The sequence below is a fragment of the Microcebus murinus genome, chromosome 5, assembly GCF_040939455.1.
Source record: "Microcebus murinus isolate Inina chromosome 5, M.murinus_Inina_mat1.0, whole genome shotgun sequence".
Classification (NCBI taxonomy): Eukaryota; Metazoa; Chordata; class Mammalia; order Primates; family Cheirogaleidae; genus Microcebus; species Microcebus murinus.
In genome coordinates this window covers 8818493-8923572 of record NC_134108.1, presented here as the reverse complement: position 1 = coordinate 8923572, position 105080 = coordinate 8818493, and the positions used below count along the sequence as shown (strand labels likewise).

Genomic DNA, 105080 nt, shown 5'->3' with positions numbered 1-105080 from the left:
TAGAAGGTACCAAGGAGGTTCATTTATTCATTGCACAGTAAGATGCCTGCTGCTGTCAGGTAGTGTCCCCTGCACCAGGGCTACACCGGGGACAAATAAGACTGAACGAAGCACAGGAAACCCTACCCGGGAGCTATGGCAGGGGCCATGGACGACAAACAGGATAAATAAGTCAGCTGTTCGTTAGAGAGTGGTAAGTGCTAAGGAGAGAAATAAAACAGGGAAGGACGGGACATGTTGGGGGTGTATTCGTCTCTGCACAGGCCGCCTCAACACAGCACCGAGGACTGGGTGGCTGAACAGAAATTTACTTTCTTATAGTTCTGGAAGCTGGAAGTCCAAGATCAGGGTGTCGGCAGGGTTGCTTTCTGCTGAGGCCTCCGTCCTTGGCGCGTGGACGGCCATCTTGTCCCTCTGTCTCCACGTGGACTTCCCTCTGTGGGCACACACCTGGTCCAAGTTTCCTCTTCTTATAAGGGCACCACTCGTGTTGGATCAGGACCCACTGGAACGAGCTCCTTTCCACTTAACCTCCCTTTAAAGACAGCGTCTCTAAGTGCACCACATTCTGAGGTCCTGGAGGTTGGGAGTTCAACACGTGGATTTGGGGGTCACAATCCAGCCCCTCAGGGGCCGGTGGTGGAGGATGCTCAATGGGGACAGGAAGGCCTCACTGCGGAGACAATGTGCTAACAGACCTGAAGGACGCAGGAGCAGCCAAGGCTCACGCAGGGCTCGCCGGGGGCACGTGCGCAGCAACGCGACGGTAGCCTGCCGGCTGGACGAAGCAGAAAGCAGCTGCAGGTGGGGACAAGATGCAGCAGGCCGAGGAGCAGCCAGACCGGGGCTCCCCGGCGCGCTGGCTGAGCCGAGTGATGTTGTCAACACGACCCCTCTGGCTGCCAGCAGGGCCTGGAGAAGGAGGGGCCTAGAGACAGGCTGGAAATGCCAGACCAGGCGGTGACCAGGTGTCCACTGAGACCCCGCCTCCAGGAGGGGCCTTCATCCTCAGGGTGCTGGCAGGGTTGCTCCCTGCGGGAGGGAGCTGTCTCGCAGGATTCTGCCTCCTCCACGGCCGGGAGTGGCCGATGCACTCAGGACACCTCTTGGGACGGCCAGGCCTGTAGGACTGCGTGGCAGCTCAGCTTCTGCACCCTCTTCCCTCCCTCCTGTTCTGGGTGCCTCCTGCAGGCATGTCCCGAGCTCTTCGCTGCCGGCCTTCCCACGTGTGCTGGCCAGGCAGTCCTAAAGGGTCCCAGCTGTCCCCTCTGTCCCCATCCTACTCATCTGGTGCTTCTCCCAGCCGGGCTGCGAGGGCCAGCAGACTATATTTAGCCACCTGCATTTCTTCCTTGATTCTTTGCAGCTGCTTTTTGCAGAACCCTCTAGTAACACGGCCCCCGCAGAGGTCGCCATTGCCTTCTCACCAAACCCTGGTCCTTTTCCAAACCCCAGTCCTCGCTCTTGGAGCCCTTCCTGAGCCTCTCAAACCCCTGGCCTCCCAGGGCTTCCCAGAGCTCTCCGGGCCACGCCCTCGGCTTCTCTGCTTTCTGGGGCTGCTTCTTGCTAGTCTTTTCCTCCTGCCCTCCCGTGCTCAGACCGCCGCCTCCTGCCCCTGCCTGGCCCCCTCCAGCTGCCGTGTTCTCGTCAGGCCTCTGACACGCGGCCATTGCCAGCTGGACCGCGGCCTCATCCCAACTCAGCACACCCAAACAGACTCACCTGCCACTGGCAACCCACGCAAGTGACCGAGGCAACGTCTCCCTAGGTGGAGGGTCAGCAAGCCACAGTTGGAGGACGCGCCAGGGGACAAACCGCAGACAAACCATGACTATTTTTCCAAAGGGGAATTTGGGGACTTTAGTATTTAAAAGGGAAACCTCATAGACAAAAAAAAGGAGGGAGTGAGGTAACCTGTTACATTCTTGTGAGGCCCAGGAAACATTTTGCATAAGAGGAGAGATAAAGGGAGTGAAGGGAGCTACCCGGAAGAGTGATCTCTGTTCTGCACCTGGGAAGATAAACTTGTCCTCAACATTCATTAGCATGGAACTGAACAGACTTCGGTTTAGGAGCTAGACTTAGCCTGCAGACCCAAAGTTACCATGTGCCTGTCCATGTTTGTGGGAGGCCAGCAAGGAGTTCCTGTTGTTTCTGTGGGGACCCGTCTGTCCTCGGCAGGTGCCTAAGGGCTGTCAGCTCCCCTGGGGTCTGGCCCTGGCCGATGCAGGGTAGCAGGGCTGGAAGTGGGTGTTGGGTGACTCAGCATCCAGTCTGGACCTTCCCTTTCGAATAAGGAGTTTGGGAGGGGGGTCCTGAGATTTTTATCTTCTTTTGTACCACGTGGTCCTGTCCCAGGTACACAAGCCTCCTCCGCTGTTCTCCGGCTCTGTGAGGGCAGCACCACGGTCTCATTCTCGAAACACCTGGTTCTTCTGAGTCCTGACTGTCCTTTGTGCCCCTCGTGCGATCAGACACCAAATATAGACATGAATTTCTTCAAAATCTCTCTTGTCTTAGCTCGGGCTGCCATAACAAAATACCACAGACTGCATGGCTTCAACAACAGAAATTTATTTTTTGCAGTTCTGGAGGCTGGGAGCTCCGAGATCAAGGTGCCAGCCCACGTGGCTCCCGGCGAGGGCCTCTTCCCAGCCTCAGCTGCGGCTTCCCTCAGCAGGTGCATGGGGTGGGGAGCACGCGAGCTCTCCAGTGTCTCCTGTTATTAGGACGCTAATCCCATTAAGGTGACCCCCACCCTCAGGGCCTCATCTTGCCCTAATTGCCTCCCAAAGGTCCCACCTCTAAGTACCATGCCGCTGGGGGCAGGGCTTCCACAGATGGATTTGGGGGGAGGAGTTCAAGCACTCGGTCCTTAACATCGCCCCTATCTGTCCCTCTTTGCGTGCTTTGCTACCTTGCCGGGCTCCCTGCTCCCCAGCCCGCACCACGTGAGTTGAACTTCCTGCTGTGGTGACTCAGGGGCCAGTGGCCTTGGCTTTTCCTTCCATCCCCTTCTCCCCTTCCCAATGCCACGCCCTGCAGGTGCTCTGCAGCTCAGGAAGGGCAGGCGCCCATCTCTTCCGACACAGCCGGTCCCCCTTGTCCTCCCAGGTCCCGTCTGGGGTCGAGGTGTCCGGGCCGACCCTTTCCCCGCCTGTCCCAGATTCGTTACTGTCTCCAGCTGCTCAAGGTGCCAGTGCCGGTGACCCGTGGCCTACCAGACACTGTGCACATAAAAGGACGGTGCTGCCTCTGTCTGCCACCCACGTGGGCCGCCCCACCCGAGACCAGATGGCACACGCTCGGAAACCCAGCCGCCGCCTGCCTCATCCAGCCGATTCTTAGAGATAGGGGAGCAGCCACCCCAGTTCTTGAGTCTGAGATGTGCAGGTTAACATTGCCAAAATCACAGCAGAGCTTACAATTAGTGGCATGTTATAACAGTCTAACTGGAAGTTTGCTTTTTTTCCCTCCTGGTACATAAAATAGTGGTTCATTTTACAGTTGATAGTGTCTTAGATTCTATAAGCTATAAAGCTCAAGTGCTGGTCCTGACTCTAGGAACATTTCTGAAATATGTACAGCATGCCACGGTGCAGAAGGTCAACTTGCGTGATGCCAGTTAGGAAAGAGGAGAGATTAACAGAAGACTTGGTCCTCTCTCCCTAAGACCTTACTACTTAATTTGAGAGACAAGACTAAGAGAAAAGGTATAAAACCATTTCTCAAGCAACATATGAGCAAGTGGAAACTGAAGTCTAAGAATGTTGAGTGTATATAAACACTGTTCTCTGGGACCTCAGCATTCCAGGAAGGCTTCCTGGAAGAAGTCAACTTTGGGTTTAAAAGGAAAGAGGGGGTCAGAGGCTAATCTGCCTCATTTCATGGGCACTGTTCTCATGAGGTAATGATATTTCCCTTCCACTGAGAAAGAATCTGTAGGGACAGCTGTGAGCACCATGCCTGGGACAGCCACCACATCACAGCTGATGTGGGCCAGGAAGGGGGCTGAGGGCCCAAGATGATCTCTGCTGTGCTGTTCCTAATGACTTTATTACCCGAGTCAGCCCCCGTAGGGCTGTCCACCAAGGGTCAAATGTCTGGTCATTGCCAAATGTCTGCAAGGACATTGCAATGTCCTGCTGGGCACTGGAGCCTCTGCCCCTTCCGGAATGGGCAAGAAGAGACGTCTTCTCGTTTCAGTGCAGAACGGGGTGAGACCAACCGGGTTAGTTTGGGGACCCGATGGGAACACCCTGATGGAGGCCTCTGGGGCTATCCTCACGCACCCATTTCAAAAGAAGGAAACTAAACCTCAAACTGCCCCAAAGGGCGACGCGGAGCAGGGCCTAGAAGCCCTCTCCCGTCTCCTCTCCTCCGCAGACGACAAGGTCTGTCAGGCCGGCCCTGCCTCGGGGTACTCGCGGGGGTCTGACACACGAGGCCCACGGCGCTCCGGAGGTGGAGAGCGTGTGCTAAGGGGGTCGCGGTCCGGGCATCGGGCCCCAGTTCTCTCCGCGACAGCACACGGCTGACCCCCCGCACCTCTGCCCGGCGGGGACTGCGGACCGCAGCAGCCTCCCGCGTGGAACGCTGGGACACGGCGACGTTGATCCAGCACTTTCCACGCGCTCATGAAAGTGAGCGAGTAACCTTAGCGAGTAACCCCGTCCTCGCCTCCCCCTGTAAAGCAGGCCCGCGAGCTGCCCGCCCAACCCTGCTTTGCAGGGCCACTGAGGCACAGAGAGTCGGGGGCGGCGCAGCTCCTCGGGGGTCGCGGAAGCGGACGACGGAGGGCGGCGGCCGGGGTCTGCAGCCGCTGCCCATATAAGGCCGCGGGCGACCGGGCGGCCTGGCTACTCCCAGGCCCCCGCGGGCCCCGCGCGTCCTCCTCCGCGCCGAGGAATGCGCGGAATCCGCGTCCGGCCGCGCCGCAGGCCCCTCCGCCGGGCGGGCGTGGGCCGGGCCGCGGCGCCCTCACCTGCCCGGGAGGAAGGAGCAGCGCGGACGCGAGAGGCGGAGGAGGACGGGAAGAGGAGGAGAGGCGGGCGGCCGGGGAGGAGCCTGGCGGGGCGGGGGCGTCGGCGCAAAGTGAAACTCCGGGAGTCGGGGCGCGGAGCGGCGCGGGCGGCGCGCGCCGGGGACTCGGGGCCCCGCGGCGGCCGGCGCCCATGGCGCTGAGCAAGGGGCTGCGGCTGCTCGGGCGCCTGGAGGCCGCGGGGGAGAGCAGCGTCCTGCTGGAGGCGCGCGGCCGCCGCGACGGCCTGCTGTTCGAGGCGGGCACGGTGGCCACGCTGGGTGAGTGCCGCGGCGCGCCCGCCCGTCCTGCCCGCGGGGCGACGCCCGAGGAGACGGCGCCTGCCGTCGCCGGGCCCTGGGGACGACGGGCACCTCCCTTCCCCGAGGTGGCCGGGCTAGGGCGGCGCGGGAACCTGGGGGCTTGGGGATCGCGCGCAAGGGGGTGGCTCTTTTGAATGAACTGGCGCCGGGACGCCAGACGGCTCCCCGCCTGGGCCGGTGGCGCGCGGAGGCCGGCAGCCCCTCCCCCGGGTCTGCGTCCGCGCGGCCGCCGCTGGGGGTTCGGTCCTCGGAGAGGCGGCTGTGATGGTTCACACCCGGCCCTGGCCGGGCACTGCGTACGCAGGGACATCCCAGCGGGTCGACCTACGAGCCGGCCCCACCATGTGCCTGGCGCCTTTTCTTTTGCACCTGTTGGTAAAACCGGTGCTTATTACCCTTTGGTTTGTGTTGGCTGGCTCCACTCCCGGAGGGGATGGGGACCGGAGCACCAGAACGTAGACTCCAGAGAAACCCCCGATGGCACCTTTGTCTCATGTAAGTACTTGGTCAAGAAGCCTCAGTACTGCAATGTATGGAACCTGTAAGCAAATACACTGCCTAGTGGCGCTCCCTTTTTGCCGGATGTTAGACGATGCCACGCCCGTGTGTTTCACCTGTGGGGTTCAGAAGCCTTGAGACTGGCATTGCGCTAAGAACTTTAGAGACATAATTGCACTTAATTTTCCCACTTCTGCAAAAGACTTACTATTATCCCCATACTACGGATGAGCAAACTCAGGCCCAAAGAGGCTAAGAAACTTGCTTGCCCAAAGTGGGACAGTTCACCTGACTTCTAAGTGTCTATTTCTGTAATGTCATGCAACGTGACTTCCTGGTATGGTCAACCTCCTTGTCCATCCCTTGTTTTGTGGCTAACATTCATGAGGAAGACCTAGGTAGCACCAAAGCAGGTGAAACCAGGTAGGACTGTTAGAATTTTAAACATGAACGCTGGAGAGTAGGCGTCTACCAGCAGGTATCCAGCTATGCCATCTTCCGTGGTGTTCTTAACTAAACAAAGCGCGGAGCAGAATCACTTGCACTTTAGGGGGTCAGCAAATGCAACAGGCATGTGCTTGCACAACGCTTTCTGAATGTCTCCAGCCTTGTCACATCTGTATGTGTTGACCCCAGTTCTGATACACGTCTTGGAAGGTCCAGTGTCTTCTATTTCCGCCTCCAGGATCATTTCATTAACATGCAGTTATCCGGCTTGCTTCCAGTCACTTGATCATTGAAACAATGTCTGCAGTATTCTCAGCTGGAAAGTGTAGAGCTAATCATGGATTAATTTATTTTCAGATTATTTCAGTTTGTGCTCTGTCCTGAAAAGTCCAAGTTTGGTCATTTGCTATGGCCTTGAAAGAAAAACCACAGAAATTTCCATTCCATTTTAGATGTCTACTTCATACCCCATTTATTAGTACTGAGAGTTTAATTTCATGATACGAACCACTGTTTCATGAGAGAGATTAAAAGTATCCTTCAGCTGGCAAGGTTGATACACATTTAAGAGTTCCTTTGAAGCTGCTTGGAAAAAAAATACATTATCTTTTCAAAAGTGAAGATTTAAAAATGATTCATGAAAATAATACGGTGCATATTCTTCCATTAGGAAATGAAGTTTGGGCTGAGATGCACTTACGTTATGTTGGTGATGACAGTACACTGGGTTTCAGAGCACAGGGTGTAATGAAAGGAATTGGCTCATCCTCAGCTCACGTGCAGTCCACATGTCCCTTAACCTTGCATTCGTTTTCAGCAGACAGTGGGCTGGAAAGTTAATTTTTTGAAGTCTGTATTGCTTAAATGAAATGAAACTTTTTAAGAAGCAGCTGTAGCCTTTGGTGGTGTTGCTGCCCCAGAGGAGTGTAGGAGAGAGCCTTCAAGTACCAGAAAGTTGTTTAAAACTTAAAATATAGGCCGGTGGCTCACGCCTGTAATCCTAGCACTCTGGGAGGCCGAGGCGGGCAGATCGACTGGGGTCAGGAGTTCGAAACCAGCCTGAGCTAGACCCCGTTTATACTAAAAAAAATAGAAAGAAATTAATTGACCAACTAAAAATATATATATACAAAATATTAGCCGGGCATGGTGGTGCATGCCTGTAGTCCCAGCTACTTGGGAAGCTTAGGCATAGGATTGTTTGAGCCCAAGAGATTGAGGGTGCTGTGAGCTTGGCTGACGCCACAGCACTCACTCTAGCCTGGGCAACAGAGTGAGACTCTGTCTCAAAATAAATAAATAAATAAAACTTAAATTATCCTAAACGTATCACTAATGATAAAAGAGCTCTGAACTTGAAATTCACATCTGTGTTCCAAAGGATGAGCTAGCATTTTGCTTTTCTTTCCTTGACGAGGTCAAGAGTGGAGGGTGGGGAGCAGCTTCCTTCGCAGTCCAGCTGTGGTTCTGTGGCGGGCTCCCCTGAGCAGCGAGGGGCCAGGACTAAAGCTGTGGGTTTTTGCCTGGCCCCTGCTGCGGCTTTTACTGGGAGCAACAGGAGATTTAGGGGAGGCGGCCTGACAGCTGTAAGCACGTGCCCTCCGACCTTGGCCCCAGCCCCATCAGAGCACAGTTTACCCTTGAAAGGTCCTAACTTGAAACAAATGCCAAAGGGGTTCAACAGTTCCTTAGTGTCTTGGGGCACTTGCGTGGAGACGGTCAGGGTCTTGAACTACGTCGTGATTTTTAGGAAAGATGGATCATCCATGAGTGGTTGGTTGTTGGATTCCTCCTGTCCTAACCTGTCCTCCTGTTCTAACCTGTCCCCATCTGTCCTCCTGTTTTAACGTGAATTCTGCACACTAGACCATCCGGCCTGCTAGCAGGAAGATAGTTGAAGAAACAATTCCAAATTCCTGCTTCTGAAGGAATTAGATTGAGAATCTGTCTTTTATGTGGATCAGTGGGAGCAGAAATTCCAGAGGCGGAAAAGCAAAACGTATTAGCACCGGCTCAGAAGGTTTTTACAGTCTTCTTGGTAACCCAATTCAATGGTAGGAGGCTTCTTCAGCGAGCGTGAAAGGCCACAGCAGGTGACAGCACTGTGCCCACCATCCGCGATTAGCGTACAGATGTTCTCTTACTCACACAGTGGCCCGGAAAGTACTTGGTGTCTTTTTGTCTCTATCTCTTGTAGACTTAGGGTGGACCAGGTAAAGGTAAAGTGCTTATGGTTAATGGATTTATCTATTTTCAGAGTGAGCGTCAATGCTCCAAAGTTCAGTGTTCTCCAAACAGCCCCCGGGAAGGGCGGCTAGAGAGTTTACACGGGTTTGTGTGCAAGTGGAACCTGCCGCCCCTCCCTGCCCCCCAGCACTGCTTGGCATTGCAGGCAGCAGGGAGGAAGGGAGGGATGGAGGAGGCTTGAGAGACTTAATTAAGCTAATTAGTGAGTGTCCCTAAATTACTTTGAGCTTCTGGGGAAAGGTTCTGTGGAACAGCAGGCCTGGGTTCTCCCAGCTGCTGTGTTTATCCAGAGGCCACATGGCTTTGTTTGCATTGGCGTGGCCATGGAGCCTTGCTCCATTCTGGGGCTTTGTGGCCTGGATTTATCTGGCCTCTGCCTGGGAAGTTTGATCTGTGTCAGAGCACTGGAGAGAATCAAATGCGTAGCCATTTTATTAACTCACCTGGAGAAAGGTGGAAGCACAGGTGGGGGCTCCAGGCTCTGTCTACTTGGGACACTGGAGCAGCTGCCCAGGGCCACAGTGGCCTGTTTGCCTCCTGACTTGTGTGGCCTTTCTCAGCATGATATTTACCAAAATGCAAACTGGGATAGTCCTCTTTGTAACTCACCTGTGAGATCATGATTTTGGATTTTGAGCTGTGTGGCTCATAAACTTTGTTTTTAACCTTTAATTGTGAAAATATTCATACACAAAAGTGGAGGAAAAAAACGAACCCCCAGGCACCTGGTGGTTAGCACTGATAGTTATTATTAATGTTATTTCACTCCTCCTTGTGTTTTTTACGAAAAAAATGAATCTCTTCAAATTTAGTTTGTTTAGTACCAGGCAAGATTATAATTTATTAGGATTGCCCTTTTTTTCCTGACTTGCATTTATATATGTAAGTTCGATTTTTTTGTTTTATTGTAAATTGGCAAATTACATATATTGATGGGGCATAAGTGATGTTATGTATGTGTATGATGTGGAGTGGTTAAATGAAGCTAATTAACATATCCTTCACCTCAAATACTTATTTTTTGTGGTGAGAACATTTGAAATTTACTCTTAGCAATTTTGAAATATACATCATTCTTAACTATAGTTACCAGGGTATGTCAGTTCAAAATTTACTTGACAGGCCAGTGTGGTGGCTCACACCTGTAGTCCTGGCACTCTGGGAGGCCGAGGTGGGAGGATCGCTTGAGGCCAGGAGTTCAAGACCAGCCTGGGCAATATAGTGAGACCCTGTCTCTATAGAAAAAAAATTAGCCAGTCTTGCTCTGTTGCCCAGGCTGGAGTGCAGAGGTGAGGTCATAGTTCACTGTAACCTCAACCTCCTGGGCTAATTTAAACATTTTTCTTGTAGAGATGGGGTCTCAATGTGTTGCCCAGGCTGGTCTCGAACTCCTGGCCTCAAGCCACCCAGAGTGCTGTGGTTACAGGCCTGAGCACCTCTCCCGGCCTCAGCTGCTCAGCTTCTGTTGCTGGGCTCCTTCGCTCTTGCTACCTGAGGATGGGGAACATTTTCTGTTTTCTTTCCATGTGAATTGTCTTTAAAGCCCTGGGTAAACCGGCCCAGGCTCAGACTTGGGGTGGTGGCTAAACTCATCTCAGGCTGGAAGAATCTGATGCTTAGGCAGGAAGCCCCAGAGCTGCTCTGCCCTTATCCACACGCTGGTGACCGGAGCTGGCAGTGGTCAGGCTGGGTCCACCTTCAAGGTCAACACCAAACTGCCCAGTTAAGGCCACTTCCTTTTTTCAGGGACTTACTGGAAGCAGCTTTCCAGCACGTTCATGTAAATGTAAGCCATTCTTTCTTTCTTGTGGAACATTTAGACAAATGAATGAGAACCTTGTATATGTGTGGTTGATCCAGTAATTCTACCTGTAGAAATTTAACTCAGGAAGCATTCACAGATCATAAGACCATTGTGCTTCCAGGATGTTTGTTGCAAGCTGTTTTGAATTGTTGACTGGTTAAATAAACTTTGGTTCATCTCGGTAATAACAGCTAACATTTATGGAGCGCTTACTGTATACCAGGTGATTTACGGAGTGCTTACTGTGTACTGATGTAAGAAGTGTACATGTATTATATTAACTTATTTAATCCTCACAGTTTGAGGCAGGTACTAATAATCTCCATTTTATACTTGGGGAAACTGAGGCACAGAGTGACTTAAGGACCTGCCCAAGGAGCCACCTCTAGTTAGTGGCAGAGCAAGGATTTGAACAAGGCTGGAGGCTGCAGAGAACAATAGGTTCAGTAAAATCTCATTCTTAGGAAAGGAATGTTCTATGTATATGGAAAAGACTCACTTTGTCCCCTTGTCTCTGGGTTATCTTGGGTTTCATGCGACATATACTTTTTTGATCGAGGAGGTTCCTACGTGGGGACCCAGTCAGCTGCTTTCCGAGCAGAGGGTGCAGCAGGACAAAGGGAGGCTGCGTGTCTAGGAGACACATGGGGCGCGGCCTCCATGGGACGTCCCCAGCAGGGAACAGAGCCTGCTGTGGCCTGGAGGCCTGTCAAACAGACAAAATGTTGGGCCGAGTCTTCCCAGAGACGACCTTGGTTTGGGGCTAGAGGAGTGCCGGAGTGAAGGTGCTGGGCCCCCCAGGATGCACCTCCCTTTCTGCTGCTGGCCGGCTCTGGGGCTGGGGGCTCTGCCACGTGGGTGGGTGTGCTTTGCCCCTGTGGTGCCAGGCAGGAGTGGCCGCCATGGGTCTGTGCTGTGGTCTGTGCAGCAGGCCGGGTCCCACGGGCCACACCAACCGCGCTCATGGCCTGAGAGGCCGGCAGGTTGCCACGTGCTCATGCAGCTTCCTGGTTCAGAGAGTGACTGGGACTGAGGGTTCGCTGGGCGTGCACCAGCCCTGGAGGCGGGTGGGCAGCTCGAGCACGAATGCGAGGGTCTGACTTCATCCCAAGGCAGGGTTTTGAGGAACTGCCGTATTCCAGCAGCTCTGCCTGTTTCTGTCCGGCCTCCCCCCGCCCCTGAGGCTGGGGCTGATGTCGCCACCTGCCTGCTCTCCTGGGTCCCAGGTGCAGCGTGCCAGTCAGCCTCGGTTCTGTCCCAGGTCACGTCCCCGAGAACAGGGCCTCACCCCACACACCCCTGTGAGGCATGGCAGGTGCTAACAGATGAAGACAGATGTCCCCAGGGGCCTTTGGGGCAGAGTGGGGCCTCCCTGAGGAGAACGCCACCTTCAGATGCTTTCTTTGCTCGGGGTGGATGTGGAGCTGGGGGTGGGTGGGAGAGGGCAGGTTGTTCCCTTGGGAGAATTTAGTCAGCCCCTCCAAGCCCTCAGGATATTAACCTGAAAACAAATGAATTACACCCTATATTGCCTTCCCCACTCTGGGATTCCATGTGCCTTAAAAAGAAAAGGCTTAAAACTAAGCATAGGCACCATCACTACTTCATGCACCTAAAACTTCAAACTACCCAGAAATTTGAATCTTAGCAGAAGTGATCTGGCAAGACAACATCTGTGACAGCTTTGCGGGCTGAGCTAAACCTAGAAATCGGATGCTATGCGTTTTTTATAGTGTGCTTATGAATTAGTGAAAATGCATGAGATTCTCTCTCCTTGATTCTGCCCCTTCGTACGACTGACAAAAACTTACAAAAAAACAGTAGCAATTCAAGCTTAAGTTGAGAAGACAAAGTTAAGTGTTTATTAAATTATCGCGAACTATGCTAATTCCATGCTGCTTTAGCAGACTCTTATCACGAGCCATGACATTCTTAAAACGACATTTTTCATTACTGCAAAGCAATTAGTTTTTAATAAGGTGGGCTGTGCTTTGGTTAGGAAGGGGGAGTTTGTGTGGAAGGGGGAGGTTGAGAATGTGTGTTTTTTTTTTTTAATTTGTTTTAACTGATTATACTTTGCATGGACTTAGCTTCACCATGAATCTTATCAATGACTGATAAGTATCGTATGCTGGACAAATTCTCCTTAAGAGCAGGAGACAGTCTCTCTGCAGCTCCCACTGCCAATTCAGCAAAGCTGAGGTCAGGGCGCAGAGACGAGCGATGGGAATGCTGTCACATGCGGTGGCAGTACATGTGCCCCGGCCAGCCGAACAGTGACACTCCCTGTCACGGTCTGTGTCAACAATCAGGGTTATTTGTTTTCATGTAAATGGTGTGGGTCAAGAAAGGAATATTGGAAAACCAGGGCTGGAAATGACGGCCCACTCCCCAGGCCTGAGCCAGGCCCCTTAACAAGGCCCTTCCGGGTGGGGGCTTCTGCCTCCTTCCTGCCAGACCACCCGGCAGGGAGAGGCTGTGTCCAGAGTGGACGAACAGGAGCTTGTATTTTTATTTCAAAGGGCCACCTGCCTCGCCCTCCAGACAGACTATATATATACGCGTGTGTGTGTGTGTGTGTGTGTGTGTGTGTGTATTAAAAAAACAGTGTTTTGGGGTACGGACTGAGAGATTTTGCCTGGTAGTATAAATTGATTTTAACTAGAAACCTGCAGGCCCCATGGGGGCTCCAGGCTGCCGTACAGGTGGAGCTGGGCAAGGCCTTCCTCTAACCTGTGGCGGTGATTAGTCCAGCTGCAGACACGGTGTTTGTAGCTCACCCCTACAGCATAAGAGCAAATTACATAAGGCCGCATATATGAAATGAGAAAATATGATGACATAGTACTTCACTTGGACGGCTCCAGACTTCTAGGGTTTTGAGTGTGTGTCTGACTTTGGCAGCATCTTCCTCTTTTAGGTTTCTGGTTCACTTTGCTGTCAGGAAAATGAGGTTACTGAGAGCTTATTAGAATTTTGCCTTAAAAGAGAAAATAGACCAAGCACAAGGAACCGAGGGTTGATCCTATTATATAAAAAAAAAAAAAAAAAAAAAAAAGTGTGTGAGCTTCAGGCAGTGGACTTTGTCACTCTGGTTTTGTCCTCTTGGTTCTCCTGGGCCCTCCTAGGAGAGCTGTCTGTTTTGTGGCTTCTGTATTCTTCTCCTGAAGACTCGAAGTCTTTTGGGTGCAGGTGATAAGATTGTACTCAGGACTCCCACTCAGGATTGTACTCCTGATCCCACTCAGGAAATCCAAGAGTGGGATCCTGAAGTATCCGTGAGTGAAATGAGCCTTGCGTCTGGGGTTTGTTTGGTGCATCCCAGGAAGGGGGCAGGTGGACACGTGTGTAGCCATGCACACGCTGGGGGTGGGGGGGCAGGTGAAATAAGTGGGACAATGTTGACAACCCTGGAGCTGGGGGACAAGCCGCGTGGTGGTGCCTTAGACCTAGTGAGTTTATACGTTGGCTGCTTTTCAACGTCAACAGATAAAAAAATCAATGACCTTCCCATTTGCCATCCTTAATCAATAAGAGTAGGTCATGGGAAAAAAGTTCCACTCCCCACAATTTCTGGGACTAAACAAAACTTGTAAGGCCTAGGAGAAGAAAGCTACAGAACTTTCCTGAAGCTCCGAATCCATGGGAAGGTCCACCACGTTCTTGGGACAGGAACATCAGCACTGCAAAGATGTCAGTTCTCCAGTGAATCTACAAATGCAAGTTATCTGTGAATAAAATCCAATTAAGGTCCAATAGGAGTTCTACCAAAAAACTTAATGGGCGGATTTTACAGTATCCCTGGAACTGCCCCAGCTCGTCTCCGGGCCCCTCCCCTGTCCCACGTGGTGGCCAGCACGACCCTGTCCCCCCACCCAGACCTCTCTGTCCACCTCATCCCCTGAGCTCTCTCCACCATGCAGCCTGACCTGCACCCCTCAGGACCTCCCTGCACCTGCTGTGCCCCCGCCGGCACTGCCTTCCCCAGGGGTCTGCCCGCTGCCGCGTCCACCGCGCTCAGCTCGGCTCACCAGCACACAGCACCTCTTCCGGGGTGGCGAGTGGGCTCCACGGTGGCTCCTGCAGGTGACTGTGCACGCAGCTGTCCTGGTCACTAGCTCCTCCCAGCTGTATGGATTCCAGGGTTCCCGAGAGGACATGCTGTTGGGGAGTTATTAAGACAGCCCTGTGCCCGGCATCCCCACGGAGCGCTTACGGGTCACTTGTGGGTCTTCCCTGTCCAGAAGCAATGTGCCGCTCAAGGTCGTTTTTACCATAAGCAACTTTGTCTGGTAATAGTTGACATTCTGCCATGACTGGGGTTCCCAGGGAACCAGAGCTAGAAAGTTGAATTTTCATACAGAAGGGGAAAAAGGTTTTATTAAGTCTGTGACCACAACTATCCGTATCAACACACAGCCCCACACTTTACATTACAATGAACTTCAGAGGTATTGAATCATTAAAAGAAAAAATCCAACTTTCCAAGCATTGGAAGAAAACATAGGAGATGCTTTCACAGTTTTATGGTACGAAAAGACCTTGTAAGCAAAGCTTGAAACTCAGAAGTCATAAAGGAAAAAGACCTGACAAAATTAAGAAATGTTTTTTATTGAACTATACATACATATGGAATCGGGAACATACTCCAAGCGCACAGCTCCACGGGTCCCTGCAGAGCAAGCACAGCGTGCTCATCTGGAGGCAGAGTTGATTGGCAGCATAAGAAAGGGACACTCCAGTGTATCAGAAGACACTGGACATGCAGTTAAAAGACCAGCGACCGCACGGAGGAAGCTGTGTTCAACGCTTTGCCACACACAGAAGGGCCAGGGCTGATGCTCACAGCGTGCGCAGAGCTCTCATAGATACGAAGGGGGACAAACAGTCCAGCAGGAAAATCGGCCAAGGACATGACAAGCAATTCTCCAAAGGAAGAACACAAGAGGCCGAACAATGGAGCCAGTGCAGCCGGCTCTGCCCAGCACTGTCGTTCGCGTGTGGCCGGTGTCGGGTACAGGGGCTGGTTCTCTGTCGTGTCGCCCCCCCTCCCTCCCCGATTCAGGCCCCAGGTGGCACTGCTCAGCCACCCAGCCTGCAGCTGTGCCTGGCACCTGTCTCCCTCCCCTCAGCCCCACCCGCTCATTGCTTCTCTGTGCGGGCTCCGGGCCGGCCCCACGGGCTTCCAGGTAAGCCCGGGGTGGTCTCATCCTCCAGGCATAAGTGGTCGGGAGGGGGCCACAGTGTGGCGGGGTTGGGGCAGGCGGCACTCAAGGCTCCCTGGCTGTGAAGGAGGGGTGGGGAGGGCAAGGCGGGCCCCCCTGCAGGGGTCTGTGCCCGGCCTGGGACAGGCAGTGTCCATTCCGTAAAGGCAGGCGTCCCCAAAGCACGGCCCGAACAGAAGGGTTTCACGCGCAGGTGACCGGGAGACCCCTTCTCTCTAGGGACGTGCGGCTCCTGTCAGCCCATGACAGGTTTTGCGGCCCCGCAGTGGATACACCTGCTCAGCTTGGCGTCTCTCAAACCCGTTTGACCTTCAGCTCATAGAACACCTGGTGACAGCTTCCGGCACACTGGTTGTCCCTTGGGACGTGTGGCCTGGGAATCCCCGTGACCGTGTGATCAGGATTCTAGGGCCGGTTCTCACCCAGCCGAGTGGCTTTTCCGTTTTCGAGGCAGGAGCTGGTTGTGGCTAGAGAAAGCCTTTGGCTGGTGAGTTGGAGGAAGCAGTTTCCAAATCCATGAAATGACGCCGACCAGGGTCACCTGAGGAGGTTTCTTCTCCCTTTTTGTAGAAAATAGCACGATATTTTCCCCTGAGGTTAGACAGGGCCCTGTGAGTAAGCAGGCGTGTTTAGTTCAGCAGGCACGTATGGAGAAAGAGGCCAAAATAGTCACGATTTCGCCCAGAATATGACGTGTGGGGGGATGCGAATAATGAAGTGTCACCAAGGTTTGTTCGGGGTTTCGTTTGTCCCTTTGTCCCTTTGTCTCTCCTGGACCTGTGAGCCACTGTGGTCATCAGAGGCTGAAGCTGCCGAGAGCCTGGCCGCGGCCCCCACCTCACCTCTTGCTTGCCCGTGTGCAGGGGGCGCCTGCACCTGCCATCTGCCTCCTCCCACCTACCCCTGCACAGCTCCAGCCAGGCTCCATCCTCCCTGCTTTTCCGGAACCTTCCTCGGGGTCCTCACGGGCTCCCCCTGCTGAGTCCTCCCTCCAGAGGCATCTGCCCAGGTGATCACACCTGCCTCTAGGAGCATTTTCTCCACCTGGCTTCTGTGATGCTTTGTTCTTGCCGTCATATTCCTTCCTCGTTGCCAGTTTTTCTCCGGTGCCTAGAACCGTGCCTGGCACACAGTAGGTGTCTGGCGTCTTTGTGGAGTGGTGGGGTTGAGGTGTGAAAGGGACTGTGGCTTCCCCTTCGGCCAGGCCCCCATCTCTGTAGCATGAGGGGCCTGTGTGGGTCACACCACGAGGCCTCTAAGGGCTGCGTGGGTCTCCTGTTCTCCGCACCTGCCTGGAAACGGGAGCAGCAGCGAGGTGACAGGAATCACCTGAGGAAGTGGAGACGAATGAGGAACAGGTTCGGCTGGTTTGGGATGAAGGGCGTGAAGAAGGCTGAGAAGTAGCCAGGAGCTCCCTGTTGGCCACTGGGAGCAAAGTGAGTCTGTCGTGATGGGTCAGAGCCTCGTTCCAGGACCTCCCCGGGGGAGGCTGGAGACCCCAGAGTGACACGTTGCACGCACAGTTTGTGGGGAAATGGGTGTTCTTGTGCTTCCTTCTTGTTCCCTGTTGGGTGGGAGTCCAGTAGCCGAGGAGCTGCGGGTGGCACTGGGCCCTTCACTGGCTCTGCCACCAGCATGTCCAGCCCTGTGGCAGCTTTTTTTTTTTAAGGTGCAAATTGCTTTCCTGGATTCCTTCTTTTTAAGAAACAAAAAGACTCGGCTACAAAGACTCGCTGGCCAGTCCTGTGCTCAAGCCTCCTGTCCCAGGGCCGGCCTGCCCGGGGGCCTGGCCACCTCCGCCACGGCAGGCGGGTGGCTCAGTGCAGGGAGGGGTGGAGAGGGCTCCCCTCGGATGGGTTTGCGGCTCTTGCTGCAGGAGACTGAACCTTCCCCGACTTCCCCGGCCAGGTGTGGCACCAGGTGTGGCGTCGGCGTGGTGTGGCGGTGGGTGTGTTTGCGGAGAGTGGCGTGTTGAATGCCCCTCCCCCCCGGCTCTCTCGCTTGGCCTGGGCTTTCTGGTGAGGGGAGGCCGTGGGGGGCCAGCAGAGTCCCCGATCTTGCTGGCGTGCCTCACAGGCAGCTCTGTCTTGGCTCTTGGCATGTGTTTCAAACAGTCGTTTTGATCCCCCTGTGCCCGGCAGCTTGCCCTGCCCGGGGAAAACCCTGGTCGTTCCGAAGAGCTGCTGCAGCTGGGGAAGGAGCGGCCCAGCCAGCGTGAACCGAGCCCAGAACTAGCACGTGAAGGGGACTTTAGCCTTGATCTGGATGGCTCTGTCCTCCTGAGACCCCGAAATACAAGACGATGGTTTTCCATCCTGCCCAAGGATGCAGCCACGGCGGTGCCCAGCCCAGGTCATCTGCGCTGTTAGACTGACCTACTTGCTTCCCCGCGCCGTGGGCAGGGTTCCCGGCATTTCCTAATGGCACGTGCGTGTGGAAAATCTTGCTAAGGAAAGGAAAGAGCGCGCGGCGTGCTTGGTTATTGAGCTGCCGGCTGGACCACAGCCCGCGCGGCGTGGCGCTTGCGCAGACCAGACGCGCTGACAACCCATGGGAGTGGCCGCTCTGCTGGGACCTGCCTGGGGGTGGCCTGGCCCGCAGAGCTCTGTCCTGGGGCGCGGAATCTGTGGGGCCAGCCCCATTTGCCCTGGAGCCTCAGGTGGTGGCAGTTTCTCCCCCCCCCTTGGACCACGGGACCGGGGGTGGGGAGCTCCCGGGTCTCCCCAGGGCTCTGCGCGGCCGTCCGTTGTTCCCAGCTCACCTGCGGTTCCTCTCTCAACAGAGGCCGCCGAGTGTCAGTTGGGGCTGTTTCTATCATAGCTGTGGTGTTGAGTCACACCGATGACTTTTCCCAGGTTGCCAGGGAAACGGGGCTAGAAAGTCAACCCACGGTCACATTCTCTTGCTGAAAGGGAACCGGCTCTGTTGACCATTAACCCCTCCTGGTTGCTGTCATCTGGGTCGTTGGCGGTTGTTCCTTCTTTCTCCCAGTTCTCAGATGTCAGTCCTGCCCTCATTCTTGGTCCCTTAGGTGGCCGCGATGGTCCTTCTGCAGACCTTGGCCCCAGCCACTCACTGCATGGCCACGCCCTGGGCCCTGCATCATCTGTTTCAAACGTCCCTCTCCTCATCTCCCACCTGCATCTTGTGACTCACCCCCTAGTGATCTTTGACCCCGCTGGGATGGTGGCCCCTTGAGCCATGGCCTTTGCACGGTCCCTCGCCCCGGCTGTGCCCTCTTCTCTCTCTACCCGCCAGCGCCCAGCCTGCCTCCTGCTCCCCCTCCCTGCCTGCCCCTCTTGCTGGCTCCTGCCCACCTGGCAGAACCTGGGCCCTGGTTGCATCCCGCTCTCCACGCCTGTACCGGCCCCGGGGTGGCTGGAAGTTTCTGGAGAGGCCCGAGTGCCAGGCGGGTGGGGCTCCCCGCCAGCTCACCACCCCTGAGTCCAGGCGGCCCTTCCACTGCGTTTCTGTGCCCGGTGCACGCTCTGCCCTCCCAGACGGCACTTCACGCCTCCCTCCTCTCGGCGCTGCCGCCGCCTCCTGTCCTCGTGCCGGCTGCGGCCTGTCGCTCCTCAGGCCACCGAGAAAACCGAAGCCCCCAGGAGAGAATTTCCAGCAGCTCCTGCACCACAGTGACCCCCCGCACCACCACATCCGTCCCATGGCTCTCCCTGCGCTCCGGCCACCACCGACACGGGCCCCACCTGTGCGTGGGCCCCTTGGCCGCCTCCGCTGCCGCTTGGTGCCCACGGCTCTCTGGGCCGGCTCAGTCAGTGCACGGCCCGGTGGTCGTGCCCCTGCAGGGCGAACCTCTGATTCAGACCCTCGACCCCCTCCAGCGGCCTCCCCTTTCCCTGCTCTGCACATATCACACGCGCACACGCTTGCTGACACACGCACGTTACGTGCATGTACACACATGGTTCCTCAGAGAATTGCCTGTCCCTCTGTCTCCATTTGCTCTCGCCCTCTCCATGCAGAATTTTGCCCCCAGCTTTACTGAAACTGCTCCTCTCTGGGTCACCAGGGTCTAGGTGAAGTGACCGACTCCCAGTCCCCGTGTTACAGACGCAGCGGCCGCCTCCCCTGCCTGAGCACACCGCCGCCTCGAAACGCTGCCCTGTCCCGGCCGCAGGACACCGCGCGCTTCTGGGCTTTCCTACGTGCGTTTGGCCCCTGCTCGTCCGCCTGTCCTCCCAACACACGCCGGGGTCCCTGCACTAGCTCCTGGGGCCCCTCGTCTCCTGGCTTTTGACACTGTCCGTTGGTCCTCTCTGTCTTTGCCGTCGTGCCAGGCCACTCTGTCCCTTCACTCGTTCAGGCGACGAATTTGGCGTCATCCTTGAACCCCGGCTCTCCCATACCCCGCAGCGGGCTGCTCGGGGCTCCGCCTTCACGTGTGCCCAGACACGGGCAATGCCGAGGGCCGTGGGCGAGAACGGGGTCGTGATTACGCTTCGGATAAGAGCCTTATCTTTTAGAGATTCTTACTGAAATACTTACAGATGAAGTAATATGTCTGGGATTGACCCGGGATAATCTAGGCAGTGATTCTCAAACTTCGGCATTAGGGTCACCTGGGGGGCTCATCACGACGCAGACTTCTGGGTCTCAAGCCCAGGCTTTCTGACGCAGCAGTAGCAGCAGCAGGCCTGGGGGGGGGGTGATTTGTGTTTCTTTCTTTCTTTTAGGCGGGGGGAGGTACAGACCTCCTTGCTGGGCCTGGGACACGTCAGGAATGCTTCTGCCTCAGGACCTATGCACGTGCCTTTCTAGGTGGTGGCCTGCCCTGTCCTCCACTCAGCTTCTCTCCTTCCTTCAGGTCTGAATTCACACGTCACCCTTGCAGTGGGGGCTTCTCACGCTGAAATTCACCACGGCCCCCGCCCCCCAATAATTCCCCCCCAACCTTTTCTCCTCTGCTCCTGTCTCTGTCTGTCCACCTGGCAGGAAGTGTGACTAGTACCTGCCCCTCCCGGCTGTGCCACTGCCCCGCCTCCCTCCCCGCCGGCTCTGCCCTGCTGTCACTCAGCCATCTGTTACCCCTGTCCCTTCTTTGCCTCGGCCGAATGCCGGCCTGGGCTCCGCCCCGGAGCAGATGATTTCCGTCTGTCGGGTTCACTGCGGCGTCCCTGTGCCTGGCAGGGCCGTGGACTCGGGGACTTTCCCCGACATGCCGGAAATTCCCGGCCAGCTGAGGGGGGCAAACACGTTCTCACGTGGAAAACCCTGCCTGGAACGCAGCGTGCAGTCCGGAGGACAGGGCGGCTCCGTCTGTGTCCGAGAGGGAAGGGCAGAGTCGCTGCGGTGTGCAGGGTGGGCATGCGGCGTGCGGCGCTGAAGACAAGCCGGGACTGGGACCAACCCTGGCAAATCGGGAGTGTTTCTCTTAAGACCTGCCGCCCGCCGGCAACTGGCCTCGACTCCCGTGGGCCGCCTGGTGAGGGGGCGCGTTCTGCGCACCCACAGCCCCTTCCGGTGGCCCCGCTCATTCGCTGCCTGGCTGGTGCGCGTGGGCGTCTGCTCCGGGACGTCTGTGGAGGGCAGAAAGGATGTCCCCTGCCTTCAAGCCTGGTTGAGGAAATGCAGCCGGCTGGGCAAGCTGGGCGGGTGATTCTGGAGCAGCCCTGGGTGCTGGGCGTGGGCGGCGGGCAGCGAGGGACCCTGCGTCCTGTCGGGCCGTGCCGCCTCGCGCATCAGAGCGGCCTCGGGAGGCTCGGAGATGGGGAAGCTCCCCGCGGAGACGGTCTTCAGGGAAGTCAGGCTCTGAGAGGACCGGCTCACTGACAAGAGGGTGACCAAGTGTTAGGGCCAAACTCTGTCCGCCAGAAAGGCTTGTCAATGTCCTGACCCCCGGTACCTTAGGACGGGACCTTATTTGGAGATGATGAGGTCGTGTTGGAGCAGGAGGGCCTCCGACCCAGCGTGACTGCTGTTCCTTTTTTTTTTTTTTTTTTTTGAGACAGAGTCTCGCTTTGTTGCCCAGGCTAGAGTGAGTGCCGTGGCGTCAGCCTAGCCCACAGCAACCTCAAACTCCTGGGCTCAAGCGATCCTGCTGCCTCAGTCTCTCAAGTAGCTGGGACTACAGGCATGCGTCACCAGGCCCGGCTAATTTTTTCTATATGTATTAGTTGGCCAATTAATTTCTTTCTATTTATAGTAGAGACGGGGATCTTGCTCTTGCTCAGGCTGGTTTCGAACTCCTGATCTTGAGCAATCCGCCTGCCTCGGCCCCTCAGAGTGCTAGGATTACAGGCGTGAGCCACCACGCCCGGCCTGCTGCTGTTCTAAAAAGGCAGGCGACACGCGGGAGAATCTGGCCCTGTGACGATGGCAGCAGAGGCCGGAGTGATGGAGCCACTGCCGAGGATCGCCCAGCAAAGCCCGGAAGCCGGGGGAGAGAGGCGAGGTGGGACCCCTGCAGGGTCCAGAGGCGGCGCAGCCCTGCCCGCACCTCATTCCCAACTTCTGCCTCTGGACCTCCGAGAGAATAAATCTGTGTTGTTTTAAGCCTGCCTGTTTGTTTACGTTCAGTCTGTTTGCGACAGAAAAACAGTGTCTTCTCATACCATTGTCATATCCACAGAGAGCGTGGTCTGTTTTGAGTTGCTGCATTATAAGCCAAGGGTGAAGTTGTATTTACGAGGGACTCGGTCATTTGCAGGATCGGAGTGGGACAGGGCCCTGTTGGGTTTTGTTTGGTTTTAAAATATTAGGGTGAAAAGTCTGTTTTAACTTGTTTAATTTTCCCAGTGACAGGGACGTGAAGCCCACGCCTGTCATCCCTAATCCAGCAGGGCAAGGGGTCGGTCTTGTTCCCACGGCTCCTCCCACGGTCCTGTTCCAACCCCAGAAGTGTGGATTTGACCACACCACTTTGTTTAGCAGTTTCCTGTCCCTTAGTGTTGTTTGGTCAGGTTTATTTGCATAGTTGAATGAATGCACAAAGGCCCCTTTGTGTCGTGGTTAACGACATGAGAGCCAGATAATGCCAAGGCTCGGGCTCTGTGTGAAGCCTTGGTGAGGCCGCCAGGGCTGGAGCAAATATTTTTGGTGCCAGAATCATGTTACTGCATTTATCAGCTCGTCTACCGAGACATGGCACCGAGAACTGCCGGCTTGCCTCCCCCGGCCTTGCCTGCAGCACCTGTGGCAGGACCTTCCTTGCCTGTGCGGTTGGGGTTTCACAGGCCATAGAGTAGGGGACTCTGTAGGCACGTGACACAGTTGGACGCCTTAGCAGTGGGTTTCTCATCACCTCCGGGCTGCAGTCAGTGGGCTGGGTCCATCCATTGACCCCAAAGAGATCTATGTCCTACTTCCCAGAACCTGTAAGCGTGGGACCTTCCATGGCAAAGGGACTTTGCAGGTGTGGTTTGCTTAAGGGCCATGAGAGCGGGAGATGGCCCTGGACTGTCTCGGTGAGCCCCGTGCACTCACAGGGGTCCTTGAAGCCGGAGGAGGGAGGCAGGAAAGGGAGAGAGACTGGACATGCTGCAGCCGATCGGCCTGAAGAGGGAGGAAGGGGCCACGAGCCAGGGAGTGCGGGCCGCCTCTCGGAGCTGGGAAGGCCAGGCAGTGGCTTCTTTCCCCCAGCCTGGGAGGGGACGTGACGCTGCTGACACCTTCATCTGAGCCCAGTGAAACCCCTCTCAGAATTCTGGCCCACGGAACAACAGCAGGAGACTAATACGCCATTCTGCCACCTCTCTCAGCCGCCCTAACTTTTCAGGGCAGGTAGAAAAGTGGGACTGTGGCCTCCCAGTCCTTTTTCAAGGGACCTCGAGACCCTAGTGTGATAGGAGCTTCGTTTGCTGTGAGTAACCCCCAGCCCGCCCCGTTGGCGCCAAAGCCTGCTCAGCCCTCAGCTCCAGACGATCTCATTGGTTAGGTTACTCTGCCTCTTCCTTCCCCCCCAAACCCCAATCAATGAAAATAAGTGAGTATTGGGGGAAAATCATTAAATTGGTTCTTAACATTTTGGGGGCCACTAACCCCTTTGAGATTCTTCTGAAAACTATGGATCCCAGCCCCATAAATACATATATATATATATAATTGCATTGTATTAATAGGATAACCACCTCCTGTCATTATTTTGTGGCTTCCAGACCTATAAATTCAGCTCCTCTGTAAAACGTGTGTGTAACCTCAAGGTCGATGCTCATAGAACTGTTAAGAGAGAGGTGAAATTGGAGTCGCCTGGTGCCGCTGTTCCCAGCTGAGGCTGAACAAGACGATGCTTGTTTCAGTGCTCCTACTGTAAACAATACTCATTTTCATGATTTTTAAATATTTAGTGCCACGTTTTTCACATTTTTGTGATTTTTCCTGGTGGTTTCGCTGTTTAAAATGGCCCTCGGGCATTGTGCTGCAGCGCTGTGTGGTGTTTCTAAGCACAAAAAGGTGGCCATGTGCCGTGCAGAGACAATACCTGTGTCTGATAAACTTTATTCAGGTCCGAGTTATAGTGCTGCTGGCCGTGAGCTCAATGTTACTGTGTCAACAATGTACAGATGGTCTTTGATGACAGTTCCACTCAGAATTTTTTTGCTTTACGATAGTGCAAAAGTGATAGACATGTGGTAGAAACTTCAGGTGTCCATATCACCATTCTGTTTTTCACTTTCAGTGGAGTATTTAATAAATTACATGAGATGGCCAGTACTCTAGTATAAATTAGGCTTTGTGCTAGATGATTTTGCTACAGGCTGGCTAATTTAAGAGTCCTGTGCACATTTAAGGTAGGTGAGGCTAAGCTGTGACGTTCGGTGGGTTGGGTATATTAAATGCATTTTTGACTTACGGTGTTTTCAACTTAGGGGTTTATCGGGACACGACCCCATCGTAAGTCAAGGAGCATCTGTGTATCAGTAAGGTGTCTTTTAACAGAAATGCACGTAAAACACGTTTCTGTTGATCGGGCGATGAAAATGCCATGGCCCGAGGCTCTCAGGACCCCAGCTCTGTCTTTCCTCCAGGAGCAACGCTTCAGTTTCTGCTAGTGACTTTATAGAACACAACTACCGTGAATAATGAGAATCGAGTGTGTTTTCAGGTTGTTGGCCTCTCCGGCTATGCTGATAATCAGCCTTTGTCTTTAAATCGCATCATGTCACCAGTCCTGCCTGGAGGACGGAGGAAGGGGTCTCTGGTCTTAGGCCTGTCCCACCTCTCTGCCTGGACGGACTGTGCACTTGCTGGGCGCTGGCAACACCTGCAGCGAGAGCCTGCTGCCCATCCCCCGCCCCCTGGGCCCACTGCAGAGCGAGGGGGGCAGCCCGTGCTGGCCCCTGGGTGGGGGCTGAGAGTGCGAAGAGCTTCAGGGGGAGGCGGGACCGTCAGACTATCGTATTTCCAATTTCAGTTGAGACACGTGGTCTGATGAGTACAGTGTGCTTTGGGCGGAGGGTGGAGAGGACCCCGGAAATTGAGCCCGTCCTGGAAAACGTGGGGCAGTGGGCCATCTGAGCCGGGGTGTCAGGATGAGTGCCAGCTAAAGCGGGGTTCACCCACTTAAAATGCTTGTCTAAGCCTCCACCCTGGCCTTTCCTGAACCCTCGTCTGTAGAGACAGCAGGAATGATGGAAGTCAGACAGTGCCAGGGCGTCTGCTCTCAGGGCTTGGGGTGAGGGTCTGTTATTTTCTGTCATTTTCACCCTTTTTAACATTTCACTTTGGGATCTTAGTTCCTAGTTGAGATTCCTTCACGCTGGGAGTAGAGGCAGGCTGAGAATTCCTTTCTTTAGCTCGGGGAGAACGTGGCAGAGAAGGAATCAGCTGCTCTGTCTCTCACCTTCACGATGACGTGCAGGTGGCTCTCCCGGCCCCGGGGTCCTCGTGCGGGGCCACGGCTGCTGACGGCTCTGTGCGTATTCTCTGGCGTGGGGGAAAAAGTCCATCTTTATTTTTGTAATTCCTAGCTGACATTTAGTATTCCATTCAATTAGGAAAGCAGGCAGTAAAACCAGTATGAGCTGTATCTCCTACCTGGTCACCAACGTGTGGTAGCCATGTCTCTGACTCTGTCACTAATAGAGATGACAGATATCTGCAACCACTCTAATGTGATGTGAAAGCATCTCAATATCGTGTTCATTCTTGTCACTAGTTTGAAATTAATGTGGTTAATAGACCCCACTAGATCTTCTCATTTAAAATGCTAGTACTAAGTAAGGTACGTCCATTGCTATATTGTAACATTTAAAAAAAAAATATCTTGATAACTGGATTTCAATAAGATTAGTGTCCTTTGCAATCCTATTTATTCTGTTGTTTTTTAATAATAGCTTTACTGAGATATGCATCACATACCATACAACGTAATTACCCTTTCAAGTGTCATGTTTTTAGCATATTCACAGGGTTGTACAACCATCACTACAATCTAGCTTAGAGCATTTTTGTCCCCTTTGAAAGAGACCCCGTACTGGTTAGCAGTAATCCACATTCCCCCTTCTCTACTCTCAGCCCCGGCCAACCACTGATGTGCTTTCTGTCTCTATAAATTTGCCTGTTCTGGACATTTCATGTAAATGGAATATTTATGAGGTCTTTTGTGACTGGCTTTTTTCATGTAGCGTAATGTCTTCAAGGCTCATCCGTGCTTATATTAATAATTCATTCTATGCATTTGGAGCATCAAAAGGGCCCGCCCCCGTCCCGGCCAGAGGGGCCGTGGCCTTCCTGTAGGGGTGAGGCTTCGTTGCGCCCAGGCCTCCCTCCTTGTCTCCCCGGGTGGCAGCAGGTGCCTCGGGCGGCAGGCACCTCCCGGATGAGGCCGACAGCGGGTGACACTCAGGAAGAAAGGTCCTCACAGGTGGCTAAGGGTGACTCAGTCCTGTTTCTGAGCCTGTGCAGGGTGACAAAGGGCCAGATCCCAGGTGCCCCTCCCCAGCCAGAGCCCAGCGAGCATCCCAGCGCCTGCTCCCCCACCCGCTCCAGCCCCCAGGAGGCTGTGGGCGCCTCCAGAGAGCAAGCCGCTGGCGGGAAGGGCTGCAGCCCGCAGCGCAGTGACGCGAGCCGCAGAACCCCCCGCTCCGTGTTTGTGGGCCGAGCCGTTGTCTGTGTGTTTTCTGTCTCGAGTGGGTGGGGAGCCAGATTGGCAGGCCGGGTGTGAATGAACGGGAACGAGCAGGAGACTGTCGCTGATGTCTTCTGTGATGTGTTTCTCCCCCAGCTCCGGAAGAAAAGGAAGTCATTAAAGGACAGTATGGCAAGCTCACGGACGCGTACGGCTGCCTGGGGGAGCTCAGGCTAAAATCTGGTGAGTAGCCGCCGAGCGGGAGAGCGGCTGGCAGCCCCCACCGCCGCGGGGCTCGGGCTTTCTGTTCTAACTGCTCTCCTCTCTTAGGATGTTCCTTTATACCCCGGAACCTGCTCCTGCGTGGGGGTGGAGGGGCGCAGGGGAGGTAGCCGGCTGTCACCTGTCTGTGCTGGTGGGGGAGGGCGTGGCTTCCAGCCCTGGTGCCGCAGCAGCCCACCTGCCTTGTCTGCCACAGGGACCTGAGTGTTTCCGGAGTCCGGTCTGCGGCCTCTGCCCGGGGCTGTTTGTCGTGCTCTATAAGGGGTATCGAGGTGGGTGGACGGGGACGGGGACCAGAGCAGATGCAGGGGGCTCCTCGTCTCTGGGCTCTCTGGGTGTATCTGGAGGGCGGAGGGGTGGGCGAGAGTTGTGGGCAGGAGAGAAAAGCAGCCACTGCCTGACTGTGAGACCCTCGCCGTGGGGTGTGAGGGAGAGGAACTTGAGGGTAAGGGGCACAGCACAGCCACCTCTGTGACACCCCTGCTGTTCCCGTACCTTGGGAGCCCCAGGCCCTGGGGTTCTGCAGCCGCTGTTTTCTTCCTCCTCCCTCGGGCCCCGCCCTGTGCCATCGGCCACCTGGCTGTGATCTCTTGTTTGGGGCCAAGACCAGAGCACGGGTGGCATTCCTGATTCTTGGTCCTGCCTGGTCGAGATGGGAACCAACGGCTGTGAACTGTCCCAGTTCGGGCTCTTCCCGAGCCGAGTGTGCTCTCCCCTCATTGCACACAGCAGCTCTTTTCAGAGATTGAGGGTTTTTGGAGCCGGCAGAGACGCGCCGTTACGCTTGCCGTTACTTATCGGGGTCTTTTCTGTCATGGGAACTGTGATCCTGAACTAAGATCACTACCTCAATCATTTCCAAATCGTGTTTAGGAAAAACACGCAGTGCCCACATGACAAAACGTGTTTATGAAATGTCTGTTTTGTGCCAAGGGCTAGATATACGTTAACTTATTTAATCCTAAAAATAAGCCAATGTGATAATGTATCTTGTCCCATTTACAGTGTGGGAAACAGGCTCAGGGAGGAAGTAACTTGTGTAAGGTGAGAAGCTCAGCTAGGATTCAAACGCAGACGTCACTGCCTCCAGACACATTTGTCCATGAAAATGTGCTGCCCGCCCACAGGCTTCTGCAGGGCGCTTTCCTCCGGGTGGTCTTTCTGAGGTTACAAGCCCCGTGGCCCCTGCCCCTGTCGTGGTGGTGACGATGACAGTGGCCTCACTTGTGTGGAACTTGCCCCGTGCTGGGCACTCCCTCACATGTCCAATCTGGTAGTGTGCTCTCCCTGCCACCTGTCACTTGGTGTGTCCTCATCCTGCTTTGCAGGTGCAGAAGGGGAAGCTCAGAGGCTTAGGAACTGGGCTTGTCTACTCTAAGACTCATTTTTATTTGAGGCGGGGTCTCGCTCTTGCTCACGCTGGTCTCGAACTCCTGAGCTCAAGCCATCCTCCCACCTCAGCCTCTCAGAGTGCTAGGGCTACAGGCGTGAGCCACCGTGCCCAGCCCACTCTAAGACTCATGTTTTACATTGTAACATCTAGGCGCTCAGGATGTGGTACAGTCCTGGGCATGTTACAGTTATATTTAATAGTTGGCAACTGTTTCTGCTACAATAACAAATGACTCATTTTGCATATGACGGGGACTGGGATCCAATGAAGTTCAGTAACTGGCCCAAGGTCCCACCGTTCTCAGCTGGTAACCTGGGTTTTCAACTCATGCCTGTGGCACCAGGGACCACCTCTGGCCCCCGGGTTCTGCCTTTCCGGAAGGGGCAGGCAGCTGGGCTGATGAGCGGGGGGTGGGGTGGGGTGGGGAGAGCAGTACCTGTCCCCATCCCAGGGGAGCAGTGTTTTTTCCTGGGCTGTGATCTAGGATCAGCTATGGGGAATTGGTCCTAACTGAGAGGAGTGGCAGCCCCCAAAGAAATCTTGTCACAGCGAGCCAGGGTATCAGGGTCCTGGCCCAGGGGGCAGGGAGTGTGGAGAGAGGTGACCAACTCCTGGAGCAGCTCTACGCAAGGCCCTCCCCTCCCTCAGCTGTGTCCTCTTCGGTGGGCCATGGGGAGGCTTTAGCTCCCTACCCCCCTTCTGATGTCCTCTGAGGCCCCAGCCCCCCCTTCCAGGTGGGCTGGAAGTCTCTGAGCACGGTGCAGGCAGGTTTGACTTTTAGAACGTCAGGATTGTTTGGCCTGTTTTTAACACATTCTAGAAAGAGCTGCAAACCCCAGCCACCCCCAGGCTACAGATCCTGCTGGTCTGTGGCCTGTTAGGAACCAGGCCACGTGGCAGGTGGGACAAAGTTTCATCTGTATTTACAGCCACTCCCCATCTCTCCCATCCGCCCCACCCTTGTTCTAGGAAAAATTGTCCTCCATGAAACCTCTCCCTGGTACCAAAAGGGTTGGGGACTGATGCTCCAGGGTAGGGGTCCTCAAACTATGGCCCGAGGGCCACATGCGGCCCGCCAAGGACATTCATCTGGCCCGCCTGCTGTTTTTGCCACCGCTGCCTGTCCTGCTTAGCAGCCGCCTGGTCCCGGTCCCACAGTGCGCATGTGTGGAATGTGCGCCCCACTCTCCAGCGGCCCCCAATGGTCTGAGGGACAGTGAACTGGCCCCTTGTTTAAAAAGTTTGGGGACCCCTGCTCTAGGGTGTCTGAAGAAGGAAGGATTGGGCCTTTAAATCGAGTTTTTTAGGTCCCCTTTGTTTACACTGAGGGTCGTTTGGCTTTAACTTGACTTTCTTTTCCCCTGTAAGTCCCTGACCCAGAACTACGATCTGTTTTGTTTCGCTTTCACCTGTGAGCGTGTCGGCAGCACAGAGCAGAACTCCAGCTTCTCCTGGCCGCCAGGACGACCAGCGGTGTCAGGACTGGGCCTCCCTTTTGACGTGTTTAGCTGAGGGTCTTTGTACAAAGAAAGGAGCTTCTTTTCAGGCTCTTAATTTGGGACAAATTTCAATCGACCTAAATGAAAATGGCCTTTTACACTAGAAGTTAAGAAATGTGCACAGAAATTGCCTAACAGCTTTACCCCGAGTTCCTGGGTTTTGTAGGGAGCCCGGGGTCCCTCATCCCTCCCAAAACGCCAGCAGGAAGGGGGTGGCACCCTGTGATTAGCCAGGGAGCCAGGCTTCCTGAAGTACCCACAGGACAAAGCATAGAAAGTGAGAGTGCAGCAGAAAAAAAGAATTTATCCCAATGATTTTAGGGATTTAACTGCTCTTTAACCTCAGCTGTCAAGGTCTCCCTGTTTCATAGCCTCAGGGACTGTGTTCAAATCCCGGACTGTGATGGATCGTGCCTCCTGGAGTTGTGCAGTGGCCAGCCTGTGGCACTGTACACGACAGCCTGTAAATTCTCTACCAGACAGTTCTCCTGGATTCCGGTTCCAGCTTCACAACCGGTCTTCTGTGTTCACTGAATCTCTCTAGGACTGTTTTCTCATCTCTAAAACCGGGGAAACTGCCTCATCTCTATCTTACGTAGTTCTTAAGAGGTCTGTCCACATGAGGTGATGAACACGGCTGCCTTGGGAAGTCTGGAGTCTCCTCAGAGCTAGGCAGGCTGGTCCTGGGCAGCTTGTCAGCACGTGGCCCGGGCATAGCGGCGGGCCTGGGCTGGGGGGCGGGGTGCACGCTCCCCACCTCCACCGCGGGGCTCGGCGTCTCTGTTCCTCAGTTGCTGGCAGGCTGCGGGGGAGGCCACGGGTGCTGAGCGTGGGGTGCCTGGCCTGCAGAGGGGTCACTTTGGGAGACCTTGGTGTGAGGGAAGGGGCCAGGCAGACGCTGGGGGGAGGGGTTACTCCACACAGGCTAACGCAGGGCTGTTTCGAGGGGCAGAATGAGAATCTTCCGAAGAGGGAGGCTTGAGTCTTTAGTCTTTCAGGATGCCGTGTTCTCTAGCAAGTCTTGAAATGGACTGGCCCTTGGACAGTCTTGGAATAATTGACTTTAATACCTAGGCCCAGTGGCGGGCTGGCAAATATTTGACAGCTGTCTTGCGGGGAAGCTCCGATGTGCAGTGTGTGCCGGTTTCCGTGGTGTGATCACACCGACCGGGGCTGGTTTCAGGATGTCAGCGTGGAGTGGGGAAGGGCGGCCCCAGGGGTGCCCGTGAGCTGTCGTGCAGGCTCCACCCGCTGTCTGCACCGAGCTTGTGTTCTCCGGGGGTGGGAAGAGGGACCTGAGACGATGCCTCGTGCATGTGGTGTTTAGAGTCTGTTGATACGGGGGGAGGCTGGAGGGTGAAGAGCCTCACTTCACGCATGGTGGTAAGGCCGAGACTTCTGAGTCCTGGGTGTCGCCGTGAGCGTGCGAGTCTGTGAGCAGGGCAGAGAAGGTGGGGCGGGCCCCGCGCAGGCTCGGAGCCGGGCTGGGCCAGCACGAGCGCAGCAGGCCCCCTGCTGCCCGACAGGCAGGGGGTCCTGCCAGCCAGACCCTCGCAGCCTGGTGACAAGTGGCCGCCACTAGGTGGACGTAGACCCTAGTGCTGCCGGGGACAGGATGTTGGCAGCTTGACACAGAGTTGGGTTTTGAAGGCAGCCCTGGTGGGGGGAGAATGTCTGAGTTGATGCTGAGGTTTTAGGTGTTTTTTTTGTTATTATGGTAAAATATATGTAACATAAAATGTACTGTTTTAGCCGTTTTTAAGTGTACTGTCCAGTGGCATTAAGCACATTCACACTGTCATGCGGCCGTCACCACCATCCATCCCAGAACTCATTTCACCGCCCTGAGCCGAGACTCCGTCCCCTCAGACAACAGAGAGGCCGGCGCATCCTGCTCTCCGCCCTGCAGTGCGGGTGCCACGTGGGGCCATCTGGACTCTGAGCCTTCTGCTCTCTGAGGGGGCGTGTGTCCCCTCCCAGGGCTAGTGTGTCTTCTAGCCTGTGACCCACAGCTTACCCCCTATCCCCCCACCCAACTCCGGCGGCTCCCTCTGACCCCTGCGAGGTCTCGCATTGGCTGGAGCCCTGGAACCAGAGCCTTCGGCCTGAGATGGTCATGGAGACCACCAGGTGCGTCCCCTTGTGAAGCCCAGAGAAGGTAAGAGCCTTGCCTGAGGCTGCACAGCCACTGCAAGCCCCAGCCTTATGAGTTTCAGCTTTCTTTTGCTGTGATGTCCACTGGCTTCAAGGCCCTGAACTCAGCCTCAGCTGAGGACTCTGAGACCCTCTGCAGGCCAGGTTAGCTGCTTGCTGTTAGAAAGCAAAAACTGGCTCACAAAAACAAAGCCAGGATCCTCTGCTCAAGGTGAGCACTGGGAGAGGCCTCAGGTGCCTGGGGCAGGTGGGTCCCGCCGGCTGCACTTTCATCCCTCCCCTAAGAGGCCCCTTCTGGGGGGGAGGGACGTCACTGGCCTGCACCACACCGACAGGTGACCCCAGCAGTCTGGTGCTGGGCTGGAACCAGGACCTGCCCTAAGCTTGGTGGTACACAGAGTGCACACTTGGGCTGCTGGGCGAGCATGGGCAGGACAGAGCAACGCCGGGATGGAAGGGAACCAGGGAACCGCCTGCCGGGTGAGGGGGGCTGGCCGAGACCCTCCGAGGCGGTGGCTCCCCAGCCGTCCTGAGGCGGGGCCACGCCTTCCTCTGCGGCCACTCAGACTGGCCAGTTGCAAGGAAACTGGCCCTCTTGCCCCTCAGCGCTTCTGGTTGCCGAGTGCTGGGATGGACGGCAGACTTCTCGTTTGCTCCATCCCTTTGGTGTCCTCCTGCTTCCGCCTTAGGACAGGAAGCCGGCCTTGCCCCCATCCGGAATCTTCCCGCGTGTCTTGCTCGAGGAAGTAGCTCCCTCTAGGGTGCCAAGCAAGGGGACAGTTCCACTGTTTCTGTCAGCAGAGTTGAAATAAGTCACAGCAGCGACTAGGTAAGACACTACTTGCAAGTCAGGGGAAATCTAATGGTCTGCTTCCCACGGCGCTGGGAGAGAAAACGGAAGTGGGCTCTCCGCCGCCGGCACTGAGAGTGATTTCCTCAATAAGGCCACTGCGGTTTTACTTAGCACTGACTCAGAAAGAATTTGAAGACTTGTGCGACATTTCTATACGAAGCTATTTCTGTTCCCATCTATTTATTAATGTGAACAAGGGTTTTTAGTGTTTACACCTGAAAAATAGAATTGGTGCAAAACTTACTTCTATTCCTTCGATAAATAATATTCATCCCATTAAGAGGCAGGTACCTTTCCAACAAATTTTTACTTTTTATGTTAAATGATAATTTTTCAAAGCTCTTTATTTACCTTGTACTCTTTACATTGTTTGATCGATTATATATTGATCAAACCAGAAGAAACTCTTTTTAAACACTTTGTGTTTAGGAACCAACTGCTGCGTGGTGAGCGAGGGTGTTCAACAAAAGACGTGGGAGCACAGATTAAGCTACATTAGGATGAGATTCTTTAGGGAAGTAGAATGCAAATGTGAGTAAAATATCCATCTGTTAAAGAACTCGTTCATGTGTTCCTTTAAGTAATATGTGACAGTGAGTGTCAAATCGCCGTGGCAATGCCACCGGGCACTGCTGAAGACAGCAACTGCAGTTTTATTTTTACACGTCAGTATTTAGAATATGCTGCAAAAATATATTATTTACAACTGTTTAATGAGGAAAATGCTTGGTGTCAGTTTTTAAATGAGCGGGGAATGCTGTCTTAGTCCCTTTGGGCTGCTGTAACCACGTTCCACAGCCCGGGCGGCTTGCAAACCACAGAAGTGCATTTCCCACGGTTCTGAGGTGGGAAGTCTGACCTCACGGCACCAGCGCATTCGGTGGCTGGTGGGGTCCCTGCTTCTAGGTTCATAGATGGTGCCTTCTCACCGTGTCCTCACAGGGCGGAAGGGACGAGGCAGCTGACTTGTGCCTCTTTTATAAGGACAGTGATCCCACATATGAGGGTTCCACCCTCATGACCCGATCACCCCCAAAGGCCTCACTTCAGTACCTTCACCCGGGGGATGAGGGTCTCAGCGTATAAATGTGGGGGCTGCACACGTGCAGTCGGCAGCAGGTTCTTGGTTGGCCGCACTCTGTACAGAATCTTTTAAAGGCAATCCGGCCTGACTGGAACTTGCTGGCAGAGCGTGGGCTGAAGGCGGACCCCCGTTTGCATCTCGGCTCCCACACAGCCCCCTGGGGGACGGTCGCTCGTGTGTAAGATGGCGACAGCCCCGAGAGAGCGGCTGGTTGGGCAGGTTGGCGATACCGTCTGCAGGGAGATGGGGTAAATAGCTTGAGCAACTTGCCCAGGTGGCGTAGCCAGAAAGAGGATTTTCGTCCCAGCTCCCCACCTCTGTCACCTGGGGCAGGCTGCTTGACTTCTCTGCGCCTCCGCTCCCTCCCTGTGAGATGGCTGGTGACGCCCGTTGTCCGGGGTTAAGTAGAGCCCGTGCTGCGCGTGGGGTGGCAGCGCTGTTTGTGCACGGGCTGTTCTAGAAGCCCCGGCAGCAGCACCCACAGGTGCCGGCTCCCCTCACTCCCCACGCCCCAGCCCCTGCCCCTTCTCGGGAACGGATGTGCTCCCATCTGCTGTGCCCGCCCCACCCCCCGCATCCTCCCCCAGGCTGCTGTCCTGCCCAGGAAACGCCGCTGCCTTCCCAGCAACCTGGACTCCTGCCAGGGACTCGGGCCCCCACGCAGAGGCTGTGAGGGAGTGTGCTAGAATCCGGCCTCGTGACTCGGGTGGACTGACGTGAAGCAGAATTTTCCATGCCGCTTCCGGAACCCGCTCCTGGCCCAGGCCACGGGGGCTGTCCCCCTGCCCCTCCGGGGCAGTTTGCCTGGGCTGGGCCCGCAGGAGAGGCGGGAGGGTGCCGGCGCCTGTGCCCTGGGCCGTGGCTCTAAGCTGTCCGCCCCCCCACACACCCCTGCCCTCTGAGAGCCCCGGCCCTCTCTGTCCTCAGGGTACCTGCCTTTATTCTTGTGTGGTTTTAACACAGTTTCCCTGGTGTGACTGGGAGACGACAGGAGCCACTGCCACGCCCCATGGCGTCTCGTGGCGTGTGGGAGCCCTGACCCACTGGTCCAGCGGCGCTTCCTTAATCAAAACCCAGAGCTGCCCGGGCAGGGGGCTCTTCCCGTGGGTGTGGTGAGGACGTGGGGAGGTGCTGAGGGAAGGCACTGTGCCCGTCTCTGGGTGGCGTGTCAGAGGCGTGAACCGTCTCTGAGCCATCACTGCAGTAGCTGCCACCGGGCTTTGCAGCACATCTCGCTGGGAGTGGGCCCCTTGAACCTGGGCAGGTGGGAAGAGAGTCCTCTGGGCCATCGCCACGCCAGCCCCGAGGCCAGCTGTCCACTCAGCTAAATCTTGGGGCAAGCGTTGCCCTGCACCCCAACTCACACAGCATGGGGGGGGCACCTGTGTGTGTCGGGGGGAGCACAGGGTAGCTGGCAGTGACAGTGTGGAGCCCGGAGAGGGTGCCGCACTCACCCAGCAGTAGGCTTGGAGGTGGTCTGGGTGGCGCTTGGCAGGAATTTACTTAGGAATTATCATCAAACACCGGCTGTGCAGGCCCAGGAGGTAGCGATGAACGGAGCCCCAGCCCTGAGGAGCCCTGTCTGCGGGGGACACAGGCGGGGAAGGACATCGGTGGCTCTGTGTGTGAGGCGCTGCCCGGGCTGCCCTCGGCACCTAGCAGGGGCACCTGACCGCACCTGGGAGGGAGCGGGAGGCTTCTCGGAGGAGGCTACGCTCAGGGCTCAAGTTGACCCAGACGTGTGGGTAGACGTTCGCTTGGTGAAGCGGGAGGGCAAGGTGGGGAGGTCACGTGGGACATGCCGGGGGGCTCATGCTGTTCCAGAAGGTGGAGGCTGGGGCCCGAAGCCCAGGGTACCGTGGGCAGAGATGGGGTCTCTGTGCAGGGAAGGGGTCGTGCAGGCCTTGCTGGGCAGACAGCGGGAGCACGTCCCCAGCAGAGGGAATGTCTCGGACACATGCACAGGGTGCAAGGGCATGTGGCACGTTGGAGCAGCTGCAGAGGACAGCCAGCCCGTGACAGTGGCTGGCCTCGTGTGGGACAGGGACACCGGTGGGCAGCTGTGGAGCCAGCTGTGGGCCTGCAGGGAGCTTCCGTCTCAGTCCTGTGGGCAAGTGGGAGCCACGGAGGGACATAGGCGGGGAAGGGCTATGCTCAGATGGGTTTGAGAAGGCCACCCCGTGACAGAGCGGGGAGGATGGACCCCACTTGAGGGGTCCTGAGTCAAGGCAGTGGCTGAGGAGTTAGTGGGAGGGAGAGGCTTTGGTGGCAGATGTGGGCAAAGGGCTCTCCCACCCCAATAGCTGGGCAGGGCCGAGAATCCGCATTTCTAGCCTGCTCCCAGGCGGGTGGGAGCTGCTGGTCGCAGGACTGCACCCTCGGCGTGGGTGACGGGCGGATTCTTGAGCCAGTGAGTGTGGAAATTCTAGCGCCGGGGAGGTGCCGGGTCCACAGGAAGTCACCTTCCCGGCTGCAGCTGGAAACAGCTGTCTGTTCCTCCATGTCGCCCTGAGCTGCCCAGCTGCTGTGCCAACCACGCGCGATCTTGAGCTTGTGCCGACCTTGACCTTGAGCTCTCGCGTCTGATTTCCCTTCCAGGGGGCACATACCTGAGCTTCCTGGTGTTGGTGACCGGCTGCACGTCTGTGGGCAGGATTCCAGACGCCGAAATCTACAAGATCACCGCCACCGAGTTCTACCCGCTCCAGGAGGAGGCCAGGGAGGAGGACCGGCTCGCAGCCCTGAGGAAGATCCTCAACTCGGGGGTGTTCTATTTCTCGTGCCCCAATGACGGGTCCACCTTCGACCTGACCGTGCGGACGCAGAAGCAGGGTCATGGCGGCTCCGAGTGCGGCAGCTCCTTCTTCTGGTGAGGGCGGGTCCCACGGGGACGGGCTCTGGATGGCTCCTCAGTCCCTTGTCCCCATGTCCTGGGTCACCTCTGGAGAGCGGTGGTCCATGCCTGTGGGCTCAGCACAGTGAGAAGGAAGTGGGTCCAAACCCTTTGCCCCGCGGTCTCGGGGTGTCTTCAGAGTGGTCCGATGCAGATTTAGGAAAGGAAGGCGGCTCTGTGAAGAGAGCAGGTAAGGGTAGCACCTGCTTGGACCAGCCCTTTGGTTCCTCAGCGATCCCGGTTACCCTCCGTGTGCAGCTGTTACCCTGTGTTCCAGTCGCTGTCTTCCTTGGGGAATGACTCATGTCGTCCTCATAACCTATGCAGAGGGGTCTGTTGCACCATTTTACAGATGGGGAGACTGAGGCATGAATAAGCGAGGGAATTTTGCCAAACTCCCCACACCTAGCAAGTGGCAGAGCCAGGATTTAAACCCAGGCATTCTGGCTCCAGATCCCAAAGTGGTAATCACCAGCTAAAACAGCCCCGTCAACAGGGAAACTGAGTCAGCTTGCTCAAGGCAACTTGTAGTAACAGGCTAAGGCAAGCCCCAAAGCCCAGGCAAAGGTGGCTGGATTTCTGCATGTGTGGGATCCCCTGACGCCCCTTCATTCCGAGTAAGGACAGAGCTAAGCATTCTTTAGTGGCCTTTTTGGGCCCCGGGGTCAGGATGGCCAAGTCCTGTGAGCGGGTTGTGGTGATTACGTACGGTGGCACGCTGGCCTGGCCGTCAGCAGTGCTGTCCCCTCAGATGCCCGCTGGGGCATGCGAGGCTGGGCAGAAGTGCAGATCTTGCTGGGGGAGTCGTTGCAGCAGACCTCACGTGGTGTGGTGGTTTAGAAGGCCAGGGTCTGCCTTCAGGCTGCGTCGGTCGTCCCAGCCGTGGGGCGGGACGGGCGAGCTGATTTCTGACCTTTATGCACATCCCCCCCCCCCACCCGTGCGCACACAGAGGCTGTCACAGGCTCCCGTCGGGCGGCAAGTGTTCTGTTCTCGCTGCTTCCGAGCCCCGAGGGGAATTGTGACTCCCGCTCGGAGAGAGGGACCTGCCCGCGTCCCTGCGTGCACCCCAGTGCCCTCACCCCCATCCTCCCTGGTTCTGTCATCTTTGAGCTGGAGGGTCGGTAATGTGCTTGGACTCTGCCGTCCGTGCGACTCTGCTGCTGGGCTTGTTGAAGTGCAGGTTCTCACACGGCAGGGCCGGGCTGGGCCTGAGGTCCCGCATTTCTGCCGAGCGGCTGGCGCTGCAGGCCCATTTTAGACCAGACTGTCGGGTGCGTGGAGGCGGAGGCGGTGGTGGCCGTCGGTGGTGGGACATTCCTTGAAGCCGTAGGAGAGCCCTGGGGTGTCTGGATTCCCCAGCACCTTTGTAACCGCTTCTCCCTCACGCCAGCTCCGTGGTGGGCTCATGTGGGCTCACACAAACAGTGAGGCAAAGAGGGATTTGGGGAAGGAGACTGTGGTGTCCCTTTTGGAAGTGGACACCAGACTACTATGTCTCGCGTTGGAGAGGAGGCGGCAACGTCAGCGGGCGCCAGGCTGCTCGGCTGTGCTGCGCGCCAGGGCGTGGGGTTTGGGCTCAGGGTGGAACCCCCAGCACTGACCACAGTTGAGTCACCCTGGGCTGAGTCACCCTGAGCCTGCTGTGTTGTGGCCCAGCGTTTGGGGTCTGCAGACCCACAGCAGGGGTCAGACGGGGTCAGCACTGCCCGTGGCCAGTAAACTGTGGGGAGTGACAGGGTGAAGTCTCAGCATCTTCCCAGGCTGCTTACTGATCGCCCTGACAGTGCTTCCCGGCACAGGTAAGTCTTGGAGGAAACTCACAGCTCTGTTTTCCTTCATGGATTTGGGGATCTTCCTCCTGGGACATGAGCCATCTTCCCCCAGAGGGTCAGGCATGCCTCCCTGGAAAGAGGCCTTACCTGAGGGTTGTCCATTTGGCTAAAGGTTTCTAACCCTGACTCCTGACGACAGTGGCCGTAGCAGTGGGGCCGGCAGACTCTGGGATGTTCTGGAGGCTTTGCCTGGATGCCACGTGCAGGTGTGATGTATGTGTTTCTAGAGCTGGTTTGGCTGAGTTTTACAGAGAGACTCAGAAGCGGGCCGTGTGTTTGTGAGACTGCCCTGTGGTCACTGTCCTTCCGGCCGGCAGTGCCGGGGCCGCACGCGTGAGCTCAGAGGGGCGGTGCTCGCAGCTGGGGGCGGCCTGCGAGCAGGGAGCTCGGAGAAGCCCCCGTCTGTGCCTGCTCACGGCGGGTGCCGGCAGTGGGGAAATGCTGCTGTCTTTGAGGAAGGCTCAAGGGCAGGAACCGGGTTGCCTTTTTTAAACAAGTAGGGCATCTCGCTGCAGACTCGCTCGGAACCCTGCAAGAGCGAGTCTTCCTGCCTCCCTGGGAGTGGGTTACGGGCCTCAGAATGGCACTCTCGGGTGCCCTGGGGGCCGGGGAGGCCGAGTGAGTGGGGGTGGGAGGACGACGTGGCGGGTGGAGGGTGCGGACGGGAACGCAGGGCCTTCGTCAGGAGGAGCTCAGGGCTGGAAGCACAGGCTCCCAGCTCCACGCTGCCGCTGCCTGGCTTTGTGAGCAGGTTCCTCACCTCTCTGGGCCTCAGTTTCTCTATCTGTTAAGTGGGGTCACTGATAATATATTTGGGTCATTTCAAGGGTGACGTGAGCTAATCCATCCCAAAACACTTGGAATGGTGCCCAGGGTGGCTGTTGCCGGGTTGGTTGGTATGGTGGCCGAGTCCAGAGGCAGAACAGCCCGCCGGCGGGGGAGGGGATGCCGGAGCTCCACTCCAGTTGTATTCTCGTCTCATCCTTCCTTATTTATTTTGGATTGCTTCGTGATGCTCTCATTGGGTGCAGCCCTGGCGTGCATGTGTAATTTAAATAAGTGTGCTGTATTTATTTATTTTTTTTTGAGACAGAGTCTCACTTTGTTGCCCAAGCTAGAGTGAGTGCCGTGGCGTCAGCCTAGCTCACAGCAACCTCAAACGCCTGGGCTCAAGTGATCCTCCTGCCTCAGCCTCCCCAGTAGCTGGGACTACAGGCATGTACCACCATGCCCGGCTAATTTTTTCTATGTATATTAGTTGGCCAATTAATTTCTTTCTATGTATAGTAGAGACGGGGTCTCGCTCTTGCTCAGGCTGGTTTCGAACTCCTGACCTGGAGCAATCCGCCCGCCTGGGTCTCCCAGAGTGCTAGGATTACAGGCGTGAGCCACCGCACCTGGACAGTGTGCTGTATTTAATGTGATTATTTTTATCATTTGTCTCATTTATTGTGATCATTGCTTAAATGTAAAACATGATTAAGTTTTTTGCTGATGGAGCTTATGATAAAAATCCGTGGAGGACACAGGGCTGCACACAGGCTCCTTTGTGATTTCCTGAAAGGTGCGTGCTGGGCTTCCACTGCCAACAGTGACAGCCTGCCTGGTGGTGGCTTTGGGGAAGGACTCCTTGTCCCCCGTCCCCTGCACGCGTCACTGCGGCCCCGCCGTTTGTGCTGCTCTCTAAAGCCGTGCACTTCCCAGACCCCAGCCTGCGTGTGCCGGCTCCTGGGGAAAGAGCGCGCGCTCAACCCGCGCTGACCCAGAGCGCCAGCCCCCGCCTCCCCGCGCCCGCTCTGGGTGCCGCGCTCGCCGGGAGCGAAGGTGAGCTGAACCGGTGTTCTCCGTCTTGCAGGAACCAGCTGCTGCACGTGCCCTTGAGGCAGCACCAGGTGCGCTGCTGCGACTGGCTGCTGAAGGTGATCTGCGGGGTGGTGGCCGTCCGCACCGTGTACGCCTCGCACAAGCAGGCCAAGGCCTGCCTCGTCTCCCGCATCAGCTGCGAGCGCGCCGGCGCCCGCTTCCACACCCGCGGCGTGAACGACGATGGCTACGTGTCCAACTTCGTGGAGACAGAGCAGGTCAGTGCCCCGCCCCGTCCATGGGCCCAGTGGGTCAGAGTAGCTGCAGCCCGCACACGCGTGTTTTCCATCTGTGGTGGCTTCTGCTCGGGGCGCCTTACTGCAAGCGGAAGGAGCGCGAGTACGTGGAGCTCTGCGTGGAACGTGGCCTGTGGTCTGCGTGGAACGAGGCCTCTGGTCTGCGTGGAACGAGGCCTGTGGTCTGCGTGGAACGAGGCCTGTGGTCTGCGTGGAACGTGGCCTCTGGTCTGCATGGAACGAGGTCTGTGGTCTGCGTGGAACGAGGCCTGTGGTCTGTGGAACGTGGCCTGTGGTCTGCGTGAAACGTGGCCTCTGGTCTGCGTGGAACGAGGCCTCTGGTCTGCGTGGAACGAGGTCTGTGGTCTGCGTGGAACGAGGCCTGTGGTCTGTGGAACGAGGCCTGTGGTCTGCGTGAAACGTGGCCTCTGGTCTGCGTGGAACGAGGCCTCTGGTCTGCGTGGAACGAGGTCTGTGGTCTGCGTGGAACGAGGCCTGTGGTCTGCGTGGAACGAGGCCTGTGGTCTGTGGAACGAGGCCTGTGGTCTGCGTGAAACGTGGCCTCTGGTCTGCGTGGAACGAGGCCTCTGGTCTGCGTGGAACGAGGCCTGTGGTCTGCGTGGAACGAGGCCTGTGGTCTGCGTGGAACGAGGCCTCCAGTCTGCGTGGCGCATCTTTTGATTCACGTCTCTTGCTGGGGGGACGTTGCTCACACAAGGTATTTTTAACTAAAAGGAATCGGGAATTTTTGCTGTGGTCATGAGGGTAGCAGTTATTCTGAGAGCAGCTGACAGATGAACCAATAGGGTTTGAAAATCTTTTTAGGACAAAAATAAGTCAATCAGTACAATGGAAGGATGAGAGAAGAAACCTTTCTTTTCATCCTAAATCAACTGAAGTTCCACCCTCGAAGTGTGAGCACCTGGGAGTTGTGAAATCGCATGTTAAGCAGCAGTTCCCCTAGAACACAACCGTCTGCTTAGTTTCTTATTGATTTCTTTTTCTAAATTTTGTTCTTATTTCCAGAGATGCTGTCTTACAACTGTTTTTTCTTTTTTAATTATTATTATTTTTTGCTCTAACTTGCAATCTGCAGGATAATGTCACCGTGTAGAATAATAGGTGGAATCAACTATGAAAAAAGAACAGCCCTATAAAGACACAGGTGCAACATTGCTGCCCGCGGCCAGCTCCAGCCCCCCGTGTTACCTGTGCAGGTGCGGCCTGGCATCCCTCCTTGATGCTGCCGCCGTGAGAGGGCTTCCTTATGAGGACGCTGGCCGCTTTAATACAGCGCAGCTTTGCACACCTGCCTCCACCTGTGGGCGCTCCTGCCTGCTGGGAGTTCGGGGGGCGGCGGGGGGGGGGGGATGTGCAAAGATGAGGAGGCCCCTAGGAGTCAGGCACGTGGCAGGAGGGGCACTGGGTCAGGAGCCCTGAGACGAGCAGCTGGTGCAGTTACTTGCCTGTAACTCTGGCCACAGTGTTCACGCTGCTGGGTATTGACAAGCTTGTTAAATAAATATCCGGTTAAAAATGAGCGGGAGAGGATGTGGCCCCCAGGTGGAGGCCGATTCCTCGCTTCCTGGTCTGTCTGCAGGGAGGCCCTTCCCTTCGCCCTCACGCCCCCCTTCCTTGCCACTTTCCTATCCTCGTTTTTATCCCTGGGTTGTTAGCCTGATGCCTTTGCTTTGCTCAGCAAATCTCTATAATTTGTCACCTATGTGGGCTGGGTGGTGGGCTGGGTACAGAGGGCTGGAGGTGCACAGTACGTTGGTATGAATCAGAGTGCCAGAGACCCTGGGATTGGAGACGGAGACCCCCGTCAGGCCCTGCAGTGAGCCCCGGGCCTCGCACTCCATCCGGCCCCTGGCTGGCAGCTCCTGGTCTGGTCCTGGGGTTCATGGGCCCCAGACTTTTGGATTTCAACTAGTACAAAAAAAATTGGCATCTCGGCTGGGCGTGGTGGCTCACGCCTGTAATCCTAGCACTCTGCGAGGCCGAGACGGGTGGATCGTTTGAGCTTGGGAGTTCAAGACCAGCTGGAGCAAGAGTGAGACCTCATCTCTGCTAAAAAAAAAAAAAAAAAAAAAAAATAGAAAGAAATTAGCTGGACAACTAAAAACATATAGAAAAAATTAGCAGGGCATGGTGGCGCATGCCTGTAGTCCCAGCTACTTGGGAGGCTGAGGCAGAAGGATTGCTTAAGCCCAGGAGTTTGAGGTTGCTGTGAGCTAGGCTGACGCCACAGTACTCTAGCCCGGGCAATGGGGTGAGACTCTGTCTCAAAAAAAAAACACAAACAATTGGCATCTCGTCTACTGTGTCATATTGAGTAGGTCCTTGGGGAAACAACTGTCCCCACCATCACCGACCTTCCCTGAAAGACAGGGCATTTTAATGCTAAAAAGGAACAGGGGCTGCTGTGATTCGGGACCCGAATGGGTGGCTTCGACCACAGGTGTTTATTCTCTCTCAGTTCTGGAGGCTGGAAGTCCCAAATCAAGCTGTCACCAGGGCCATATTCTCTAAGCCTCTGGGGGAGGGTCCTTCCTCGCTTCTCCCTGGTCTTGGTGGCCCCAGGCGTAACTAGGTTTGTGACAGCATCACTCCAGTCTCTGCGTCTGTCTGCACGTGGCCACCTCTCCCTGGACCAGGGGCCCACCCTACCCTCGTGTGACCTCCCCTTAACTGGTTTCGCCTGCAAGGACCCTATCTCCAAACATGGTCACATTCTGAAGTACTGAATTTGGGCTTTAGTGCATCTTTTTTGGAAGGGACACAGCTGAGCCCACAGCAGGGCCGTGCCTTCCCCTCGGAGGACTGTGCTCTGTGCGTGGTGCATTCAGCCTTGTGAACCACCCCCCCCCCCCCAGCCGTTGCTTTGTTCATTTTCTACAGGCTCGTGAGCATTCCCACGGAAGGAGTGGAGGATTTGGCTCTGTGATTTCACACTGTGCTCCCAGTTTACTCACTGGGGCCCCACGTCACCTCAGTCTGCCCCTCGGGACGGCCTGCAAGGCCTCACAGAGATTGACAGCCTGCCCCTTGGCTCCTGGGCTTCAGCCCCACACTGTTTAGATTACCCCACCTCTTCCTTTTCAGGGTCAGGAAGGGATTTCTTGGCCCCTGTAAGCCTTCGTGGTCTCCCTGGCGTGTGTTTTTCATCCCATTTTCCTCCCCTGGGCTCTGGGCCCAGGCCAGGCAGTGCTGCTCCTGGTGAAGTCCCTGCCCAACCTGGCTCCCAGGGACACTGCCATCTGCCGTCCACCCAGAGGGGCCGGCAGCCACAGCTGCCACGCCCCTCCCAAGGGCTGTAACTTAGCCCATGGTGACTCCGTTTCCACTGGACACCTATGACATGGGTGTGGCCTGGCTCCCAGAGCAGGGCCTTTCAGGCTGCTGCTGGCGGGCGGTGGGAGCCCAGGCTGGGCCATGCGGAAGAGCCCTGGAGGGTCTGGCCACTCTACGGGAGGGGAGGTCACACATCAGAGTCCCACTGTGGGCCTGCCAGCTGCCGGGCTCTGCTCCCCAGTAGGTAGGGGACACAGGGGACGCCTCAGGAATGGGGTGGCGGGTGGCCCTGGCAGGCGGCTGTGCCCTTGTAGAGGGAGATGGAAGCCCAGCAGGGCGAGGGCAGGAGAGGCGTGTGCAGGAGCCGGCCCAGGCAAGGCGGGACCGTGGAGCCAGGTGACAGGAGCGGGGACAGCAGTGGAGGCTGCGCTTCCAGGAAAGCCGGTGGCCCAGGCACGCCCACGCACGGGCTGGGCGTGGTCCTGATGCTGGTCAGTGTCATCGCCACAGGAGGAGCAGAGATGACCTGAGGGAAGCGAATGTCCCCAAAACAGTGGGAAACTCATTGCCCCCCTCCTACATAGCAAGAGAGCCACTTTGTCTCTGGAGTTACACAATGTTTTTGTTTATGGCACTTCACCACGATAGAGGTGCTTAGGTTGGTCTGAGTTTTTTTTTTTTTTTTTTTTTGAGATAGAGTCTCACTCTGTTGCCCAGGCTAGAGTCCTATGGCGTCAGCCTAGCTCACAGCAACCTCAAACTTCTGCGCTCAAGCGATCGTTTTACCTCAGCCCTCTAAGCAGCTGGGATTACAGGCATGCAACACCACGCCCAGCTAATTTTTTTATTTTTAATAGAGACTGGGTCTCGCTCTTGCTCAGGCTGGTCTCAAACTCCTGACCTCAAGGCATCCTCCCACCACCTCCTCCCAGAGTGCTAGGATTACAGGCATGAGCCACTGCGCCAGCCTTGCATCTTTTATTTATTAAGAGGAATAAATCTTCCTCCTTCAGGGCAGGCTGTGTGTGTGCATATGTTGTGCGTGTGTTCACTTGTGTGTGCATGTATGTTTTGTGTGTGCTGTGTGTGTACTGTGTGCATTTGTGTGTTGTGTATGCATTGTGTGTGTGTCGGCATTGTGCATTTGTGTGGTATATCATGTACATTGCATTTGTCATGTGTATTGTGTGTGGTGTGTGCGTGTACAGTGTATGCATTTGTGAGTTGTATGCACACGCATGTGTGTCATGTGCATGTATGGATGCATCTTAGTCTCCTAGGGAGGAAACTTGAATCTTTCAGCTCTGGTGAGTCATACCTGGTGGGCTTACCCTGCAGCTGTGACTCACCAGGCAGGAAAAAGCAAGACCAAAAACTCCCCTCAGTCTATTAAAAAAAAAAAAAAAGATCCAAGATAAATATTTGACTATTGAAGATAAGGCCACTGACTAATAATCCAGGGAGGTCAGGATGACTGAGTATGACCCCCAAGAACTGCAGACTTGGAAAGAGTTGGTTTGCAAACACTGCCTGCAGAAGTAGAAGTGCAGCAAAAGCCTGTCAGCTAAGAGCGTATATACGCAGGCATGAGTTTTCTGGCTTCATCCTTCTCTTTTCGTGGTGGCCGTTGGTTTCTGCTCCCACCTGCTATGAAAGCTCGGCTCAGGGTCTCCCTCCCCTGCCCCATTGGGGGTTTGGGCCCCAGCCTGGCCTCACCGCTGCATCACTTGGGGCTCCCTGTTTTCTTTCCAGCTCTGTGGCTCTTCCTGGCTCCCTCCCACTTCTCGTTTCTTCCTTCCTGGATTCCTTCTTCCCACCCCTAAGCCCCACCTGCCCCCAGAAGGTGGCTGTGCCGTGCTCATGGGGCGCGAGTTCCTGCGGGAAGAGGAGACAGCTCTATGCTCTCGGTGCCCACTCGTGCTGGCGTCCTGCCCTCATCGCCCCTCACAGCACGTCCCCTCTCTGAGCACCACGTGACACTAACTCCTTTTAGAGAAAGGGAAACAGGCTGCAGATGGTTAAGTAACGCACCCAGGGCCACCCTGCTGGGCAGAGTGGCTGTCGGATGTGGCCGGGGCTTATCCAAGAGCCCACCTTCTTTCCACCCGCCATCCTGCACACCAGGACCCCTAATGCCCTCTGTTAAAATGACGTCTGTGAGCGAGACACGTGTTCCACTAGTGTTCCACTGTGTCCTTTCCCCTGGCGTGGAGATGAGTCACTGGCGTTTGACAGCGGGTTATGCCCATTGCCCTGGGAACAGAGAAGGTGGTCCCGCTGGTAGCGTGGGACACAGAGTCAGGATGGGAAGGAGCGACTCCACTTCGGAGCGCCCCTTCTCCTCCCAGTTGGGGGCTGGTCCGGAGCACTGCCAGCCTGCCGGGGTTTGCAGAAGCTGCTTCTGGGCAAGTCTCAGCGCAAGGGGGCCCTGGTCTGGTGCTGCAAGCGGCGTTATCGGCACGTGGTAGTCAGAGTGAGGATGACAGTCCTTAGCCTTAATCAGCCCCTGGGCATTGTTAAGAGTTGTCTTTATATAAAAATGCTGGCTGCATTGGTTTCTTTCGCAGGAATCTGGGCGGGTGCAGACTGCACGTGATGGTCAGTTGTATGCACTTAATTTCATGGTGGCCAGCTATGCCTGTGGTCATTTAAACAACCTGCTTATTGCATTCTGCTTCATTAGCAGAACAGTGGAGGGTAACGAATTTGCTGGTACCCAATAGCTGGAAACAGCAGACAGCAAGTTCTCAATCCAGCACGTTTTTCTTTAGGAGGTTAGAGGATAGAATTCCAGCTCAGCAGTATGGATACCAGGCTCACGAATTCCTGCGGTCCCCCTGGCTCACGTAATTCCTGTGGTTCTAATTTTCAAGTCCTCCACTGCGGAATTACTAATGCATGTGTGATCTGAGCGTGATCTGGCCTGCGTGGAAAGCTACCCGGTAAGGGAGCAGGCTGCTGAGCAGTGGAAAGGCCCCGCCGCGGCCCCGGCCGCCCCGCCAGGCCAGGGTAGAGTTGCGCAGATAAAGCCGAGATCTGATAGCTGCCTCGCCCTGCTGGGCTCGGGACGGCACTCGTTGTCCTTTTAGAACTCCCTTGTGCTCCAGCGCGGGCTGCAGGCTCTCTGGAATGACTGTGCGTGTGGGTGGGGGAGGAGGTACGTTTTTTAAAGTGTGTCATTTTTCTCTCTGTAGGTGCTGTCACACTGGCAGCCTGTGGAAACGGTGTGGTGCGTGTTGACTGAGTGGCCTGTGTGCGAACACGGTGGGGTGGGGCAGGGCCAAGTTCAAGTTGAGTCTTGACCTGTGCTGTCAAGTTCAAGACTGACTGGTGTCGCCAGCTGGGTCTTTTGGCTGCAGCTTGCTCGTTGTATTCCATCGAGCCCGCTTCCAGTAGCTCTCTGCTGCTTAGCAGCTGACAAGGTGCAAGCAGAGGACTGAGAAAGGTCGCGCTCCAATCCCAGAGCACGCTGGCTCTGTTCCTGAAACGGGGGTTCGGGGCGTTGCTGGGCTCTGCAGGGAGGCGGGTGAGCTTGTGACCTGGGAGTGTGACCTCCCGCACGCCCGGGCAGGCAGCAGGCCTGGAGGGGCCCAGGCCCCCTGCAGACCCCTCCTCAGAAGCTGCTGAGCTGCCAGCGTGCCCGCCAGCCACCCTCCCGCCGCCCGCCCGCGGTCAGGGAGCAGCGCCAGCCGCGGTGGAGGGGCCGAGGGCACCGAAGTCCACTGTCTGCCCTTCATTCCGCCCGGTGTCGGGTCGCAGGCGGCGGATCCCGTTACCAGCCCAGGACATTCGGTGTCATTGAGGAATATCTTTCCGCTTCTGTTCCCTTGTGCTGCAGACGATTTACATGGATGATGGAGTGTCGTCTTTTGTCCAGATCAGAGGCTCCGTTCCACTGTTTTGGGAGCAGCCAGGGCTTCAGGTAGGTACTTAAAAAAAGGAAGATGTCCCCTTGTGTTCCTGTTCACCCCTCCCTTCTCGCCAACAGCTGTGGCTTGTTTCTTTTGACATGTTCCTTCCGTGGTGTGGTTGCTGGTCTTTTACTTCAGCCCATTTGGACTGAGCTGAGCCGAGTGCATGTGTGTGTGCGCGCGTGTACGGAAAACACGCACCCCAGTCTGTGGCTTGGTGCTCAGCAGGCCTGTGGCGTGCTCACCACGCACGCGGGTGCGGCGTCTGCTGAGTGAGCGACCCACACCGTGTGCCTGGGGAGAGTGGCCTCAAGTTGGACCCTAAGTTCAGGGTCCTGGGGACGTACAGCCTCCGGGCCCTCCGTGGCTGTGGAGAGGGTCTGGCACGGCTCTGCGTGCCGTGGAGCCGTGTGAGGATGGCACGGCTTTCCTGTGCTGTCTAAAAATACCCCTCGCCGGCTGCAGAAGGCTCCGGCCAGCGCCAGGGGGATTTGGCGTTCCGTCTCCCGGGCAGAGCGTGGGGCGGGAAGGCGTCCCCAGAGCACATCTGCCCCAGTGAAATGACGCGCCACCCCCCGGTGGGTTCTCTAGCGAGGTGGGCCGTGGGCCGGGTGGAGGGACATCCCACCACGCTGATCCTGCATCCTCGTCCCTGTCCCGAGGGCGCGTGGGTGCGTCCACAACGCCTCCAGGCCGGGGCCTCTGTCGTCTTTGGCTCTTCTTACGGGGCCCCTTGTGTGGCCGTAAGTGGGCTGTCAGCCAGGGCCTGCAGGGGCCCAGGGCTCCCTCTGCCAGGTTCCTCGGGGTGTTCGGCATGGCTGGGCCCCGAGTGCCCAGGCCTAGGTCCAGCTTCTTAGCACAGCCCTCGACCTGCCCCAGGGCCAGCAGTGGGTGAGTTGCCGCCGTGGCCGCGGGCCAGCCGCGCTGACGGCGTGGGTGGCACAGCGGGTCAGCTCGTGGAGTGAGACGGATGAGTGGGCTTCGGTCACAGTCTTCCCTCTAGAAAGGGACAGCCAAGATGCACGAGATGGCTGGTGGCACCCTGGGGACATGGAGCTTCCTCTGGAGCTCAAGCGAGGTGTTTTTGAAAAGCAGCTTTATTGAGACATAACTCACATACCGTAAGCTTCACCCATCGAAAGCATACAGCTCAGTGGCTTTAGTGCATCTGCAGTCGTGTGCCCATCTCCGTAATCTATTTCCGAGCATTTTCATCCCTGCAGAAAAGCCCGTGCCCATTAGCAGCCACTCCGTTCCCTCGGACTCCCCCTCGGGCCGAAGTGGGGAGAGTCTGCTCTCTGTCTCCGCAGATTTCGTGTTACGGACGTTCCTAAAGGGGTTTTGAGACTTGACTTTCTTTAAATTCACAAGTTTCCTTTGGAAACAAGACTTGAGCTCTGTATTTAGGAGGGTGAAGAAATTGGTCAAATGAGTTTAGTACACAGAGGAAGCAGGGAGATCTTGTTATGTTTCACGTAAAGTTTGTATGAAATCCAAAATGTGGGGGGGGCGTGGTCATGATAGATTCTAGAACTTGGGAGCGACCCTTTGACGGTCGTCCACTGCACTCGCTCCCTCGGTTCCGGGGTCCCTCTTCCAGCAGCGGCGACTGGGGACGGCTCTGACTATGGGTGAGTTTCTCCTTGGACTGTGCCTCGGGGCCGCCTGGCCCTGGGGAGCATCCCGGGGCCGTGGGAGTGGGTCTGTCCCTCTCCCCTGTGACTTGCCCTCAGACCTCAGAGCGGGCGTCTCCTGGTCCCCTCCCCCTCTGCCCTTCCTAAGGCCCCTGATGCCTTCGGCCACCTTCCGCCCTATTTCTGGGACTCTCGGTGTTCTCGTCCCCTTGTGTCATTCCGTCTTTCATCCAATTTTGGTGTCTAGCTTGACCCCTGCAATGCTCCAGACACAAGCTGACCTGCCGTGGAGCGACCGGGCCTCGGCCTGACTCGGACGGGGCAGGGGGCCTCGGGTGGCGCAGCGTTTGGGCAGCCGTAGTGTCGCCCTCTGCAGTTCCAGACGCTTGTGCCTCACCAGGGCCCCCACAGTGTCTCCAGAACAAGCTTCGAAAGGCTTTGGTGTTCATTGATCTTATTAAGGATTTGCTAACCTTTGGGCCTGATACCCGCGTTTATCTGTCATCAAAGAGAGATTAAGCCATCTTCAGAGGGGACCAGGAGGGCAGCTGTAAGCGGCGTTGGTCTCGGGTCACCCGCCGGAGCTGTCAGCATCGAGCCTGAGGGTCAGTTCTAATTGTTTTTCTCCATCTTGACCTTTTCCCTTCCGTCTTCACCTAGGTTAGAGGGAAAAGACAAGAATTTAGGGGTGGGTAGCTTACGCGTTAGGTTGCAGAGTTAGTTGTGCCTTCTTAGGGGCTGCCCAGGGAACCGCGAGCCTTTCAGGGGTTGGGGGCAGGCAGGGAGGACCTGGGGGGGAGGATTTGTCTGCGTGTTTTCACAGGAGTGGCACCCTCGGTACATCTGCCTCCATTTCTGGCAACCGTATCCCTTTAACAATTTCATTTTTGCCACATAAATCGGTTGTGTAGTTTGCAAATAGCAACATTGAAATCTTACCCTTAAAATGATGTGGTACAGCTAGTTACAGAGCCTGTGTATGATCCTGCGTCGTTGAAAACTGCTTCCCTTGTCACCGTAGAACCTTCCTGCCTTAACTTGAGTGCACGTGCAGACATAGTCTGCGTTTTGCAGTTTCATGTCACAGAACCAACTGGAGGAGGAGGGTGCCCAGCGGGCCGGGCCCTCTTGCCTGCTGCACCCCTGCCTGTCGAGAACTGCTTACTGGAGCTCTCGGACGCCTGGCACTGGGTGCACATTTGTGTCTTTCACCTTTCTTTGTTCCGGAAAGGATGTGAGACAGCTCGTAGCATAGCGGTTTCAGAAATAAGGGAAGAGGTTGGAGTAAAGGCAACGGATGCTGCTAGTGGAGAGCAGGAGATGAAGCCGGGGCCAGAGTTGGCCTCCGCGACACGCGCCGTGGGTCTGGCGTGCCTGCCCCGCGGATCCTCACTTTTGTCCTGAGCTTCCCGGCAGCCACCATGGACGGAAGCGCGTGGCGAGGAGGGCTGTCCTGGTGATGCGGGGAATAAACTGTGAAGCTGCACAGACCTGGGTTCAAATTCAAGTCTGGCTCCCCAGCCTAGCAAGCGTGCACTTTTGAGAAGTTCTTATCTCCTATAAGATGGGGTCAACAGCACCTCCCGCGCAGGGTGATAGGATTAAAGATCATAACAGGAGAATTTAGCACGCTGTCTGGAACCTAAAAAGAACTCAGAAGTGGTAGCTGTCATGGATAGTAACACAGACAGAGGGGGACGCCTGGGAGACAGGCACCCGCCGCGGCGGTAAAGCATGGCTCTCTGCGTCCTGAGCACGGAGTAGGGGTCCCCCTAAGCCATCCCGGGAACGCTGCGAGATGTGGTGGTGACACAGGGACGAGTTCCTAGGGTGTTCCGTCCACGCTCTCTCACAGATGGACAGCCCCAGATCTAGCCCTGTACTCATCCCGCAGGCACTCACTGGGCATCCCTGGGCACGTGGGGGCAGCGGGGGCCTTCTCGGAGCAGGGTGGGAACGGAGCTGTGGCCAGAGTGAGGCTGAGTTCCCCCAGAGGGCGGCCCTCCCGGGCTGAGGGGTCCAGAAGGCATCCTCCGGGTTCCTGTCCCGCCTGACTGGGGAGGGGCGGGAGGAGGCACTCGGGCAAGGCAGTCAGCCTGGCCTTGCAGAGGGACCAGCCGGTGCAGATGCCGTGAGCCTGGGACCACGGCATGCCCAGAGAGCAGCACGGGGCACAGCACGGGGGGTGGTGGGAGAGGAGGGCAGCGGCCAGGTGGAGACGGCGGTGGACGTTACACTGAGGAGCTCACGTTGCGCCCCGGGAGCCACACTGTAGCGGTGGTGCCAAACCTGGCTGTGTGTTAGAGCCACCTGCGGAGCTTTAAACAGTCCCGACAGGCAGCTTGCTGCCGCGCCCATTAAGTCACAGCGTCCGGGCATGGGAGCCATGGCAGTCCTTTCTGAAGGCCCCTGGATGACCCCGGTGTGCGGGAAAGCGTGGTGCTGGCGAGCCAGTTTTCCTGGGCTCGGACTGGCTGCCGGGCGCTCGCGCTTGCAGCATTTGTGTGTCGCTGTGGTGTGAACACCCCTCACGGCACGTTCGCCGCTCGGCGTCACTGACCCTGGAGTTGGGAAGAGCCACGTGCGGGTTGGCTTGTGCTCCAGCTCCGGCACACGCCGGACGCTGCACTGAAGGGTTCGGGGTGCGGTGACGTGGTTAGACACAGGCCTGACAGTCCGGTTCGGGGGGGAAGGCTGCAGGGACGGACACCGGGTGGCGGCTGCCGCGGATGAGATTTGCTGGCAGCCTGCGTAGGGGAGGAGCGGGGGCGGGGGCGGCTCCGGGCACCTTTGTGGCCACAGGCCCCGTCAAGTGCCAGCGGAGACTCTGCTGTGACTCACGGCCAGGGCTCTCCAGGCCTCGCTGCTCCGATGGCCGGCTCCCATAAACTCAGTCTCTGGTCGATAGGATGGAACTAGTGGCTTCAGGGGCCAGAGAGGAGGCGGACGAGGTGAAGGAGAAGGAGGAGAAGCTAAAAAAAGCAGGGCAGTCAGCTGCTATGGGCCGGCACCGGCGGCGGGTTCTGCCCCAACCGCAGCTCCTTCCTGGGGCTTCTGACGCCGAGAGTCGGGACTGAGGGACTCCAGAGGAGCGGGCGTGGTCAGTGGTGGGCAGGGTGCAGGTGGAGGGAGGACGTGAGGCGTAAGGAATCCAGACTAAAGGGGTGCACACGGTGGGGGGGGGAGGGCGGCCTCCTGAGAGAACGTGGGGCCCCGGCCCCCCACATCTGCCATGGCCCCGTCCACTTTAGGAGATGGAGGGACCCGGCCCGAGGCCAGAGGAAGCAGCTGTCTGGGCTGGGCCTGGCTGGGGATCCCCTGCGGCCCTGCAGGTGTGGACATGGCCCCGGGAGCTGTGTTTCCCTGCCGCACCTTCTACCCCTTCCCGGGCATCTGCAACCTGAGCAGAAAGGGAACGCGGGGAGGCAAGAATGAGTCACAACCAGCGCTGCTCACACGTTAGCGTGTGTGCGTCGGAGAGTTTGGGTCAGCTGATCTGGGGCACGCTCCGGACTTTGCATGTCCAACAGGCACCCAGAGGGTGTCCAGGGGCCACAGTTTGAGAACAACTGGTCTAGACATACAGATCATTTCTGGCCATTTCCTGCCCTGGTCATTCACCTGGGGGTGGTGCCCTTGACTTCTTGGTGTTCCCAGGTGGAAAGGTTTGTTGTCAGCAGGGATGTGGGACTGGCGTGGTGGGGGCATGAGCGTGCCTATGACATTCAGGCCTGGCCTGTCACATGGAATGAATACCAAGTCTGGGATGAGAGACGGGCCAGAGGCTCAGCTGTCATGCTCAGCTCTGGTCTGGGCTGTACCTTCTCCTGCTGTTAGCTGCTGCTCCTGGGCCCCCCCTGCACCTCACATTCCCCGAATCCACACTGATGTGGTTGGGGGGACCACGCAATAGGGAGATGCCTCCCCTCACCCTGTCACGCTGCTTAGGCTGAGTACTTAAGGGCACAGTGTCCGTCAAATCAATCTGTGCGTGTTATGTGCACTTGTTAGAAACTGAAGAGCGTGGAGGTCCTTTCAGGGTGATCCTGGTTGGGTGGGAAAGACCCCAGGTGTGGGACTCAGCGTCCCCATCTCCTTCCTGCCTGCTCATGGCACCCTGCGACTCCGGTGTGCTCAGTCACTCGGTGCTGGACCGATGCTGCAGTTTGTAATGGGACCGAGGTCATGTTTACAACGGGGGTGGGGGGTAGTTACAGTGGCTGGAGAGCCGGTCACCTGGGACTGCAGTTTCCACCTGTTTAAGAGACTTTGGGTCATGACTCGGCAAGAGACACTTAGACATGTCCAGGAATGAACTTGTCACGACTGCACACCAGGCCTCCGAGCCCGGAACTGTTGCTTTTGTGCTCGCTCCCTCCTGTGCTCCCACAGGTTTGGCTCCAAAATCGGCTGCCTCAGCCTCGGTGACCTCTCAGTTGGCAGCTTGAGGGGACACAGGCCGGGTGCCCAGAGGCAGGACGGCACTAGCTCACCTCGGGGTGCGAGAGGGAGCAGTCTGCTCAGCAGCGCAGCCGCCGAGAAAGCTTTAGGAGCAAGTATCTGCCATCTCCTCAGCCAGGTCTCCACGGCCACCAGGAAAAGGCAGGAGGGGGCAGGCTGGGCACATGCAGCAGAGTGAAGGTGCTGGGCTGGGCTGAGCCTCTCCCGGGAGTCCCGTCAGCTAGCAGCCGAGATGCCTCGTTTGCTGACTCATTTCCCTTGCGACCCACGTGTCTTAGGGCCAAAGGGGGTTTGGGTCTTTGTTGAATCACTTATATAGAAAATTTCTAAATCCGATGCTGAGAAACCAGTTCTGTAGATGACGCTTCCCTCGAGTGTGGACTGGGATAGGTGCGTCCCCTGCGCTGCTGAGAGCTGTGTAATAACCCGTGACACGTACTCAGTAATAGCCGCATCCAACCACACAGGTGACGCCAATGACACCACTTCTGTAACGCCCAAACACAAGCAAGACCAAACAGTACATTTATAAAAACCTTTTTCCTGAAATAATTTTGGAGCTCCGGGAAAGTCGTGAGAGCAGAAGGGGGAGCTCCCGTGTGCCCTTCACCCACGTCCACGGCACTGTAACCTCTGTCGCACACGCACATGTTGTTGTTTGTCTTCTGAGCCACTGGAGGGTAGGTGGCGTGCACCGCGCGGAATACACTGTCTCCCGTCAGCAGGGTGCAGGCGCACGCTCGGGAGTGTCGCCCCGACACAGCGCTTCGGTCTGCCGCCGTATTCCAGACCCATCGGTTGTCTCTACAGTGACCTTTGTGGCAGCCCCGTCACCCAGCGCCACATCTGCATTTAGTTGTCACGTCTCTAGTCTTCTTTAGCCTCGGTCTGTTCCTCAGCCTGTCTGTCCTTTGGGGCATTGGCATTTTTGGAGGATGCAGGCCTTGTTTTTCTTTAAATTGCAAGTCCCCCCCTTTGGGGGTTTCCTGGTGACTCCCTGTGATCAGATTCAGCGTGCAGACCCCCGTGCAGAGTGGTACCCAGGTGACACCCTGTCCCTCGAGGGACACCCCTTCTGGAGGCACAGGGTGTCCCTCTGTCTCTCATTAGTGATGTTAATTTCCGTCACCCGGTCAAGGTGCTGTTCACGTTATCCACTTACACTTAACGTGTTTTCCGTTTCAGCTAATGAGCAATCTATGGGAGACACTTCCAGCCCATGCTAGTATCTCACTTCTCATAAAACTTTCTCTTAAGATTTGTCATCAATGGATGACTTTTGCTGAGCTATTCTTTACTATGACAGTTGTAAAATGATGATTTTCTATTTTTTCTTCCATATTTATCAGTTGGTATTCTAATATAAGGAAGAGCCCTCCCTTCTTCCCACTCATCCACCCACCTACCTGCCTACTCATCCACCCATCTATCCATCCACCTACCCACCCACCCATCCATCCATAATGCCCATCCATACACCCAAACCACCATTCTGTTCATCCACTCATCCATTCTGTCATCCATTCTGATCCATCCATCCAACCACCCAGTCATCCATTCTGTCCATCTACTCATCCATCCATCCACCCAGTCATCCATTCTGTTCATCCACTCATCCATCCATCTACCCAGTCATCCATTCTGTCCATCCACTCAACCATCCACTCATCCATCCATCCACCCATCCTTTCTGTCCATCCACTCATCCATACATCCATCCACCCATCCTTTCTGTCCATCCACTCATCCATCCATCCACCCAGTCATCCATTCTGTCCATCCACTCATCCATCCATCTATCTAGTCATCCATTCTGTCCACCCACTCAACTATCCACTTATCCATCCATCCAGTCATCCATTCTGTCCATCCACTCATCCACTCATCCATCCATCCATCCAGTCATCCATTCTGTCCTTCCACTCATCCATCCACTCATCCATCCATCCACCCAGTCATCCATTCTGTCCATCCACTCATCCATCCACTCATCCATCCATCCACCCAGTCATCCATTCTGTCCATCCACTCATCCATCCTTCCACCTACAGTATAGATTTGTGGATTCCTATTTTATTCATCCGGTTATAATCCATTCTTGTTCTTATTATAGTTTGATGCTCAAATCGTCCCCAATTTGGCCAGCGAAAGCCCCCACAAGATGGCTTTGGTGACTAAATTGAGTATTAAATAAAAAGCTCTAAATTATAAGGCAAACTAGACGTCAGGATATCTCAGATTTGGGGGGAAATTGAGGTCCCTGAAGGACTAGAGGAGGCTGGGAAGCAGTTCCTGTCTCTCTGGTTGGCTTGACTGACCGCTGCTGTGGGAGAATGTGGGGGTCTGACATCTGCCTCGAGGTCCTACCCTGGAAGTTCTGTCTGTGGAAGAATTCGGCTGACGTGGTCCTGCCGCAGTCAGGACTGAGCAGAGCACTGTTAGCAGAGTCCAGGGAGCCCAGCCTTCCTGAGCTTGGAAGGGGCCACGGAGGTGGTCGAGTGGCTGCCAGAGTGGCCTGGCTGGCAGTGAGAAGGAGAACGGGAAAGCCATCGCTTCCTCCGTCTGCACACCAGGGAGTCTCACTGCTGTCACCTCTCTCTGCTTTAGGTCGGCTCCCACCATCTGAGACTGCACAGAGGCCTGGAAGCCAGCGCCCCTGCCTTTGACAGGTAAGGATTGTCTGGCACTGCCCGGGCCCTTCGTCATTGTCCTTGGGAGTCTTCCTCCCATCAGACAGTGGTGCAGGGGACAGGGTGGGGCAGGAAGGGGAAGGCCCCAAGCCCTGAACCTCAGTCTGCCTTTTACTTTGGTCCCTCATGCAAGAAGCGAGTTTACAAAATGGAATTTTCACTTGTTCTCGGGTTTCCTGAAAGTTAATTAATCAATGTTCGGGTAGCACTTTGCAATTGTTTTATCTTATCAGTTTCTTCTTGCAATGAAACTCCATCCATGTGCCTTGGTTAATAAGGGATAACCTAAATTATAGGATATTTATAGCTGTTTGTTTTTGTTTTGTAAAGGTAATATATTCCCAGGTTTTAAAAAGCATAGAAAGGTATAGAGTGAAAAATAAAAGGACCCTAACTCCAATTCCTAATCTTAGAGATTTTACTATTATTAGTTTTTTACATGTTATTCTAGAAAAAATGTTGGTACATACATATATATTTATTTTTTAAAACACAAATTGGATCATAACACACTGTTTCGCAGCTTGCTTAAGCCATTGCTAAGCTGAACTATTTATAATATGTACTTGAAATAGTTTCTTAAAATATTTGCTTTTTTAATCTGAATGGTAATTCTTAAAATTATCTTAGTGAATATAATAAAAATTCTCAAAAGCAATTTTTTTGCCAGGCACGGTGGCAGATGCCTATAGTCCCAACTACTAAGGGCATTGCTTAGGGCCAGGACTTGGAGACCAGCCTGGGCAACATTGTAAGACCCTATCTCTAAAAAAAAAAAAAAAAAAAAGTAATTTTGAATATGTTTTTTAACATTCCACTGAAGATTTATTTGGACTGTAAATTTGCTTGCATAATCTTCTGTTGAACATAACACTGGTAACGTGAGCCCAGCTGTGACCTCCTAATTAGCATGTTACAAATAATGGGTTTTACTATAAAGAGACGTATAATCTAGTGATAAAAACGCTATTGCCTTTTTCCATAACATTATTAGTGTGTCCTAAGCATTGTACCTAAATAGTTCTAAATGTTTTAGGGAATAGTACATGTATAACTGAAAATGAAATTCTACCTTGAAGCCGACCCAAAAGAAAAGGTTATTCTTGTTTCAGAAACCCGCATGTATTTGTGAACTTTTTAAAGCAAAATACACTTATGTAGTGTAAGCACATTTACAAGACTGAAGACTTTTTAGCATCTTGGGAATGCAAGGCGGGATGCACCTACCGAGAGAAGGAGAGCTTTGTCTTCCCACAAGCACCCCGAGGCTGCCCTGAGCTTGGACAGTGTCGCCAGACCTGGGGGTGAACTGAGATCTCTCCTGCAGGGTCTGGAGCAACCTGCTGGAACACAAGTGCTTTCAGGGGCAGCTCCTGCTTGCAGCTTTGGCTCACGGGAAGTCTCCTCTTTATGCTGTTTGACCACAGCACGAGACTAGCATCGTGTGCCCACACGTCCCTTGCAGGAGCTGCCCGTTTCCATACTAAGTGCTGACTGTGCTAGCTCTGAGAGTAGTGTGCAGAAATGAGGTGGCACATCTGTCTAGGGACGGGCGCTGTGACGGCCCGAGCGCAGCCAGGCGTCGTGGACTGGCGCGCGCGCTCTGCTTCCAAACCCTCCTGTCGGCCTTCGCTGCACTTCTGTCGTTTTTTCCTCTGTGCACTCCGTGTCTGAGGGCCGTTTGGAGCGGGCCTTTGGCCGCAGCTGCTCGAGCAGGGTCTCGCCATCCCTGCGTGGGGACGCGTTACCGCTCACGCCGCTGCCCGGGTCTCCTTGGTGGCACGGCGAAGCTGTCCTCCGTCCCCCTCGCGCTCGCCAGAGCTGCGGTGCCTGCAGCCTCCGTGTGCGTCGGGGTGCGTCTGGCTTTCATCCCTCCCCGGAGGCCAGAAGGGGCTTCCCGGTGGAAGTCGGCCTCCTCAGTGTCCCGAAAACCTCTGCGGTTTTCCAGGTGGCTTCCCATAACAGGAACAGGTGGGCGGAGGGATGAACAAAAGGCCTAAACGCACGGCGCCACCCAGGCCACGGCAAGTCTGTGCGGTGCTGACGGCTCTGTGGCTGCCAGGACCTCTCTTGTGCCCGGACGGCGAAAGGAGTCTTTCAGTTTATCAGTAACAAGTCTGGGCCGAGCGCGGTGGCTCACGCCTGTAATCCTAGCACTCTGGGAGGCTGAGGCGGGCGGATTGCTCGAGCTCAGGAGTTCGAAACCAGCCTGAGCAAGAGCGAGACCCCAATCTCTACTATAAGTAGAAATAAATTAATTGGCCAACTAATATATATAGAAAAAACTAGCTGGGCATGGTGGCGCATGCCTGTAGTCCTCACTACTTGGGAGGCTGAGGCAGAAGGATTGCTTGAGCCCAGGAGTTTGAGGTTGCTGTGAGCTAGGCTGATGCCATGGCACTCACTCTAGCCTGGGCAACAAAGGGGAACTCTGTCTCAAAAAAAGAGGAAAAAAAAAAGTCTGTTACCGTAGTTTTATGTTAAAGAGAAGGAAAGAAATATCAGCTCCCATGCACTGAGCACTGTCATTGTCACTTTCGCTCGCCTCCTTCAGTCCTCAGGGCCATTCCCTGCAGAAGGGGGAGCAGACTCGCCATACAGATGAAGGAAGCAGCTCAGAGAGGATGCTAATTGGAGCAGGGGAGTTCGGGGTTGGTGACAGGATGGAGTAATAATGAGTAATACAGAGCAATAATGAGTAAATATAGAGTAATAATGAGTAGTATGGAGTAATACTGAGTAAATATTACTCAATATAGAGTAATAATGAGTAATATAGAGTAATACTGAGTAAATATTGGTTCCCTTCCAGTCCTGGGATTTGGAACCAGTTGAGAAGCAGGTGCAGGGACCAGACGTGATCAGACATGGGCCTGGTTTCTGATAAGCCGTTTTGTGGCTTTGTGTGTAATGAAATGCAGCCCTTAGATGGAAAACTGGATGCCAGGGTGGAGAGCGCTCCCACCAGTGTTTCTAGTTTTGGGAAGGGCAGCTGCCAGGCGAGATAAGAGGTTAATTACCCAGACATGCACGTTGCATTTATCAGACCCTATTCATGAGAGGTCAGCTCAGCTGTTCGGTGGGGTCGGTGGCGGGACTTTACAGAAGGTGTGCCACGTCCTCTCGGACGCCAGACTCGAGCAGAGTCTACGCTAGCCAGCGAGATGGCGGCTGGGAGGGACTGTTCCCTCCAGCCCCAGGCTCCCTTTCTACACTTTGGGTCATGGGAGGTGGCAGGCCCTGGGCCTCCGGCGCTGAGAAAACACAGCCCCTTCTGGCCCCTCTTCCCTCGAGGGCAGGACGGGGCAGCCGTCTGTGCCCTGCCCGCGTCAGGCTGCCCCACTGCCGTTGCAGGCACATGGTGCTTCTGAAGGAGCAGTACGGACAGCAGGTGGTTGTGAACCTGCTGGGAAGCAGAGGTGGAGAGGAGGTGCTCAACAGAGCCTTCAAGGTAAGGCCCGCGTGGCCCCGCACACCTGGGCGGGTGCAGGTGGCAAGGGTAGGCGGCTCCCGTGGGGACTGAAGACCTCGGCCAGCCCCACGCAGTGACTCGGGCCCCTGGTGCAGTGGGCTTCATTTCTGTGCGCTGGTGGTTGGGAGAATCACTCCAGGTCAGAGCAGCTACGTCCCCAGCTGCCCCTGGGCTCCCCGTGGGCTCTGCGGGCTAATGGTCTCTCTGGGAGTCCCTCCCAGTCCACGGGGCGGGTGGCCCCTTTCCCTCTGGCAGCTCAGCCCTGCCCCAGGGTAGCCCTGCGGGCCACTGGGCCTCAGGGCTTGAGTCAGAGCCGAGCTCACGTGGCTCCTGCTGGCTCTGACGAGGGCAGCCGCTGGGCTCCCTGGGCTGGTGGGGCGGTGGGGAGAGCCCGGCCAGGAGTGGGCGGAGCAGGTGACGCCGCCGTCCGCTCTCCCTGCGCCTGCCTGCGGCTGTGGCACAAGACGTTCCAGAACGAGCTGTGGTGGCTCCTTGTTCTTTTCCCGGCCTCCCACGTCTCCCGTCTGAAGGAGACAATGTCTGGTGGTTTGAAGCTCGAGGAAGCCCCTTATGGACAAGGCTTGAAGTCACCTCAGCAGGAGTGAGGGCTGACCTCTGTGGCCGACCCCTGGCCCCTGACCCCTGGCTGGCTGAAGCTGGTCCAGCTGGGCTCGTTTCCCTCTGCTGAGAATAACTGCATGCTTGGAGCGGGGACCCTGGCCGCCAGTTGTATTTGGCCAGACCTGCTTTTCCTGTTTGGTTTGTTGCTATTAGCGACAAGCTGCAGAAGCATCTCCCTTCCCACCCGTCTTGGCAGGGATGCTGGCTGCTTATTTTGAGGAAGAAGAAAAAAATTCAAGCCAAAAAAAAAAAAGGAAGAACCCCCAAAGCTCTTTCCCCTCTATGCTTTGAGTTTGGGGGACACGATGGCCTGAGCTGACAGGCCCTCCTGTCAGCTGGTGGAGGTGCCCTGGCACTGTGACTAGAGGCGTGGTAGATGGCGGCCACCTCGGGGAGCAGGTGGGGCGGGCAGGTAGGAAGGGACAGCGGCCTAGCTGGACACCTGCCCTGCCCGGTGACCCTCAGCCTTGTCAGCGCTGCCTGCCCAAGCTGGTGGCTGTGAGTCCTGCCGGACGGGCACCTGCTCCGCCGTGCACAGCCCTGGGCCACTGGGTGCGCCGTTTGGCTCTGCCAGCTTCCTCGTCACAGCAGGACTTTCTTGGCAATGGCAACTGTGCCTTGCTTTACACTCTGGCTTGTGGGGGATGGGCACTGTGAGCTGTGCCAGGCCGGCTGACCCACAGTCGTCCTAGTCCTTCCGTGTCGTTAGAACCTCTGGCTGGGCAGATGTTGGAAAGACCTGGGCCGAAGCACGTGGCCAGTGTGTCCTTTACCCCAGGGCTGTGGTGGGGAAGCCGAGAAGCTGCTGGGCCGGGGAAGCCTTGTGCAGAAGGCTCGAGAGCTTGGTGACGCCATCGGCAGCCCGTGCCGTGTGCACCTGTCAGCACCCCCTTCACTCCAGCTCTCGGGCCACCGTCGCCCCCGCCCTGGAGCTGCACTGGGCTTCGTGTCCCACCCAGGGCATTCAGCCTGGGGACGTGGCCGCTCAGGTTCCCCCCCATGCACACACACGGAGCTTGTGCTTGTCAGGATGGGCTGGCTGGTTACCAGGGCGACGGTGAGCTGGATTATGAGCTCCGCAGCCTGCAGTGCCACTGTCCCTGAGGGCCTGGGGCACCCGGGCTACCAGGACAACAGAGCCACCTCCCCTCACCAGTGCCCTCCAGAGACCCTGCAGGAGTGTGATGTCCCCAGGAAGCCGCCGCTGCTCTGGCTCCTTTTGCCCAAGGGGGCCCCACTGCCCTTGTGCAGGCAAGCTGCTCCCGTGGGTTTTGTCCCCCAGGTCTTCGTCCTGGGCTTCCCTCTCAGGGTCAGGACAGGACCACAGCCCGGCGCCCTGCAAGCTTTCCAGCTAAACCTCGCGTTCTAGCTAGCAGCCGTGGTTAGCCGCAGGGCGGACACCGTCCTCCTCCCTTCCGTTCCCCTCACGCCCTCCCCTCCCCCCTTTCAGAAGCTGCTCTGGGCTTCTTGCCACGTCAGCGACACGCCTATGATAAACTTTGACTTCCATCAGTTTGCCAAAGGCGGGAAGCTCGAGAAATTGGAGAGCCTGCTGAGGCCCCAGTTACAGCTGCACTGGGAGGAACTGGGCGTGTTCGCGAAGGGCCAGAATGTAAGTCCACGGTGAGTGTCGCCGCATGTCCGTCACCGAGGGCCTCCTTCCCCCGATACGCAGCTGCCCTCTGCACGGCGTCCCGGGTCACAGGCTTGGTGATGCTGGGCACCTGGGGTCCCAGCTTCTCCTCTCCCTGGCCCCACAGACATGCTTTCGAATCTCGAGAGCGGATGGGAACACGTGGCTTCCTAGCGAAAGAGACTTACTAACAAAGGGAGTACGTTGCAGTGTGTAGCGCCACACCGTGACGCAGACGTGTGAGGGGGAGGGGACGCTGTCACTGCTCATGGCCAGACATCTGGATAGACCCACATTGCCTGAGGAAACTGGGGTGTGGACTGCCTGGTCCAAGCCCAGGTGGAAAGGGAAGTCCAGTGCCCTCAAGTCGTGTGCAGCAGGTGCTCCTGTTTGCAGATTCCGTATTTTTTTAATTCACCTCCTCAAACTTATTTATAACCCCAAAATCAATACAGCACTTTCAAGGACATTCACAGACAGGTGCAGAGCAATGAAAAAAAAATTTATATTTTGAGACACAGTCTTGCTCCGTCTCCTACGCTGGAGTACAGTGGTGTCAGCCTAGCTCACAGCAACCTCCAACTCCTGGGCTCAAGCAATCCTCCTGCCGCAGGCTCCCCAGTAGCTGGGAGTGAGGGTGCACACCACAACGCCTGGCTAATTTTTCTGTTTTTTGGGCTCACTCTTGATCAGGCTGGTCTCGCACTCCTGGCCTCAAGTGATCCTCCCGCCTGGGCCTCCCGGAGTGCTGGGGTTACAGGCGTGAGCCACCACGTGCAGCCTGAGAATAGTGAGAAATTTGAGTTGCCACATGTGCACATTCCCAGCTGAGGTCAAACAAGGCGATGCTCTGCCTTCCTGTTTCAGCTCTCATACTGTAAACAAATGTCCTTTTTGTGATTTAGTGTCACATTGTCCACAATTTTGTAGGGTGTGTTGGTGATTTCACAGTTTAAAGTGGCCACCAAGCATCATGCTAAGGCACCGCCCAGCACTGCTAAGCGCAGGCAGGTGGCCACGTGCCTCATGGAGGGGACACATCAGAGGAGCTTCCTATGGGCCTGAGTGACAGTGCTGCAGGTGTGGAATGAACGCATTTATTTACTAAGACGTCTTTATACAGAAACACATAAAACAAGGTTGTGTATTGATCAACCGATGAAACTGCCCAGAGGCTCACAGGAACCTAACCCTATATTTCCTCTGGGAGCAATGCTTACTCAGTGTTGGCTAACTCGGTGTTCATGCAACTTTACATAATTGCTGTGAATGACAAGAACCGCTATCCTTACAATGACCCAGATGTGCAGGCTGCTGAGAGTGTGTGCTGGCCTCTGCCTGCCCTTCCATCAGGATATATACCGGGGTTCCTGGGGGGCCACTGGGGAGGAGTGAGGGGTTCCCTCTTGGAACCAGTCTCCTTGGGAGCAAGGGGTCAGGCTTAGGCTACTGTGCTACTGCGATCGCTGCTTCGCACACAGCTTGTAACAGTTTACATTTCTTCTTCTCGTCCCAAGTTTCCAGAAGGGCACTGTGCGGATGAACTGTCTTGACTGCCTGGACCGAACCAACACCGTGCAGGGCTTCATTGCGCTGGAGGTACGTCCCTGCCTGGCCTCCTGGGCCATCTCTTGTGCATCCCTGCATCCCGTGCCTTCAGCGGCAGGAGGAGGGTGGTGACACTGGATGACCTTCTAGCTGTGGGCAAGGTGGACACGGGTGTGCTGGGGCATCCAGAGAGGCGTTCCCTGGGTGGCTGGCTTGCCGGTGCCCCCACTGCCCCTCCTCTGTCATAGGCACACTTTCTTACACCCTGTACGCAATGCATCCCAGACATGGTGCCCAAAGGCTCCAGGTGCCCCTAGAGGAACAGTAGTTCTGTGTGACGATTGTCACGGCTGCACCACTGGGCAAGGGTGGATGCGGCCGGCTGGATGAGGCTGCATTTGAACCTGGGGAGGAGACCCCAGTCTGCCCAGCTGCCTGGTTGAGCTCTCCTGGCCAGGATGGGGGGACATGTCAGTGCCACCCACTGTCCGCCGCTGTTTGCTGTCCAGCCTCTGGTGCGGGGAGGGGGGGCGGGTGTAAGGGGGTCAGAGGAGGGGCGGGGAGCACTGAGCAAAGCTGGGTGAGTTGTGGCGGGAAGCCGCTTTCTCTGCTGCATGGGCTCCTCCTCCTTGGGAGCTGTGCAGAGTCACCTGGGGTCTGCTGAGTAAGGGACTTCCCCGCACGGCACCTGGTGGGGGCTCCGTGAGAGCCGTCAGCGACAACTGTCTGTTCCTTCCCCCCCCAGGTCCTCCACCTGCAGCTCAAGAGCCTGGGGCTGAGCTCAAAGCCCATCGTCGACCGCTTCGTGGAGTCCTTCAGAGCCATGTGGTCCCTGAACGGGCACAGCCTGAGCAAAGTGTTCACGGGCAGCAGGGCCCTGGAAGGGAAGGCCAAGGTAGGGCCCGGCCCGGGGCGGGAGGGCAGGGGCGCCTGGGCCCCTCTCACGCCTGCGGCCTGGTCTCCCGGCAGGTGGGCAAGCTGAAGGATGGGGCCCGGTCCGTGTCCCGCACCATCCAGTCCAACTTCTTCGACGGGGTGAAGCAGGAGGCCATCAGGCTGCTGCTGGTGGGGGACGTGTGCGGCGAGGAGGCGGCCGACAGAGGGAGGATGCTGCTGGACAACACGCCCCTGCTGGGTAGGGCGCCGGCCTGCCAGGGGGCTCGCCACCCCCGTCCCACTGCCCTCTCGGGATCCAGGCGTTGTCTGGGCTCCTGGCTGTGGTCTGGTGGTCTGACCAGGGCCCTGCGTGGCTGGTAGCCGCCGCTCCCCGGGAGCCCACGCTCCGTGACCTGGAGTGCGAGCGCGCCTCTGCCGTCCTGCCGGGACTGTGTCCCGCTGCCGGGAGCAGGAGAGAGACCCAGCGGGGCTGCCGTCCTGCCGGGACTGTGTCCCCCTGCCGGGAGCAGGAGAGAGACCCAGCGGGCGCTGCCGTCCTGCCGGGACTGTGTCCCCCTGCCGGGAGCAGGAGAGAGACCCAGCGGGCGCTGCCGTCCTGCCGGGACTGTGTCCCCCTGCCGGGAGCAGGAGAGAGACCCAGCGGGCGCTGCCGTCCTGCCGGGACTGTGTCCCCCTGCCAGGAGCAGGAGAGAGACCCAGCGGGGCTGCCGTCCTGCCGGGACTGTGTCCCCCTGCCTGCCGGGAGCAGGAGAGAGACCCAGCGGGGCTGCCGTCCTCCCTCGGGAGGCACCCTGGTCCCGTGACTCCTCAGTAGCTGGAGGTCTCTTAGGGGACGTTTCAATGGCATTTTGCCACCGGAGCCTGTCAACGTGATAGGCCTAGCGGAAAAGGAAAGCGCCTCAGCATCTGTCCTTTTAAGTTTTGTTTTAGAAGTTTTTGGTATTTTTGAAAAACGAATTTCCCTGTGTTTAAAATGGTTTCATGGCCCTGTTCTGCCCTCGTTCTTCCGTCATCGGGGGAACTCATTTTGGCTTCTGACAGCCATGGTGATAAGTGGCTCCCACCCTGGGCGTGGTGCCCGCGTGCCAAACGCCGCGGGGAGCTCCGCGTAGGGCCGCGAGTCTCGCTCAGTGGCAGGGCAGGTGCCACTTAGATTTGGGTCATGTCACTCGTCTAAAAACTCCAATATGTTTTGGCTATCTAGCCACGGAGGTGGTTCCCTGTAATGACTTTTTAAAGCCTTAATTAAGTCTGAGATACAACAAAACGTTTCAGGCATGCAGGAGGGACGGCATAAAATGCAAAAATGGGTGGTTTGGTTGGTAAGACGTGTGTGTGTTTATATGTTTTAAATACGGTCAATTGCAGCATCCCTTCGCTTGAATTCCGATGCCTTGTTCTTCTGCGGGGTCAGGGAGTGTGGGGTGGGAGCTGGGGACAGACAGGGCTTTTCCCGGTTGCGTCTGAGGCTCCCGGTGATCGGAGTTAACGGCCACTGGCCTCTGGCTGTGGTCGGGGCAGGGACGTGGGGGGTGAGTTTGCAGCCGGTGTCTCCATGGCTTCGTGCAAAAATGCCAGGAGGGAGGCACGGGGTGTCTGTGGTCTTAAAGCCTTATATCGCCCTCCTTTAGGGAGCGCAGCTGGGGGCTCGGCAGTCCCCTGCCGGAACAGCGGCTCTCCCATATTTCCGGAGGGTGCCTGCGGTTCTGAGCCGCAGAGCAACGTGTCTTTTTATCCCCCCTCCGAACAGTGACTCCCAGGATCCTGAGAGCAATGACGGAGCGCCAGTCCGAGTTCACGAATCTCAAACGCGTCCGCATCGCCATGGGGACGTGGAACGTGAACGGGGGGAAGCAGTTCCGGAGCAACCTCCTGGGCACGGCGGAGCTGACGGACTGGCTGCTGGACGCGCCCCAGCTGGCCGGCGCCTCGGGGCCCCAGGGTGAGCGCGGAGCTCCTCCAACCCCGCGCCAGGCTTGACCCCCGTGAGAGCCGCTGCCTCCGAGTTCAGTGTGTGCTGGTTTCCTCCCTCAGGATGTTTAAAAGCACCGTGGCCTCACTTTCCAGAATTCCGCCCGGCAGATTAACTCCCCTTTCTTCTCCCAGTGGTGAGAGGAGTCACCGGGGGGCGAACCTCTTTGCTCTTCACACAGGAGATTTCGCAGTCCTGGGTTTGGACCCGTAGAACCTCTTTGTCACCGGCGGGACGTCCTGGCTCCTGGAGCCGCGACCCTGCGGGCTGCAGCCAGGCGTGGCTTCAGTGTTGCTGCTGACCCGGAAGCCCTCGCCCTGGCCGTCCCCCACGCCAGCTCTGTCTTCCGCTTAAAGGAGTCACGAAAGAATTTGTGTACTTTTTAAGAATAGAATGACTCCAGATTTGACACCTCACCTTTTATGTCGGGCGGTGTGAGGTGTCGAACGGCCTCGCAGCTCAGGGCGTGAGGAGTAGAAGCATCTTGTCCACTCAGCCTTCCCTCGGGGCCTTGCTCCGCCTGCTCCGTAGGGCTCAGGACGACACTCGTGGTCTGGCCCTTTGCCTGTGGTGGAGTGGCCCGTGGATCAGGGGACACGCCGTGGCCTGGGCTTGCGTACGTTCTCCACGCTGCCCAGGCGCGTGGCGCCCAGAGCCCCTCCCCGTCTGCCGCACTCGGCCTGTGCCCCGCGCTCCCCCAGGGGAGGGGGGGTCCGAGGCTGAGAGTCTCTGGGCTGCTCCGTGCTGGGCGTGGCCTGCGTTGGTGCTTGTCACGCATCCAGAAACCGTTCTGAGGGACGCGAGAGCAGGCCCCGTGGTGCTGAGGACGTCAGTGCAGGAGGGTCCCTCCTTCATGCTAAAGCCACTCCTCTTCCCTTGCCAGCAGGAAGGCGGGTGGTTCAGCAGGCTGGCTGCCATCGCGCAGGGGTTTTATTGGCGTAGGCGTTGGTGGGCTCACCAGCATTACCCCTACAAAGCCACCAGGTTCAGGAAAAGGAAGGAGTTGCAGTTACTGTTGCCAAACAGATCAAGCAAGGACAGGCATTGTTTTCTCAAAAAAAAAAAAAAAAAAAGATTGGTGAAGCTGGAAGTTCCAGGCTGCCCGGTGTGGCCCAGGAAGGGAAGGGGACAGCTGCCTGGCTGTCACTGATGGAGGCCACTTCCCCCGCTGGAGCCAGAGAGGCAGGTGCCTCATGCTCTGCAGCAGCTGCAACCGTGTCTGGGCTTGAGGGCGCAGGTGCCCGAGTGTCTGAGCACGGGACTGCAGGGACGGCACTAGGCCCTCAGCGTCCCTGTTCGATGGCAATAGAGGCGGAATGTGCGAAGAGCGCCTCTGGGCTCGCAGGGCTGCAGTTGCACCAGGCATCACTGCAGTGGGCTCCGTCAGAGCAGCTCCCTGGAGTGGCGGCAGCCACCTTGGGTTGGACTCGGGCAGTGGACAGCATGGCTTGGAAGAGGGAATGGGGACCCCGTGATCCGGTCATGCAGGACTTCGTTGGTTCTGATTTCTTTCCTCTCCTGCCTTGTTCCCCAGACGACAGCAGCCCAGCTGACATATTTGCTGTGGGGTTTGAAGAGATGGTGGAGTTGAGTGCAGGGAATATCGTCAATGCCAGGTAAGGGGCTGTGTGGGGTGCTCAGCAGGGTCTTCCTGAGCCAGGTGTTTGGCCAGGAACAGGGCCCCCGAGGCTCTCCTCGAGCCAGCCTGTTTCTGAACAGCTGACTGTGACCCTGGCTGCGTCCCCCGCCTCCCGAACCGCCCTGTTGTCTTCTCCCTGCTAACGAGGCAGGAGAGAGAAGGGCTGATCACTGCTGTTCCCTCTGAGCTGTCGGCCTTGGCCACATGTTGAGGCCGATTGGCACTGCCGCGGGAGCTGGTGCGTGTGAACCGGGGTGCAGGGCAGGGCTGGGACGGTGGCCAACTCGTGTTTCCTGGGGAGAGGTGAGAAGGCGAGCGTGCAGGCAGGAGGCACGCCCCTCCTTTACTCCAGGACAAGGAATCATAACCACTGGATTGAGCTATGAGTGCACCACCGCACTCCAGCCTGGGCGACAGAGACCCTGTCTCTTAAAGACATAAAATATTAAATAGAGGCTGGGCGCGGAGACTCACGCCTGTAATCCTAGCACTCTGGGAGGCCGAGGCAGGCGGATTGCTCGAGGTCAGGAGTTCAAAACCAGCCTGAGCAAGAGCGAGACCCCGTCTCTACTATAAATAGAAAGAAATTAATTGGCCAACTAATATATATATAGAAAAAATTAGCCGGGCATGGTGGCGCATGCCTGTAGTCCCAGCTACTCGGGAGGCTGAGGCAGCAGGATTGCTTGAGCCCAGGAGTCTGAGGTTGCTGTGAGCTAGGCTGACACCACGGCACTCACTCTAGCCCGGGCAACAAAGCGAGACTCTGTCTCAAATATATATATATATATATATAATAGAATCAAACCCTACTAAAACCACTGGGTTAACATTTGGTGTAAAGTCAACCGGACTTTCTGCCTCCACCCTTCCTAAACTTGCCCAGCTTTAGTTCAAGGAATTTTCTGAACGAATAAATAAAACTGACTCTGTGGAGCTCCTACGAGAAGGTCCTTGCTGGCTGTCGGAGGCGAGGAGGGGGCTGCCGTGATGTGCGAGACACACACAGCCGAAAATACGCGGGCCGCCCGCCGCGCTGGGCACAGGCAGTGTGAATTCGGTTCCGAAACAGGAACGAGCGGAGGGCCGGGCAGCAGGTGGGTGGGAGATGGCGCTTCCACGCTGCCTGTCTTTCCTCTCCAGCACCACCAACAGGAAGATGTGGGGTGAGCAGCTCCAGAAAGCCATCTCACGCTCTCATAGGTACATTCTCTTGACTTCGGCACAGCTGGTGGGCGTCTGTCTTTATATCTTTGTGCGTCCATACCATGTCCCGTTCATCAGGTAAGAACCTTTGTTTACGAACATCTGGGGCACGAGGGGTGTTAGTCTTTGTGTCTTGTTCTATGACTTCCTCCTCCTCTTCTGCAGCAGGAATGGGGATCTGCCATTATTCTAGATAAGTGTAGCAAAACCCCCAAGGAAAAACTAGGCTGAATAGCATATTGTCCAGCCATCAAAAAGCCACAATGGGGAACTTCTGACCCAGGAAGCTGAGCGTTCTTAGAGTGTTGCATGACTGTCCTCACCCGGGCCCGGCTCTGTGCAAGGGAAGGAGTTCCTTGTGGGAATTTTACAGACAGGAAACCTGTGACCAAGAGCTGAGTAACTCGTCGGGAAACTACAATTCTTTTGTCTCTTTTTGGAAGAATTCTAGGGAGACTGTGGGGCCTCCGCCACTGCCCGTCAGCTATTGTTTTTTCAGAGTCACAGCTCCATGAGTGTCAGAAGGGGGAACCCTTAGGAAACGAGTTTCCTGTTGGGGAGGGGTGGGCGTGGGTTTTAAGACACTGGAGAAACTCGGCTTTTCCCTCCACTTTCCGGTAGCCTCATCTTGCTGCCTGGCTTCATGGCCTTGGGATGTCCTCGTCTTGCTGCTTGCCGATGGCTGGCCCCGCGCTCACCTTCCCCCTAAGCCACGCAGGCCCATGCCTGGCTGAGCACCTGTGCGTGCCCAGAGCGCCACAGGCGTCCCCCGCGGCAGCACGTGGGGAACAAGACCGTGCTCCGGGTTCATGATCCTCTCTCGGGGTGGGAGGGGGGTGGTGGCAGGGTGTGACACCCACGCTGCACCTGCGGGCAGCGAGAAGGGGCCTGCCGCGTCTCCAGCTTCAGCGGGTGCTCGTACGGGCCCAGAGCTCTGCCAGTCGGGACACAGGGAAGATGCTCCTGGCAGCTGTTGGCAGTGAGAGGGAGGCGGCCTCCTGGCTGTGCAGCCGGTGACGGTCACGTGGGTCACTGTGCGGCGCGGCCGCTGGAGATGTGACGGAATAGCTCGCTGAGCGGCGGGTGTGGCCCTGCCTCGGGGCTCTGGTCCGCGCTTCCCTGCGCGGCCGCTGAGCGCGGCGGTGTGCACGTTCTTCTCTTGCAGGGACGTGGCGATCGACACGGTGAAGACGGGCATGGGCGGGAAGGCGGGGAACAAGGGCGCCGTGGGCATCCGCTTCCAGTTCCACAGCACCAGCTTCTGCTTCCTGTGCAGCCACCTGACCGCCGGCCAGTCCCAGGTGAAGGAGAGGAACGAGGACTACAGGGAGATCACGCAGAAGCTCTGCTTCCCCACGGTGAGCGGCTGCTAGGGGCCAGGCCCGGGACACGGCCACAGGAGGGTCCCTGCCCTGAGGGCTTGGCCCAGGGGACACGGGTGGAGCACGCGGTGTGCCCCCGGCAGCCTTCTGCCCCCTCCCTGAGCAGTCCCCGAGTGTGCGTAGGGCCCTAGGGTTTCGTGTGTGCATTTGCCGATTCTGTCACTGAAGTGCTGCGTTGGGGAAAGAAAACCGATGTGCCTATGCTCAGTCCTGTCCGAGTGGTGGGAACAGTTGCGTCCAGACAGTAGGAATCTCCGTTTCCTCGAGATGAGCCCTCTTCTCACACAGCCCGTTGTGGCTCAGATACGCACACCCCGCTTCAAACCCTGGATTCCTGGCCCAGGAGCCTCAGCCTGTCCCCAGGCTGCCTGTGACGCACATCCTGCGCCCTCTTGCGGCCGCCCGGAGTCCTCGCTCTGGAGCCGGAGGACTTTACCTTCCACATCTGGATGATGATGAGCCCTGCACACCTGCCCCTGGCGCAGGCCCCGCCTGTTAGGCTTCAGCTGTTCTCGCCACGGACTCGTCCAGTGTCTGAGGGACGGCAGGTTGGGCCACAGAGCTCGTCCACCTAGAAAGAAAGTCCTTAAAATTGACGTCCTGTGTCCTGGCTGCACAAGCACTCGAGGGAGAAATGCCTTGGTTTTCATTAATAAGTGCCATGGTCCTTGTGGCAGTTTTTGTTCTTCGAGTTATACAAGAAACAAATAAATGAGCTCAGACATTTTTAATTATATGTAATGTAGTTAAAAAAGAAAGTCCAACCCTTGTCACTTACAAATGCAAACGTGGGACACAGTCCAAATAATTGAAGGGCTTGTAAGGCAGCTCTTTTTTTTCAACAACAGAAATATCGAGTACCTAAAAGTCAATCTTCTACACTAGCATTGTCTAATACAGTGGCCACTGGTGATAAACTTAATTAAAATAAAACCAATAACTCTGTGCTTGCAATGGGCAACTGAAGGTGCCCAACATCTGCCTGTGGCCAGGGGCTCCGTTGTCAGACAGTGCAGGGCGTTTCCAGTGCTGCGGAAAGTTCTATCAGTGCTGTTCGGCGCGCGATCTATTTAGTTGGGATCATTTTAACCTTCCGTCCAGATTATCGTCGTGGGGGAAGTGGGAACGCCACGTAGTGCGGGCGAACAGACACAGATGTTGGAGCTCGGCAGACCTGAGCTCGGATCTCTTCTTCATCGTGCACCCTGCAGCAAGTTACTTTACTTCTGGCCTTGGTTTGTTTTGCTTTTAAATCTAGAACAGAGCCAGCAGTGTCTGCTACGCAGGGGCTGCTGTGAGGACAGTGTGCACCCGGAACAGAGCCCGGCCTAGTAGGCAGTTGACCCGCAGCAGCTGCTGTCATGGCTGTGGTCTCTGGGGACAGGGACAGGGAGGGCAGGGACCCCAGGAGCTGTCCAGGGCCAGCTGGGCAGTGGGCTCCTGGTGACTGGGCAGGTTTGGAGGAGGAGGAGGAGTGAGCAGGAGAGGAGGGAGGGTGAGAATGTTCCGAAGTTGTGAAGTTTGATGGAGGTGCACGGTCTGAGCACTGAGGCTGCTCTTATCGAGTCTCGTTTTCGTGACAAGGAGTGACCGACCAGGCAGTTCTCGGGAGCGGACGTAGCTGTGCAAGAGCACAGTGGGTCCTGGGGAGGGGACTCGCAGAGGAAACGCTGTTTAAAATGAGCCACACAAAAATTCCTCAGTAGGTTTAGGAAATTAGTGAAAAATTGAGATACTCTAGTAGAAAACTTTTTTTTTTAAAGTAGCTTTTTAATAAAAAAATACTGCTGCTTGTGCCTTTTCTCCCCTCTCCTTCCTGCCTTCCTGCAAGACAGGCTGGAGTGACTGTGATTTTCTTTACAACTTAGGGGAGAAACATCTTCTCTCACGATTACGTGTTTTGGTGTGGCGATTTCAACTACCGCATCGATCTTACTTACGAAGAAGTCTTCTATTTTGTGAAACGCCAAGACTGGAAGAAACTTCTGGAATTTGATCAGTTACAGCTACAGAAATCAAGCGGAAAAGTAAGTTGTGCTTTTAAGACATTTTTCGGCAGCTTCTACAACATGGAGTGACAATATGGAACGAAACGTACACACTGGTGTTCGGCAGATGCAGTTCCATGAGTGGATTTAACGGCATCTGTGGTGTTATAGAGAACTCGGGTGTGTGAAGTGACAGGAGTGGCCGGAGGGGCCACTCACACGCTCCTCCTGCCTCTCCTTGTCGGGCTTTGGCTGCCGTATGTGGATCCGTGTGTCTTCCCGTGGCCGGAGGGGCCGTCGCATGGGAAAGCCAGCTTGGGAGCGTTGAAGCTGGCCGTGGGGGCTGACAGCAAGGAGCGTCCGTGCCCAGCCCAGGCACGCGCTCCCGTGCTCGGAGGGGGACCTGTGTCCTTCCCGCCTCCTGATGGGCTGAGCCCTGGCGCCTCCCTCTGTGAGGCGGTAGCTGTCCAGCCCACACGGCCCCAGTGCCAGCACCCGAGCATTTCACCGTGTGGGGGTGTCGAATGCCGAGTGCTGGTGTGACGAGTCCACGTACACCAGATCCACTTCACCTCCTGCTCGGGTGCAGGACAGCTTTACTTCAGATGTAATAAACCACCAGTGACACTTTGTGCTCGGCTCCAAATACTCTCTTTTGGTGATGTCACTATTTCTTGTTAGTAAAAACACTAGCAAGTTATAGCACTAAAGACGTACAATTTGTGTGTGTAATCCTCATCGCCACCCTACAGATTAGTATCATACCCATTTTATAGGCAAAGAAAACTGAGGACAAAGTCAAACGAGTTATCCAAGGTCACACAGCCAGTACAGAGCCATGGTTTGGTCCAAGACTGTCAAACTCCAGAACTCATATCTTCCCTCTACATGGCCCGTGTATGGTTTTTTAGGGACTCCTTAGGCTGTGACATACATAGGAAAGACTCAACCACGGGATCTGTCTTCAGTCCTACCACGTCACGCCGGCCAGCTCCCAAATGTTCAGAATTTATGTTTTCCTCCAGCTCATACTGTTTACTCATTTCAGCATCTGTTAGCTTCCTAGCAAGACGGGCTAAGGTGAGGGAAGTCTGTCTAAATTCCGTCTACCTGTTGAGAAAGAGGCTGGTTAAATGTGCGAGGCTGGGGAAGACAAGGTCTCTCCTAAAGTGTGAGATTCGGACATTCTTCGAGGTTTTCTGTGCCTTCCCACCTCTGTCCCTGCCAGTACGTGGATCGCCGAGGGGTGGCCAGGTGGACAAGGGACCACACCAAACCCCTACAGCAGGCTGTCCTTTCCCCTCCTGCCAGCATTCTCACACCCTTTCCGTGATGTGCAGAGACAACAAGTGACTGTTTGTTCCTGGGTCTTCCCAGGGCACCCAAAGCTAAACAAAGAGGGGAGCTCACTTTCACTCTGCCTCTGTGTGCTCAAGTCACCTGCTCAACAAGCCGAGACTTAGGCCTGTCGGGCATGGGCCGGGCCTTGCACCAGGCCTGAGACTGCGCCTAAAAGCATGCCGGACCCCCCTCAGGGCTCCTGCCGTCTCCTGGGACCACCAGTGGACGGGACCGATCAGACACTAGAGGGAGGGCTCAAGGGTGGCGTGTCTGTCAGTAGGATGAGCAGAAGATCCCTACTCTTTTGCTAGTTAAAAGGCACATGTATGTCCAGTTTTAGATGTATTTGCAAATATAATATAGCTTCTGTTACTTTTTAGGGATAGAACACTCTGGAAAGTGCCTTTTTGTTTTTTGTTTTTGCATAAAACATACAGAATCTTGAAGAACTAAAGTAGTCTTGTGACTTCTTTTTCTCCCCATAGATTTTTAAGGACTTCCACGAAGGAACCATTAATTTTGGGCCCACCTACAAGTACGACGTTGGCTCGGCCGCCTACGATACAAGCGACAAGTGCCGCACCCCGGCCTGGACAGACAGGGTTCTGTGGTGGAGGAAGAAGCATCCTTTTGATAAGACAGGTGAGTGTCCCAGAGCTGTGGGGCTGGACGGTAAACACCAGAGAGGAAGACACTCACATTGACCCAGCCCAGTGCTCTGCTATGTAAGTTCCAGTTTTCTTAATAACCCAGAATGACACAAGTCATCCGGATGTTAACCCCTAAGCTTTAGAGGCTGTGCTTTGGGCGAGCTCCCCCCGGCCTCTTTCTGGAGATGGTGACTTGCAAATGGGTCTGCTCCTGGCTGCCCCCATCCCTGCATCATGGCTGCCTCCCCCGGCTCGTTCCGGAGAGTGAGGAGCAAGGCATCGTGAGGCCCCTGCTCACGCACGTCCTTCGTGCAGCTCGCTGTGCTCTGCCGAACTCTTCTCTGCTTACAGCCCCGGTTCCGCAGGGAACACGAGCAAGACACAGCAAAAATGAGAGTTGATTCTGCTTTAAATCGATGCATTGTCAAGGATGTGTTGAGCAATCGTTGATGCCCAGCTAGGAAGTGAAGTTGATTTAAAGGTAGAACACCTATAGACTAGAGCATAAACAGTAATAACACATATCAGGAGGAGATGTCTGCTGAGATTCGAAAGCCAGGAAACTGCCTCTGCAGATAGAAAAGACGACTTTTCCTTCAGAGAGGTCTGTGAAGGCCCGCACGGCCCCGAGCACCCAGAGGCAGGGCGTCCGCAGCTGGCCCGGAGCTCCAGGGCCCTGGGCAGAGACCCGCAGCTGCAGAGTGTGGGTCCCACAGCCCCCACGCTGGGGAGGGTGGTAGGGGGTCAAGGTCACTACTGGTTTGAATGATTAACCCTGGGCCCAAAGCAGCCGAAGCCTGGCTTCAAGTTCGAGGGGGTAAAGGGGACGAGCCTGAGCCTCGAGGCGGGTAGCAACATGGATCTCTGTCGTGCTAGTTCCGCCATCACATTCCTGTACATTGTGATTTGTGTTGCATGTGGATCTCTTCCATGAACTGCCACGAGTAGCTAGAGAACTCGGCCTTGTAAACTGCGATCTAGACGTTGACACCAGAGGCAGACACACCTGGTCCCCTGGCGCCCTCAGGTATTACGGCCGCGCGGAGCTGCAAGCGTCTGATCACAGGTGAGGTCCTGGCTCCAAGGACACTTTGTCCTTTGCTGGGGAAGGCGGCGTCTCCTCCTCCCCACCGGGAACCGGCATGCTGTCGCCACGGGATTTGCGCACGGCACGCTAAAGAATGACGAATAATACGACAAATATTAATATTTGTGTACCCATGCCCAAGGATAAATAATTGTTAGCATTTTGTCATTGTTCCGTATTGTAAATGAGATTTATGAAAATTTCAAAGATACAACCTCTATTGTATTTTGTGGCTTTTAAAATTTTCTTAATGATTTTGTTGTCCAACTTTCTTTTTTGTCCTTTTTTGTAACATTTGCGAGATACAATCCTGTGGATATTATAGACCCGGTTCATTCATTTGCACCTGCTGTCCAGTGTTCCACTAAATAGATCATTTACCCATTCAGTTACTGATTTTTTCCCCAATATTTTATTTTTGCAAGCACCATAGGTTTTTTTTGAGACAGAATCTCACTCCGTTGCCCGGGCTAGAGTGCTGTGGCGTCAGCCTAGATCACACCAACTTCAAACTCCTGGGCTCAAGCAATCCTCCTGCCTCAGCCTCCTGAGTAGCTGGGACTACAGGCATGCGCCACCATGCCCGGCTAATTTCTTTGTTTTTAGTAGAGATGGGGTCTCACTCTTGCTCAGGCTGGTCTCGAACTCCTGAGCTCTCAAACGATGCACCCACCTCGGCCTCCCAGAGTGCTAGGATCACAGGCATGAGCCACCGCGTCCAGCCACCATAGGGTTTTTAAATCTTGGACTGGGACTTTTCAATGTTCCGAGCTGCTGGTTTGGCTTCCGGCATCGTGAATAGAGGATGGGAAGGAAGCAGCAGGCAGCAGGGGACAGCGGTGTGAGGGGCTGTCAGCCCGGGCTGTGCACTAGGACTGCTGCCAAAGGGACTCGTCTTCGGAATGTCCTTTAACAGACAGCCGAAGGTGGCATTTGATGGTGTGGATAAGGATTTGTTTGGTCTTCCCAAGGCTGCCGCCAAAACTATTGTGTCAGTTTCAACTTTTACAAGGGAAGAAATGAGGAAAAAGAGCCGTGAACTGTTAGCCAGTAGGTCTAAAGCCCTAGAGCAGGGGTCCTCAAACTCTTTAAACGGGGCCAGTTCACTGTCCCTCAGACTGTTGGAGGGTCGGACTATAGTTTAAAAAAAACTATGAACAAATTCCTATGCACACTGCACATACCTTATTTTGAAGTAAAAAAACAGATGGGCAAAAACACCCGCATGTGGGCTGAGGGCCGAAGTTTGAAGACGCCTGCTCTAGATCCTGGTACGTCCTTTAGATACCTGTTGTTGCAAATACATACCTGGAAATGAATCTTGGGGAATTTTCAGATGTGTGATGTTAGGATTTGCTAGTGCAAGGAGTGGATTTAGAAACCTTCATTTAACCAGTATTTACTGGGGGCCCTCATGTGTCAGGCCCTGCCGCTGGCACGGGAGGCAAGCAGTGAACAAAGCAGAGGAGACCGTGCTCTCATGGAATTTGCTAGAGAGGACAGACAGACATACACAAACATAAGCGCTGTGAGTGAAAGCAGAGTGTGGCAGGCCGGGTTGGGCTGTCTTCCACCCGCGTCCAGGGACGGCAGTGTTCTGCTGTATTTTCCAGGTACAACAGACACACATGCTCACAGGTGTAAAATTAGCATAAAAGGATGAGGATGACGTTATGTGACTTGTTTTAGCGTTTGCTTTTTTACTTCAGTAATATTGTTTAAATTGGACTTGCCTGCGCTTCGCCCAGTTGCCCCGTGGTGACACCCTACGAGTCCAGAGTTTAAGCGCCCCGTCCCCCAGGCCTCCCTCTGGTGTCCTTTGTAACCCTGCTCGTTCTCCCACCCACCCTCACCCTCCCTTCCCCCTGGCCGCCACCCGGCTTCCCTCCTTGTCTATAATTTTGTCGTTTCAAGAATGTTGCACAAACAGAATCAGAGTCTTGGGACTGGTTCTCCACCCAGCATCCATCTCTGGAGATTCCCGTGGGTGGTCGTGTGACCCATATTTCATTCCTTCTTGAAGGAAGCCACCCGCCACACACTCCTGCTTTTGCCCAGTTAATTACCCAGTTAACATGTGGGGCTCCTCCCAAAAGTACTTATGCTAAAAGAAGTTTTCAAAAATCATCTACAGCCGGGCACAGTAGTTCACAACCTGTAATCCCAGTTCTTTGGGAGGTTGAGGCAGAAGGATTGCCTGAACCCAGGAGTTCAAGACCAGCCTGGGCAACATAGCAAGACCCCATCTCTAAAAAAAAAAATGTTTTTATAAATTGGCTGGGCATGTTGGTGTGTGCCTGTAGTCCCAGCTACTCAGGAAGCTGAACCAAGGGGATCATTTCAACCCCAGGAGTTTGAGGTTTCAGTGAGCTATGATGATGCCACTGCATTGTAGACTGGGTGATAGCAAGACCCTATCTGAAAAATAATTTAGTTAAATAAAAAATAAAAATCACTCACCTTAGTACATTTCCCTGTGTCAGAGTTTCTTAGCTTTCTTTCTTCCTGAATGCCAAAAAAATATAAATCTAACAATAGTAATATAAATTTGGGGCAGGATATTAATATTATCACACCATCATATCTCAATTTTTGCAGTATTATCTAGTTTTAAGGGCTGCCACCATATTGGATATTATTGTGTATTATTTTTTGTTTCTACTTAATACTGTATTGTAAATGCTTTCAATAAGGTTACATAATCTTCATAGTATAGAATTTTCTAAATTTTTTTTTATTTTTTTATTTTTTAATTTTTTTTTATTTTGGCATATTATGGGGGTTAAATTTTTATAAAATAACATCCATACCTATATCAAAATCATTATAATGATTGCATTATTTCCTGCTAAACTGTTTTCCTGTGTATATCAAATATATTTCTACAACATTATTCTTTTAATGATTGCATAGCATATTATTATACGGACGTATCATGACTGCTTCCCCATTACAGAACAATTAGATCATTTCTCCTTTTCCCATCCCATCAGCAATGTTGTAAATGATTGACCTTGCATATAGTATAAATCTCTGTCTGGATTTCTGATCAGTTCCTTATAATAAAGTGCTAGAAATGAGAGTACTAGGTGAAAAGAGATGAATGTTTTTGAGACTCTGAATTCAAATTGCCAAATAGCCGTCTGAAGAGCTCGAAGCCCTGGCAGAGTGAGAATGCCCCTTCCCCACCCCTCGGCAGTGCCAGGGATGACCACGCGAAAGATCTTTGCTGATGGCTGGTTATTTTTCAGGTCCTGGGCTACATCTTTAGTGTTCTGCAGCCATCCTTAGGTAACAGTGCCAAAATGATACTACTACTGGGGAAAGAAAAAGACCAAAACGCTAGGACAAGGCTGCCAGCCTGCAGTCACCTGCCGATTCGCCGCCGGCGGCCTCACCCTTAGGTGGCCGATGTGGACTGTTTGCAGCAGAGCCCCGGGTGCTGAGGCTGCGGATTACAGGCTGGGGGTGTGCGTGTGGTCCCAGGCTCACTGTCATCCTCTTCCCTTCTGCCCCAGACCCGTGCTGGCCATCGTGGAGGTGGAAGTACAAGAAGTCGATGCAGGTGCTCGAGAGAGGGTTTTCCAGGAAGTGTCCTCTTTCCAGGGCCCCCTGGATGCCACCGTTGTCGTCAACCTTCAGTCGCCAACCTCAGAAGAGAAAAACCAGTTTCCTGAGGACCTGCGTATCGAACTCATGCAGACTCTGGGGAATTACGGGACGATTGTCCTTGTCAGGTAGCCACTTGCCCTGGCTGCCGCAGGTTGGGGGGGTGTCAGGGAGGATCCGTGAGAGCTGCCGAGCCGTGCCCGGCGCTGATGAGACAAACCTCGTTCGTTCCAGGATCAAACAAGGGCAGATGCTGGTGACTTTTGCAGACAGCCACTCGGCTCTCAGCGTCCTGGATGTGGACGGCATGAAGGTATGTCGTGCTTGGCCACGCCGTGGGGCGAGGTCCGATCCATCCCACTGTCATGCGGCCGTGTCTTCCCCTCTCCTCTTGCCCTGGCCTGCGCCCCGCTTGAGTCCCTGTGTGGGCGCCACCCGCGGGAAGGAGCGCCCATGCCTCACTCAGGTTCTGAGCCGGCTCGTGTCCAGCCCTCACTGCTTGCATAACTGGGCAGTAAAAGCGCGTCTTAGAGTGTAGCTCCCCGTGAGTCACGCGGGCCGTCCTCGTTCACACCCATGTGGGGCAGCGTGCTGCTCTTTCTCTTCGGAGTGTGCATTTTGGAATATGCAGCTCGTAGGGAGTCTCTGTTTTGATGATATCCTGGCTTTGAGCTTGCTCCGAATGGGAAGCTGGAGACGAGAGTTCAGCGTCAGGCCACACGGGGGAGAGCCGTGCTGAGCCGGCACGAGGTCCGGACCCTCCGTTTTTCTCCTAAGCAGGAAGACTGGCCTGGCTTTGGGTGCGTGGGTTTGAGTGTGATCTAAGGGAGTTGCGGCGATGTCCGTGCTGATTTGTGGACGCCGCCCTGTCCTCACAGGTGAAAGGCAGAGCCGTGAAGATCAGACCAAACACCAAGGACTGGCTGCAAGGCTTGCGTGAGGAGATCGTTCAGAAGCGGGACAGCAGGGCCCCCGTGTCTCCCACCGCCAACTCCCGCCTGCTGGAGGAAAACTTCGACTTCACGAGTCTGGACTATGAGTCAGAAGGTTGGTGCCCTGCTGGAGGGCGGGCAGGCAGCTCCCCCAGCAGCGGGCCCGAGGGTTCCCAGGTCTGGTCCGGAGGCCTGCCTTGCAGAGCTTGCAGAGGAAGTGGGAAGTGCAAGCGTGCCATGCCGTGTGCCGGGGCGGGCCGTGTCCGTGTGTGGGGAAGACGCACACGGGTACACGGGACCCGGAGACGGCTGAACTTCATAAGCGTGGGTTTGGGGGATGTCGGGGCTGTGCGTGAGTGAAGGAGGGGCCCAGGCCGCGGGAGGTGTGCGCAGGTTGCTGTGCCTTCTGCCCTGGTCGTTCACCTTCTGATCGTGGTTCACGTCCTTCTCCCAGGGGATATTTTTGAAGAGGACGAAGACTACTTGGTGGATGAATTCGGCCAGCCTGCAGTCTCAGACGGTGAACTGGGGGGAGACGACCTTCCCGGCACCGTGGGCTCCACGGCAGTGGCTCCTCCCAGCACGTCCCCTGCACTCACCAAAAAGAAGCAGCGTCCCACGTACAGAGGTAGCGAGACCCTCCTTTTCTGCGAGCCTCCGGCATGGAGTTCACGCAGCACCGGCTCCTCCTTCCCTCGGCAGGCAGGCGTGCGGGTCCCGGGACAGGCCCGAGGCGGGGAGGCATAGCGAGGGGCGGGGCCCGAGCTCTGGGAGGTGTCCAGCTGCCACACGCTGATGTCCTCTAGGGACTTTACTTTTGACAACTTGTACCTAAAGCAGACCAGAGTCAAGATGATTCCTGTTTCCTCTGTATGTTCAAATGGCCACAGTTCCAAGCTGGTTCTATTACTTGTGATTTTCTTTTTCTCCCCAAAACTTCTCTGATTCAATCCCATGAGAGCCGTATTCAGTGTCTGTCACCTGAGTTGCTGGTGTGTTGTTATATTCGTATAATATCATACTGTTACACAGTCATTAGTCACATCATTCTATCATTCTGCACTCAAGTAAAGAGGGCCTGAAAGGTCATACGGATAGAACTGCACACCCCGAGATTAAATGGCACGGCAACTCTTTGCAGTAAGTTTAAAACCCGCTAGAGTTACATGGCTGGCAGTGGGGTAGTTCGTGTTTCAGCATCAGCTACGCTGACACCATCCCATCCACAGCCAAGAATGCCGCCAGCTGCCACCCCTTGGTGTCCCCAGTCGGAGGCCAGCTCTGGCCAGCAGGTGCAGGAGCTTAGCCATGTGTTGGGACCCTTGAGCTACGGCTGACAACAGAGAATCAGGCTGAAAGCGAATTAAGGTGCTTCCCAGGGAGGGTTCAAAGACCCCCTCGTCCCTTTGTCTGTGCAGCAGTCCCAGACTGATAAATAGCTTGCCCGTGCCAAGCCACGACTGCTGAGCTCAGAAGTGGAGATTTGGGTTTGGGAGGGGCAGGGTGGGACCCTGCAAGTCTGGCATTTCATGAGGCTCCCAGGTGGTTTGGACGCACGGCCAGGTGTGGGGACTACTGCCCCACGGAGAAGCATGGCCATGTGGCTTTACAAGTTTCTCGTGCAGAAGGCTCCTGCCCTGGAGTTGAAGTGACTGAGGGGATGTGCTCTTCAGACAAGAGGTGGGCCTTTTCTCCAGGGGTGGCTGTCATTCAGGCTGCCTCTGGAGCTAGGGCAGGTGTGAGCGCAAATGCCTTCTTCGCATGAAGAAATCAATAGAGCAACGTGGGTGGCCTTGCCCCTGGCGGGCATCAAGAGGACAGTCCTCGATGCCGTGGGTGTTCAGCCATGCCCTTTAGAAGGAGCGGTACTGCTTCTCCCCGGTCCAGCCTCAGAGACACCTGAGATGGAGCTGTCGGATGGGAGGGTAGAGTGTCTGAGAGGAAACGAAACGCGGAGGGCTGCGCTGCGGCTTGCGAGAGAAGCCCCGAGTTGACGTGGAATAGACAGAGCCCTCGCCTCCTGGGCCCGCTTGGCTTCTGAGAAGGCACATGCAGGGCGAGTGAGGACGGCTCACACCTGTGGCCGTGGCAGTGGGCTCACGGGGTGTGGCATCTGGGCAGTGGGCAGGATACTGCCCCTAGGAGCCTGTCGTGGGACTCGAGGCTGCCCTGCTGCCAGGGAAGGGGGGACATTCGCAGCTTCCAACCCTGCTGACGTGTCTTAAAGTGAGGAATTAAAGACTTGTCTCTCCGTGGCTGGGTGACCTAGGGGCTCTGGTTTTCAGCGTCAGTCTTTACTCTGTGTGGCTCTTTGATAGTTTCCCAAGGAGGCGCACCTACGCTCTAAAGTATTTCAGTGTCTCTCGAGTCTGGAAAATACACCTTGGCGGCGGTTTATCGAATGTCCCAAGCAGGCGTTGGGTGCCTGTCCCCTGCCCTCGCCAGCAGGAAGGGGCTGTTCCTGCAGAGCCTTGAGCTGCCCTGCGGCGGGTCCCCTGCTATAGGCAGCTTGAGTGCGCAGACCCTGGGCTGACACGCGTGTTTGGAAAAGACCGTCTTCCTCACGACCCGCCGTGTCCTGCAGATGACACGGACCTGGTGGAGCTAAAGCAGGAGCTGGACGCAGTCGGGGATTTCCGCCACCGCTCTCCCAGCAGGTCTCTGTCGGTCCCCAGTAGGCCCCGGCCACCTCACCCACCACAGAGACCCCCCCCTCCAAGTAAGACTCTGCTTGCTTTCGGCTGACCCCGATGCCTGCTGGGAGCGATTGCCTAGTCCCTGCTGCTGAACACGTGGCTGCAAATCTGCTTCTCCCGGCCTCTGAGTGCCCACAACGCTTCTCCCCCATGGGCTGCCTTTTGTCTGAAATCCAGGGCGTGTTTGGCGTTGGAGATCCTTGTGCTTCTCGTGGCAAACGACAGGATTGCTTCCAGAGCTGCTCTCCAGCCCGTGTCTGCGCTTCTGCTGCTGCTCTCAGCTGGGGCCTCGTGGCGTGGGGCCGGGGACCACCGTGCTGGAGCGGCTTGTCTAGCTGTGCAGTCAGGCGCCTCCCTCCTTGGCGGCCGCCCAGCCCTCCCTCTGCTTATTAGGATCTAGTAATCCCAGGTCCCTAACCTGAAGGTGACCCGGGTCACCCTCTGCCATCCGAGGAGTCTTGTTTACCAATGTTCCTCAGACTTGGAGAACAAGCTCTGCCCCAGCCCGGCTCCCATAGCGTCGTGGTCTTCTTCTTGCTCCGCAAACAATGCCACGCCATCAGACTTTGCTTAATAACCTGCAAATAAACTCATGATATGCTTCTGACCAGCCTCCATGTTACTGCTACGGTTTACTTCTCCCCCACCACAAGGTGACCATCAGACTTAGATTTGCCTAAGCCGGCACTTTCAGAATAGGGTTCATCGTGGCTTGCATCACAAGCCAGAAGCACGAGACGTTTTAAGCATGTTTTGCTTTTCTGAGCTTATACTCAGAAAAAAAAAAATATATATATATATATAGAATTAAAATATAAAAATAGAATTTATAAACCATCTATTGTGGACATTTTACGAAAATAGAGAACTATAAAGAAGAATGAAATTTGAAAATTCACTTGACTACCTACAGATAATAGTTATTAACCAAAAGACTTCTAGTCTTTTTCCAGTTAGATATGTCCATGGCTACATACAATTTTTATTATAAACTTGATGTCCGTTTTGCTTAGTAGTCTTTCTTTCATTTATTGTGTCATATCTTCTGTGTCGTTAAATGTTCTAAAACGATTCAAGTATAACATGGCTGCAAGTATAATTTAACATAATTTGTTCCCCTGCTTTGGGATTTGGTTTTTTTTTTTCCTTTAATTATTTTTTATTTTTCCCCACAAAATGTTTTAAAAATCTGGTCCTAATAATACTAATGTTTTAAACCGTTTAAAAATCAGTTGGTTTTTATATCAAATTTGGAGCCCGCAGGATGTTAGATTAAAATTGGCATCCAAATAATGCTGCTCTGGAGCACGGGCTGCACCGCCAGGCAGAGCGTGAGAGAGTCGCAGGACTCCGTGGATCCTCGGGCCCCGCCTGCTGGGCATCCAGCCCGCCCGCCTCCCGCACCTGCCGTCCGCCCGGCGCCACCAGCTTGCTCGGCCTTCTCGCCCTGGCAGGGAAGTCGTGGCTTCACTGAGACTGAGATTCTGCTCTCGTTGGTTTTTACAGCCGGGTTGCTGGTGAAAAAGTCGGCTTCAGACGCATCCATCTCCTCCGGCACCCACGGGCAGTATTCAATTTTGCAGACGGCGAAACTCCTGCCGGGAGCCCCGCAGCAACCGGTGAGTCTCTCCGCATTCAGCGCAGAGTCAAACAGGTGGCGTTTCGAGCCCAGCAGGTTTGCCTCGGGACAGTGCAGGATCGCCTCTTTTCAGTGAATAAATAGATTTATGTCTCTTTTCTACCTACCCACCACCTCCTCCCCCAAACCCCATAGCTCTTAGTAGCAGGTCCTTTGTAGGGCTTTTAGATGGTTGTGCAGAGTGTTCCAGAGAAAATCACTTTTGATGAAAAAATCCCCAGTGTCCCTGCCAGGGGGGACTGCTAGTTCTACACCCATCTGTGTCTCTCCCCTCCGATTCTTGCCTTTGCCCTGGGTACACGGAGCGGCGGTCGGTAGGAGAAACTCAGATCCGTCATCTTGAGAAGATGATGATGGTTCTGGCGTAAAGCTGGTTGACAGAAGAGACTAAAAAGAGACTTAGATTCCCCTACAACCTAAGTTACAAAGTAGGGGAACACAAGAAAGAGTAATCATCATTTGGGGTTGTGGGGGTGGAGGGTTCCAGAGGGTTCTGCGAGCTGCTGGTTCAGAGTGTGGGTGGAGGCCAGTGGAACGGGGTGGGCCAAGAAGCCGCTGCTGGGGGACAGCTGCGCCCCACGATGCCACTTGACAGGCTGGAGGGCAGGGCCTGGCCCGGTGCTCGGGCAGCCACGGCAGGTGGCGGGGTTCACTCGATGCCAGTGGTTTACAGGTACCAAGGGGGCTTGTCAAGGACGACCCTGATGCTGGGTGAACAGGTGGGAAAAGCACTTGTAAGGAAACACGTATCTGAAAGGTGCTTTAATGGCTCAGCCAGACCGCGGAAGGAGTGGCCTCTGATTCTGCCCTCTGGCTTCTACCTGGTTACTGACATGGATGGTTTGTCCACACACAAAAACCTGCAGCCACCTGGTGTGGGAGACGAGGGCCGTGGGTTCTCGGTATCACGGCATCCCGCATTCCTCCTCCGGGACGCGAGTGCCCCTGGGGGACAGAGGGGGGAGGGCTGCGGCGCAGATGGGAGTTTGTTTTCTCGCCATCTGAGAGCGCTCTGGGAGGTCCTCGCTGGGCACGGGCCGGCAGGTGGTGGCGTGCGCGGGAGGCTGTTCCCCGCCTGTGCTAACTGACCTCTCCCCCTGCTCTGTCCGCAAGCCCAAGGCTAGGACCGGGATAAGTAAGCCTTACAACGTGAAGCAGATCAAAACCACCAACGCGCAGGAGGCGGAGGCAGCGATTCGGTGTCTGCTGGAAGCCAAAGGAGGTGGGTGCTCTCTTGGGCTCTTCTCCGTGGCTAAGGAGAAACAACGGGTCTCTGACAGCGGTCTAGAACATAATTTTTTTTTCATGTTTCTGGAGGCAGTATTAAATAAAAGTACCCTTTGGCAACATTTTATATAATGACTAAGATTTATTGTCCATTTAAAATTGTATATTCAAAATTCAGTAAATATATAAAAATAATCCTGGGATTCTTAAGCAACATTTAAGGGAAAGACTAAAATAAACAAAAATGAATTTTAAAAAAGGTGAATGCAGCAGGCACTGGGTCATTATGCCGGCTCTGTGAAAAAGAGGCAGTTAACATGTGCGCCCTTATTTCAGGCACTAAATCTACCTTTTAAATCACCAGCAAGAGTGAATAAATTCTTTACTGTCAGGCAGGGAGGGAGCTCTTCACCACCCCACTGCCTTGCTGGTGTTTTGTTCTTCTCTTAACCCGTGTTAACCACCCTCATTTAAAATCATTCATTCAAAATCACTGATAACTAACGAGTTTTGCCTTCGTTCCAGAATCTGTTTTCCTCAGGGAAGATCATGCCCTTCAAAAGGACACACGCAATCATAGGCGTCTAATTTGCTTTTAGCCAGTGTATTAACTTCTTTGGAATTCTCCAATAGTATTTAAGGTGGGCGTGAGTTAAGAGGTTGCTAAACACTGTTGGAGGATAATACTGCCACAAATGGTTTTTTTTTTTTAATAAAAAAAAAATAACTAAAACTATGGATGTAACAGCCCAAGTGTCCATCAACTGATAAATGGATAGATATAGATGGGCAAAATCGGGTACATCACACAATGGAGCACTGCTTAGCTCTAACAATAAAAAGAAGGCAGTGCGTAAACATGCTACGTCACAGTGAACCTTGAAAACATTATTATAAGTGAAACCAAGAAAATATAAAAGGCCACATATCCTATGATCCTGTTTTTATGAAGTGTCCAGAATAACCATACCCACAGAGTCAGAAAGTTACTAGTGGTTTCCAGAGAGTGGAAGGAGGAGGGAATGGGAGTTACTGTTAATGAGAATAGGGTTTCTTCTTGGAGTAATGAAAATGTTCTGGAATTAGATAGTGGTAATAGTTATACAACTTTGTAAACATACTAAAAAACACTAATAGTACCTTAAAATTGGTGAATCTCAAGGCATGTGAATTATGTCTCAGTAAAGCTGTTTTAAAACAAACAACAACAAAAAATCCTGGAGATGTAGATGTTAGTACTGGTTTGAAATCTACCCACACTCCCAGCTTAACATTCTCTTGGTTGTGGGCCCAGTGAGATTTTGATGCGTTTCGGATCATCTCCGCTGAGAAAGGTTTGCCTGCGATCTAAGGGCCCCACTGACCCCCTCCCAGACCCCCACGGGCCCTAATCACCGCCCCACCGCAAGCAGCAGAACCTGGGGCCAAACCTAGCCGATCGGTCCTGACACTCCTTAAAGATTTTTTTCTAGAAAAAAGGAAATCCATTGAATTAGTTAATTATCCTTAGGACGTAGATTGTCTGAAGGGTAAATCACCCAGTGGAGTGCCTCATCCTTTACACGTCAGCCATTCGATTTCACGTTTCAGGTGCCCCAGAAGAAGCCCTGCATGCCATGGCCTTGAGGGACAAGGGATCCTCCGCGCTGGAGCCCACAGCAGCGGCGGCCAAGCCGGAGACTCCCCAGGTCCCCCCACTCCTGCCCCGGCGGCCCGCGCCCAGAGTTCCGGCCATCAAGAAGCCAACCTTGAGAAGGACAGGAAAGGTAAAAACCTGGTGGCCTAAACCTCTTCCCGCTAAGTTGCTGGAAGGTCTTGTTAGATAAGAACTGCATCTCACAGCAAAATCCAGGTGACTGGTCTCTCCGTACACATGGTGGCACCAGACAAGCTGCATCTTTGAGGGAAGGCTTGACAACCCCTCTCTCCCGCACATCCCTGCTGTGGCCTTGCTCTGGCTGAGCCGCACAACAGGAGTTTGCTGTCTTTCTGCAGATTCTCCTTGTGACAAGAACAGCTCGGAGGTCTTACACTTCCTAAATGTTCTGCGTCCCCAGAGGGAACCGCTGTGGGATGCATTTCCCCACGTGTCCCAGTATTGCCCGTCTGTGTGTGGTCCGTGTTGTGTGCACATGATTTCACATGTGCAGGTTTTCTTGGCTTTAGGAGAACAATAGCTGACTCCCAGCTAAGCAGTCTCGACAGGCTGCAGGTGGCCTCGGGCTGCTGGAGGTTGCGCAGCTTTCCTCGCCACTTTTCTTGCAGATCGTCTTTTGCTCTCGCTCTCAAGCTTCTCGGCCTTGCTTACTGCTGCAAAGACATGAGTTTGTAAGGACAGTAGCAGCCCAAAGACTGGCACCTATAGACACATCAGGATCTTCCGTTTGATCTCGGTGGTAGTGGCGGACCCTCGGTAATCCTTGTCTGCTGCTTGCCCGCCTCGGCCCCTCGCTCCCGACGGAGCTGGCCTCGGGTTTTCTGGGTTGCTTTTCTGTCCCACTGTGGGTTATTTCCATCTGTCCATTTGCCATGCCTTGTACAAAATGGACCTTTCCCTCCTTATCCCATTCAGACGCTCCTCGACTTACATCCCAGTAAGCCTGTCGTAAGCTGAAAATATTGTTAAGTTGGAGATGCATTTGATCCACCTTACTGAACACCGTAGCTCAGCCTAGCCTACCCCAGATGTGCTCAGAACACTTATCTTGCCTACAGGTGGGCAGAAGCATCTCACACAAAGCCTATTTTATAATAATAATGAAAGATCCAAATTTGAAGTATGCTTTTCTACTGAACGTGTATTGCATTTGCACCCTCTTAAAATTCAGAAATCATTAAGTCAAATCATGCTAAGTCGGGGACTGTCTGTTTTGTCTTTTTTTTTTTAAAAGCCAGGAGCAGAAATGGATTCATTTTTCCAGCCTGCCACATAGGAGTTAGAGTAAAAGGCTATTGGGGAAGGGATTATTTTTTATAGTTTGTTTTCTAAAGAACCGAAGGAAATATTAAAATGGCGATGTTTAACTACTGTCCTGATAGCCATTCCTATACAAAAGCTTCATTTTTTTCTGTGCAGTTGTTTTGGGTGTGGGGGGGGGTGTGTAAAATTTGAATCATAACCAAGGAAGTGCAGTCCCTGCATAAAATTTTCCATTCTTCTGTATTTAAATACAAAAGATTCAAGGATAAAGTATATCCATTAGTGCTTCAATTAGCTTAATGCGGTAACATGTTACTTCCCCCTGGCATGGTACAGTCTGTGTAATTATCAGGCCACGCTGCATCCTTAAAGAATGTTTTTCAAAGAGGTTTGCTCTTAATAATGGAAGAGCATAACCCCATTTCCTAAAGTAACAAAACTTTGTCTTAAGTTCTTCACTGTGGCCCTGGTTTTAAAACTCCCACTCATCTCCTGTTGGACATGCTGGTGTGACCTGAACAGTGTGTGTGTTTCACCTGTGCTTTTCCTCACCTGGTCGTGTTTCAGCATCCCAGACATTCTCAAATCTCAAGTTTGCTAGAATGTCAGCTTAGTCTCATCTCTGTTCCTGCTCACCACTGAGTGTTCTCTGAGTCTCAGCTTCCCAAGTGTTGGCCGCTTAGTTACTCTCTCGGTCTTGCCTTTTCTCAGCCCCCGTCACCGGATGAACAGTTTGAGCCGCAGACTGTCCATTTTACAGTTGGGCCCCTGGAGACAAGCCTCGAAACCCCTCTTCTAGCCACAGTCCCTCGAGTCCCTCCTGTTCCCAAACCAAGAACATCTCAGCCTGGGAAAGGTGCAGAGAGGAGGCCAGACAGCGGGAAGCCAGCACCAGACGAAGCCCCTCCCATGGCGGGAGCCAGCGTGCTGCTGCCTCCGGAGGCTCCGTCCCTTGTGCCCAAGGTGCCCCCGAGGAGGAAGAAGTCAGCGCCTGCAGCCTTCCACCTGCAGGTCCTGCAGAGCAACAGCCAGCTTCTCCAGGGTCTCACTTGCAGTGGTGGCGCTGGCGGCAGCGGCTGTCCTTCTGGACCCCAGCCTGATGTGGGCGAGCTCTTTCCACCAGTGGATTTTCTTGGCACTTCACCTGCCACAAGCCCCGAAACTGATGGCACCAAAGTACTGAAGTCAGAGACAGCCTCCCTTCTTGGGGATTGTCAGGATCCCTTCTGGAGCCTTCTCCACCATCCGAAACTATTGAATAATGCCTGGCTCTCCAAGAGCTCTGACCCTTTGGACTCGGGGACCAGGAGCCCCGACAAGGCACACACAGACCCAGTGCAAGTCACTGCTTCAGCTGCTGAGGCGGAGCTGCCACCAGACCATGGGCAAAAAAACTTCAGTCACTGGGTGACAATCAGTGACAAAGACAAGAGGACGGTGTTGCAGGTGTTTGACCCACTGGCAAAAACATGACGGAGCCACTCAGAAGGCCACTCTCTTGTAGAATGTGTACCTTCTGCCTACTGGCATTACTTGACCGGGTCAAAAGAGACATCTATTTAAAGGCACACTGAAAAAACATTTGTGCATCTGTCACTCTTGTGTAGTTTACAAAAATTATGTCTCTTATTCAATAAGATTGTTATTCAGCCACCAAAATATGTTTTATTCAAGACTTACACATTTTACATTTCTTCTTAGGGGAATAGGAAAGTCCTTTTAAATTCAATGTGTGGCTTTTAAGAAAGAAAATCTAACTGTGATAGGACCCAAGAAGTTCTCTCCCACTGAATTCTAAATGATTGTTCGACATGTATGTGTACGTAGCGGGGATTTTTTGTTTTATTTGTATTTTGTATATTTGAAATAACTTTTTGGTGAGCCACTTGAAGGTTAATACATAAAATAAGGATTACATTGAAAGGGAAGTGGTAGCTGTCCTGGCCCACTTAAACAAGGTTAAAAAAAACTAGGGATGGAAGCAGCAAATAGGTCAACCAAACCACTAGACTATACATTCCCAGGAGCCCTGTGTTTAACTATGTACATGTACGTTAGGCTTCATTATGTGTGAATCCCGTGGGAGTTGGTGTCATAGAGTTTAGGTTCTAAAGTATATACCAGTAGCTTACCCTCAGCGTAAACTAGCCGAAGATTCCCGTCCCGAGTCTTAGACATTGCATGCCCTGTCAATTGCCACAGTCTTACGCCATGCTGTGCTACTTAAACCAATTTTTATCTACCATCTAGTCCTTATTAAATGAAACTTCAAGGATTCTTTTTCCCATTATATTCTATACCCCACAAAAGCACAAAGCGTGAAAACACGTGCTGGCACATGGCATTGATTCTCATTGTTAGAATGTGAAGAATGTTGGTTTTAGCCTGGTCTGCCTGGCTGTAGCTTCAGGAAGGAAAGTAGCACATGTCCCTGTATACAGGACCCCCCCCCCCCTTGCCCCAGGGAAGCATTTCTGGATTTGCTTGTCCATGTGTTTGTTCAGTTTATTTTTTTGCTTATATAATTTTCCTGCATGTTTTCAGCACCACTTCTCACCTATTCAGTAATTGAAAAAGACATTACCATACTGTTTTATATTTTAAAAGTAGTATTATAAGGTCTGGAATCCACTTGGAGCTGAATTCTTTTTGCTAATGAGTTCACTAGTAAGATCTCATCGTACCACCTGCCACCTTTAGGAGTCTTTCATGTCCGAGAATTGTACAGCAGTGATACCGTGTTACCCCTCACTGGGAAATCCTGTCCTAAGTGCTGAGGTTAGGATGGGGTAAGGATCATCTTGCCTGGGATAGACCACTTTCTCATCACCAATGAGACCTCCGGGACTTCAGAATTAGTTTTCACTGTCACTGTCAACATATATTGCAGATTACTTAAATCTGGGACTCAAAAACAAAACTACATGTAGCTTTCATCTGAAAACTGATAAAAGAAAAATGAATCAGTGACCCACTGAACTAAACAGATAATATGCATGGTTGACCAGTCATAAATGACAATATTTAGGTGATCAGGATGCTTTCAGTGACACTTAAGTACTTTATATAACTTTTCACCTCTAACAAACACAAGAAGTAAATAACATAATCCTTGAAACAGGGAAAGAAAGTAAGGTGAGCTTCTTCGAGAAGTTAAATGATTTGCCAGGATGCGCATTGCTACTAACAGGTATAATTAGAGATGAAATTGAAGAATTCTTTGTTCAAAATGCTCTTTTCCCTGTAACCTCTTTTCCCACCAAAAAGGAGCTGAATTTGAAAGCAGATATATGTAACAACCAATCAGAAAAGCAGGAGATAAGTAAGCTCCGCTCAGGGTTGCTTAATACAGTGCTGGGCCTAGGCCTAATTTTTAGGTTTCTTCTTTGTTCTAGATAGCAAATAAATGGTACAGAGAACAGAATTTCTGTTAAGATATCACGTAAGTAGCTCCTAAGAGTGTGACAGTAAGTATTAACACAGAGAATTGTGTTGACTTGAGGAAAGGTGGGTAACAAGAAAATTATGAGTAGTTTAAGAATTGAACAAAGAGGCCAGGCACAGTGGCTCACACCTGTAATCCTAGCATTCTGGAAGGCCGAGGGAGGATTACTTGAGGCCAGGAGTTCAAGACCAGCCTGAGCAAAAAAGAGACCCCATCTCTAATGCAAATAGAAAAATCAACTGGGCGTGGCGGCACACACCTATAGTCCCAGACCCTTGGGAGGGTAAGGCAGGAGGATCACTTGAGCCCAAAAGTTCAAGGTTGCCGTGAGCTATGACCAGGCCACTGCAGTCTAGCCCAGGTGACAGAGTGAGAGACCCTGTCCCAAAGAAAAATTGAACAAATATTATTTGATCATGGGTGTTCAAATTTGTCGAACAATATAGACTAGATTTTGAGTTGGTAATATTTGCAGTTCTCACACTAGAGTTCTCTTACAAAAAAGAAAAAAAAGGACATTCAATTGCCTTGTTTGTTTTTTAAATCAGTGCATACTACTTGGCAGGTTTCTCGCATTAGCAGAAGAGTTGCTTAAATAATCTTGACAGTTGGACAGCTGCAAACGTGGAGATTTCATTCTGTGTTGTTTTATTTTTAGTCTATCTTTGATGCTCCTATACAGGACTGTTTATCTTATCACTGCTGTCCTCTGATATGATACAGTTCACTGCAGAGTGTGTTAGGTGCAGTGGTTTTCAACTCAACATTGTCTCCGTGACCCCTGGAACAGCACAATCTTCTCAGTCGTCTTGTTGATTTCTTAAGCTTGTTCTAGTAAGTGACTAAAGCTAGGACATCCACCCAAGCAATTCCTATAAAAGTTTAAAGCTGAAGTTTAAGACACTTAATAACATTCTCCCTGGTGTGCATGTAAGTATATACAAAGTCATGTAGTGAAACATTCACTTTATAATGAAGTTATTGCATGGGAAGGAAAGCTGCAAAAATTATTTATTGGGGGACCAGGGATTAATAAAAACCTTGTAACATTTTTTGAAGTGATAATTTCTACTGAAGTTGTACATAATACCTATTAAATGTTTTTGTCTTTTTTTTCCCCCCTTAATTGGGCTTGTTTCCTTTCAGCTATGAAGACAACCATGGAATATCTTCTTTGACTAGCCTTCCACCCTAGATCACATGCAATTACTAGTTACTCCTCTGAGTTTTTCTTTTGGTTCATATTTTTAACCATCAAATTAAGTTGAAAAAGTAGAAAAGTAACCAGTTGGTTAAGAATTTGACTTGAATGCTGCTAGCAGGGATCATAGCCATAACATATATAATAACTTTATGCTACATTATCTGTAAGACTTGAGTAATGTTAGAATTCATTTTCAGTGGGATCTTATAGCAAACATATAAAAGCTTGAAATGCTAGCGTGGTTTGAGTACACTACCGCGTTTAGGCAGGAGAAAGGAGTGAACACTCCAAGTTCTGTCTAGATTTGTTCTAAGCTAACTAGTGCACAAAATATAGGTCATAAATGTTTTCTGATGATATTCTGGAATAATAATATATTGATATACTCAATAAATATGGCTAGTCCTTCCTGACCAGTAAGGAGTACTATATTGAATTCACAGCACTGGGACTTGGGGAGGAAGAAAACCACCAGTTGCAGAACCTTCCTTTCCAAAGGTAGTAGGGGAGATGAGTTTAAACTTCATTCTCACAGGGGCTTGTGTTGTTTGCCTGTATGGCACTGGGATAATGAGAGTACAAATGAGAGTAATTAACAGTTAACCCCTATAGGGAAGATTTGAGAGAAGAGTTTTAAGAATTCTTAATTATTTTTTAATTTTTTTAAGTTTATTTTTAGAGCAGTTTTGGGTTCACAGCAAAATTGAGCACAAGTAAAGCGTTCCCATCTACCCTGGCCCCAACACAGGCACAGCCGCCTCCACTATTGATGACCCCAGAGTGGTACATCTGTTAATAATTGATGAACCTACATTGATACATCGTTGTCCACAGTTTACATTAGGGTTCCCTCTTGGTGGTGTACATTCTATGGGTTTGGACAAACGTATCATGAGTGACACGTTATCTGCCATGGTAGAATCATACGGAAGAGTTTCACTGCCCTAAAAATCCTGTGTGCTACACCTGTTCTTCCCTCCCCCATCCCCCAATCCCTGGCAGCCGCTTACCTTTTTACTGTCTCCATGGTTTTGCCCTTTCCAGAATATCACAGAGTTGGAATCATACAATATGTAACCCTTTTAGATTGGCTTCTTTCATTTAGTAATAGGCATTTAGGTTTCTTCCATGTCTTTTCATGCTTGGTAGCTCATTTTTTTTTAGTGCTGAATAGTATTCCATTGTCTGGATGTACCACAGTTTATCATCCACTCATCTACTGAAAAACATCTTGGTTGCCTCCAACTTTTGGCAATTATAAACAAAGCTGCTTATAAACATCAATATGTGGGTTTTTGTGTGGACATAAATTTTCAGTTCACTTGGGTAAAGTATGATTGCTGGATCATACAGTAAGAGTATGTTTAGTTTTATAAGAAACTCAAACTGTTTTCCAAAGTGACTATACCATTTTGCATTCCCACCAGCAATGAATGAGAGTTCCTGTTGCTCCACATTTTGCCAGCATTTGGTGTTGTCAGTGTTTTTGGATTTTGGCCATTCTAATAGGTAGGTAGTGGTATCTTGTTTTAATTCGAAATTCCCTAATGACATGATATTTAATATGTTTTTGTATGCTTGTTTGCCATATGTGTATCTTCTTGGGTGAGGTATCTGTTTAGATCTTTGGCCCATTTTTTAATTGGGTTGTTCATTGACTTATTGTTGAGTTTTAAGAGTTCTCTGTACATTTTGAATAACAGTCCTTTATTAGATGTGTTTTGCAAATATTTTCTCCCAGTCTGTGGCATGTCTTCTCATTCTCTTGACATTGTCTTTTGCAGAACAGAAGAATTAAGAATTTGAAAAGTAACAAAGTTGATTTATATATGTAGAAAGGATGTTTGCTGATGGGGAAAGATCATTTCACAGGATTTTATTCTGTGGATAATAGAAGTAGTTGGTAGTAGAAATGCCTAAATAAATCTGTGTGGTAAAGTGGCTGAGATTACAGGTTTTGCCTGGGCCAACAGCAACTCTTCAAAGCATCTGGAACATAGTTTATAATTGATAGAAGGGGTCCAACACCCTCTTCTTGAGGGATAGTTATACTAGTACCATTTATTAAATAACAAACCATTGCTCTTATCTAGCCCAGGCAACAGAATGAGACTATCTCAAAAAAAAAAGAAGGAAGGAAGAGGAGTAAGGAAGGAAAACATCTTCTTTTAAAAATGTATTTAATATTAAGGTTTGCTTTGTGGCCATGTGCAGGATTGATTTTTGAAGCTGATTTCATCAATATGAAATATTTTTTAGTCGTCATAGCATATAAAATTTTGTGTTTGTGTATATGAAAGACAGATTCATTGAATGAATGTGTCAGTTCCACTACACCACATGGGAACTGGTCTTTCTGCAAGGCAGATCTGTGGGGTGGGTAGAGTCTCTAGTTCGAGCTCCAGTGTGATGGCCTCCCACTATCCCCACCAACATTCCTTTGATTTTTGTTGAATAAATGCTTCGCAATTTGTTGTAAGCCTTTTGTTTAATTTCTACAGACTCTGAATGATTGCTTTTGCTAATTTTGACCAGTTTAATAGCTCTCTGTCTGGGGCAGAGATTTCCCTGATCTCCTCATATGGCTGTTCAGAATTCCCACTCTGGGCTCTGTGTTCTGTGCCATTGGTCTACTTGTCTATCACTGTGGCAGTACAGCATTGGTCTTATTTAACTCTGATATCTGGCAGAACAAGCCCTCCCACCATATTCTTTTTCTTTAAGAGTATCTTGCGGCACGAGGATCACTTGAGGTCAGGAGTTTGACATCAGTATGAGCCAAGGGTAAGACCTGATCTCTACCAAAAAATAGAAAAAAGTAGCTGGGCATGGTGGCAACGCCTATAGTCCCAGCTACTCAGGAGGCTGAGAAAGGAGGATCGCTTGAGCCCAGGAGTTGGAGGTTGCAGTGAGCTACAATCACACCACTGCACTCTATCTGGGGTGATAGAGGGAGACTTTTTCTCAAAAAAAAAAAAAAAAAAAAAGGGATCTTGGCTATTCTTGACTATGCATTTTCACATAAATTTTTGAATTGATTCATCAAGTTCTATTTTTACAAAAACTTATTGGAATTTTTGACTGTTTTTGACTGGGATTGCATTGGACTAGAACAGACTTCTTTATATAATCTTCAGAGTCTTCAAAACATGGCATATTTCTCCATTTAAGGTCTTCACTGATGTTTCCCAAAGTTTTTAACTTGTTATAAAAATTTTCAAACATAGATTTAACAGTAATTAACATTTTGCTAGATCTGCTTTATATTTTTTCCTTTTGCTGAAATATTTTAAAGTAATTCTGTCATACTGTTTGACTCTGAAATACTTTCAATATGTATGTCCAAATAATATCATCTTTCATGACCTTAATACCATGATTATATCTAACAATAATTCTTATTTAAAATTGATTTGCTATTTTTAGCTATATAAATATAGAAAAGTTTTTTTGTGTATTGACTGCACCAGCAAACTTACCAAACTCTCATAAAACTGTAACAATTTTACTATATTTTAATATACATAATATACCATCAATTAACAGATATACCATTAAAAAAAATTTTTTTTTAGACAGGTTCTCACTATGGTCTTAAATTCTTGAGCTCAAACTACCCTTTCACCTCAGCCTCCCAACTAGCTGGGACTACAGGTATGTGTCACCACTCCCGGCTATACTATTATTTTTAAGAAAGTTTCCAACTACATTATGACTCACCATCTATTGTGAGATGCAGCCCGATTACAGACACGTTGAAATATTTTAAAATGTGTCTTGGAATTGATAAAACAGGATTTGATTCTTTTGTATTTTCTATGTAGATAATAATATCTGCAAACAAGGAATTTTGTTTCTTCCTTTCTCATCCTTGTGTCTTTGCGTGTCTTTTCTTGCCTTTTCAGAGCTAGCTAGGACATTTAGTACAATGGTAAAAATGCTGATTATAGGCCGGGCGCGGTGGCTCACGCCTGTAATCCTAGCACTCTGGGAGGCCGAGGCGGGCGGATTGCTCGAGGTTGGGAGTTCGAAACCATCCTGAGCAAGACCCCGTCTCTACTAAAAATAGAAAGAAATTAATTGACCAACTAAAAATATATACAAAAAATTAGCCGGGCATGGTGGCGCATGCCTGTAGTCCCAGCTACTTGGGAGGCTGAGGCAGGAGGATCGCTTGAGCCCAGGAGTTTGAGGTTGCTGTTAGCTAGGCTGACGCCACGGCACTCACTCTAGCCTGGGCAACAAAAGTGAGACTCTGTCTCAAAAAAAAAAAAAAAAAAAAATGCTGATTATAGGCATCCTTGTGTTATTCCTGTTTTCAAAGGGAAAGTGTTAATATTTTTAACATTAAGTATGATGTTAATATTTTTTTAGATATTTATTAAATTAAGGAAATTCTCTTCCTGGCTTGCTAAATTTATCTTTTGCATGAATGGTTGAATTTTATCAAAGATATTTTTGAACATATTGAATGATTATGGCTTTTCCTCCTCGTGTTAATATGGTGAATTACATTGCTCAGTTTTCCAATGCTAAGCAATCTTGTATTCTGGGTATAAATGCAATCTGAACAGATTATATTATCCGTTTAAACATTGCTGGATTTAGTTTGTCAGTATTTTTGCTTAGGGATTTTGCAACTTTGTTCTTAAGTAAGAATGTCCTGTAGTTTTCTCTTTTTTATATTGTCTTTATATCGTTTGGTATCAAAGTTTTGTTGAAATCATAAAATGAGTTAGCGAGTACACTCTTTTCTGTTAACTGGTAGAATTTGATAATATTGGAACTATTTACTTAAACTTTTGGCAGCACTCACCAGTAAAGTCAACTGGGACTATGGTTTCCTTGTGAGATTTTTAAATCACTGATTCTAGTTTTTAATAAAGGATTGACTAGTCATGTTTTCTACTCATGGGCAAGCTGGGTAAGCTATATTTTCCTTGGAATTCTCTATTTCATTTAAAATTTAATAATATTGGCCTATAAGTATTTATGTACATTATCTTATGTCTTAATGTGTAAATATGTGGGGCGAGAGTAGTTGAGGTAGGCCTGTGAGATCAGTTGTTTTTTTTTATGGAGCCAAGTCTCTAAGATAGGGGTTATAAGAGAACGTCTTTCTCATTTTTTGTTACCTCAAGAACTCTTAAATACCAATATCTGGGGCTCTCACCTTTCTCTTCTGGGTGTTGACGTCTGGGTCTCTTGTGGTGCAGTATGGAGATCTTCTTTACTCTAGAGAAGCCATTTATCTCAGGAAACCTGTAGAAGAAACCTGTCGCAAAAATCTTGCCAAAAAGCGTCTAGCAAAAATGTCTTGTCAGAATCCTGCCGACTACACCAAACTGTGGGGCAAGAGTAGTTGAGGCAGGCCCTTGAGGAGATCAGCTGTTCCTCCTCACAGAGCCAAGTCCCTAAGATAGGGGTCGCCACAGAGGATAAGGAAATTGACAGGCAACAGAGAGAAATAAAAGAATATACAGAGACTAAGGTATAGCTTATAGTTTTATGATATATATACATGAAGATCAGATATAACACAGTGGGAAGTTTTAGGGCAATGGCAGATCTCTATAACTGCCAGCAATATCGTTAGATTCAAACAGGTTTTTATAATCACAGACATCAATTATCAGTTGTCAGGGTAACATTTTTATATCAGGGAATGTAGTTATTAAGGGATATAGGTAGTGGGTTAGGGTCAAAAGTCTTCTCAAGGGGCTTCTAATCTATCTAGGTGAACAAACAGGTATGAAGTCTTTTAGGGGTTAACTTTTAAGAGGTAGTTGTCAATTAACAAAGGTAAAACAAAAGAGGTATAGTGACTCAATATATCTTTGATTAGTTATGGTGGACTTAAAGGTAGAGAGGAGAGAGCAGGAAGCCCATCTCTAATAAAACAGGTTGTTTATGACCACCAGGGTGCTTCTCTGGGCAAAGTGTACTCATTGTCTCTGGCTTTCATCTTGTGGGGCATGTTTGTCTTGTCTTTCAAGACACAGGGAAGCTCACGGATTTTGAGATACCAGGAAGCCTTTTTGGAAAACCTCTCTACCGGAGATATGAGAGCTCTCTCATGATAGCAGCCTCTAATAAGTGAACCATTGAGTCTACACATTTCTTCAGGGCAAAACCCTATAAACTCTTGTTTTTGTCTTTAACATAGTAATATTGGGTTATATAATAAAATAATGGTCTTATGAGCCACATCTCATTAATTCTTCAATCATTTTTTCTCAACATAAATATACAAATTAAATGTATCTTTTCATCCCTAATATTGCTAATTTGTGCCTTTTCTGCCTGATTGCGCTCACTTGAAGTTTATCAATTTTATTAGTCTTTTCAAATAATCAACTTCTAGTTTTGTTGAGACTCTTTTTTTTTTTTTTCTATTTCACTGATTTATGTTCTTTTTAAATTTCTTCCTTCTATTTTCTTTGGCTTCATTTCACCATTCATTTTCTAACTTCTTAATATGGATACTTAGTTCATTTGCCCATATGATCACATTTGAAAAGACTGTGTATTCTCCATTTCTTGGATATAGTACAGTGCTCTGAATATTCCAGTGAGTAAATTCTGGAAATGTAGAAATCAGGTAGTTCAAATCTTATATTTTCTTTTTTTCTGGTTTGCTTCTTCTATCAATACCAAGAGATGTGTGTTAAAATCTCCTGTGGTGTCTTTTTGTAGTTTTCTCCATTTTTTCATTATATAATTGGAAGCCATGTACTAACATTCATATACAATTAAAGATTGCCATTTTCCTAGTGAATTTAATCTTTTATTGCTATGAATTGACACTTCTAATAATTCTTGCTACCCAAAAGTATGTTTTGTCTCATACAGCTACACCTGCTGTCTTTTGGTATTTGCATGATGTGTCTTCTTCCATCTTTTTATTTTTTACTTATATATATATATATATATAAATTTTATTTTGGCATATTATGGGGGTACAGATTTTAAGGTTTCAATAAATGCCCTTTCCCCCCTTACCCCAAGTCTGAGTCTCCAGCATGACCATCCCCCAGATGGTGCACATCTCACTCATTATGTATGTATATACCTGCCCCCCTCCCCCCTCCCCCCTGCCCAATACCCAATTACTGTAGTACCTATGTGTCCACATAGGTGCTGCTCAGTTAATACCAGTTTGCTGGTCAGTATATGTGGTGCTTGTTTTTCCATTCTTGGGATACTTCACTTAGTAGTATGGGTTCCAGCTCTAACCAGGAAAATATAAGATGTGCTATATCACCATTGTTTCTTAGAGCTGAATAGTACTCCATGGTATACATATACCACATTTTATTAATCCACTCTTGGATTGATGGGCACTTGGGCTGTTTCCACAGCCTTGCAATTATGAATTGTACTGCTATAAACATTCAAGTGCAGGTGTCTTTTTTGTAGAGTGTCATTGGATCTTTTGGGTAGATGCCCAGCAGTGGGATTGCTGGATCAAATGGTAGATTCACTTGTATTGCTTTAAGATATCTCCATATTGCTTTCCACAGAGGTTGTACTAGTTTGCAGTCCCACCAGCAGTGTAGGAGTGTTCCTCTCTCTCCGCATCCACGCCAGCATCTATTGTTTGGAGACTTTTTGATAAAGGCCATTCTCACTGGAGTTAAGTGATATCTCATTGTGGTTTTTGATTTGCATTTCCCTGATGATTAGAGATGTTGATCATTTTTTCATGTTTGTTGGCCATTCTTCTGTCTTCTTTAGAAAAGTTTCTGTTCAAGTCCTTTGCCCACTTTTTAATAGGGTTATTTGATTTTTTCTTGCTGATTTTTTGAGTTCTAAGTATATTCTAGTTATCAGCCCCTTATCGGATGCATAGGATGCAAAAATCTTCTCCCATTCTGTAGGTTGTCTGTTTACTTTCACTACTGTTTCTTTGGCTGTGCAGAAGCTTTTTAGTTTGATCATGTCCCATTTATTTATTTTTGTTGTTGCTGTGATTGCCTTTGGGGACTTCTTCGTAAACTCTTTGCCTAGGCCGATGTCTAGGAGAGTGTTTCCAACATTTTCCTCTAGAATTCTAATAGTTTCATACCTTAGGTTTAAGTCTGTTATCCAGCATGAGTTGATTTTTGTGAGAGGTGAAAGGTGTGGGTCCTGCTTTAGCCTTCTACAGGTGGCTATCCAGTTTTCCCAGCACCATTTATTGAAAAGGGGTTCTTTTCCCCAGCGTATGTTTTTGTCTGCTTTGTCAAAGATAAGATGGCTATATGAGGATGGTTTTATATCAGGATTCTCAGATCTGTTCCACTGGTCAATGTTCCTATTTTTGTGCCAATACCGGATTGATTTAATTACTACAGCTTTGTAGTATAGTTTGATATCTGGTATATTAATACCTCCCATTTTGTTTTTGTTGCCTAGAATTGCTTTTGATATTCAGGCTCTTCTTTGGTTCCATACAAAGCGTAAAATTATTTTTTCTATATCTGTGAAGAATACTGATGGGATTTTAATAGGTATTGCATTGAATCTGTAGATCAGTTTGGGTAGTTTCTTCCATCTTTTTAATTTTGAACCTTTCTGAACACTCATGCTACAGATGTGTCTCTTAGAAACAGCACACAGTTGGTGTTCTCTCTTATCCAGCCTGACATATCTTTTAACTGCGACATTTAATTCATTGACATTTAATGTGACCATTGCTATCTTTGGGTTTTAATTTCCCATGCCACTTTGTGCTTTCTCTCTGTATCATCTGTTCTTTCTTTTCCCCTCCATTTGTACCACCTTTTGGGTCTTTATCATTCCCCTTTTTAACCTTTCCTAGTTTGTAAGTCATTATACACTATTTTGGTACTTTTATTCGTTATCTTAGAAATTACATGCATCATTAAATCCTCAAAGTCTAGTGTTAATCATTTTTGTACCTTCCTCCTGAATACTGCAACAACCTTGGAGCACTTCAACATTTGCATGCTATAGTTGCTGTGTATTTTAATTTCATATATTCTAACACCCACCCAAAACATTATTGTTGGCCAGGCTTGGTGGCTCACACCTATAATCCCAGCACTCTAGGAGGCCAAAGCAGGAAGATCGCTTGAGGTCAGGAGTTTAAGATTAGCCTGAGCAAAAGTGAGACCCGTCTCTACTAAAAATAGGAAAAATTAGCCAGCCAACTAAAAATAGAAACAAAAAATTAGCCAGGCATGGTGGCAAGCGCCTGTAGTCCCAGCTACTCAGGAGGCTGAGGCAGGAGAATCACTTGAACACAGGAGTTTGAGGTTGCTGTGAGCTAGGCTGACAACACGGCACTGTAGCCCAGATGACAGAGCGAGACTCCATCTCAAAAAAAAAAAAAAACAAAAACAAAGAAACATTATTCAGTAAAATCAATTTCATTTAATTTGTCCAAATAGTTACCTCTTTTTTCACTGCATTTTTTCCCTTAAATCTCAGTCCCTCTAGCTGGGTCATTTGCCTACTGCTTGATGTACACCCTTTAACATTTTCATTAATTAACGTCTGGTGGTAGTAAACTCTGTTTTACTTTACATAAAAATGTATATTTTAGCTTAATATTTTAAATATTTACTATTTTTACTGGATGTATAATTCCAGGTTGGCACATTGACAGTATCATTCCAATGTCTTCCAGCTTCCATGGGACTGATGACTTCTCATAAGCAGCAATTTTAACTGTTGTTTTGAACTGTTTTCCTCTAACTACTTCAAAGGTTTTCCTCCTGTCGTGGCTTTTCTGCAGCTTTCCCTATGCTCTATATAGATGTGGATTTATTTTTATTTGCTTGCTTTGAGTTAGTTAACTTGTTGGATCTGTGAGTTGCTGTCTTTTATTAGTTCTGGAAATCTCCAACCATTATCTCTTGAAATACTGCCTCTGAAACATTCTTCTTCTCTCCTTCTGGTACTCTAATTAAACATGTGATACTCTTTTTTTCTTTTTGAGACAGAGTCTCGCTATCACACCAGCTAGGGTGCAGTGGCATCATCACAGCTCACTGCAACCTCAAACTCTTGACCTCAAGCATTCCTCCTGCCTCAGCCTCCTAGAGTGCTAGGATTACAGGGTGAGCGACTGCGCCCAGCTGTGACAGCCTTTCTTCTCTCTTTACTTGCATGTGTCCTTAGCCTCTTCTGTATTTTCTACCGCTAGCCTCTCTGTGCTACATTCTGAATATTTTTTCTGACCTCTCTTCCAATTCACTGATTTTCTTCAGGTGTGTACAATCTAATTTCAGCTATTTTTGTCTAGAATCTATTTTTGGTACTTTTTAAAATCTAAGTCACGGCCGGGCGCGGTGGCTCATGCCTGTAATCCTAGCTCTTGGGAGGCTGAGGCGGGCGGATTGCTCAAGGTCAGGAGTTCAAAACCAGCCTGAGCAAGAGCGAGACCCCGTCTCTACTATAAATAGAAAGAAATTAATTGACCAACTGATATATATATAAAAAAAAAATTAGCCGGGCATGGTGGCTCATGCCTGTAGTCCCAGCTAGTCAGGAGGCTGAGGCAGAAGGATCGCTCGAGCCCAGGAGTTTGAGGTTGCTGTGAGCTAGGCTGACGCCACGGCACTCACTCTAGCCTGGACAACAAAGCGAGACTCTGTCTCAAAAAAAAAAAAAAAAAAAAAAAAATCTAAGTCACTATATAGTTTTCTGTTTCTGAAGATGTTTCAACGTTGAAAACAAACATAGTAAGCATAATTGTTTTATCATCTGATACGCCCATCCCAATTGTGTGGGTTTTTTTTTGTTGTTGTTTTTTTTTTATGTGGGAGGCTGTTTGCTGAATGTTCCCATTCATGGTATCTTATATCCTTGTATGCTTGGTAATCTTTGACTATTCACTGATTATGGCATTTGAAAAATTATTTGTAGGAATAATTTAAGGATTGAGATGAATGTATCTTCCTCCTTGGCTTTTGGCAGATGCCTGGGGACACTACCAGTCTGGGATCCTCTAAATTCAAGTTGCAGGCTTAAGATTCCCCGAGTCATCCAAGAGTCATGAATACATGACCCCTTCTGGGTCACTCTTATTTTGTATACAGCCATTTGCAGTCCCAGCTTAACATATGTGTGAGGCTATCAGACTCCCATGGCAAGCCCTGGACTGACTGCTATCCCCCACCTTGGAAGTTTGCCAGAACTACAGCTCCATTTCTTGGTGGTTTCTTTTGGCTCTACAAATGACCTCAAAGTGGGACTCTGCACAAAGATACCCAGCTAGCGAGGGTAAGTAGGATCAGATATATAATTCCTGCTCTATGCCCCAGACTCTGTGTTGGAAGAAAACCTTTTAA

General features: G+C 52.9%; 1 protein-coding gene across 11 annotated transcripts; it reads left to right on the top strand.

The window, feature by feature from the left end:
* Positions 1-5088: 5088 nt before the first annotated feature.
* On the top strand, positions 5089-95912 carry SYNJ2 (synaptojanin 2). Of its 11 annotated transcripts, none has more exons than XM_076002839.1 (28): positions 5089-5301; positions 26747-26833; positions 36454-36724; positions 40439-40664; positions 47815-47898; positions 56590-56651; positions 60027-60123; positions 62216-62388; positions 63916-63997; positions 64692-64841; positions 64916-65081; positions 66594-66785; positions 68350-68431; positions 69598-69738; positions 70826-71018; positions 72911-73069; positions 74857-75013; positions 75970-76087; positions 79627-79845; positions 79952-80030; positions 80596-80764; positions 81104-81277; positions 83234-83368; positions 84852-84964; positions 86098-86206; positions 87802-87977; positions 88477-88624; positions 89843-89932. In XM_076002839.1, exons 1-27 carry the CDS (start codon positions 5175-5177, stop codon positions 88597-88599), a joined length of 3864 nt encoding a protein of 1287 aa, XP_075858954.1. In that variant the 5' UTR covers positions 5089-5174; the 3' UTR covers positions 88600-88624; positions 89843-89932. The 11 variants fall into 11 exon arrangements, with proteins under 11 accessions (XP_075858954.1, XP_075858950.1, XP_075858956.1 ...); XM_076002837.1 differs by lacking the exon at positions 5089-5301 and adding an exon at positions 26272-26633; XM_076002835.1 differs by lacking the exon at positions 88477-88624 and having other exon boundaries at positions 89843-95912.
* The last annotated feature ends 9168 nt before the right edge of the window (positions 95913-105080 follow it).

Coding starts and splice junctions, on each gene's coding strand:
- SYNJ2 (XM_076002833.1), top strand. CDS start 5,478: ATGAACTGGCGCCGGGACGCCAGACGGCTCCCCGCCTGGGCCGGTGGC. Junction 47,899..56,589: donor GGGAGCAGCCAGGGCTTCAG/GTAGGTACTTAA, acceptor TCTCTGCTTTAG/GTCGGCTCCCACCATCTGAG. Junction 66,786..68,349: donor CGGCGCCTCGGGGCCCCAGG/GTGAGCGCGGAG, acceptor CTTGTTCCCCAG/ACGACAGCAGCCCAGCTGAC.